Raw genomic sequence first — 144,015 nt, forward strand, 5'->3', positions numbered from 1 at the left:
TCATCTTCTTCTTCTTCTTCTTCTTCTTCTTCTTCTTCTTCTTCTTCTTCTTCTTCTTCTTCTTCTTCCAGCTTCAGTCCACCCATGAGTGCGCTCCACTGTTCCGGCGAGACGCTCCGACGGTTAATGGCACACTGCGCGATGTAGGCCTCGCCGACCTCGACGTAGCCCTTCTCCACGAGCTGCCGGCGCACCCACTGCTGGAACTTCTCGAAACAGGCACGAGATCGCTCGTTGTGTGCGACCAGCTCCCGCATCATGTCCCTCTCTTCCTCGAGGTACTCCTGCGTGTACTCCTCCGGCCTGTCGGGGTCGTTGATCATCTGGTCGTAGTGCTCGTCGGGATCCTCCTCGAAAGACACCCACTTCCGGTTCAGGATCCACTCGACGAATCCATTGGACAGCCGCGTCGTGATCTCCTCCTCGTCGGGAGCAGCAGACCGCACAAGATACGACGGCGCCGCCGCCGCCGCCGCAGCCAAAGGACACTCGTCCGACTTCACCTCTCCGCCGGCGCCGGCCATGGGATGGAGCTGTTCCGGCGCGCTGATGTTTTTTTTTGGAGGAGATTGATTTGCTTCCGCTGCGGAGAAGAGGTGGTGGTCGCGTGATATAGAGATAGAGGCGACTGCTCTGGTTTGGGCCGAATCGTAACATAATTTTATACCGACTCGGTCTGCATTTTTTTTCTTTTTTTTTTGACCGTCCTCGTGTAAAATATTCGTCTCACAAATTACAGATAAATAGTATAATTAATTATTTTTTATCTATATTTAATGCTCCATGCTTGTGCCGCAAGATTCGATATGATGAAGAATGTATAAAAGTTTTTGAATTTTGGGTGTAACCAAACTGTTGATCTGTGTAGCAAAAAGTTTTGAGTGTTTTTTATTTTGTTTTCGGCTGTGCATTCCTGCAGGTGTTGTCATAACATAGTTGGCTTAAGAGGGATCAGTCTTTCTGCTTGCATTTCATCATGTTAGTGTTTATGTGTCACATAATGTTTGTCTTCAAACCAAATCTGAAAAAGCATGGTTTACTCATATCTGTCAAGGAAATATGTACTCGTCTATTCCTGAAAGCTTTAATTTCTAGAGTTGTCTTAAGTCAAACTTTTTAAACTTTGACTAAATCTCTAGAAAAAACGCTAAGATTTATAGTACCAAATTAGTATAATTAGATTTATCATAGAATATATTTTCATAAAATACTTATTTTATGTGATAGATATTGATGTTTTTTTATAATATTAGTTAATTAAACTTAAAAAGTTTGACTAGTACGAATTCTAGAAATTGAAGTTTTGAGGAATAGGGAGAGTACCCTCTGTTGCTAAGTGGGCTAGATTGGGCCAAATAGATTTCTTTCTCAAGAGGTCAGTCTTTGAAAATATTTCAAAGGCAGATAAGAGGCCCACTCCTTTGTTAATGGATCTTGGGAGGGAGGCAGTGTCGTGTCCTAAATTGAGTCGATCGTCCATCTCTGAAACTCGATGGGTATAATTCTGAGACTACCTCATATCTTGCCCGCCTCTGTTAATAAGAACCCTTTCTTCTGAATTCTTCTTTTTAGTAGTGCGAGCTCATCATGATTCCTGCATCATGATGTGAGATTGCGCCTCCTCCCCTCCCGACCCCACCAACGATGCAGTGTTCGATATTTTATTGACATCCAGACATTGGAAGGTGGTAAATCTATTTGATTGTAGATTGTCCCATCATTCACCAAATTCACACCCATACTCATAAATAATACAAGTTAGAAGTATGATTCCAAAACGTTTTAGAACATATGACCAATAACTAAATTTTGTTGCAATGTCCAAAAAGTATTTACTATTATATTTTTATTTATATATAAGATGTAGCTATCCATTTTCCTTGAAAATTCCTGAAAAAAAAAGGAAACCCCAATAAACAAAATTTGTTGTCATGTCCAAATATATATATATATATATATATATATATATATATATATATATATATGCAGCTATCCGGTTTCCTTGAAATTGAAAAATCCTAAAAAGAAGAAAATAAAAAGCTAGGCGCACATGTCGTGCGCCAGCCTATATATATGGCCGGTATTTGAATGAATTCACCTAAAGAATTTTTTGAGAGGTGCTTCCCACGCTTGCCACGTGGTGATTAAACTAGCACGATCGTTGTTTATTTGCCATGGACCTCACCGTTAAGTAGACGATATGGCACTAATAAACAAACCATACGGCTTATTATAATTTGCCCCACGCCCTATCATCTACATTTGGGCCAAACCGATTATAGGTCTGGGCCAATCGACGTACCGGACTGGTTTTGGTTCGCATTTCACTCTTCATTTTCTTTTGTTTCTGGTTACGGCTTTGTTTTACTTCTAAGCTCTTCCGTACGTATCCGGGTAATTATGGTTTTATTTTTTTTTCTATGCTCGCTTCATCATTTTTTTATCGAGTCCTTTTTCTACCGATCCTCCGTCCCTATGTTTTTTTGTTTTTATGAAATAAATGCCAAAAATAATAAATACATTATTGTGTTCATAATGACAATAGATTTTTACATTAAAAATAAATACAATATTAGGTTCAAAATCAATAATATACTCTCTCTATACCCATAAATAAAATCGTTTAGGACAACGATAGGATATCTAAAGCCTAACTTTGACTCCTTGTTTTATAAAAATATTATCAAAAAGAGCTGCAATTCTGATTGTTTTATAAAAAAATGCATATTTTTATGGAAGTATTTTTCAAAAAAAAATTATTGATATGGTTTTACATTTCCAAACTCAACAATTTATGTCCGGACATTAGAAGGCTGCAATTCTGATTGTAGTATAGTATATTGTTCCATCCTTCACCCGAATTGAAGTCATATACATACTCATACATCATACAAGTTACAAGTTTGATTCCAAAACGTATTAGAACAGATACCCCAACAAACAAAAATTATTGCAATGTCTAATAGATATATATACTATTATATTTTTATTTATATAGGATACGACTATTCATTTTCCTTGAAAAATATGAAAAAGATGAAAAATTTAGAAGTTTGATTCCAAAACGTATTAGAACAGATACCCTAATAAACAAATTTTGTTGCAGTGTCCAAAAAATATTTACTATTATATTGTTATTTATATAAGATGCAATTATCCATTTTCCTTGAAAAATATGAAAAAGAGTAAAATAAAAAGCTAGACGCACATGTCGTGCGCCAGCCTATATGGCCAGTATTTGAATGAATTCACCTGCAGAATTTTTTTTTTGAGAGGTGCTCTCCGTGCTTGCCACACGGTGATCAAACAAACATGGTCACTGTTTATTTGATGTGGAGCACACCGTTTAGCAGACGTTGTGGCACTAATAAACAAACCGTACGGCTTATAATTCGCCCCATGCCCTATGCGTGTCTATATTTTGCCCAAATCGATTATAATGTAAATACTTGAGATTGCCCAAACCGTACGGCCAATCAGCGGACCCAATTAAACAACGAAGTAGCTAGGTTTGTGCTGCCGAATACAAATGAGGTCCAGCGTATATTTGAACCAGCCCAAGGGGCCTATAGATGACAACGGACACATTATCCGCGGGTACGAGATATATATACTCGCACTTGCAGATTAAATTCCAAACCCGCACCCATACCGTAACCCGCCATGGGTAGAAGACTACATCCACACCCGTACCTGCGGGCACAAAATACCCGCGGGCGTACCCATGAACCCACATAATAATAAATTAACAATACATGCATAGATTATAGAAAGGAGTTGAAGTATGAAAATCAAAACTACCTAGCATTATATCAACATAAAAATGGTTCTCTTATATATATAAATAGATATGAGGGAGGAAATCATAAAACTATGTTGCTTTCTTTATATATAGTATAAGAAGGGACCTACGTATCACGAGGTTGGAGCGGGTTTGCGGATTTGTGGGCACAATTACCAGTTTTCTATGCCCACAAGTTTTTACCCGTTGGGTTCAACTACATACCTGCACCCACACCTGCAAGCACAAAATTGTACGCGTACCCTCACCCTACTGGGTTTTTACCCGCGGACACGCGGGTAATCTGTATCCGTTGCCATCTTGAGCCTTGTTTAGTTCCAACAAAATTTGCAAAATAAACACTCTAGCACTTTCGTTTGTATTTTGAAAAATATTGTTTAATCATGAACTAACTAAACTCAAAAGATTCATCTCGCAAATTACAGGTAAACTGTGTAATTAGTTATTTTTATTCATATTTAGGGTCTTGTTTAGTTGACCCCAAAAACCAAAAAGTTTTCAAGATTCCCCGTCACATCGAATCTTTTGACACATGCATGAAACATTAAATATAAACGAAAATAAAAAGTAATTGCACAGTTTACCTGTAAATCGCGAGACAAATCTTTTAATCCTAGTTAGTCCATGATTGGACAATATTTGTCACAAACAAACGAAAATGCTACAGTAGTAAAATTCAAAATCTTTTCGCATCTAAACAAGGTCTTAATGCTCTATGCATATGTCGCAAGATTCAATGTGACGGAGAATCTAAAAAATTTTATAAATTTTTTTTGGGAACTAAGGTCTTGTTTAATTCGCAAAAATTTTCAAGATTCCCCGTCACATCGAATCTTTGGTCGCATGCATGGAGCTTTAAATATAGACGAAAATAAAAACTAATTTCACAGTTTACCTGTAATTTATGAGATGAATCTTCTGAGCTTAGTTACTCTATGATTGGACAATGTTTGTCAAATAAAAACAAAAGTGCTACAGTAGCCGAAAACCCAAATTTTTGCCAACTAAACAAGGCCTAAACAAGGCCCAAGCGGATGCGTGCTTTGAGGCTCTTATCAGCGTGGCGTTGGACAATGTCTGCACATACGTACTTGTTAAACCTTTTTAACTTTAACTGATTTTGTAGAAAAATATTAGGAGCATTTATATCTCTAAATAAATTTATTATAAAATACATTTAATGATTTATGTAATGATGCTAATAATATATTATATGTATTAATATTTTCCTGTTTCACTGATGGAGTACTGTTCACTGTTGCAATTAATTTCAAATTTACGTGAATTTAAATGATCTAGAAACTCAACAAACACCTCGAGAATGTTAATTAAATATCTAGCGCATCATCTCATTAGGTTGGTGCAAGTCCGAGGCCTTGTTTAGTTCACCTCAAAAATTAATTTTTTTTTTAAGATTTCTCATCACATCAAATCTTGCGGTACATGCATGGAACATTAAATATAGATGAAAACAAAAATTAATTGTACAGTTTGCTTGTAAATCGCGAGGCAAATTTTTTAAGCTTAGTTACTCCATAATTAGACAATATTTGTCAAATAAAAACGAAAGTGTTAAAGTGTCAAAATCCAAAAACTTTTTGGATCTAAACTAGGCTTGAGTCCAAACGGTGTCTTAGGTCTTGTTTAGTTCACCCCGAAAATCAAAAACTTTTCAAGATTCTCCGTCACATCAAATCTTAGAGCATATGCATGAAAATTAGATATAGATGAAAATAAAAACTAATTGCATAGTTTGCTTGTAAATCACGAGATGAATCTTTTAAGCCTAGTTAGTCCATGATTAGATAATATTTGTTAAATAAAAACAAAAATGCTACAGTGTCGAAATCCGAATTTTTTTGGAACTAAACAAGGTATTAGGCCTTGTTTAGATGCGAAAAGATTTTAGATTTCGCTACTGTAGCACTTTCTTTTTGTTTGTGGCAAATATTGTCCAATCATGGACTAACTAGGATCAAAATATTCTTCTCGCGATTTACAGTTAAACCGTGCAATTAGTTTTTATTTTTGTCTATATTTAATGCTTCATGCATGTATCAAAAGATTCGAAGTGATATAAAATCTTGAAATTTTTTTAGTTTTTGGATGAACTAAACAAGGCCTTTGTCTGTAAAATCCTTATTTGGTGCATGTGCGCTGGCACAACTGAGCAGCGTGCAGACGCACACCGACCAGGTTAGGGTGGGCAGTGGATGCGTGGGAAGGATGCGAGGTGGTAGGAGCAGCACAGCTGCTGGCCAAATGTGGTGGACGAGGTAGGCACGGTGCCAAGGCAGGTGGGGAGCTACGGTTTAGAAATTGAGATATGGAGGAAATTTCTAATAATACCCATGGACAAAATGGATGGTTGTTTGCAGTGGTCGGCCAGGCTGTGGTGGTGTTTCAATGGTGGGGAGGCTCGAGGCGGGACAAGAGAAGCAGTGTTAGGGAAAATTTCTAATAATGCCCACGACTAAAAAGATAGTCGTGGGCATCGGTCAGCCAATGTGTGGTGGTGTTTCAGTGGCAGAGAGGCTCAAGGCGACGACGTTGGCGGCGCTGGTCGGGTGGTGCTAGAATTTGGTGGGTGTGGATATATAGCAGAGATGACAAGGGCAATGTTAGACTACCCACAATGTAGTCGGTGCTGAAAAACAATACACCATGCCACCTGTGTCGATGCTCTAAATGGCGTTGAGCACACAGTGTCAGCACCGATGTCAATTCCATGCAAGTACTATTTCACCGGTACCGATTTCTTCTATAGATAGAGACTTTGTGCTAGAAGATAAGATAGTTTATTCACTTGGCATCGAGGCATGTAGATGAGCCGATGCTAATACTTTTGATTTCAGCACCGGCACCGGCCTGCACTAGGTTGCATCGATGCTTCAACCTCTCTTTCCTGGTTTGAGCACCGGATGCATGCAACACTGCGGGTAGTCTTAGTGGAGGACAGGGCTGCGGCGGCATGTATACCGTGCAGATTCTCAAAGAAAACAAATCCAATACTATGAATATATTTGATTTGAAAAAAATGAATATTTAGTTTTGCAACCTCCAAGTGTCTTGTTTTGCTGAAAGCTTCCTCAATCTCGGTTATCTAGCTACACTTTCAACAAACTTTGACTCGTATGGTCAATGAAAACGACCCTGTCATGGATTTGATCCTAAAAAGGAGAAAAATAAATATAAAAAATACTCGAGTTTATGAGGCGTCTGTAACTGGATTTTGCATGGATTTGATCCTGAAAAGGAGAAAAATAAATATAAAAAATACTCGAGTTTATGAGGCGTCTGTAACTGGATTTTATAAAAAAAATCTAAAAAGAAAAATGAAAAGCTAGGCGCACATGTCATGCGCCAGCCTCTGTGGCCAACATTTTAATGAATTTCATCCAAGGAAATTTGTTTGAGAGGTGCTCTCCGCGCTTGCCACGCGGTGATTGAACCATCACGGTCATTGTTTATTAGCTGTGGAGCTCACTGTTTTGTAGATGATGTGGCACTAATAAACAAACACGGCTAGCGTATAATTAGCCCCACGCCCTAGCGTCTACATTTGGGCTAAATCGATTATAGGTCTAGGCCAAATGGATAAAGTCTCCATTCGAGTACTATTAACTGAAATTAAAGTTCCAAACATACGTGAATTTTAGTGATCTATAAAATTTCAATAAATGCCCCGTACAAATTATTATGTAGCGCATCATCATTTCATTTAGATTGGTGCAAGTTCGACTACTGTGGATTGGTGTCTTGATCTACCCAAATCCTTGTTAAGTGCACTTGCTCGGGACACCAAAGCAACGCATGGGCACGAGTGGTTCTAACATGTAGGAGCACAACTCGTAAGTTTAGTACTATTACAATATTGAGCTTGTGCAGCATTTTGAAATAGGCCTTCGAGGACGGGCAACATTTTCAACCGCCACGGTTAGCCCACTATCCTCTATAATAATATATAAACACAGGGTTAGGGTTTCAGTCACAACTCTTCCCACTCCTACATCACAGCTCTCTGTCTCCCTTCTCTTGAGCCCGCCTCCCATCTCCCTCCTGAGCACACCTTTGGCGCCCCTCTCCCTCCTTCGGTCCTCCCTCTCCCCTACAACCGGCGACCATGGTGGTCAGCGCTTGAATGGCCGAGGCGGCCCGGCCGCGGGCAACCAGGGCGGCCATGGTGGTGCAGGCATGGGCGGCCAGCTGGCCAAGGTGGCGCAGATCTCGTGCTTGGCGGCGACGGTGTAGATCCCTTACTTCCTCAGTTCCTCAGCAACCCTCCCTCGTCTAGATCCAGTTGGGGGTGGTGACACTCCTCCCTCCCAATGGCGCAACGATGCTCCTCCCTCCACTTGACACGACGGCACCCCTCTCTCCCCTTGGCGCAACGAGGAGTGCCAAATCCAGGCGGCAGCTAGGGTGGCAGCAACAGATTTGGCGGTGAAGTGGCTAGATCCCATGGCGGCGGCTTCAGGGGACTAGATCTGGTGGCGGACTCTCCCCCAGCAGCGGATCCGTACCCTCCAAGCAGTCCAGCCCTCTCCCCAAGCTCTCCACCTGTGGTCTAGCGAGTAGCTCTAGCGAGGCCCAGATCCAGGCTCACTTAGGGCTGGGTATGGTTTTTTTCTTTTTTCTTTTTTATTTGATTTACCATGGCGAGTATTCTAACTGCCTCGGTAAATCATGATTTACTGTGATCTTTTGCCCATCGTGGTCGAGAAAACTGCCTTGGTAAATAAAAAATGTCCACCGTGGTTAAGAATTGTGTAGTAGTGCGGGTCATCTACAGGACACAGAGAGCACAAAGACATTTTGGAAATTATAAAGATATGTGGAAAAAACCATTTAGTCTTTAATTTATCTTATATTTTTAGAGAAGATCATATTATGTCATAATGTCTATCTTTTGTTCTAACCTTTGTTTTTCTTGTGATAAATGAATCGTGAGGCACTCTTTTGAGTGTCACTCTTTTGAGTGCCCTTTTAGATCAAAATAAAAATCATAGGAGAGATATAATAGAAATCTTCCACAATGTTTGCATCCTACAAGTCTTATTACAAGAATATTTTTTCCCAGAGATTGTATTAGTTACTGCAAGGCACATACAGAACTGTACCGTGCAGATTCTTAAATATTAAAGCAAAGGAGTCCAATAACAATACGAACATTTGTAAGCAGAAAATATTTAGTCTTCCTGCCTCCAATTGCCTTATTTGCTGAAAAAACTTTCCTGAATCTCAAACATCTACATACGCTAACAAACTTTGTCTCGTAAGGTCAATGGAAACATGTGCATGGATTTGATCCGTCGTCATGCGTGCACATTTAGAGTCCCTACCGTGCTTGACATTGACAAGCTAGATATGCGTCGACGTCTGCTCCTTAATCCTTATATATATACACACACGACGATCGCCTGTAAGACTCCGTACGTCGACCCTCTCCCATTGTTGCCTTCCAATCGCCGGCGACGCAACGTAGCGAGCACCGGCCGCCGGCGACCAACATGCCTTCCTACTCCAATCCGGCCGCCGTCGTCGACAGCGGCAGCATGTCGTCGGTGTTCACCGAGACGGAGTCCGGGTGGCATGTTGTCAAGATCGAGAGGTACTCCCAGACGAAGGGAGTGCTGGGCGTCGGCGCCTGCTTCAAGTCCACCGTGTTCAGCGCCGGCGGCCACCGCTGGCGCATCGGGTACTACGCCGACGGCTACGCCGACGACACGGACGACTGCATCGGCTTCGAGCTCTTCCTCGTCGACCACCCTGATCACGACGACGCCGCCGACGACGACGTCAAGGCCAAGTTCGTCTTCACTTTGCTCGACCAGGCCGGGCAGCCGGTGGCCGCGTACACGGCCGCCTCCGAGGTCGGCACCTTCTCCAGCGCCGTGCCGTCGTGGGGATTCGAGAGCTTCATCGAGAGGACGGAGCTGGAGTCCAAGTACCTCCATGACGACGACAGCTTCAGCGTCCGGTGTGATGTCACTGTCTACAAGGACAGCCGCCGTGAGAATCTCATCACCGCCACGCCGCCGCCGCCGTCGCGTTCGTGTGCTCGCGTGGCTGTTAGATTGATCTTGTGGCTTATTCTACTAGTTGCATGTCGGGTCGTGTTCGGCTACATCTGTTAGGCCTTGTTTGGATGTAGTCGTATTTACCTCAATCCACATGGGTTGAGGTGGATTGGAGTGAAACTTGAACTAAATTCCACCCCAATCCACAACAACACACATGGATTAAAGTGAAAACGACAACATCCAAACAAGGCCTTAGTGTAGGAAGGAGTCCCCCAAGTTTGTTTAAAGTTAATTACTCTTAGTTGAGTCGTCGTCGCATGTTCAATTTCTATCTGGGAAACCATATGTCCAAAGTTACCAACTCCGAAAGTTTGTTTGAATTATTAGTACTTGTATAAAAGCATCTCCAAGAGTTTTCAAAACTTTTTTTCGAAAGGCGGCAAAAAGCTTTTGCCGGATTTTTATTAGACGAGTAAGAAAAACAAAACAAAAGAGTATACAAATTACATACAAACAGCCCGTAGGCTCCATTCCACGAACCCCACCATAAAACTACCATAAGAAATCTTTTTTTTTGTTTTGGCGACAGTATGCATATTTAGATGTTTTTTCACATGTTCAGTAAAAAAAGGCACTCTATTCGTTTGTTTGTCTACTCTATACAAGTGTTTTCGGGTGGTGGGTGGGGGGGGGGGGGATAACACTCTGTGTTTGTCTACATGGGGGGGCAGAACATACTCTGTTTATTCATTGTTCATCTGTTTGTCTATACTAGTGTTTTCGGGTGGGGGGCAGATAGATCACTCTCTATTTATTCATCGTTCAATGTTCATCTTCCTCATTGCCCTTGCAGCCGTCCACCGCCCTGCTGCGACCATGGTCTAGCATGGTCACGGTGGCCTCCTTCCCTTTCCAGATTACCGACTTTCGCGATGAGCTCTAGCCCAGCGATTAGGAGGAGGGTGCATAGGAAGCGGCACAAGCCGACGACAAGGTCCATATTGAAGGAGCATAGGGCCACTGTACTTGACCAAATAGACCATACCCGGTTGGGCCAGTACTAGCACAGCCCCACCCAAGGCCATCGAGGCCGTGCCTGGCACGGCCTGATGGTAGTGCCGTACTTGATCATAATAGTGCCGGCTTAATTAGGCATGCTATAGTTAAGTTGTCGTACCACATAGTGCCATGCCTAGCCATGTCATATTTGTGTCATGCTTGACCGTGCGCATGCCAGTGCCGTGCCGTGTGGTCCGTTTGGCCACGTGTATAAGGGCCACAAGGGAATCACTGGAGTCATCAGCCGTGGGTGGCAATAATGGATGTCGCCGGTGCTAAACACTCGATAGGACATGGGGAAGAAGATATGAGAATTGGTTTGTCTTAGAGCAACAACAATTTGTTTAGACCACCTAGTCCATATAGCTGGGCTCCGGGCTCCACGTACAACAATGGACAATAGTTATAGCATATCTCACAATATTCAGCCTACAGCAAGAAATAAACTATACCTATCAACAGCTTCAAGAATTATTAAAGAATAAGAGAACAGAGAAATGAAAGAATAGTTTAATGCTTACAGCCTAGCCATAATGCTATGGGTGACTATTATTGATAGCAAATATGCCCGTGTTTAATAGAAAAAGGGTAAAAAGATTATATATCTATTTATTTTTTACCTTTTTATAAATTTTAATGGCTATAATTTATTTTATGTTGCTTATAACATCCACAATCGCTTTTGTTTTTCTTACCGAGTTTCACTTTTATTTTTCGGGATCTAAACACAAAACACCTGTCCTATTTTTTCACGTTGGTTTTTCGTGCAAATAGTTGTGCTACTGTATCCATCTTGGTTCTCTGTATTTTTTTTCTTTCCTCTATTTTTTTTTGCATGTAATAAGAAGTCTAATAGTTTGGATTTGACTTTCAAGCAAAATAAAATATGAAAGGAAAATATGTATTCGAGAATCATATATTTTTTTCAAGAGTAATTACTTTCAAAATTCACTTACCATCGTGGATGTATTTTTTCTATTATTTTAGCAGTTCCTTCTTGGAAGATATGCTTCTCCCGATGATGTTTTCTCTGTTGATGTATTTTATATTGGAGTCGAAGAATCAATTTGGTCGTGTAGACCCTGAATGAATACATGTTTGAGTTTTTTGTTTTGCCTACTCCAACAGTTTTGTAAATTTTATTTGTCAAATGTTGTTATCTGTCAACTCTCAAAACGATATGGAGGAAGAAACAAAAAAGTATCTCCAAGTGTTTAGCAATTTTGACTTTGCAAAAAAAATTTTTATAGACCCGCGCACTAGCCTACATCGCGCGCGCGGCCTTCTCTCCACACGGGCCTTGTTTAGTTCGCAAAATTTTTCAAAATTCCCCGTCACATCGAATCTTGCGACACATGCATGAAGCATTAAATATAGATAAAAATAAAAACCAATTACACAGTTTATCTGTAAATCGCGAGACGAATCTTTTGATCCTAGTTAGTCTATGATTGGACAATATTTGTCACAAACAAACAAAAGTGCTACAGTAGCGAAATCCAAAATTTTTCGCCAACTGAACCAGGCTAGATCACGACCAAAGGGCAAGCGAGTGGTGCTGCACCGGCGCTCTCTACATCACGAGCGCATAAAATATTTTCCACATGGTATAAATGTGCAGAGCATCTCCAACAGTTTGCTAAATGATTTGTCATTCCATAAATTTTGACAAATTAATGGTAAAAACTTTCTCCAACAGTTTGCTAAAAATTTCCACTTGTCATCTTCGAATGCCGCGCGCGTATTTCTACACGCGCGTACATCCACCTCCCGCGTCGTCTCTCTTCCTTCCCGCTCGCTGTGCGAAATTTTCCTGGACTATTGTCAGTGTGGTACAGAGCTGCTGCTGTGCTGCTGCTGTGTTGTCGTGCTGTGGTACAGAGAGCTGCTGCTGCTGTGTTGTCGTGCTATAGGACAGAGAGCGGCTGCTGCTGTCTTGTCGTGCTGTGGTACAGCTGCCGTCTGTTCCTTGGCTCTACAAGGTTCTGTCCCTTGGCTCTTTGAGGACCAAGTCCGTCTGTTCCGAGTCCAAAGGTGCAGTACAGTCGTCCGTGCACGCACCAGCAGTTTCCTTTCCACTTGGTTGATTATTTTGTGCACACTTGTTACTTCCAGCCAAAATCTAAAAACTTTTCAAAATTTTCCGGGGTAGTTGAAGTGTGGGACTTTTTTTAATTTGGCAAGCCCAAATAGCAAACTATTGGAGATGGTCATTTTTTTCACTTGCCAAAACTTTTAGCAAGTTGTCAAAACTCAAAATATGGCAAACAACTTTTAGCAAACTGTTGGAGATGCTGATGGGATCCACATGTCAAGGTATGTTCACAAAAAAATATGCGCTGCATCAGTAAACAAAAAAAATGTTTACTGATGGTAAACATGTCAAGGCATGAACAAAGACGCACGAAAACAAAGAAGTGGAGAGAGTACTAACCTCTTTATTTTTATCGAGGAACGGTGGCAGTCGCTGGCTGTGGATGGCCCATCAGTAAGGCCTCGTTCGTTTGGGGTGGATTGAGGACAGGAATCAATCTAGCTGAGCACTGCTAGTAATAAAAAGACTTGTTATTCCAGCTGGAACTATTCCAGCCACCAATTCCTATGTAAACGAACGGGCCCTAAAGGGATTTTGCTGCGACAGATCCGGCCGGGGCATTATGGGTGTGTTTGATTCGAGGAATTATCGTTTCATCTCAGATAAGGTGGTTTATCATCACTCTATTCTTTAAATTTGGTAAAATGACCATATTCATCGTAGTAGTACTAATTACTAGCTTGTGAAGAATGAGTTGACGATGCATCAATTTATTCTATTCCTTAAACCAAACCCCAAAAAAAAGTGACGAATTATGGATTATCTCATTCATCAAACCAGGAGATTGACTAGTTTTTTCAAACATGGTTACAACACGTAAACTCAAAATTGCGACCTCAGATTCAAGTAAGAGCAAGCGCAATATTTTGGTCTATATAGTTGACCAGAAATGATGTAATATTTGACAAAAAAAATATTTTACTCTTATTTACAGGTTATTTTCAGGGTGATTCAGTGGACATGCATGGTTCTAGTCCACACTTCAAAAAGAGGCCGACCAACCAAATTTAAAAAATACACCGAGCGATAGAGATTGTAGCAATATTTTGGTCTATATGAATGGTTGCTTTCTAATAGGCTTAGAGCTTAATTTATTTATACAGTCTTCCATAAATTTGAGGCATTTTTTTATGAGAGTTTCTACATCAGTTGGTGGCTGAAATGATGTAATAATGGGTTAAGTGCAAAAGTCTTACAGAGGCTAGAATAAAAATTTCTTTATCAAAAATATTTCATCAAATCAAACACAATATATTTTTGTACAAGTGTTAGAAAGAAAGCACCACGTGGCTAGCTGTAACAGCGCTTCGTTCGTCGTGGCACTTCAGAGTTCAGCTATCAGCAAATGCATTCGGAATGGCCCAAGACGACGCAATGACGTTGTCGGCCCATGGAAAATACGCTGGGGGCCCAAATGGATGCAGGTACGCGGGCCTCGCACGAATGGCGCCACAATCTTAAATGGGCTGTGGTTTTTGGATAAGAGCGAGGGAAACCGGATTGGGCTTGTGGTACAGGTCAGCCACTGGTTGGTCAGGGGCAGAGCGTACGCCGTACATTATTTTTAATACCAAATTTTTATAAATTATTGTTTTTATTTACCCATATCTGTACCTTTTTTCTCCCTTTGCATGTCTATGACACCTCCTTCTGCATTTAATTGACACTTTAGTTTAAGTTCTAGTAACTTTTTTAATTACACAAGTACAGACGCAGACGCTTCATATACACTCCTATAAACATACGTACGTAAACTCTATAGCATTTTTGAAATACTATATCGGAACATTTTGAGATTGACGAAGTCACCGTTCTAGCCAATGCCTTGTGACGTACGAATCAATATTTTTGACTTTCAATTTTTTTTATCTATAATTGATAATATAACCATTAATACATGTTTTCAAAATTCAAACACCTTGAGAAGTTGGGAAGATTAGTACAAACATAGATAGCGATACCTTATTGTTTTACATTGCATGGAAAGGTACAAACTAGGGATTACTTTGCAATGATCTCTCATGATGGAAAACATGTGTACTCCCTCTGATCCTAAATAACTCAGTTTCTACCTTCTGGGTTGAGTAAAGTCAAAGTTTTAAAGCTCGATCAAATTTCAAGAAAAGGGCATCGATATTTTTTACACTAGATTAAATATTATTAGATAAATTTAAACTATATTTTCATAATGTGTTCCTTTCGTGTCACAAATATTCATATATTTCTCATGAATTCAGTCAAACTTAAGAAAGGTTTGATTTAACATAAATTCAAGAATCGATTTACTCATGAACAGTGGGATAAATTTATATATTATAAAATAAAACTTTTATGAGTTTATTTGAAGCCATTTTCATAATGTTAGAGGTGGTTAATATAGACAAAAAGATATGAGTGGTATTGAAAAGCAAAACCCCACTATCTATTTATCTCACCATGCAAACTATCCAACTAGCTCATGCAATTGTAATATTCATGTCAGCAAGTCACCTATTTTTATGAACATGCAAGCTGTCAAACTAGACAATACATATTCTAACATATTTATATTTCTTCTTTATATCCGCAGCAATGCGCGAGAAATCCTCCTAATTTTCTATATGAGAGAGGTCAGAGTAATTCAAAGGTCAAATTAGGGGGTTACTTTATTTATTTTTCATAAGAACAGTGGGGTAATTTTTAAAATAATATAGATCCAATGTATATTGTTGATGCTTTTTTTAGATTACGATCAATTAATAATAATTATCATATCCAGATTGTCTTCCACTGCACAAGGCGCCTTGCGCCACACATGCTCATCTGCATTTGCCAAAGTGCTGCTTAATAATCTTAGGCCGTGTTTAGTTGCAGCGGGTAATTTTAACTTCCGTCACATCGAATATTTGGACACATACATAGAATGCTAAATATAAACTATTTATAAAACTAAAAACACAGCTACAGACACTACAGGAAACCCGAACTTTGCCGAGTGCCAAAACATGAGCACTCGGTAAAGCACGGACTCGACAAAGAGCCTCTTTGCCGAGTGCCAGACCCTCAGCAAACCTTAGCACTCGGCAAAGGCTGACGGTACTACACGAAAATGTTAGTACTTGTTAAACTTTAACACTTCCAATCAAACACCCCCTTAGCTGGCCATTGTTAATTATCTCCGTTGCCAGCTAAGACACACTGCCTTCCATTTGCATGCATCATTCATCATCAAAGCATTTGTACTCCTGCGTAGTTTGTCAGTAAATAATTGTTATTTTCACTTCTCGTAAAATAATTTTGATTGAATATATAAAAATACTAATACCTTTGGTACAAAATTAATGTTATTAGATAGATCGTTGAATTTATTTTTACAATAAATTTATTTAGAGATATAAATATTGCACGTATTTTTATATAAATATAGTAAAAATTATTCCATACTTCTACTCATATAATCATGTTTTTCTTCTAATTTAGACGTTACATTAAAAATATAATATTAAATTATTTTCGTTTTACAAATAAAATTAATGTCTAAATATTATTAGATTTTAGAGGGACCGTCACGACGAGTTCGATGTGAGCCCTCAAAATTCTAACACTAACACCAGCACTGCACAAACATATCACGTGTCGCACGTGCCGCATGCACAGTATACTTTACAATGATATGGTTCAATGGATCAGACACCACCATACTCTCCAGTACCAGCCGGTACGGTGGGCCATGCAATGAACAAGGAGCCAAAGGACGTGCAACTGTACAAGGAGCCAAAGGACTGCACGCATGATTCATGAAGCACTAGAAAACAAGTGGAGCATGATTTCAGAATATTTTTTTTTGATCAATCATACCAGTGATGCCCTTAATATTCTCTATAATTTTTTTAACATATCGTATTAGTTTTGTTCTAAGTTAAACTTTTATATCTTTAACCATCAGTATCAGAAAATTTATATATAGATTCATGTCATAAGATTTGTGTTTTAGATTTACTATGAGAAATATTTTCATAATTTATAATTCATATGTTATAAAATAATAAGAACTTTTGAAATGAATGGTCAAAGATACTAATATTGGACTTCGGACAAATCTAACGTGACATGTAAATAAAGAATAGAACGAGTACACACCAACTATTGAAAGATAAGAGTAGTCCCAGAAACTAGGTGTTTTTTATGGTCAAATTAACTAGAGTACCAACTAAATATAATGGCAATGTGGTATTAATTAGAATTAAAGAAGATAGAGAAGAAAATGGTTTCTTATATAAGAACAAGAACCAGGAAGAATGGTGATTGAACAAAAGATTGTTCTCAAGAGACCATCCATTAAGAATATGACTTCTTTTTTTTTTTGAATTCTTTGTGTAGTACCTTAAGACCTGCTGAGTGTTGAATCTGCCTCATAGTTTCTGGGTTTAGTGCCGTCCAAAATTAAATGTTCCACACAAATACGCTCTATCCTCCTTCGATCCAATGGTGAAGGCAGGTTACTTCAAAATGCAGTTCGAACAAATCATCCGCCTTTTATTTGCACGTGCACGTACTCCCTCCGTTTCAATTTCTACGTTGTTTTCTCTTTTTTAAATACACAGTTTTTATTATAAATCTAGACATATCATATATTTAGGTGCACAACAAAAGCTATGTTCATAAAAAGGCCAAAAAGACCTATAGTTTAGGACGGTGGGTGGTACTACTATTTATCAGATTCTCAAAATGCAATTCCAACGGACAAAAATCTTTTTGGCAGGGGACCCGCTCGGCATTATTTTGACTACATGCCCCGCGTATGTATTCAGAAGCTACACGTGAAGATCCATATATTTACATATCTGTCGACTAGTAGTATCATATAATAGCACTGTTGTCGTTGTTGATCACAGGATTGCAATCCAGAAATGACGATGATGCTTCCATCACATGGATTATTAGACTAGCTAACAATTAATAATCACCCTCGCATCTGCAAGAAATGATTATTTTGATCATAGACAAACAAATGATATAACTCACATGTTTATTGGTCCGTACAAATGTTGTTGAATTAAAATAAAAATAAGTAATGATAAATAGTACATGACCACTCTTCAATCCTGTCCATCCTTGTGCTGAATTTGTTGGCAAGCGCCATGCATGCTGTAATTGAGGATTGAGAGCTATACTAGTAGGAGTTGAGATTGCTCTTGCGTAGCTTGCGCTCGTCAGAGAGTTGCTTGGCGAAGTGAGCTAGCGCCTCTGCATTTGTGCCCTCACCGGAACAGGATTCGTACACCCCAGTGTCGATGTTCACTCTCGCCACTGGCTTCTTCAGCAGCTCCTGGCCGATCCCAATCAGAGACTCCATGTTCTCCTTGGTCGCGATGTCCACTGACGATGCATCGCCTGTCAAACTATCATCCTACATACATTCGTCCATATATAGCGTCGATCATCGTCAATTTTACATATATATCAAGAACAAGTTATAATGCTTTAGTCTATCCTACAAATGTATCATCATACCTGAATCCGAAGGTAGTTCTTCTCACAGTGCAGGGCCTGAAAGAGCACGGATGCATGGATGTCAACCATGTCGGAACTGGCATGTGAGAAGATGTCGATGATCGGCGTGAATCCACCGTGGTAGAGCCACTGAATCAGCCCCCATTTCGCGCACTGCTCAGCGGTGTACTTCTCCGCCTGCTTGGCCGACCCCGTCCCGACGGAGATGACGAGGTAGTTGGTGTACTCCGTCGGCCTGCCGACGACGTTGAAGTCCGGGTTCCGACGGTGCACCTCCTTGGTGAGCATGGACATGGCGACCATGGTGGGGTTGTTGGCGGCGACGCCGCCGTCGACGAGGTGGTACTCCCGGGACCTGCCGCCGGTGGCCTCCGTCTTGAAGAAGTGCGCCGGGAAGTAGGTGGGCGCCGCCGACGTGCTGATGCAGATGTCGGAGAGGTGCGCGTTCTTGAGGGCGTCGGTCTTGGCCTCGTACGTGGAGAAGATGATGGGCTGCAGGTACTTGACGTCGAACGCCGGCACGATGATGTTGGTGACCGTGTCCGCCACCTTGACGTCGTGCGTCAGGCTCTTGATCTTGTCGTGCAGGAACACGCCGTCGTACTTGGGACCCCTCATCGTGCCGATCAGGTTCGCCACCGGCGTCAGCCAACCCGCCCTGAAACAGGAGCGTCGTCGTCAGACTGTCAGAGACGTACAACGTCGGAAGCGATGGCGAACAATGTGAAAATTGGCTTATCTTTGTTAGTATACTTTCTCTGTGGGAAGATTTTGGGGCCGTTCTCGAGGTAGAAGGTGGTGAGGTCCTTGGCGGCGAACAGCGGCCGGTTGTTGTCGTCGGGCGCCGCCAGCATGGACGTGAGCAGGGCGCCGGTGCTCGTCCCGGCGATCACGTCGAAGTAGTCGGCGATGCGTGCGTCTGGGCCGTCCAGCTCCTGGAGCTTGGCCTCGAGGTATGCGATGATGGTCGCCGGGATAAGGCCGCGGATGCCGCCGCCGTCGATGCTCAGAATCGTGATGAGCTTCCCCTTCGACGGCGGTGGCTGCGGCACGGTGGCGCAGTTGGCCGTGCTTTTGCTAATGCTCCCCATGTGCCTGAAGCTGGATTGCTGGATACGAGATCGATCAAGTAGCTAAACTAGAAGAGAATCTAAGGATAGATTGCTCCTCGCTTCTGTTAGTGTATCTGTGTTTCTTGGACGACGATCTTGTGCTCTGGATCTGCAGGGTCTGGCAAGCTATTTATATATATCCCTACTAAGATGGTCAGGACACTTGAGTGCCGCAAATGACAAGTTTTTGGTGTGCTTGCAGCTTCACGTTTTTGCTGAGCTTGCAGCTTCACATTTTTTTTATTAATGTCTCTCTTTCCAGTATACGCCAGTAGCAGTGATAGAGACTTTCTCGTTTCTCCCTTTCCTCACGTGCTTTTCATGGCTTATTAAGTTTCCTGCGTACTGGTACTGGCCGTGTGACCTTGCAACAGGTTGATAAGGATGAAAGGAAAATATCACAGGATATATGATTGCTTTTGATGTGCATGATGATCACCGGTACTAATGTAACTAGGCTCTCACACGTACGCTTCTAGAGTTCTATTGTGTCAATTGTAGAGGTCCATTGCAGACTTTGACTTGCTTATCTGTACGACTTTATCTCTGATTTTTAACATTTAGTTCATGCTATGTACTCACTCTTCACATTCTCCTTTATGTCACTATCTTTCTCCATAAAATCCGAGTCGATTAGGGGATGGCATATGATTCATAGTGCTATAGTTTCATTACACTATTTCCAAGAGCGAGAGGTAGGTGATGAAATGAAAAAACAAACTCCATGGTTCATAAGTTTGTTTCATAGTTTCATACATCTGAATATTTAAACGATGCATCCAAAGTTCTAATAATGGGATTTCATAAGAGTTTTATGGGCATTAGATAAGCTACCAACTTAGTAATTATAGTAACATGACACAATACACTACAGGAAAACTAGGCTTTGCCGACTGCTAAAATACTTTGCCACCTGCCAAAGTCAGGGCAGTCGGCAAACATTCTAAATGTTATAGGACAAAATGAGTTTAATGAAGAGAGATAATCGAAATGTTATAGGACAAAATGAGTTTAATGAGGATTAAACTATTTTATAGTGTTTCCAACACGTGAGTCTTAGAAACTGGGATATAAAATTAAATCCTCACTCATTCTAGCCTTGAAATGCTCCCAATGTAGTTTCACTCAGTTACAATGAGTGGGAATGGAAATAGAACAGTTCCGATGGAGTTTTATTCAGTTTCCTATGCGTTGTAATAGTGTGCACAGGTTTCATCTCGATGGAACTCACCTGCTCCCTATGTCCTCGTAATTTTTATGCCGACGAAACTTGGTTCAAACAACTATGCTCAATGCTTTGTTTTATTAATTCTAGTGTTTCATATATAGATGTTTAATTTTATGACTCATCTAGAGTTGAAAACCGAGTTTCAATCCTATATTCCCCTCTTCTATAGAACATTGTTACATCATTAAAATATGCTTATGTGATAATCTATTAAATATGGATGAAAACTCAAACAAAACTCTCATTGAGACTGAGACTATTCATGACGGTCCATGTACATACCCGGACATCACCCATTAGTTATCTTCCAACGCCGCGCCACCCATGCTCATTTGCATTTGCCAACGTGCTTAATAATCTCTTAACTGAGCCTTGCTGGTCATGTGTGCATTATTTCCGTCGCTTGCTAACCCCTGACTAAGCTAAGGCGATGTACTAGGCTATGTACATGTGCATATACATATGTAGTATACGTATAATAAGCGCACTCGCTTCACGCAAGTGCATGTGCATATACTACATATGTACTTACTTCATCCCAAATTATAAGTTATTCTAAGAATTTTAAAGAGTCAAAAGCATCTCTATTTTGGCAAAATTTATATAATAAGATAATAATATTTATGACACTAAGTATTATTAGATTCTTTCATCAATTATATTTTAATAATATATCTATTTGATGTCATAAATATATCTTTATACTTCTCTTTATAATTTAGTCAAATTTAAGATACTTTGACTCTACAAGATTCTTCAAATTAGGCCTTAGTTCACCCTAAAAACTATTTTTTTTAAAGATTCTCCATCACATCGAATCTTGCGGCACATGCATAGAGCATTAAATATAAATAAAAACAAAAACTAATTGTATAGTTTATCTGTAAATCATGAGATATTTTTTTTAATCTAATTAGTTTATGATTAGACAATAATTATCAAATAAAAATAAAAGTGCTACAATATCTAAAATCGAAAAGTTTTCAAAATGGAGACCTTAGTTATAATTTAAAATGGAGAGAGGAGTAGAGTACATGGTCGCACGTGCTGGACGTACGGATACTTTATACGATGGTTCCAGAGAGACACCAACCGGAATATATCTACGGCGGACCAGACCACGCAAGGAACAAGTAGAGTACGCAACAAATTAAAGGACCCACGGCGGTGGTTAATATGCTACTTGGCAGCCAGCAGGCAGGCAGGCAGGCAGCCCATGGAGGATTATTGCAGACGACGCACGCGTGAAGCACGATGGAAATCTGTGCAGTGCACCGAGCTAGCAAGAACAGTCGTACCACATGCACGTGTCGCACGGTCTTGTTTAGTTCTAAATTCTCCGTCACATCGAATTTTCGTATGCATGTATGGAGTATTAAATATAGATAAAAATAAAAATTAATTGTAGAGTTTGTCTGTAATTTACGAGACGAATCTTTTGAGTCTAGTTACTCCGTAATTGAACAATAATTGTCACATATAAACGAAAATACTATAGTAGACACAGCCACAAATTTTCGCGAACTGAAGCCCAGCTGCATCGCTTTGAGTAGCAGTACGTACGTAGCTGTGTGTTTATTTATTAGTACGAAAAACTGTAACGAGCTATCTAGACCTTGTTTAGTTCACCTCAAAAACCAAAAAGTTTTCAAAATTCACCGTCACATTGAATCTTGAGGCACATACATGAAGCACTAGACAAAAACTAATTACACAAGTATCGAAATCCGAAATCTTTTCGGAACTAAACAAGGCCCTACGTACCTAAAGATAATTGTTGAATTCGAATGCCGAAATATCATATTTTGTATCAAATTTTAGTTCGCGCGGCGATATATAGTACAGGTAAGTTTGGCACGCATCCACATCCAGGCCTTGTTTAGTTCCGAAAAGATTTCAGATTTTGGTACTGTAGCATTTTCGTTTTTATTTGACAAATATTATTCAATCATGGACTAACTAGGCTTAAAAGATTCATCTCGTGATTTACGGTCAAACTGTGTGATTAGTTTTTGTTTTCGTCTATATTTAATGTTTCATGCATGTGCCGTAAGATTTAATGTGACAGGGAATTTTAAAAAAATTTTAGATTTTGGGGTGAACTAAACAAGGCCCCAAGTGAAGAGAGCTAGCTAACTGCTCATACTAGGCACATGATTCACGCATGTACGAAACACATGTGCTGCACGCCATGGAGTCGTCGTCAAAAGGACAGCAGGGACGACCTCGACCTGTACGTCCGGCCGGTCCTCCGGCGACAATAATGGTGCGTCGTCTGGGAACTCATTGTTGATTCAAACACTAACTTATAATTCATAGTGTTAGTGGTAGCTTCGACTTTTACATTTGAGAGCCTCGTAACGCTTCAAACCAATGCAATAAAAATCAGAGCTAGAAAGAGACACAAGCTTCACAACACTTGACCACGATTCCTGTCTATCATGTAACTGAGTTTTTTAGTCCTATTGAGGCGATGTAGCTCTGCTGTTCTTTTTGCAAAATAAATAAATAAAATAAAATAAAGGATGTAGCTCTGCTGCTTGCTTCCTATTTTCAGCCCCAACCTACGGACCACAGGCTTTCAACGACTGTAAATCATCGCCTGTTATAATTAGGTCGACTACTTTTTATGCACCTGTAAATTAGCATCAAAGGTAGGTGAAACCCAAATGCTTGCTTTACAAAAGCAAAGATAGAATTAATTATTTTTCAACCGGTGAATGGGAAAGTGGGAGGTTGAGAGAGATCTAGTAATTCCACATTTCCACACCAAGTTTAATCGAGTGGAATGGTTCATCGTCTTCTCACCTATATTTTTTTTCTTTTGTGGAATAAAATAGGTAGATTCTCACCGCCACGTCCCTCACAAGCTAACAATTACGTACTACTAGCAAAGATGAATGGTCCAGGATGCATGTAGGTGTAATTAAATACATGCAGTAGCTAGCTAGTATGCAGCCTTGTGGATGTGAAGTTAACAAATAGAGAAAAGGTGCTGAGTTGATATTCATGGATCTCGCTTGAATCCTCTAATGATAAGTCACTACCAGTATTCAAATTTACCATGCTAAAAACTGCCAAGAAAAATATCTAAACTGCCATGGAAACCCTTGTCCATAGACCGTTAAGCAAATTCCATCCATATGATAGAGGATAAGGAAAATTATTTTTCTTGGCAGTTTTGGCAGTAAAGGATGATTATTTTGGAGGTTGGTTCTCAAGGAAACTAGGACTACACCTAATTTGGCAAAGTGACAAGAAAATGTTTCAACTGCCTAGTAAATTATTTTCTTTGAGGGCCAAGAACCTCTAAGGCTTCGTTTGGGAAACCTAGGATCGACAGGTATTAGCAGTGGATCCCGACCTCCCACGGAAGCCAACCCACGTCGGGGTTTCACACACGTGGATGCATGAAACTGCATTTGGATGACGCAAAGTTGGAGAAAAACCCGCTTGATCCATGCCGATCCAAGGGAGAAAAAATTATCCTCACCCGACGCCAGGAAATCGCATTGCTTCGTTCTGGCGACTTGCGAGTCGTGAGCCTCGCGACCTACGACTCCGCCGCCGCTCCCGATTCGCCGCCAGGTCTGCCGACGAGGGCACCGCCACCGCTCACTCTTGAGGGTGGGATTGGGTGGAAGGAGGGGATCAACCCAATCCCCTCTTGGACGGTAACTCACGTGGAGTACTCCCCCTTTGTGCCAAACGAAGCCTAAGGAAATATTCCTAATCGGCAAAGAAATTGGTCTCCTTGATGTCTAGGAAGAGAAAAAACAATCATTGAAAGCCCTTTTCATGCCCTACTGATAATCAAACTTGGGACTCGAGGCTTCAACTGAAGCACACTTACCACTAGACCTAATAGCAACTTGTGATTAAGTGAAATATTTTTTTTGTATTCACTTTATTAAATCTGGTAATAAATATGTAAAAGATCCTAAATGGTTTTAAATGCTAATAGTTTGAACAAAATTTTTTTGATCTTGTCGAAAACTATAACTTTGGTTTAGGTTTTATCTTTATCAGAGGTCATTTGAATAATTCAAAATTTTTATATTTCAAAGACGTCAGAACTTTCTTGGCGGTTTCCAATTACACACAACAAAATATGAATTACCTTTGATGGTTTCCAATGACACTAAAAAAAATTTGAATATCATTGTGGTTTCAAGCAACACCCAAGAAAGTGGGATGTTACCTTGGCAGTTTGTAACAACACTCAAGAAAACATGGAATTCGGTTGACGTTTTTTACTAGCACTCAAAGAAATGAGCAATTACCTTGACATTTGGTTTAGCACTGAACAATGCATATGCATTTTATTGGAGGTCTATGTAACTAGCCAAGGAAACTACACTTTTATTTATGGTTTTATTTTGGCACTCAAGAAAATTCTTGTCCCTTAAGGCAAGTTAGGATTCTCATTGTGAGGGTTTTTTTGGGATGAGGAGAGGATCTAATTAACAGTAAACGTGTGAACAAAACAAAGACAGAACTTGCACCAACATTTTACACAGTACTATACATCCAAACAGATCTCGCGTGATTCTTGCTTTATGTAGTTTATTTAGCCACCATTCATATTCACATGCATGACCCACGTCAAACAGGCTCCCCACTCTTTATTTTGCACATATACTCCCTACGTCCACGAAAGGAACCGTGAGTCAAACCGGCTCAAATTTGATTGAATTTATAGAAAATAATATTAGTATTTATGTTAATAAATAAATTTATTATAAAAGTATATTCTATATCTAATTAAATAGTATTTATTTGTCCTGTGAATGTTAATACCTTTTCGTATAGTTTTAGTCCAAAGTTGAACTTTTTTGACTCCTCCAATCACGTTTTACAGATCCGGGAGTAGTACCAACAAGACTGTTCCCAGAAAAAGTAGCTGATGAGAAAGCCAGAAGATGCGGCCGTACCACTAGTTTTATCATCCACGTGATCCACAGCGTCCATATATACACTCAATATATAACAATGATGACACGGTATATATTTGTCTGCTTCACACAGAGCTACAAAATCATTTATGTAAAGTTTCGATTTGATTGCAAACTTTGGCATATCCTTGACTTGACTGATGGACATCGTGTACGTCCATGCATGCATGACGATGACAATCGATCGGTCGGAGCTGTAGGCTGCGTGGTGATGCAGTGTATTTGGGCCCAATTCTCAAAAAATTTATGTTTTAAATTACTGACAAACTTAGTTATAATTTTTATCTATATTTAATGTTATATGTATGTGTCGTAAGATTTGATGTGACGAAAAATCTAATTTTTTTATATTTTTTTTAAACTAATTAAACAAGGCCTTGATGCACGGAGCGAAGCAAGGATAAGTACAAGAGAAGAAGAAGATGATGATAACTATAGTTATATTAAATAAAATAGTAAGCCGCCTTCATTATCTGCAGCAGCGGTTCGGACGTCCCAGTCATCTTTTGAAGATATATTAGCATGATGCCACATGCCTGGATAGTGACAAGTATACATGTACCCGGCTTGTTCCCACATTTTCCATACAGTTCAGTACTATTCTACAGAGCGAGCCTATCTGTAAATCAATTGTAACGCCGTTGGACAAAATACGTTTGGTGGCGCTCCCATACCGCGCTCTAGAGCAAATTTCACCTCGCTTCCAACCAAACGGGAATATCTCCGCCGGCTCTGTACTGGAGCCGTAGGTGATGAGAAACACACTGTCACACAGGAGGCGAGTGCACGTGAGAGCTGAAAAAAAACGTAGTTTTGACTACGTCTCCTTAGGTGTGGCACGGGCTCGTGGACGTGGATGTCTTTCACGTCTACGAGCCCGATCGAGTCATCATTAATAAGGACGATAGAAGAGCCTGTGGCGATGGTGTCAGCATAGTTTGCATTGGCTAGGTTGAGGCACGGCTAAAGTCTATCTATTTTGTGGCTTTGAGCGGACTAGCGTGCGTGGCTCTCCTCCATGGCTCCAGGTTTGGTCATAGAGGACGCGAGAAAATATGGAAGATTGCAAGCGACATAAGAAAGACGCAAAGGAGCTGAGGAGTCTACGGAGTGCGGTGGACGGAGAGAAGGATGCGTGTAGTGGATGAAGATATGGTTGAACCGTTGATGAAAAAAAATAAGAAAATAAAAGGAAGAAAAAAGAGAAAAATTGAAGGGTTACAGACCCTTTAGCGTTTTCAACAAACCGGAGAGGCTATTTTAAGCTGTACCAAACGAGGTATAGAAAAGCCACCTGGTTTGCGGTTGTCATGGTTACAACGCAGTGGATATGATATTCACAAGATTCCCTTTCCAGCTATCATGAGAATTTAGCTTATTAAGCTTGGTGCAACGTCAAAAACCATGGCATGTAGCGACGGAACTACTGCTTTGCAAATATATAAAAAAAACCCCGTTGCTTACAAAAGGCACGTGAAGCTAGCTGGTCTAGCTAGCAGCAGGGCAATTTATCTTTCAAGGATGTAGGCTTTCCAAACTTTGGTTGTACTCCCTCCGTCCATAAAAGAATCAATTCCTAGAATCCGTGCCAGTCAAACTTTTTAAAGTTTGACTAACTTTATAGAAAAGAGTAACAACATCTATAATATAAAATGCACATTATATGAAAATATATTCTATGATGAATCTAATAATACTAATTTGATACTACAAATCTTAGCATTTTTTTCTAGAAATTTGGTCAAAGTTTAAAAAGTTTGACTTAGGACAACTCTAGAAATTGACTCTTTCGTGGACGGATGGAGTATATATTAGGTTACAGTTGGTCTTAAACTAGAGACAAAACCTAGACCGCTAGAGAAGACAAGGAGACAGGTTACCTCTAAAAGATAAGTAAACACAATTAAATAACATGAATGGAATTGGATCACATTGATAACAGGGCATAACAGTAATTATTTCTTTATAGGTAGCTATTCTGCTAAACTAGTTCATCAACGTTTGCTCCTATATAGTCTAGAATCTTTGCATATATACAGAGTTAGGACCCACTATTAATTAAAATTCAATATGTCATCTCTTTTTGTTCATTTTCTAACACAACTACAAGATAGATAGTCTATAATCTTTGTCCTTTTATTGTCAGCTGTAGTTCCCAAATGTATAGTTGTATTCGTTTTTTTTCTTTTTGCATAGCACCTCCATGTATCCTGACTATGTATTTAGTTCAAACCATGGCTTAACATATATCTATTGTAGCAGCACCATTCGTAGAAAAAAAAAGGCTATTCCTCTCTCTCCTTGCAAGTTAAACATGGAGCCAAGGGAAGCCTTGATTTGTGGAATACCGTAGCGTGAAGCAAGAGCTTGACCTATGACCTAACGTGGCCTTAATTCTTAGGCCGTACGTGAACTTCACAATAGAAAAACCGTAAACTAACTGTATAACCTTGAGGCAATTCTATCATTTAACCTTTGCTTATCTAGGGAAAAAAAAAGCAAAGGCTACACAAATTAGTCACAAAAAAATCTTAAAGTGTAGTCAGTAAAAGCAAGTTAAAGTGGACAAACTAGGAAACAAGAACTGGTCTGTTTGGCAAGGCTTCTCCTAAGAGCCTTCTGAGCTAGAGCCGTTTTGGAGAAGCCATAATATATGACTTCGCCAAAATGACTCTGGTTTCTCTGTTTTTTACTTAAAAACGGCTTTTTCACAAAAACGTTTCGCAAAGCTCCTCTGGAGGAGCCAGAGGCGGAGCCGAAGAGAAGTCCTGCCAAACAACTCCTTAGTTGGTAATATGACACTAGCTAGAACAATGAAGTTCAGTAAGGTCCTTGTGTTTCTGTCCTCACGCTCTTATCAGTCGTCCCTTTCAAGTCACCTTCAAGCTGATTAGCATATTCATGCATCTTGCCCCCAAAACAATAACTATTCATGCATCACCTCAGGGTCGTGTATGCGACAAAAAATGGTGAGCTGGAATTCAATTTAATACCAGAACCGTGCAACATGCAGAGCCAATCATGACTATCTGCAACGGTGTAGCCTCACGAGTCAGCACAAATGTTCACTGTTTATACTAGATAAAAAAAAAATTGACAGTAGCAATTTCTCAACTAGTGCCATTTGACATGTGCGCGCGGATTATGTGCTTGTTCTTAGACAGCAATTAACCTTGTTTTGGTGACACCTAGCTTTATGGAAGATCACAATATATCTACACAAGCAAATGTAGGGCGAAAGGTAGAATTTTCATTAATAATCAGACATATATACTAGCGAGCTGTTCACCTCATTAAGAATATATATATATATATATATATATATATATATATATATATATATATAGTTTCTCTCATCTATATATCTCTAGATTTAAGGTGTATATGACCGAACGAAATGTATATAGACAAAGTATATGATCATACTAAACCATCTAGAGTGATATATATGTTAAGTATGCATGCATACATAGAGTATATGGTTATACTTATTGATATAGTAGTGACATTTTAGTAATATATTTAAAATATATTTTTTTTAAAAAAAATTTCGCGTGGTAAGATCTAGAGTATCTTAATATGAGTATATAAACATACTCAAACCGATAAACAAGTATGAATACATACACAATGTAGTTTATTGAAGATGAGAGTAACTACACATACGTGTAGAAAGGATATATATATATACACACCCTAGGTGTAGAATATTATTCTACACCGCAAGTCAAAACTGAGTAGAAAAAATACTGAGCAATGCTGGAGAACCTTCAGTATCATCCCGTCCAACACCCAGGACCATGATATACTGAACAATATTAAAATATGAATACTGAACGATACTGAATTTTGCTCAGTATAACAGTTCGGTGTAGAATAGCACTTGTCTATATATATATATATATATATATATATATATATATATATATATATATATATATATATATATATATATATATATATAGACACTCTGTTTGCTAGTCCAGGCTGTTGTAGTAAGTGGCAAGATTGTTAATAGTACAGTCAACTTTTAGATCAAAGACCCAACCCAGCTTTGTTAGAAAGGCTAAATGAACCTCCGATCCTGAACCAGGGTTTATACTAGGTTACAAGTGCAGAAAAATAAACTTCGCTACACTAACAGAACTGGCGCCAAATAAACCACTAACATCAACAGTTCAAGGGAGACTTCAACCAAAACAGAAACTAACACAAAAACAACCCCAACTACGCTCCACAAAAAGATCATTCACAATACTACATCTCTTATAGTTACATATAACTATGTGAGAGACATATCTATAACTTGTAACTTGTGAGAGATATATACATAGTTACATATAACTAATGTGAGAGATGTAATTTAGTTTCTCGAGATTTTCAGGTATCCACGTCTTGATCATCAACATAATCGCCTTGTGTGTGACCAAAAAGAAGGGGAAGCCATGAACTTGTTGAAGACCGCATCATTCCTGGACTCCGATAATGTCCATACTTTGCTCCTGTACACACAAAAAAAGTTACATTTCTCAACTCACCTATGATTACACCTCAACAAATAGTACATCTAGGCATGTGGGGGGTATGGGCCACCCCAGCATTATATACATCGGGAAAACGTCGGGTACAAAGCTATGGGACACTATATGGAATATTAAAATATAGATAAAAAATAACTAATTTAATAGATTGCAAGTAATATCTTATTGTATCGAATGTTTGTACACATGTATAAAACATTAAATATAGATAAAAAATAATTAATTTAACAGATTGCAAGTACTTTTTGATATGAATCTTTTAAGCCTAATTAGTCTATGATTAAACACTAATTACTACAGTAACATATGTGGTAATGATAGATTAATTAGCCTTAATAAATTTATCTCACAGTTTACTGATGGATTCTATAATTTGTTTTTTATTAGTGTCCGAACACCTTATACGACACCACCATATAACATCCGATATAACACAAAAAAAACTTTACAACTTGGAAGTAAACAAGTCCTAAGTCCCCCTCAATATGTGTTGTTAACAAGTCAGCTTCTAGATGTACGAGTACGTTAGCAGTGTCCCACATATTGCTTATCGTTGTGTATCTTGAAACATTATTATTTGTACGCTCTCGATCTGTGTTGTTAATAGTACAACTAACCTGTAAATAGTTAGAGAAAACCCTCTCGATCTGTGTTGTTTAATACTCACTCCATCTTATAAAAAGTGTCATTCTTCTAAGAAGTTAAATATTTTTTAACTTTGACTAAATATATATTGAAATAAAAAATTAATACATAATTAGTATTATATCGTTGAATATATTTTTATAATAAACTTATTTAGAGATATAAATATTTCTAATATTTTTTACAAACTCTACAAACTTAAAAAAGTTTGACCGACAAGAGTCTCATAGCGGCTCTTTTTATGGAACAGAGTAGTACATTAGATTCTCGATTCATTAGTATATTAGCACTATCCTAGATATTGGTTATCTTTTTTAATCTTGAAACATTATTATTTGCAAACTCAATTAAGCGACAAGCTGCGATAGTGGGAGCACATGACCCATCTTCCACCTCGCGCGGGCTTTTCCCCTTGCCCACAAGCGTGCTCCTGATGCCCTTGCTCGCGCCCGTAGCCCGTTGCCCACTCACCCACGCCCGACCGCGCCCTAGCCTTCTTCCCCAACTCCAGCTACGGTTCCGGTGGCTAGCTAGGGTTCTAGCGAGTGGCGCCTCTCTTTCTTCAACAATTTCGGCAGGCATAGAAGGGGCCGACTGAGGAAAGTAGACCCTCTAGGTGGTCAAGAAGAAGGCTGGGCAGTTCGGGGCCCTAGCGGTGTTGGAGGTGATCAAGTCAAGGAGGGGCGAGGGCGTCTCGGTGTCGTTGGGGAGCATGGCAAGGGCGGAGTTCTAATGAAAAGGGGGAGGGGAAGAAGGTGGCCACATCGGGTGCTAGGGTTTGTTGGAGAACCTGCACGCTAGGGCCGCGAACCCTAGCACCTGCGGTGGCGGGGGTTGGGGGGGGGGGGGTTGAGGGTGACGATGGTGGAGCACAATGGGGTGGAAGGCAGAGATGATGAGTGTGGGGTGGGAGGTGGGTCGCGCAGTTCCCGAACGTGTGTTATCTTCGTCTATTGTTATTTGTACCCAGAAATATTAACCGTGAGCTGGCATTTCTTATGCAGAAGCGAGAACGGAAACCTAACAAAGGTTTTGTCCATGCTGCATGCCTGCTACTTTGATTACATGAAACTCTTGGGCGAAACTTTGACAATTAAATTACTACTGGTGATGACCATCGTCCACATCGGAAGCAATCATATTCTGTAACACTTTCTTCTCATCCTTATCAACCCTATTCCAACTTTCCAAGGTCACACGGCCAGTAGGAACTTGAAGCCACGGAACATGGGAAAAGCATGTCAGGAAAGTGAGAAAGCCCTATCACAGCTGACGGCTTATGACTTAGAAACAGAGAAATTAACAAGTGGTACGCTTTAAAAACGTGAAGCACAGCAAACTGAGCCAAAACTAGTAGTAGTCATTTTCACCGTTCATACTCTGTTATGACCATCTTATCGGAATATAAATAGCTTGCCAGAGAGCCTGCGAATCCAAGAAACACAAACGCACACACACCTACAGAAGCGAGGAGCACTCCTTCCTCGGATTCTCTTCTAGTCCTCCATAGCCACTTCATAGCGATCTATCTCTCTTATCCAGTTAAGTTTCAGACACATGGCGAGCAACAACGGCACGGCCAACTGCACCACCGTGCCGCAGCCGCCGCCATCGACCGGGAAGCTCATCACGATTCTCAGCATCGATGGCGGCGGCATCCGCGGCCTCATCCCGGCGACCATCATCGCACACCTCGAGGCCAAGCTGCAGGAGCTGGACGGCCCAGATGCTCGGATTGCCGACTACTTCGACGTGATCGCCGGGACGAGCACCGGCGCCCTGCTCACGTCGATGCTGGCGGCGCCCGACGACAACAACCGGCCGCTGTTCTCCGCCAAGGACCTCACCACCTTCTACCTCGAGAACGGCCCCAAAATTTTCCCACAGAAAAAGTATAGAAACACCGTTCTCATCTGTTCATCCACCTGTTCTTCCTTCCTTTGGTGGATGTCACTTTCGTCCATGCATCTGTTCCTCGTGTCCCTTACAACAAGTCGCATGGCATCTAGTATCCACCAACTCTTCCTACCTAACGGGACAGCCGAATTTACACTGTAGCCCTGTTCACTCTAGCGCACTTTCATTTATATTTTATAAATATTGTCCAATCATAAACTAACTAGATTTAAAATTTTGTCTCGCAAATTATAGGAAACTGTATAATTAATTTTTGTTTTCATCTATATTTAATGCTAATGCATGTGCCGCAAGATTCGATATGACAGAGAATCTTAAATTTTTTTGGTTACTTTTTGAGACCTAAACAAGGTCTGTGTGGTGATTTATGGTGGACTGGTGGTGCACTGCAGGGCCGGGTTTCTGACGCCGGTGAGGAACCTGCTGGGCTTGGTTCGGGGTCCCAAGTACGACGGCGTGTTCCTGCACGACAAGATCAAGAGCCTCACCCACGACGTCAAGGTGGCGGACACGGTCACCAACATCATCGTGCCGGCGTTCGACGTCAAGTACCTGCAGCCCATCATCTTCTCCACGTACGAGGCCAAGGCCGACACGCTCAAGAACGCGCACCTCTCCGACATCTGCATCAGCACGTCGGCGGCGCCCACCTATTTCCCCGCGCACTTCTTCAAGACGGAGGCCACCGACGGCAGGTCCCGGGAGTTCCACCTCGTCGACGGCGGCGTCGCGGCCAACAACCCCACCATGGTCGCCATGTCCATGCTCACCAAGGAGGTGCTCCGCCGCAACCCCGACTTCAACGCCGGCAGGCCCACCGAGTACACCAACTACCTCATCATCTCTGTTGGGACTGGGTCGGCCAAGCAGGCCGAGAAGTACACCGCGCCGCAGTGCGCGAAATGGGGACTGATTCAGTGGCTCTACAACGGTGGATTCACTCCGATCATCGACATCTTCTCCCATGCCAGTTCTGACATGGTTGACATCCATGCGGCCGTGCTCTTTGAGGCCCTGCACTGTGAGAAGAACTACCTTCGGATTCAGGTAGATTAAATTTGTAGGATAGAATAAAGCATTATAACTTGTTCTTGATATATGTAAAATTGACGATGATCGATGCTATATATGGACGGATGGATGTAGGATGATACTTTGACTGGGGACACATCGTCAGTGGACATCGCGACCAAGGAGAACATGGAGTCTCTGATCGGGATCGGCCAGGAGCTGCTCAAGAAGCCAGTGGCGAGAGTGAACATCGACACTGGGGTGTACGAGTCCTGTTCCGGTGAGGGCACAAATGCAGAGGCGCTAGCGCACTTCGCCAAGAAACTCTCTGACGAGCGCAAGCTACGCAAGAGCAATCTCTGACTCCCACTCGCTATCTCTCAGCTACAGCATGGCTGGCGCTTGCCAGCAAATTCAGCCAAGGGATCGGCAGATTGCATTGATGGGTGGTCATGTACCTAGACTAGCTAGCAATGTGCCTCAGATAGATGCATGGTATTGGTAGCTAGTCATTAATCAAGCAACATACATGTATATGCACCAATAAAGATGTAAGTTCAATCATTTGTTTGTCTACGATCTCAAAAGAATCATCTCGTTTTGATGCGCGGTTGTTTAGTCTAATAATTCTGCGTGATGCAAGCACCGTCATTTCTGGATATATCGCAATCTTATCGATGATGACAGCAATGATATGATACTAGTTAATAGACATACAGATAAGAATCTTCACATGTTGGCACATACAATCAAATTGGTGACGAATTTCTTGGCAAAAAAAAATTGAAGGTTGGATTGGCACATGCAAAGGGCGGATGATCAGTTGTACGAACCGTATTCTGAGACAACCTGGCTTCATCATTGGAGGAGGTTGGAGCGTCCACATCTTTTGTCGTCACCCAGTTTGAGATCAAGACTGTTTTTATGTTGGAAATGTTGGTGTAATCTACATTTGTGTGGAGTATATAATTTTGTGCTGAGCGCATATTGCAGCAGTGAGTCGGTACTCAGTTTATCTTGCAAATAACTGGTATGTATTAAGGGAAAATAAGGGACTAGGGACTTGCCCCAGAATGGGTGATCCAAAGAAAAAGGTGATTATGGTCTTGTTTTCGCTATAATCATAAGAAAATTCATCTTTTAGTGTAGCTGAAATTTGTCATTTTCATACTAAATTTTTAATACCTAGTTTGAATTTTAACTTCTAAAACAAAGTACATCGAATGAGCTATTGATGCCGGCAAGTCATCACACGACCATCTCATAATTATCTTGTTTTTTATCCAAACATTAAGGGGATATTTGTAGTCTTATTAAATAATGTTAGAAATTTAGGCATTTTAGTGTTTAATTTAATCGATAAAAATATGATCAAAATTGTGGTGGCATAGTGCACGTGTGCAATTTTACCGCTACTCGGACTAGTGATAAATATTGCAAATATCATGACTAACATATTGAAAATTAGAGATCGCGGATGAAGGTGGAGAGTTCGCCAGGGCTAGTTGGCTGAGTGCTGGTACGAACTGTTGCTGCTGCTACGCTGCGATGGTCTGTACGGTTAGATGGGCCGAGGATTGTTGTTGCAATTGGACAAATGGTTGTTGTAAGATGCTATTCGCAAGCACCTGCTGTAGTCTGTAGGCCTGTAGAGCTGGGTGTTCGAATCCCACAGGAGTAAATGATGGGAGGAACTGTGAAATAATAGCATTAGGAACAAGTGAGCACTGCAGAATAATGACTGCAGTTGTAGTGCTCAATGAAAGAGCAAGGAGCGCAAGGAAGGCAAATATCTTTGTAGCCATTGTTGTGAGGACATTGATAGTTCGTTTCACTTGGTATGTTTCTCAGCGTTATGGGCGATGGATTAACTATTTATTGGGGGGCTATTTATACAAGTGAGGGCTCATGTATATTTGTTTAGATTTTGGCTTTTTCCAAACAACAGATAAGCTATAGATGACATGGCACCTAGTCAATTTTGACATTTAGTTATTAATTTCGTTGGATTATATGGTCTGTGTATGGAAGACAATTTCCACTATGTACAAGGAAAATTTGTTGTTTTCTATCAAAGTTTTTTTTGATACAATAGAAATAACATGCATGATCACTTCACCTTTACACATGTTACAACCTTAGCCATGTCATAAATGTCTACTTTATGGACATGGCGAGTATGTAAAGTTATGACTTGCTCATGTGGATCAAAGCATTTATTAACAGACGTTCTTATAGTATTGTACTCATGGTTGAAGATAGCACGGTAGTTAGGTGAGAAGTTACTCAATGAATGAACAAATGCTAATGATCGATACTAAATAAAAATACCATTATGTACACATAGAAATTATAAAATTCGAATGCTTATAGCTAAACATGGTAGTTGGCCACGCACTCCCTCTGTTCCTTATTACAATTTATTTTTGAATTGTCTATACCCAATATTGTATAACTATCAGAAAGTTTTAAATAAACTTTGATAAGAAAAATCACTATCATGACATCTATCATAAATAATTCAATGAAAAAACTTGATGTTCAAAATTTTGGATAGATTTTTTAGAAATTAAGTGAAAGTTAGGGGAGTTAACTTAGCAAAAACCTAGGGCATGTAATAAACTAGAGTGGAGGAAGTATTTGTTCAACTATAGCTATTGATTCAAACTAATTTACATCTAGCTTTTATAAATGTCAAACTTAACTTGTTTCCATATAGAATAGACAATGACAAATTTGTGCAACTTTTCTTCCTTCCACTACCTAAAATACGAGTCTAAGCTTCAATATACAGACGAAGAGGACTGTGGACATCCTCCTAGCTATCTTACATATAAGTTAGAGCCCAAAGACATAGATCCTTACAAGCAGAAAGACAACATGATCAATAATCTAAACTGTTCTCAGCAGTGCTTCAAAAACCTTGAGAAAAGCTTGGCTAAGATGGGGTCAGGATTGATTTTTTCTGTCGTAAAACTACAACAACCTAACTTGAAGTTCCATGACAACACACTCCTTCATATACTGTTTTGCTAGAACAATATGCCTTGGGCACACATTCAATTCATCATAGTCTACGTAAAGATATTTTGGCTTTCCCTACACATGAGTTGAATCTTGTCCCAAAGAACATCAAGAACATTAGGCTGGTACGCTTAATTGCGAGGACTAGGCACAAATTCTAGGCTAAGATTATTCAATATGTCTAAAAGATTTAAAAAGAATAACTTCAATTGACTCCTAATCGAAACGAGGGAAAAAACTTTTCATGGATTTCGTTACTATTCCTTTTTTATTTATGAAGGAATTAATTGCATGACTTTATGAAATTTGTGTCATGGGTGCTCATTAGATATGATAAGGTATTCCTTCTATTTTTTATGAAACGTGAGTGTAGGCTATGGTGGTTCTAGTGTTTTGAGATATGCCTAGTAAACCATCATGTTTGTAATGAACTTAATTTTTGAGAATTGACATTTAAAATCATGCCATTTGTCACGTGCTACACATAGAAGGAATTTGAAATCCATTGGCCAAGAAGTTTCGTACTTCATTGTTACCAACATCTAAATTGTTACTGATAGGGTCTTCTAATTTAATGATCATGTTGTTGTTAACTTCATGGGCTCCAAATATTTCCCTACATGTTGTATTATAGGGTCATGCACAATTTGGGTTCTAGTTAAAAACATATGCACCAAATATTTACTAAAAACAATAACTAAGAGGTAAGACTTCGCGCGAACAACTTTGGATACACATATAGGTTCACTCATGAACTTATATTATGTTTTGTTTGGTATACGTGCACCTGATTTGAGTGGTCACGGTCAAATCATATGTGCCAATCACTTTCTCAAGAACATATCACAGATTCAAGTACTCAAGTACAAGTGCATACAGTCACATCTATCTTATAAACACAAAAGCAGACATCTAAACAAGTACATTCAAGCGGTTCAAGCTGGCACATCTTTGGCATGGTGAAGTAATGCGGTATTGTCTACATATTAACCAAGCATGTATCTTTAATTTTGATTTGATTTTTTCAAATGTATATACGAAGAACACTCTTAAGAAATAGACTCAAAATTATTCTCAAACAATATATTGATTATTTATTGGATGTTGCACACACCGATATGAGAGCTTTGTTATGAAGTACAACTCATATGTAATCTAGAAAATGGCACCTCCAACGATGGGTTGCTGCCATGACAAGGCAGGGTTCATCAAAGATATCTGATTGAATGGCAACAATTGTTGCTGTTGTAGGAAGGCAGCAGCCAATGGGTTAGCAGCTACCACTGGATTAACACGAAGCAGCTGTTGTTGTTGTAGGTATGTGGCAGTGTTCGTCATAGCGAGTTGGTTCAATGGAAGCAGCTGTTGTTGTTGCAAGTAGGCGGCTGGGTTCCTCAAGGCTAGTTAACTGAGTGCTGGTAGGATTTGTTGCAGCTGCTGTTGTTGCAAGTATGCAGCAGCGTTGGCCGTAACCAGTGGGTTGTATGCAAGTTGTTGTTGTTGCAGGTAGGCGGCAGGGTTCGCCAAGGCTACCTGACTGATCACTGGCAGGACCTGTTGCAGTTGTTGTTGCAGGTATGCAGCATTGTTCACTAGAGCTAGTGGGTTGGATGCAAGTAGCTGTTGTTGCAAGTAGGCCACAGGGTTCGCCAGGGCTAGTTGTTTGAGTGCTAGTAGGAACTGTTGCTGCTGCTGCGCTGCGATGGTCTGTACGGTTAGATGGGCCGAGGATTGCTGTTGCAATTGGGCAAATGGTTGTTGTAAAATGCTATTCGCAAGCGCTTGCTGTAGTCTGTAGGCCTGTAGAGCTGGGTGTTCGAATCCCATAGGAGTAAATGGTGGGAGGAACTGTGAAATAATAGCATTAGGAGCAAGTGAGCACTGTGGAATAATGACCGCAGTTGTTGTGCTCACTGAAAGAGCAAGGAGCGCAAGGAAGGCAAATATCATGGTTGCCATTGTTGTGAGGACGTTGATAGTTTGTTTCCCTTGGTATATTTCTGATAGCTCTCAGCGTTATGGGTGATGGATTAACTATTGATTGGGGGCCTATTTATACAAGTGAGGGCTCATGTATATCTATTTAGATTTTGGCTTTTTCCAAACAACGGATAAGCTATAGATGATATGGCACCTAGTCGATTTTGACATTTAGTTATTAATTTCGTTGGATTATATGGCCTATGTATGAAAGACAATTTTCACTATGTACAAGAGAAACTTGTTGTTTTCTATTGGAGTTCTTTCGATACAATAGAAATGACATGCATGATCATTTCACCTTTACGCATGTTACAATCATAGCCACATCATAAATGTCCACTTTATATACATGGCGATTATGTAAAGTTATGACTTGCTCATGTGGATCAAAGCCTTTATCAACGGACGTTCTTATGGTATTGTACCATGGTTGAAGATAGCACGGTAATCAGGTGAGAAGTTACCCAATGAATGAACAAATGCTAAAGATCGAGACTAAATAAAAATACCATTATGTACACATAAAATTTATAAAATTTGAATGGTTATAGCTAAACATGGTAGTTGCCACACACTCCCTGTGTTCCTTATTACAATTTATTTTTGAATTGTCTATACCCAATATTGTATAACCATCAACAAGTTTTAAATAAACTTTGATGAGAAAAAGCACTATCATGACATCTATCATAAATAATTCAATGATAAAACTTGATTGTCAAAATTTTGGATAGATTTTCTAGGAATTAAGTGAAAGTTAGGGGAGTTAACTTAGCGAAAACGTAGAGCATGTAATAAACTAGAGTGGAGGGAGTATTTATTCAATTATAGCTATTGATTCAAATTAATTTACATCTAGATTTATAAATGTCAAAGTTAACTTGTTTCCATATTGAATAGACAATGACAAATTTTATGCAACTTTTCTTCCTTCGACTACCTACAATACGAGTCTAAGCTTCAATATACAGACGAAGAGGACTGTGGCCATCCTCCTAGATATCTTACATATAAGTTAGAGCTCAAAGGCATAGATTCTTTCAAGCAGAAAGACAACATGATCAATAATCTAAACTGTTCTCAGAAATGCTGCAAAAACCTCAAGAAAAGCTTGGCTAAGATGGGGCCAGGATTGATTTTTTCTATTGTAAAACTACAGCACCCTAACTTGAAGTTCGATGACAACACACTCCTTCACATACTTTTTTGCTAGAACAATGTGCCTTGGGCACATATTCAATTCATCATAGTCTAGGTAAAGATATTTTGGCTTTCCCTACACATGAGTTGAATCTCGTCCCAAAGAACATCGAGAACATTAGGCTACTATGCTAAATCGCGAGGGCTAGGCACAAATTCTGGGCTAAGGATATTCTATATGGCTAAAGGATTAAAAAAGAATAACTTCAATTCACTCCTAATCGAAACGAGGGAAAAAACTTTTCATAGATTTCGTTGCTATTCCTTTTTTATTTATGAAGGAATTAATTGCATGACTTTATGCAATTTGTGTCATGGGTGCTCATTAGATATGATAAGATATTCCTTCTATTTTTTATGAAACGTGACTGCAGGCTACGGTGGTTCTAGTGTTTTGAGATACGCCTAGTAAACCATCATGTTTGTAATGAACTTCTTATCTTTTGAGAATTGTCATTTAAAAGAATGCCATTTGTCACATGCTACACATAGAAGGAATTTGCAATCCATTGGCCAAGAAGTTTCGTAGTTCATTTTTACCAACATCTAAATTGTTACTGAAAGGGTCTTATGATTTAATGATCATGGTGTTGTTAAGTTCATGGGCTCCAAATATTTCCCTGCATGTTGTATTATAGTGTCATGCACAATTTGGGTTCTAGTTAAAAAACATATGCACCAAATATTTACTAAAAACAATAACTAAGAGGTAAGACTTCGTGCGAACAACTTTGGACACGCATACAGGTTTACTCATAAACTTATATTATGTTTTACTTCGTATACGTGCACCTGATTTGAGTGGTCACAGTCAAAGCATACGTACCAATCACTTTCTCAAAAGAACATATCAAAGATTCAAGTACTCAAGTACAAGCGCGTACAGTCACATGTATCTTATAAACACACATTCGCACTAGTCGAGATTAGTGCGTTATTTGAAGTAGTAGATCATAGTAGATGAAGGTGGAGGTTAGCAGTGCAGTCCCTCGAACGGCCACCGAGAAGTAGAAGCTCCGATCTAAGGAAGGAGACAACTCCGCCAGGAATGCTCCGATCCGATGAAAACGAGCAGTCAGAAGGAGCCCGCAGGGATGAAAGTAAATATGCAGGATTAGAAACGGACAATCAATTGACATCAAATCATGTTAATGCTATAATGGACACAATTGATTTTCGTTATTCCTCCTGGATCTCTTCTGGCAAGACATGACATTTGTCACGTCATGCTTGCATGGCTCGGCGACGGCGCATGCGCGCACGCACGCATGTGTGGCACCCCTTTGCCCTTCCCCAACTTCTCTATAGGAGCTATTACAAACCACCTATTTAAGATGAGTTAATAAAATGTCAATCTAATCTGGAATTAAACCATTTATAATATAGAATTTACCACGGGTCCTAGAATTAATTATTATCAAATAGTATATGGGCCAAACCCATATAATATTCAACAAATAATGCTTGCACGAGTCACACGGCCAGTTTATAATAAAACCAATGATCAAAAGAATCATTTCATTCTGATGTGCGGTTGATTAGTGTAATAATCCACCTGATGCAAGCACCATCGTTTCTGGATCGGAATCTTGTGATCGATGGCGACAACAGTGATATGGTACCTGAGAGATATTATATAATGATCTTCATATGTAGTAGCTTCTGAATAGATACGTGGCACATACAATCAAAATAGTGTTAAATTCCTACCAAAAAGATTTGTAGGTTGAATTGGCATTCTGAGAATCTTATCTTATAGATGAAAGGTACTGAGTGCACAAGCAAAGGCTGGATGAGTTGCACGAACCATATTTTGTGGCAACCTACCGAGCTTCATCACCGGCAGTTAGAGCGTCCACATCTTGTTCTCTCCCGGTTTGACAAGATGGTGTTTTATTTTTGATATGTTGGTGTAGTCTATATATTGATGTCCAGTAGAATATGTATTTTTGTGACAGTGAATCAGTACTCAATGTGTGTGTGTGTGAACTGCATCACTGGAACGGGTGATCCAAAAAATTACAAGAGACGGGACTTACTCCAGAATGGATCATCCTGAGCATCTCCAAAGGCTTTGGTAAATTGACTTGGCATTTGTTGTTATTTGCAAACTCCCATAACAAAATGCAAACAATAAAAATAGGTCATCTCCAAGAGAATTGACATTTAGACTTGGCAAAGGATAAAAATAGGAGGTCTCCAGGCGCGCATGCTTTCCTCGCACGTGACTTTGCTCGCGCGATCGGGTTTGCAAAACCGTCCACAGCTTGACATTTTTGCCAAGTTTACTCCCTCATTTGCCAAGTTGCCCAAATTGCAAACTCCAAATGCAAAACCGTTGGATACCTCTTTTGGAGCTTTTTGGCAAATTACTCAAATGCAAACCTCAAGTGCAAAACCTTTGGAGATTATGGTTTTGTTTTGAAATGATTATCAAAAAAGGGGAAGTGGAATCCACTTTGTTGATGATCATAAACAACACGTAAAATCATACATGGATTTTTTTAGAAAAATACTTTGACTAGGATGTGGAATTCCAAGCCTACTGAAAGGAAATGCCCAAGCCGGACTGGGTGCATCAAATACTTGGAAGACAAGACATCGACTAGATAAGCTTAAAAGCCAAATAATTCAACATGATCCATTGGGATCCAATTAGATTCCTTATAACAAAATAGGAAATTGTATATACATTATGATCAATATTCCTTTTGTAACTCTACACCCCACCCCCTCCCTCGAACTATATAAGGGGAGGAACGTCTTATGCATCACATACCTTTGAACCCTCAACAAAATCATTAGTGACCCTATAAGCCCAAGCGCATGATGCAAGAGAAGCATTGTCCACTACACATATATAGAGTACTTTGTACCTGAACCAAAATGGATATGGGTCATCCTGTGTGCTACACTGCTACCCAATTAGATTCCTTCTTGTTGTTGTTGTTGTTTATAAGTATTTGCTAATGTTTAATAATCCCTTCATTTCACATTATAATACATTTTGGCTTGTCTAGTTATATTATTTTTCTGTGTATCTAGACTACAATGTGTATCAAAAGCTATATATTTAGAAAACTGAAAATGTCTTATAATGTTGAATGAAGGGAATACATCCAACCAATAAAGAATTACTTATAATAGATACTTAGTCCATTTATATAGTTATTGTAAACTTATTAATTATTATTTCTTCAAGAAATTAATCTATATATTTTTATCCATATTCATGTTTTCTTCCCATGGCACCTCTATATATTTTATGTGCAATTACTTTAAAACCTTACTATTAATCATAGTGGCTCTTGATACATCAAGTTCATCTATCTTATGAAGTCATGAATTTAAATTTTACTTTTTTCAAATTTTATTCTTATCGATTGCTATGGATTTTTCTCTTCTCATGTTAAGTTGGAACTCTTGTGCTTATTGTATATTTCATTAACTCTCCTTTTTGTACCTTTTTAAAATAATAATTTAAGATCGTAGAGTATGTTCTTAAGTACTACAATAGTAGAAGAAATTATGTGAAACATGCACCCTATATATTGCTTACGATAAGTCACAGAGCTTGAAGTGAGATATCAGATAGGGATAGCAGTGCTCACCTCAAGAGAATTTTAATATTTAAACTTTATAATGAACGATTTTTACTCTAAAGTATTTTTAAACATCTAGAAAAATATAGTAAGTCTCCCACACTTCTCAAGATGATTGAATTTTACTATCCATGAACCATATTTGAAGTTATCATTATACTATCAACAAAGACGTATCAAATATTTAGTTAAAACACATAAATATATGTATATATCTGAAGTAACAATCTATATAAATTGTATTTTGTCATTACTAATCTGGTTTTAAATAGTTTGTTAGTATCATTAGTATATGAGTTATTAAGAAAATATATTTATGTTATGAAACATAACATATTTATTTTATCGCATGCATGTTAGCACAACGCATATATTTTAATCAAATCTTACTATATTAGTATTGATAGAGGTGGGTGTAATATAGAAACATATACATGCTCTATTTGTTATCTAAACATTTTTTGTAATAGGAGATGTGTATAATTTAGATGTAGACTTGAGGGGGTATTTAATTTTTTTAAATAATTGTATGAAAATTAAGTTATGTAATTTTTCTAGTATTCTTTATCTTTTATTCAAAAAAATCCTTTCTTAAAAAGAGTGTATATCCTAGTAGTATTTTTCCATGTAAGTTGAAACTTGGCTTGCATCCTCACACTAAACATGTTGACTTTGTAATATAAAAGGATTATATGTGTGTACTATTAGTTATACATCATCATAGAGTGCAAAAAATTAAATTAATAAAATTGACATAATATAATGTTTCAATAAAATATATAAGTTTATTTAAAATAAATATATTATGATGGAGTGTTATTGATACATGGTTTGTTAAGTGAACAAATGTACATGTTTATTTGATATACATGGTGGAAATAACATTATAGTCAATTCATTCCAAGATTATAGAAGTATGTAATTAATTCAGATATGTATATATATATATAATACTTTATGGTATTGATTTGACTTTTGTAATAATATATATTACTGTTTAAAGGTATATACAAATATAAAGGTAATACCTTATATTATCTTTCACAATGACGTATATGAATAGGTTAAATAGAAACTTAGAATATTACTTTGAATAATCTTTCATATTGAGAAAGATGGATAATTTATAAAATCTTTAGGAGGTATTTTAAATTACCTTTTATAATGGTAGATGTGGGTAATTAGATACAAAGTTAGAGGATTATTTTAAATTATCTTTGATAATGACATAGTTGGATATTTTAGATGCAATGTTAGGGGGTTATTTTAAATTATGTTTCATAATGGCCAAGGTGGGTAATTTAGATTCAAATTTAGTGGGTTATTTAGAACTATTTTTCATAATAGATGTGGGTGATTTGTATACAAATATAGGGAGTTATTTTGAATTATCTTTTGTAATGTCAGAGGTGGGTAATTTACATGCAAAATAGGGCTACTTTATGTATTTTTCATGATGGTAGTGGTGGGTAACTTTTTAATAAACTACAATAGATCTAACGTCTAATATCCGTGATGATGATTAGAGTCGGCTAGATGTTTCTAATTATTATGAGATTTCTTGGATTTATCTTTTTGCCTAGCACTTCTAGCACTAATACATTGGCACACTATACAGGCGGTTGGTAACATATTTCTACAGGCGTTTTCCGGATCCGCCCGCGCTGGAGACCAGTAGAAATCGTCCATTTCCACAGACGGTCGCTTGAGAGCCGCCAGTAGAAACCTTTTACACAGGCGGCTCTCTTAGGGAACCGCCTGTGTAGAGCCGCATGTGTAAACCTATTAAAATATATATTATTTATTTATTTTTTAATTTATCTATTTATTTATTTATTATTTTATTGTTATTATTTAAATAAATTGATATTGGTTGGTCTTCTAACATAGCAACATGTAATTTAAATGCTTCATCTCATACATACATTTGTATACATCAAAGTTTGGTGCTCAAAGACATAAAGTTAATTACAAGAGTATATCCATCATCACACATCATATATATATATATATATATATATATATATCAAAGTTTGTTTCTGTCCTCTAATAACCCTCTTTAGTAAGTTTGAGCTTACTAATCTCTGTTAGCACTCGGAACTCTGGCCTGGATAATTGGCTTTCATCATCATGATATTTGCCTTCACGTGGAATGACATGCTAGAGCAGATGTCCTCAACTATGTTGTCTAAAGCACGTTCGTCCATGCGCTCCGTCGTCCCTTGCTTATATACCTGCAAAGAAAGTTTATAAACATTATATATTTTATGACTTCCAACTTTAATAGACTATTACTTATATTACCTTGTCAGGGTTCCTTGCATATTGTCCGTTTTCTCTTATGTTCTCGCACACGTAGTAGCCACAGAGGACAGATAACGGTGGTTGCTTCGTGCACTATATAACAGGAGAGTGGTTATTTAATTATGTATGATGGATCTAGTCTTGATAAATTATACATCCAAAATGACCTCTCCATCAGTACCTGTAAAACACCATTCATATGATCTAAGGGTTTACAAAGGATTTATCTAGGGTTTATTAGCTAGGGTTTATGGTTAAGCTTGAGATTAAAGGAAAAAACCTAAGTTACATAATTAAAAAATAATCTAAGTATAGCATAACTATATAAATACATCATTCATTATAAATAGATAGATGATGTGGAAGGTGATAATAAAAAACCTAACTACCATATAATTAAAAAAAATCCACAATTATCTCTCTACATAAATATACAAAGAACACACCATTGGTTTAATCTTGTAAAAACTAGCTAAATTGAGAAGCAAACATGTTGAGAGGCATTATCCAACCATATTAAGCAACCCCATCTAACCATATCAACAAATAAAGACAAGAAGCTAGCTATTCTTCTCTCTCACTCATAAAACATACATACATGTTGATAAATAAATTGAAAAAATTTATAAAGAGAGAGAGACATAAATTAGAAAACCTAAGTATAGCATAACTATATAAATACAACATTCATTATAAATAGATAGACGATGTGGAAGGTGACAATAAAAAACCTAACTATCATATAATTAAAAAAAATCAACAATTATCTCTCTACATAAATATACAAGAACACACCATTGGTTTAATCTTGTAAAAACTAGCTAAATTGAGAAGCAAACATGTTGAGAGACATTATCCAACCATATTAAACAACCCCATCTAACCATATCAACAAATCAAGACAAAAAGCTAGCTATTCTTCTCTCTCACTCATGGTGAAACCCTAGATCCAAAAAGTGGCTCAAATTGAGCTAGAATGAGCAAATTGAGGCAATAGGGACATAAACTAACCTCTTTTAGCAACCTCCTTCCAGAAATGAAGATCAAAACCTCCCCCTTGTATTTTGAGAAACCTGGAACTCCAAAATCGCCCCCAATGGAAGGTGGGTGCGAGATACTGTGTTCTGGTCGGGGAGGAAGAAGGGGTATTTATACAGAGATAACACAGGCGGTTGCTTAAGTCAACCGGCTATGATAAACTGTTTCCACAGGCGGTTGACTTAAGCCAACTGCCAGTGTAAATGCTCCATTTACACTGGCGGTTGGCTTAAGTCAACCGCATGTGATAAACGTTTCCACAGGCGGCCGAAAATCTCTAACACCGTCTTATTTATACCACAGACGCGTCGTAACTGGAACCGCCTGTGGTAGAAAAAGAGGGCGCCAGCTATGAGCCTGTTTCTACTAGTGTAGTGAGAATTAACGTGGTGTCTCTGTTGAGGCCTCTAGCTAATTAGTAATACTAAGTTAAGATTGTTTGGCTATAGAAAACAATTATATAAATTTCTCCAGTGAGATCTTCTATTCATTATACTAGCTGGTTATATAAAATCATCTCCTTAAATCATCTTAAAATTCAAGAACCTAAAGTATAGCAACTCACATTATTTTTTGTTCTCGAATGTAAAGGACGATCGCGTCGACCATCCTCCGTTTATCGAAAAAAAGGCACAATCATATAGCGTGTTTACTATTTATTAAACTAATCGAATTTATATCTAGTCCCCAGGATGATGGCCAATGCCACCTTGCCAAGTCCAACGCACGGAACATGCAGCACGTAATCTGTTGACGAATGAAAGCGACCGAGAGCGAATCTGAGATCCGCGTGCCACATGCCAGCCAGCTTGTTTCGTCTGACACGGCTCCCTCACAATAATGCTGCAGTAGGCATGCAGTGGACACCTATGCTCTATAGGTCCTGTTTAGGCCTGGTTTAGATTAATTTTTTTTGGATTTTAACAATATAGTCTTTTCGTTTTTATTTGACAAATATTGTCCAATTATAGCTACACTTAAAAGATTCGTCTTGCGATTTACAGGCAAACTGTGCAATTAATTTTTTTTATCTATATTTAGTGCTCTATGCATGTACTGCAAGATTTGATATAATGGTGAATCTTGAAAAGTTTTTTAGTTTTTTATGAACTAAACAGGCCCAAATTTAGCAAAATTAGTTCTAAATTTTCTTTCAAAATTTATTAAAATTTTCTATCGTATCGAATCTTTCAACATATGCATTAAACATTAAATATAGATAAAAAAAGATAATTAATTATATAGTTACCTATAATTTATGAGATGAATTTTTAAATATAGTTAGTCCATGATTAGAGCATCTCGAAGGGCTTTCCATTCTCAGCTTTGCATTTCAGGGGATTTGCAAAGTTGCAAATGAGTTTGCAAAGTTCCCAAAGGGGGGGATCTCCAACCGTTTTGCATTCTCATCAAGTCCTTTCCCGAAATTTTTTCCCACGCGCCATCCGGCCAAAAAATTTCGCGCGCAGTGCCAGATCGCGATGAAGATGTTGTGTGGCGGCGGCGAAGGGAGCTGTCGCGCGATGAAGAAGCCGAGCGATGAAGAAGCCGCGCGATGAAGAAGTCGCGTGGCGGCGGCGGAGGGAGATCGCGGGGGGGAGATAAATCGTGCGGGAGTCCTTTGGCGCGCCGAGTCGGGCAACCGCGATGCCGCCCAAAATATTTCGCGCGAGGGGACCGAGCGGCCTACGTGGCGGACCGAATTCCTTGCGAATCCCAAATGCAAAGCCTTGAGGAGGTTTGCATATATGCAAAGTTTCCACCTCTATTTGCAAACCTTACCAAATTGCAAACCTCATTTGCAAAGCCATTGGAGAGGTGTTTTCTACTCTTTTTTGCAAATTGGGCAATGCAAAGTTGATTTGCAAAGCCCTTGGAGATGCTCTTAAACAATAATTATTAAATACAAATAAAAATTACAGTAGCCAAATCTATTTTTTTTAAAACTGAACAAGGCCTATATAAACAGTCCAGCTCGCCGTAGGGCGTAGGCTAGCGTGCAGCTTCAGACCGGAGCACGAGATCCGAGAAGCTACCGCATCTGTGAAAGTGATCTCTCCTTGCTCTTCGGTGCTCCTAGCTAGCAGTTCAGTCCACTGTCCACTCAACCCACCATGGCCAGCAGCGGCACGAACGCCACCGGCGACGGGACGGTGCCGCAGCCACCGCCGTCGCAGGGGAGGCTCATCACCGTTCTGAGCATCGATGGCGGCGGCATCCGGGGGCTCATCCCTGCCACCATCATCACCTGCCTCGAGACCAAGCTCCAGGTAGTATATTATCTACTACCTATGATGACGAGCATCAGCAACAGACACAGAGCCAGGAACATCGTTATATATATTAATGGCGCACTGTTTGTGATCGCAGGAGCTGGACGGGCCGGACGCACGCATCGCCGACTACTTCGACGTGATCGCCGGGACGAGCACCGGCGCGCTGCTGACGTCGATGCTGGCGGCGCCCGACGAGAACAGGCGGCCGCTGTTCGCCGCCAAGGACCTCACCACCTTCTACCTCGAGAACGGCCCCAACATCTTCCCACAGAGAAAGTACGTACTAATTAAGCTCGCCGCCGTTCACCATCGATCTTCCGACGTTGATTCGATTGTAGCTGCTGATGCTCCGGCGATCAGGGTGGGGTGGCTGACGCCGGTGGCGAACCTGATCGGCACGATGAGGGGTCCCAAGTACGACGGCGTGTTCCTGCACGACAAGATCAAGAGCCTGACGCACGACGTGCGGATCGCGGACACGGTCACCAACATCGTGGTGCCGGCGTTCGACGTCAAGTACCTGCAGCCGATCATCTTCTCCACGTACGAGGCCAAGACCGACGCGCTGAAGAACGCGCACCTCTCCGACATCTGCATCAGCACGTCGGCGGCGCCGACCTACTTCCCGGCGCACTACTTCACGACGGAGCCCGCCGGGCCCGGCGACGCGCGCCCGCCGCGGGAGTACCACCTCGTCGACGGCGGCGTGGCGGCCAACAACCCCACCATGATCGCCATGTCCATGCTCACCAAGGAGGTGCTCCGCCGGAACCCGGACTTCAACCCCGGTAAGCCCACCGAGTACCGGAACTACCTCGTCATCTCCGTCGGGACAGGGTCCGCCAAGCTCGCCGAGAAGTACACCGCGCCGCAGTGCGCCAAGTGGGGCCTCATCCAGTGGCTCTACGAGGGCGGGTTCACCCCCATCATCGACATCTTCTCGCACGCCAGCGCCGACATGGTCGACATCCATGCCGCCGTGCTCTTCGAGGCCCTCCATTGCGAGAAGAATTACCTCCGCATTCAGGTAATAACTAAAATTAACCGAGACGGTCGACCTATATATGTAAATGTAAATGGCGTATGTATTCATCATTTATATATATTATTAGTAGGTCATATGGAATCAGAAAGTATATATATATATATTGGATGTAGGACGATTCTCTGACGGGCCATGCGTCGTCGGTGGACATCGCGACGAAGGAGAACATGGAGGCACTGATTGGGATCGGGAAGAAGCTTCTGAAGAAGCCGGTGGCGAGAGTGAACATCGACACGGGGATGTACGAGCCCGTCGCCGGCGAGGGCACAAACGAGGACGCGCTTGCGCGCTTCGCCAAGATGCTCTCCGACGAGCGGAGGCTACGCCAGGCCAACCTCAACTCCTACTAGCAGGCACTAGCTAGCTATGTTGGTTCTCTGTTGTATGTCGTTGGTGATTGCAAATAATTGAGCACAGTGAATAGCTGGGAGAGCTAGTAGTTCATGTCCTTGCTGGTGTGTTTGTTGTAAACAGTGCCCCATCTATAGTCGCATCATCTGTGTTGTCGCTCTCTAACTTTGGTATGGTCCCCAGTGCATATGTATGACGATCGTTTATAATTGTCAAAAAATTTTTGAGAAATTAAAAATATTATGTAGTATACTCCCTCCATATCCGTACGTAACATAAAGGAAGTCGTTTTGGAGATCAACACGGTCTGCAAAAATAACTGTGACCGTTACTTTTTGTTAGAAAATATTTGTAAAATATAGTTAATATATATTTTTGTAAAATTGCATTTTGAGATGAATCTACTTATATCAGTTTTCATAATTTTAAACTCAACTCAAAAGAATTTATTTATAGTTAAATTTTAAAATGTTTGACTTAAGACAATTTTAAAACAACTTTTTTAGGATCATGGAGGGAATAATTTACTTTGGAAATGCAAGATGGCTTTTCATGTTGGCTCCAAATATACTTTTTATTGCTTTTTTCAATGTTAATAAAAGTTTAATTTGTTGTGCTTAAGGTGGAATCTATTCTGGACCACAGTTAGGAAGAATAAGAATTATAGAAGTTTATTTGCATATTGGATTGCTTGAAATATCGAATAATCAAGAACTTGATCTGTACCGAAAACATTGTAATTTTATCATATTTTTAGTTTCACCAAATTTATAAATAAAAGGTGACCTGAATGGACCTTAGTTGGTTGAGCCTTGTGGTGGAACCTGCCATCCATATTCTTTCATGTGGGCTTACTAGACAACGACATGCATGCAACTTAACTGGTTCCTATCTATCAACCATGACATGGATTGTGAATCGACATCTCGAAACCTATAACAAAAAGACTTTTCATATCGCCCAATCTCTTGTCCATTATGGTAGTTGCTACATTGATATTACTGGAGGAACCGTGATCGAATAAGCGACGCTAACCATAGATCCCCAAAGAATCAGGAGTAGGGGGCAGCTCAAAAGCTCACCATCGTGGACTTGCTCAATCTAAAAGTCGCGACAGATGGAAAGCATGATAACGACACTAATTTGGGCCAATAGTTAGAAGATCAAGGATGACTCAAATGGATGTGAATGAATGGATGAAGGTTGACCGCCAAGATTCTGGTGGCTGCCTAGCCTAGCCAATAGCCCAGGGGTGTGGTGCAGCTAGGGTCCTAGCCAGCCAGCCTCGCTTGGCCATGACTATGTGACCAACCCAGCGCAACAGACTAACAAGGGGGCAACATAGCTTATGGGTGTAGGAGAAGGGCAGGGGTGCTCTAGTTAGAGAGAGAGAGAGAGAGAGAGAGGACACAAGGCCAATGTGGATCTAATGAAGGAGAAGAAAAGATAGCATCTACTAGTGGATGGTAGCACATTAGGGAGGAGAGGGAATAGGGGAGTTGGCTATTGGGTGGGAATGAAGAGGATGAAAAGACGACCAACATGAGGGAGGAAGTTAGAGGCGCCTGTTTTGAGGGAGAGGAGCAAATGAAGCCATGGGGATCTTCTAGTTGGGGAAGTGTGTGATTGTTTTGTATTGTTCACATATTTTTCACAAAACTGATGGTGAAAATGATTAGCACTGCTAGTTTTAGCTAGCTAGAAAACTTGTGATCAAGACCCCCTTAATTTTATATGCCAATTCATGACACGAGCAAGCACTTCATAATTATTTTCACCACATGTTCCAACAGCCACTATGCACACCTACTTATAAACTAGCCGTAAAAACTTACTAGAGCGGTTTTAGATCAATTGTTGATGAAGCATCTATTGCAAAAATGGTTTATGTCATAGTAGTGAATAAGCAAGAATGTTGCCACTAACTCAATCAACAAGAAAATACACCACACTCTCAACAACTTTCTCACTCTTCGGTCCATGCTTTCAAGTAGGTTGGTGATATGGACTCTCAAAACCTTATATGTTGGTCTAACTCACCATCAACAACTAAGGCAAAACTTAATAACCCACACAATCACATAGGGACCGGCATGTACCAAATTCAAATTGGACTAAGATATCAAAATTAAGCCACTCAAATTGGGAACTCGGGATTGGAATAGGGTTCTTATAGGTGAATGTTGGTGTCATGATGTAATAAGAGAAGGTGGAGGGAGGACCAGGTCATTGAAGCAATAAATGAGCGCAAAACCAAAGTACAATTCAAACATCTCTACCAAATGGACGCAAATAAAACATGAACCCACAAACCACCACCTCACCACTCAACCACATAGACGCCAATTATACTTGAGTTGGGAATTTAAAAGTATAAAGGAGCCAAATGTTCAATTTCATAGATCAAGGACCTAGACAAGAATGATTACATAGTTTAGGGACCACTCGTGCATTTTACTCTTTGTTGGTTGGTTCTTTCGATATGGGAATTGTAACATCGTGCAACCAAATCCATTTAAGCCTAGTTCCAACATAGAATGAGTTCATGTATAGCACCTCTCTTACAGTTTTACCATTGCTTCGCATAAAACAGTTAACTATATGTGCTACATTTGGAATATTAGGATTATAAGGTATCCAAAACCTATTCATTAGACAACCCTGGTGGGATAGTTCCATTAGAAAACACCAATTATTAAACCACAGAGCCAAAGTTGGATCACAAATAGACCAAGGTACTGAAATCAGGTGAACAAATACTCAAGATATCCCTTTGTGCCATGGTCAAGTGATATCTTGCCCAGCTAGGGCACTAACTTTGAAAACCATATGTAAGATCATAGCATCCAAGTTTTGTTTATATCTTAACTCTACATAGAATGGGCCCACATATGCATTTACCTCTCTCAAACTTTCGTCCTCACTTCATATAAGATATTAAGTTTGAAATAACAAGCATTATAAGCTAGCTTAAATCTAATTAGACTATTAAAACAAGACCAATTCTCATAACACAACAAATGAGAGACTAGGAGAGGCAATTGTGACTTGGATATAGAGTTTTGAAGTGAGTGGGCTGATTAAGCTTTAGCCTTTTTTTTACGCCGGCCTCCTAAGGAACCCACCTCTAAAAATAGATTCTATTTTCATAAGGACATCTTAGAAGGCTTTTCTCTGATAATTAATTTATAATTAATTTATAGAGACAGATCTGTCTTAAAAAATAAACCGTCCATCTCTCAAAATAAGTAGCTATTTTGAGAAATAGATACAAATTTTGACCGCTTCTATAATTAAAAAGTTGTCTCCTAAAATCAAATTTGTGATGGTGTTGTAGTTGATAAATCTTTGTTTACAAGTTGTTCAGAGACTTAAATATTTATTTTAACTTCTCATATTTTGATATTCATTTTTTGTAATATTTAAACAATCTCAGATTAATATAATTGGACAATAAAGTCGAAGCAAGGTCGGAAAGTGAGTAAGCGAGAGATTGTGAGAGTATAGCCTGTGAGAAAACTTGTGATATTTCATTCTATACAGGAGTATTAGGATTACAAAACGACAAAACATATAGTATGACAATACACTCTCTACAGGAGTATAGGAAGACTAGTAGATAAACCATAAATCTAAAACAAAGGACAGATTGATTGGTATATGTCGTTTAATTTTCTTCATTAGTAAGATAAGATAGCGACAAATCTGAAACAATAAATCAAACTTATTTGTCGACTTTTGCAACACAACTACACATCTCAGTAGGACTATAAATAATGACAAAGGACAACAATGATTGGTAGCCTCATGTTGAATTCAAGACATTGATCGACGATTGAGGAACTGCCAAATAAAAATGGATAATTATTTGGGCATCATAGGGATGGATCCAAATATGAAGCACAAGTGATCACAAGTGGAGATGTCTGGGTTTTGGACATCTGACGTCGCAACTTTCTCGAAAACGATTGAATTTTTTACCATAGCCTACACATGTGTCAATATGAAGCCTCGTCAAGTTTCGTGATTTTCTGACTTCGTATAGATTTAATATAATTTTTAATCATTTTTTTGAAAAGTGGCTCATCATGTCACGCGTAAAAGATACGCGAAATTTGATTCGAGTTTGTGCATAAGACTACAGTGAATTATTTCATGCACCTGCAGTTCAAATTATAACAGCGGGAAAATTACGACGAATTGAAATAAATTCAAGAAATATATATAAAAAAGTGAAATTTGTGCTAATTTTTAAAATTGTGTTTAAAACAATGTAATTTGTGCCCACAAAAAGATTTGACACAAAATCAAAAAAAAATTCTTTGACGAGGGCTAAGCATGGCCCTCGGCAAAGAAATTTGTAAAAAAAATAAAATAAAAATCCTTTGCCGAGGGCCTGACGGTTGGCCCTCGGCAAAGGCTGACGGGGCTCGGCTGACGTTACTGAACGCACCAAAATTGCCGAGGGCGTCTTTGCCGAGGGCTTTTCTTTGCCGAGGGTCTCAGCTGGCGGCCCTCGGCAAAGAATGTCTTTGCCGAGTGCTCGAGATTTGGCCCTCGGCAAAGAACGCGTTTCCAGTAGTGTTAGTAGAACTCCAAGAGATTATTAGTTAAAAAAGAATTCCAAATTCACTAATTTACCTATTCTCAATGAAAAAATAGGTAGGGGATAATTCTCCAACTGATTCGGTCAAAAAAAATATAGAGAGGATGCTACAAACTTAAAAAATCACATAAACAGAACCTTGTGGATTCAAAAAGCCAGAAATTAAACAAGTATTAGTAGTAGTTTATATATTTTGACTCGATGTCATTTCGCATCAATAGATGCACTACGTACTCTCTCTATGTCCGGGAACAATAGGCTATGCCAACTCAGAATTCTGAAACATAACATGCTAATGCTAAACCCATCGGCTGCAAAGTGCTCTTTTGTTTTAGGTGGGCAGTGATGTTTGAAGCTTTCTTTACCTGATATTGTGGGGCGGCCTTGTTGTCCTTGCTATTAAAATATGACCGAAAGTTATTTAAATTTCGATGTGACTCATTTTGACACACTCAAAACATGCATTATTCGTATATGGTTTCCAGGAGAAACAATCCATCATCACCAAGAGAAACGTTTTATACATTAATTATTCATAGCTTTTCAAACAAACAAGGCTGTAGTACTCCAGCTTTTATTCTCCACGTACATATCAGAAGCTAGCTCATGTTCGTAGCATCCAACGATCATCCTGCAGGAATATAATCGCCGTCATCAAGCACGTACGAACCACCACAAGCAGCTCTCCGTTAGGAAGGAGCCTTGTTCTCGCTAGGAAGGAGGATTAGGCTGGCATTTTTTGCCTGCAAAATTAACATGCATCTTAATTTCAGAGAAACCAGTTTCCATGAGAAGTTGATGTTTCGAGATGTCGCGAAACTGAAACTTGCCTCGGCTGGCATGGGTTCGCCCTTAAGAAATTGCTTCAACAGGAAGAGCGCCTGCTCCGGACGGTGTAGGGGAACCTCGTGCCCGGCGCCACGGACGGTGACATATGTCAGGCCTTCATACTCCATCGTCCAGCCTCCAACCTAATACATATATTTCAACCACAGCATGTAGTTATAATATGCCCAAACGGAAACAATATCTATAAGAAACTCAGGGTTCAGAGATAGAACGAAGCTTATTATGTATTTTCTCTTGTTCTCGATCGACACTCGACTGACCTCGGTTGAGACCATGTACCAGGGGTACCAGCTAGTTTTAACAGGAAGGCTCAGGGCAGCAAGGGAGCGTCTGGTCGCACTCAGCGGCACTACAGTGTCTGTGTCACCACTGCAAACGCACCATAAAAAAGAAGAACATGTAGTTTAGTTTCTTGCAGAGATATTGATGAGTAAACTCAGTAAAGAAAGTGACACTAGCTCCAGCCTCCAGCATGGTATATATGCAGGCAGCTTATTACCTGAAGACCCACACCTTGAGGCCACCTTCAATGAGCTCTCTGTAGATGGGCAGCATGGAAGTGGCTGCGTCTGTCCAGTTATCAAATAGCAAGTTGCTGCAGGAGGATAAACAAAAGCAATATGGGTTTCATTCACCCATGACAATCCAATTCAGTGCCTACAATACTATCTCTTATGCAAGTAAAAAACGCGGACGGTGAAAAATTAAATATGGGTCATCACCTGCATACAACCCATGGGTACTCCATGCTGCCACTAACGTTGGCATGCATGGCCGTCTGCACCTCGGGGAGGTTCAAGTACTTTGTCGAGTAAAAGGCCGTGCACGGATCGTAGGCAGGCAGCATCATCAATGGCTGAAAACCACCGTCAATGCAATGCAAGATCATCGTCGTCGTCAGGTAAATGAATGAAGTAATGCAATGAGGCAATAATGAAACTAGCTAGCTAGCCAGCCCTACGTTCATGGCCAGCCAGCGAGTTTGGCATGGCTCCTCACGAGAGGCTCCTTTAGAAGAGCCAGAACCGTTTTGGATAATTTGTGGTTTCGTCAAAACGGTTCCGAATCATCAGTTTAAAAAATGTTTGATATGACTCCTCTAAAGGAGTTAGAGCCGGAACCGGAGAGAAGTCCTGCCAAACAAAATCTAAATGTGTATAAGAGACAATGAAACTAACGTGGGGGCGGCTCTGGAGTCTGTGCGCGTAGGGGCTCCCCTTGTCGCATGGCGGCGTGTAGATGCTGTAGCCGTCAATGTGGCCTTGCTCCTCCAGGGCCTTGTCCCAGATCTTCCTGCACTCAGGCGTGACGTGGATGAAGGAGCTCCCGGGGCAGACCTTGAGCCCGGTGTCCAGGGTCTCGTCGGCGATGAGGCCGTGGTGCCACCAGAACTCGAACATGCCGACCATGTCAGCGCGGTCGTCGGTCAGCCCGTTCCCGACCTGGAATTGGAATGAATTAAATCGATTTAAATTAAAGGTGAATTTGTTTTTCAGTAAGTCATATAAATGCTGTACGTTGTGTGTGTGAGATCAGAAATGTTTATATATATATATATATATATATATATATATATATATATATATATATATATATACCATGAAACCCTTGAGGTTAATGACAGGCTTCTCTACGCCGATGTTGTTCCTGTACACAAGCTGGGAGAGCTGAGGAACGTAGTGACCTGCAGGTTAAATTAATACTTGACGAATTAAATAATGCACAACACTATATATATGTGTGTTCTTGTACTTTGTACAAACAAACAAATCTTTTTTCTCCAAATTAACAGTCTGGTAGACTGACAAAAATAAATGATTCTACTGACCTCCGTAGCTCTCGCCGGCAATGTAGAAATCGCGGTACTTGTACTGAGGGAATCTCTCGAACCATTTCACCAGGAACGTGTACGAATCATGGGCTGTAAAACAAAATTATAACGCATGAGTACTGAGATTATTCACTACAACCTTCAGAACTGATTTACTATATATAACATGGGTACGTATTCACGTAGTACCCGTTGAGATGTCGCCGGCGACGAGTAAGTCGGAGCTGGTATTGCTGTAAGAGAACCCTGCACCGGCCGGCGCGTCCAAGAACAGCACGTTCGCCACTGCATGCACGCGCGTAACATTTACATGCATATATGCATGTGGAGCTTCATTTCACTACACTGACGATAGCTCCGAGTATTTCTTTTTCCAATTTAATTGACGACGAAGAAAAAGGAGACAAGCATGCTTGCCAATCTACATACATACATACGTACGTACGTACGTACGTACGTACGTACGTACGTACGTACATACATACATACATACATACATACATACATACATACATACATACATACCTACCTACCTACCTACCTACCTTTGTTCCATGCGTACTCGTTGAGCAGAAGCCTGTGGCCGTCGGTGTGGACGCGGAACGCGCCGAGCTCCTCCATGGCACCATAGCCGACGGAGGAGCACCCAGGCCCGCCGTTGAGCCAGAGGAGGAGCGGCGCGGTGTCCGGGTCCTCGACCTCGCCGCGGTCGGCCTCCTGGAGCCAGTAGTAGAACGCCCGGCCGGCGTGCTCGTCGACGGTGACGTAGCCGCCGTACATGTCGAACGCCACGCCGTCGTTGGGCTGCCCCGGCAGGGCACTGATGCGGTCCTCCTCAAACGACGACGACGACGACGACCCTCGTGCCAGTGCCGGCAGGAGGAGAAAGCTGCCGGCGGCTAGCGCTAGGAGGAGCGTTGCCGTCGCGGCACGCCGTGGAGAGCTGTACTGGCCGGAGGAGCTCATGTTTGCTATTGCTCTAGCTAGACTGAGCTGCTTATTAGTGCATGGAGAAGGAACAGCAAGGTTCACTTATATACACGGGGGAGGGGGCGATAGATAATAAGCATATATAAGGCTGATTGATTAACGCACGCGCGCGGCATGCGTGAATTGTCTATACATGTATGAGTTAGAGCAACTCTAACAGCTTGGCTATTTTTGTTGTGGAGGCTATTTTAGAATTTGCAAAGCAAAAAGTAGACTCCAACAGTTTTGCTATCTGCTTTTGTAAAATAGAAAGTTGGCTATCCCTTGATTTTCGGTGGCTATATATAGCCAACCAATGACACTAGCTAGTTGATTTTGTAAAATAACAAGGCTGTTGTAGATCTCTTTTTTTAAAGAAGTTTTCTATTTTACAAAATGGCTAAACAATAGAATTTGGCTAGCAATTTTAGCCAAGCTTTTGGAGTTTCTCTTACGACGCCATTTTTTTGATAGTGGCCTTGTTTAGTTTCGAAATTTTTTTGTTTTTGGTATCGTAGCATTTTATTGTCTAATCATAGACTAACTAGGTTCAAAAGATTCATTTCACGATTTATAGGTAAATTTCGTAATTAGTTTTTGTTTTCGTTTATATTTAATGCTCCATACATTTGTCAGAAGATTCGATATGACGGAGAATGTTGAAAAGTTTTTGGTTTTTTGGGTGAACTAAACAAGGCCAAAATGTCACATTGCTTTCTTAAAAGCTGAGGTAAAACTCTTTTAAAAAAGTATATTATATATAGATAGAAAATGGACGACGTACGTTTAGCAGACAAAGAGAGACTACGACTAGCAGCTTGTGAATTGTGATTGGGGGCTGCTGTCACCGTACCAGCTTTGTATGTAGCCATGCGTAAATTGGCTCGTAATTAACTGCAGGGTGCATCGAGAAACTATGTAAGGGCTTGTTTACTTCCCAAAAACTACCAAAAATTTTCAAGTTTCTCCGTCACATCAAATCTTACGGTACATGTATAAAACATTAGATATAGGTAAAAATAAAAACTAATTGTATAGTTTAACTGTAAATCACGAGATGAATATTTTAAACTTAGTTACTTCTTCATGATTGGACAATATTTACCAAATAAAAACGAAAATACTACAACACCCAAAAATAAAAGTTTTTGGAACTGAACAAGGCCTAAATACTGGCACAGCTTTATTGTCCAGGCCGGGACGTCCGTTACATGATGCGCACGCTCGTGTACGGTGGTTACACGTGAAATATGCATGGCCACACTTGTGCCAGCGCGGCCGTGGAGCATATGGATCACGATGGCCCTGCTCCTGGCGCGCCCTGGGTACTTTGCACCTTATTTGCTTTCTAATGTGTGCATCTCCTGCAGTCGTGGGTCACGTGTTGGCCAAATAATGTTTTGTCTGGTTTCGTTCGTTTCATCCCTGGCAGGATCCTGGATCTCAGTGTGCCTTTAAGCGCTGCTGTTTGCACGACAAACAACCCTGCCTGTCCTTCATTTCCAAAGGCAGCTCAATTATATGGGCCACCTTTGTACTCAATCAGAAAAATATATACGTGGGCCACCTTATTATTGTAGATGACGCGAGTGTCGTGTAGCTACAAAGCACAAGGTGAGTTTAACTTTGATGAATGGGTGACCTTGAGTCAACAAGCTAAAGCTCACACAGCCTTGGTCTTCTTGCATCCAAGTGAGGGAGGATATTTTGAGAAAAGTAGATTTTTTTTATTGCATTAAACATACATGTAGATTAGAGAGAAATTTGTGGTGATTATGGGATTAGAAGTTACAGTGGCAAAGCTAGGATTTTTATGGAGTCTGGGCGAGATGCAACATAGGCCTTGTTTAGTTCTCAAAAAAATTTGCAAAATTTTTCAGATTTTCCGTCACATCGAATCTTTAGACGTATGTATGAAGTATTAAATATAAACGAAAATAAAAACCAATTACACAGTTTGATCGGAATTGACGAGACGAATCTTTTGAGCCTAGTTAGTCCATGATTGGACAATATTTATCAAATACAAACAAAATTGGTATTATTTACATTTTGCAAAATATTTTGCAAGTAAACAAGGCCCTAAGGACCTATTTGGTAGGGCTCTGGCTCCTCATATGGAGTAGCTCTTTTTTATAGAGCTGAAGCTATTTTAAAAAACATTTGGCGAAAACAGCGTCGATGATACTCTTATAATAATTTATGTTAGAATTATAAGCAGGAACCAAGAGAAACCGCATTTCTACGCCTCTAACTCCTCTATAAAAGTAGCTCTGGCTCCTCTAGACTCATGTAAGGAGCCATTTATCAGATGCCCGTTTAGCCAGACTTCTTGCAAGGAGCCGCAAGAAGCCGGAGCCAGAACCATGCCATTGAGGATCTAACATAGTATAGAGCACATGAAAGCAATATTAGAAAACCAGAATGATTTTTATCCTAATCTATCTCTCTGGTACAGGTTCCTAACTAGTAGCGAGTGTAGTGAGTCCATCTCCTTTTAATTATTCATGTTTCTTTTTGAAATGTGCAATATAAAGTCTACGTTAATAAAGATCGAACCAACTGAAATACTCCTATATACTGTGTGGACATGTCTAAGTTAATAAAGATGGGACCAAATGAAATACTCCTATATACTCCGTGCACAAGTCTATGCTTGTCCGCCTGTGAGAAGTTATGATGTGAGTAGATGTAACGTCCCGCCTCCACGAGGCCGGGCCCGCTTACATCTGGCAGTTTTTTTAGGACACAGTCAGCCCCCACAGACCAACACTAGTCTTTTCTGTACACTTTGTCCTCACTCGTGCGCACCCGGAAAGTACTTCCCGGTCGGTCACCCATCCCTAAAATGCTCTAGGCCAAACACGCTTAACTTTAGAGTTCTTTAGAGATGGACTTCCGGAAAAGAAGTTGCAATGGCCACGTCCGTGCATCCAGTGCCAGGGCCCGCTTACATCTGGCAGCTTTTCTAGAACATAGTCAGTCCCCACAGACCAACACTAGTCTTTTCTGCACACTTTGTCCTCACTCGTGCGCACCCGGAAAGTACTTCCCGGTCGGTCACCCATCCCTAAATTGCTCTAGGCGAAGCACGCTTAACTTTAGAGTTCTTTGGAGATGGACTTCCGGAAAAGAAGTTGCAACTTGTTAATATGAGTCTCCTATTAATCCTATTAAGCCCTGGGTCGGGTGTTACAGTAGATCTTACATTGATTGAGATGGTTTTGGCACTAGCAATCTTCATATTCACCGCATGCAAGATTAAATCAAGGATTAAATTTGAAATTTTTCTCTGATAAAGAAATGAGAGATTTCTTGATCTCACTCTTGTGAAGGGGGTGGACAGGTAGCTTGATCATTGCATGACCTTGGCTTGGCTTCTTCTTCCATTTCTCCCTTTGATCTCCCTTTTTTCTTCTATTTCTTGTTCTTGGTTTAATTTCTTCTTCCTAGAGAGAAAGAGGGGAGAGATGAGAATGGGAGTCAAGTGAGTGAGATGAGACTAGTTGTGGTGTCTTGGACGTAACCATTTCTCTGGCATGTGGGGCCAAGATGGCAGATGGTGCGGCAAAGATGATTGGGCTATTCGGTAGAACCTTGCCGACTCTGTCGTGTTCACTGGTCAACAAGAGGAGGGCTAACTTATTACAAAGCTCTAGCTGAGATCATCCATTTGTGACAAGAGGGCTGAAATCTCGGAACGTTGGAGTGATCTATTCTCCAATAATTAAACCACTAAGTACATGGCAATCAGTTTCCAGATTCAACTTCGCACACCCCTATCCCAATCTAGAATCATTTCGTCGCAACATGCCAAGGTTTTAGCAGTCAGAGCATTCAGGCAATATTCATACAATTTAGTAGTGCAACCACATGTTCTTGCATCTTAATCTCAAAGACTCACACCAGATGCCGCTGATCAATCGCCATCATAGAAGGTTGCATCAACATTGCATTTTACCCAGCCGATAGCTGGCCATTCCTAGGACTTCATATTACTCACCAAAGTCCTTTGTTTCTCTGGATGAATCAACTGCTAGAGATCCAAGGCGGTGTCTATAGCCCACTGTGCTTCTACTCGCACTGGTCATGGCTCCTCGCATGCCGCCTGGTATTCACGCCATCCATAACACCCACATTCCACATAAGATCACTGCTGCATCTTTTGGTGCAACACTGCTTGAATCAACCAAATCATGTGCCCAGGTAAGCGGGTGTAGGGGCAGGATCTTGACACCAGACATGATCTTCGTCTAATTCTAGAAGAACTTTGCCACCATGCACTCTAGTGGAACGTGCTTAACCGACTCCTTGTCATCACCTCAGACATCACAGTTAGCAATGGGCTCTATGTGTCTGCATTTCAGGACACCCTTAGCCAAAGAGAAAGTCATTTACCACCACCAAAAGACGCGAACTTATGGTGGCACACATAATTTCAAAATTTGAGACCTAGTACTGTCTCTTGAAGAAGATGCATGATATGCTTCCTATTGCTGCTGCTGCTCGTTGAACAGGCAACGATATGCCGACTGAACATAGTAAAGGTCATGGCTCTCCAATTCCTATGCCAAAGTATCATCTCTTGTACCTCTCCTCAGCAAGCTGAGGATAACTTGGGCGTCCACATCAAAGAAAATTTGTTTGATAAGCTCTGCATTCCATCTCCCACTCAAAGTTAAGAGGTTCGACACAAAGTCAACCTGATGCTAAATTGGGCCTATGATCAGCAGAAACTCTAAATCATAATAGTATCTACCCTTCAACACGCGAGCACATAGGGAATCAAGGTTTTGGATCAATCTCCATCCTTGTTTACCTAGCGTGGCCAAGTTAAACAATCTCAAATCTCGAAAGCCCATACCACCACCAACAACATTGGGTTTAGTTAGAAGTTCCTAGCGCTGCCTGTGTATGCGCCTATTATTTGCCGAACTCCCCCATGAGTAGTTTGATATCTGATTTCTTTTTTTGACTTGATAAGCACTGCCCACAAGCTGAAACACTATTACTTCTTACTTTAGATACCAATGCAACCTTCAAAACGTTATTCGTAGTACATTTTGCACCAATAGATAAGTCATGAACTCTAATGGCTCCGTCCGAAAAAGAATGTCGTTTAGGGTTTTGTGCAATCAAATTATTCTCAGTTTCACTATATTTTAAGTAAATATTACCAATATTTGTATCTCTAAATAAGCTTATTATAAAAATATATTCAATAATTAATTCAATGATTGTCACACCCATATTTTAAGAACAAAATAGGATGCATAAAAGACTCATATGTGCCCCAGAAACAGTCGCACACATAAGTAGACAAATCTCAAATGTACCATCGCAGTGTTTATTACATAGCGGAATATAAAATATCACATAGTCTCATACAAAAATGATAGCATAAAGTAAACAACGCTCTCGACGGAAGCTCCACACAGGGACACTGTTGACTGGTTGACCCCAAACCTAGTACTCATACCGATAATCCTCATTCCAGTCATCTTCATTATCATACCCTGAGGTGTTGGGAAATTGCAAGAGTGAGCACATATCGTACTCAACAAGTATAACCAGGGGTTCATGAGGCTCAAATCGCTGACACTGGTTTGACTGCATTTAGCTTTTAATAGTGGATAGCATGTTCATAATTAAGTAGCAATTGTCAAGGAAGCATAAATAATCCACTAATCACATGATCAAGTGTAAGCATAATTAATCTCATAGCATAAACAATATTCAAATGAACATAATAACATAACAAGTTCATCATCTTAATGTAGATGTCCCCAAGGCCGCTCCTGACCGTGAGCTCGGCTAGTATACCAGTTTTACACTCTGCAGAGGTTGTACATCTTTACCCATGAGTCATGATTTACCCTTTCGCCCGAGGTAGCTAATCTCTTAACCCCCTTCCTAGGGAGGTCGGCAGGGATCACTATGAAGCCTTTCAAAAGTTCGTCTAACAAGTTAGGGCCGCAAGGTTTCCTTTGCGAGCAGATATAGATACCCCCCTTCCGAATGGCACAATGACGCGCAGCCTATACACATAGGGACAGGGGCTCGCACTATACCCGTGTCGGTTCAGCCCCTCCGCCCTTTCGGGTAACCTCTAACAAGCTAGAAAAGGTCTCCATACTGAGCTAAAGCCAGAGCCATTATAGCCCTCATGGTTGCACTGTTATCCCGGGTGATCACGTACAGACAAGATCTCATACAGTTATTTGTCATTCTTTTATGTTCATTGCATAGCTATTAATCATCTTACAAGATCATGGATTATTTCAAGCACTAGCACATCTACAACAAATGCATATCAAGTAGGTAGCAAGGAATACAGGTAACAATCATCTATGATTTTGCTAAGGTCGACAAGGTGATAGCATGCATATGACATATATGTGTATTTATAAGTGAATAGGTAACAAGGATGATCCCAAGTTATACTTGCCTTGACTAAAGCTCTCCTGAGCTTGCTGGTCTTCAAATACCTGATCTTGAGCACCAACGTACGGCTCACCGTCTAATCCCAATCATCAATCAACAACACGCAATCCAATGTAGACAATCATACACGAAGCAAACAAGGTATAATTAGAACAATACACCAAACAGTGGTAAAACAAATATAAAAGTTTATGATAATATTCTACGCAGCGCTACGATCACACAGACGTAAAGCTCACGAAAATCGGAATTAAAACGTGAAAGATATGAATTTTCTAAGATTTCCTATAGGTAAATAATTAATTAAATGCTACTGCAGAAATAAAAAGTTTCAAAACAGTAAACTAATATTTCTAACATGTAGAGCATGTAATTACGAACCTAACGCAATTTGAATGGACAAAAACGGAGTTAAAATGATTATTTTATGAGCATTATAAAATCAGTGGCAAACTTGTAAATACTTGAAAACGTATTTTGAATCAGTCGGCAAGAATACGCTTTCTAACTCGGAACACGGAAACCTGCGCAGGGCGCCAAGGACCGCGGGTTAGAAAATAAGATTTCTCAGGGTTTCTTTAACAAAAATACCCCCCGAAGGGGTACCTTCTAATCCGAGCCGTAGATCGCGATTTGGAGGGCGCTGAGGGACCGGGGCTAACTCCGGCCGGCCGGCGGCGAGGCCAGACACGGCGGCGCCATGGCCGCGGCTCCGGAAGCTCGCTGGAGCAAGGAATCTCGCGATTCCTAGCCTCTCTGCACGAAGGGAAACCACCGGGGGGAAGAGGAGCTTGCCCCGAACTCGTGTAGGCGATCTTCTTGGGCTGAGGGGGAGCGGAGGACGCACGCGACAGCAGCGGTTAGGACAGAGTTTCGGCGAGATCCAATCGAGCTCACACAGGGCACCTAGGGTTTGGTTTTGTTGCGGTTTGGATGCAAAAGAAGTCCGCGGCTCCGGGACAAGGACTTTGTAGGACTCGGTTTGCCTCCTTGGGAAAGAAATCCCGGGGTTTCGGGAGTAGTTCGGCCGGAGAAGGTCTCCTGCTCGGCTCGCGTCCAGGAAGAAGGAAGGGAAGCGCTGACGGGCGGGGCCCAGCTGCCAGCGACTGAGAAGGGGAGGCGCGCGCGGTTGGGCCGGGAGAAAGAGTGGGCCGAGTGCGGGAGGGAAAAGGGAATGGGAAAGGGGTACTGGGCCGCGGGGTGTCGGCCTGGAGCTTTTTTTTTTTTTTTTTTTTATTCCTTCCTTTTCCATTTTATTTTATTTTCTGTTTTCTTTTCCTAAAACCTTTTCCAAATAAAATTGTGAATGCGAATAAATTCAAACCAGAGGCAAACAATACAAATAAAATATTCTTCGGTATGAATGCATAAACAAGTTTCTAAGCTTATAATGAATTTTAATTTCAATAAAATTTATTTCTTTACTAATTTAAATGCTCACAAAATATTCAAATAAATCAAATTAAATCCTATTAATTCCAAATCAATTTTCGGGTGTTACAATGATACTTATCATGCACCATAAATATCAATAACCTCTTGTATATATTTGATCAAATGAGAATAACACTCTTTATGAGATGGGTGGAGTAAGGAGCTCTATCAAATATGCCCTTAATAACAGCATACTCAACTTCATTTCACATGGAGAGATAAGTCATGAACTACTCTTTGTCACTCGAAGGAGCTACACACCTACTTTGAATTTTGAAATAAACCATCCTAAGCCCATGGGCTGCAAAGTAAAGGCTTTGTACCATCGTGGGCTGTGTTTTTTTCTGATTGGGGGCCGGAGAGGAATGGAAATTAGATAAAGGCCTTACAGAAAGGACCAAAGAATGGTTACAGCAAACAGCCCATCTTGGTCCAAGGGTGGCGGTGACCGTGTATATAAGGAACTCTAGAGGCTTTAATGATACTTATAAGACGTTGTCCACTCATTTTTGTTGCTCTCCCACGCCTTCTTATCCACTCATTTTTTTCATCCCCACTCTTCTCTCACATCTCGCTGCCACTTCCACCACTCGCACCATGCGGCCGCACATTCTGCCATGCGTGAGCCGCTCCCCCCTCTTTTTTCTCCTCCCTCTCCGCTGCGACCCACACGCCCTCCATGCCGCCGGAGTAGAGCACGACGGTGACAGCTTTCAGTGAGCGGCGCAACTCCCTTCCTCCCTACTCTTTTCTCTCTCGCTCTCGTGACCTCCATGCATCTGGAGATGGAGACAACGACGCGGCTCCGACGAGGTAGGTGGGGAGGGATTTGGATCCGAAGCCTTTCTCTCCCTTTTCCCTCTCTCCTCTTATGGATCTAGATCTGAGCCCTCCTCTGCTCCTCCTCCACCTCTTGCTTCTCCTGCTTTTCCTCTGGATCTAGATCTATGGGATATTGTGTTGGCTAGGGTTTCGGTGAGCTCTTGGGATTCAGTGCTCGTACGTGTTGTAATGGTGTTCTCTGGTTTTTTGCAGTATATTTTTCAGGTGATGTTGCAGTAGGATAGGGTTCCGGCGAGCTCTCGGGTTCAGATCTCGTCATTGTTGCAATGGTTCTATCTAGACGTTGCAGTAGGTTTTAGTCGTTGTTGCAGTTTTGTGTTTTGAGATGTTGTTTCAGTTGCTTCAGTCTGCATATTGTAGTAGTTTGTTTTATGTTGTTACACATTTGTTCGGTGTTGTTGTAGTACTATGTCCATGGTGTTTTAGTTGCTCCATCCAATGCTTTAATCTGCATTGTTGTATTAGTTGTTGCATGTTGTTGCAACAGTTGGTCGATGTTGTTGTAATACTATGTCTATGGTGTTTCGGTTGCTCCATCCAATGCTTCAACCTATGTTGTTGTATTAGTTGTTACATATTGTTGCAACAACCATTCTTTGTTGTTGTAATACTATATTTATGGTGTTTCAGCTATTCGATCCAATACTTCAATCTATATGTTGTAGCAGTTGTTCTTGTTTGTTGTAATATGATGTTTATGATGTTTCAGCTACTTCAACTTGTTTGTTGTAGCAGTATGTTAGGTGTTGTTGCACTATTATACATATTGTGTTGCAGCGTCAAGTGTGGGGATAGGTTGTACGGACGAGTTAGCGGCAGGCAGATCTGCTAGGGGCTGACAAAGCGAGGGGTAGGGCGGATCCCATGCTCATAGGGGCGGAGGATGGGCTCCTTGCGCGGGGAACGGACGAAGTGCGGTCCTCTGCGTGGGGCGAGCGGGGCAGGGATAAGTTGGTTTGGAGGGAGCGGATAAGAAACAGTCTTCCAGGCGGGGCGAGTGGGGCAGAGGTGAGTTGGTTAGAGGCGGATGGAGTTTTCTTTTTTTTTCTTTTCTGTGACGCGGGTGGGGGGCTCGGCGTCCGGACGCGTTGTTGGCGCCGGACGTCCGGGCGCTAGCAGTTGGTTACAAGAAACAATTGATCCATCATCAAAGGCCGACGGTTTATATATAATAATAAGGTAATAATTATACATTCATTGATTCATAGCTTTTCAGAAGAAACAAGGTACTCCTGCTTTTTATTTTCCACACGTACATCTCTCTACAGTTTTTATTCTCATAAGTGTAGCATACTAGCACTCAACGATCGTCATTGGAATAATCTTCTGCTCGATCGATCAGTAGGAGTGAGCCTTCTCACTAGGAAGTTGGATGAGGCTGGCATTTTTTGCCTGAAAAATCAACATCATATTTTTCAGTGACCAAACGCTCATCAATTGTTAGTTAACAAATTCCAGGAGATAATTATGTTTCGGATCAACGTGGGGAAAGTGTGGAACTGACCTCAGCAGGCATGGGTTCGCCCTGCAGGAATTGCTTGAACAGGAAGAGCGCCTGCTCAGGGCGGTGCAGTGGAACCTCGTGCCCGGCGCCACGGACAGTGACGAAGGTCAGCCCTTCATACTCCATGCTCCAGCCGCCAACTTGCTTATCATCACATATAGTCATAGCATGTACATTAGTATAAATGTATAGTGGCCAATGGAGCTACGGAACTGTATCTGTGAGAAATAACTCAGGTTTATTCAGACTCAGAGACACATGAATGGATTATGCTTGGTATTTTGTCTGTTCTCGATCAACACTGACCTCAGTTGGGACTATGTACCAAGGGTACCAGCTAGTTTTAATAGGAAGGCCCAGGGCAGCAAGAGAGTGCCTGGTCGCACTCAGTGGCACTGCAGTGTCCGTGTCACCACTGCAAATGAAAAGGCATGCATGCATTTCAGTTTCTTGCAGAAAAATTGGCAAGAAACTCTCTGAAGAAACGCATAGTATAGGTAAATAAGGTATACAGCCACTTATTACCTGAAGACCCACACCTTGAGCCTAGCTCAAATGAGCTCCTTGTAGATGGGTAGCATGGAAATGATGGGATCGTATGTCATCCAGTTATCATATATGTGCATGCTGCAAGATATAAAGAATATATATGGGTTTAGCTTGCCCAGGATAATGAATCCAGTACATAAATACACCAGTACACATATGCTAAAAATGAAAATGAAGCCATACGAAAAGATGAATCAACTGAACTGGCCACTAGAAATCAAGAATTTGGAACAATAGTACAATACATACTTGAATAATTTTTGACCGAAAAGACTGTGGGGATACATACTTGCATAATTGCCATGGGTAATCTATGAAGCCGCTGGTGTTGGCATGCATAGCTTTCTGCACGTCAGGCAGGTTCAAGTAGTTGGCCGAGTAGAAGGCGATGCACGGATCATATGACGGCAGCTTGGTCAATGGCTGAACGTGATCCAAAAGCATGCATATGGTCCGTGAGACAGAAAGATAGCTAGCTAGCTAGAACAGATGATGGCCGGAGACGAGGAAGACGATCGAACGGCGACTTACGCGGCGGCTCCTCTCGAATATGCGCGCGTATGGGTTCCCCTTCTCGCACGGCGGCGTGTAGATGCTGTAGCCGTCGATGTTGCCTTGCTCCTTGGTGGCCACGTCCCACACCTCCTTGCACTCCGGCGAGGCGTGGATCAGGGAGGTCCCTGGGCAAACCTTGAGCCCTCTTGCCAAGGTCTCGTCGGAGATGAGGCCATGGTGCCACCAGTACTCGAACATGCCGATCATGTCAGTGCGATCGTCTGTCAGGCCGTTCCCGACCTGGAATTGGAATGAATTCAACCAAATTATCAGATGTGAATTCTTTCAAAAGAAATTGTAGTTATGTTGTACTTCCATGTGTTTCTGTGTCCATTCATCAATTCACTCGGCCCATCAGGTTCTTCATTATGAAATGAAATCCTTTATTTGGGTCAGAAATTGTGTGAATTCAGTTCTTTGACCATGCGCCACATGTCGGTCTATACCATGAAACCTTTGAAGTTAATGATAGGCTTGTCAACGCCGATGTTTCTCCTGTACACAAGCTGGGAGAGCTGAGGAACATAGTGACCTGCACATCAAAACACTTCACACATGAATGAATTCACAACAAATCTCCCACGTTCAACAACAAAAATACTACGGCACTACGCACTGACCTCCATAGCTCTCGCCGGCAATGTAGAAATCACGGTACTTGTACTTGGGGAACCTCTCGAACCATTTCACCAGGAAAGTGTACGCATCATGGGCTGCAAATAACAAAGATTCTTAAATCAGGTATCAGACTGAAGAAGGGTGATATTTGTCAGTTTATCACATATGTTCTTCATTCATGACCAACCCGTTCTGTTGTCGCCGACGATTAGGTCGGAGCTGGTGTTGCTGTAAGAGAACCCCACGCCGGCCGGCGACTCCAAGAACAGTACGTTCGCCGCTGCATGAAACTTGTAACATGAGCTTCACTGCACATACATCTCGATTGGCCTTGCTTGTGAACCACAATTCATACCTACCTTTGTTCCATGCATACTCGTTGAGCAGCAGCCTCTCGCCATCCTTGTGGACGCGGAAGGCGCCGAGCTCCTCGAGCGCGCCGCCGCCAATGGAGGAGCACCCAGGACCGCCATTGAGCCAGAGGACGAGCGGCGCCGCGTCGTCGGGGTCCTTGACCGCCGTCTGGTCGGCCTCTTGGAACCAGTAGAAGAGCGCGCGGCCAGCTTGCTCGTCGACGGTGATGTAGCCACCGTACATGTCGAACGCCACGTCGTTGGGCTGCCCTGGCATGGCCAGAATCCGGTCGTCCTCGGAGGACCCTTGTGCCAGTGCCGGCAGGAGGAGGCTGACGACGGCGGCTAGTGCTAGGAGGAGCGTTGTCGTCGCGGCGCGCCATGGAGAGTAGTATTCGCCGGGGGACCTGCTGATGGCCATTTTTCTCTTGCTCTCCTCGACTGACTGTATGCATAGATGAGAAGGGAAGACCAACCAAAGGTTCACTTATATAGGACTATATAGAAGCTAGCAAGCAAGGCTGATTGCTTGTCTGTTTGATCGTTTGATTGATTGATTTAGGCACGTGTGCCGCATGCATAAATTGTACGTCTACCAATTACTACCTCCTTCGTGAAAGAATGCAATTATGAGATACATGCTGGTCAAAGTAGTTTAAGTTTGACAAAATTTACAGTAAATAATATTAGTATTTTTTTATTCTAAACATTTTATATGAAAATATATTTTATAACTTATCTAATGGTATTTTTTATTGAGACTTTTTATAATAGTTGGAATCGTTTCCAATCACTTCTCATCGCCTCCGCTAAATATTATTTTAACGTGATTTAATTCGTGAAAGGGTAACAATGTTATTGTGCAAGGCCCTCTTAAACCCCAACCCGTATCCTGCTGCTGCCACCTCCTCCACCTCCGACGGCCCAACACGGAATTGGCTTGCCATTGCCTTCACCAAATCAGCTGTCTCTGCCCTGCTCACTCCCTCCCACTAGCCACCAGCCCTCTCGCCATGCCCTAGCCATCGTGGCCTCCACGTGCTCGGTTGGAGAGGTGAGGTTTGGTGAGGAGGGGTCAGACCCGGATCTCGCCGGAGATGATTCAGGAGCGGTGACGGCGGCAGATACGGAGAATGAACCTAACAAGAAAATATACATCTAACCATACTATTTAAATTATACACCCTAACTATACTACCTAAAATATTTTTTTGTAATTATGGATTTACTCTTTTACCCTTCATTAAATAAAATAACAAATTGCGAACAAATGGTTTTTACATAACCATTGTGGAGTATCCTTGTGTGATGAGCGATTGTCAACATGTCAACTTTTTGATGGGTTGTTGGTTCGGTGGTTCTACTGATATCCTGGCACAGGGTTATGTGTCGAAACGGTGTCTCTTGGCTTCGTGATGTGCAGGTGTGGAGTCTGGATGCGGTGGCAGCGGTCGGGTGAAGGTCAAGTAGGGCGTGCCGTGCTGACGGACCGGTTGCGGTGAAAGGCGGACGTGAGGCTTGGACTGACGGACCAGACGACCGGGTGGCCAGCTGCGGTGGCTGACACTTGGGACATCGATAAGCGCAAGTGTACACGGCAGGGGACGCGTACGGGCTACGCTACTCGCGGCGGGTTTCGCGGGTTTGGGCCTCAAAACCCGGGCGGAGGTCCCGATGCGGACGGATGGCACGTGGCGGCATCGGTGAGATCGCTTCGGAGCGAGGCTACCGATGAGGAGGCGCGGTGGCCGTCGGATTTAGGTCATGTCGAGTTGGACTAGAATGCCCCTGGGGCTAGCTAGTTCGCTCAAAAATATCTAGGGATATTTGGGGAATATGTAATATGCCTGATAAATAAACCGGGGGAGTCCCCCATCTCCCTCAACTCTCTCTCCACCTACTGCTCTCTCCCCCTGTAGCTCCTCCCTCTCCTTTCTGGTTCTTGAGTAGAGGGTCATGAACTAAAAATTTGTGTTGTTTGTGCTGAGATTTTTGAGTTGGGAATGGAGGCCCGAATCCTCCATTTGTCCTCCGGGATTCATTACTTTTGCTTGTGATTTTCGTTCTTCACTTCTACTGTGTTTTTCGTTTATTTTGGGAAAGTTTCGCGTTCCTACCTGAGATCTGCAATTCACGGAGGTTGAGTTGGGTTCGAGCCATGATTCTCTAGGGATAGCTCACCAACATCATGAAGATCACCTGTGCTAGATCTTAGACCAAGTTGTTTTGATTTGGTGGAGTTCCTTTAGTTTTCGCTCCAGGCTAGTTGCTGTTCGTAGCTTTTGGTTTTGTTCTGTTCTTCGTTCGTCGGGTTCGCTGGCTGTAGTCTGGGTTTATTTTGGGCGCCTGCTCTCTGGTTACGATTTGTGGAGCACCAGGCTTGAATCTAAGCCACCGGTGTTGACAAAGGTCTCCACTAGTGAGTACAAGATTTTAATTGGCAGCTCACCCCCTTCCTGTTCATGCGCTTGATTTTTGGTCGGCAACTCTCGGATGCAGTTCAGCATGTGTTATGTGATTTTTGTCATGTCTCCTGCAGACGCGCCCCTTTGGTCTTGAATCAGAGCAGACCCTGACCAAGCTGCTTCCTTGTCTGCTTTGTTTGCAGTACGTGTGCATACCCTGTCTGCATTCTTGTTCTTGCTAGTTGATTTTCTGTTTGTGCAGCTCCATCTCTGATTATTGTCTTCCATGTGTTCGAGCATCTTTAGTATTTAAAGCAGACCAGGAGCACTCCTTGTTCTGTGTGCTCATCCAGCTAGTAGCAGTGCTCATCGTGAGCCATTTTGTTTGTGATCGCACAACTTCAAGAGGTGGAGGAGCAGACCACGTGAATTTTATTTCTTGTGTATTTTTTTTTGTATATCTTTTTCAGGCATCAGTTTATGTGAGTTTATTTGCTTTTCTTTTGTGTGATTTGAGCAGAGGCAACTTCTCTTTCGTGGGCACCTAGCTGTGCAGAGCTGAGAGCTCCAGTTTGTTTTGGTCAATTTTCTAGAGAATTTTCAGGTTTTTTTCTCCTGGCTCTGATTTTCTATTTTATGTGTAGTTTAGTCGTTTGGGCTCCGTTTTAAGTTCCGTTTGTTGCGTTAGTTTTCTCTTGCTGCAAGAAATTTATCTAAGTGCTCTTGTCACCGGTTGGCTTGAGTAAATTGGTTTTGGATCGTATTTGTGCTTGGCGGTGAGTTTGGGACAACAGCCAAAAATATTTCGAAAGAAATTTAAGGCTCCCATTCACCCCCCCTCTGGTCGCCGTTTTCGGTCCTTCAAAGACAATTACCGTTCTTGTATTTGAGGGTCCTAATTCCCTTAATTTTGGAGACGATCAGAGACGGTGGAAGGCAACGTGACACATATGGCTCATCGATCATAGACACACCTATCGTCATCCATCGTCATACTCTCATTGCCTCTCATCGCTTCTCATGTTTTGGGCTCAGTGACCATTGACACACCAATCGTTTCTCATCGCCTCTTCAATCATTGTAAAAATATTCTTATTTTGTATCATGAATGTCTGCACCTTTTTATAAAAATTTAGTCAAAGTTTAAAATGCTGGACTTCTTGAAAATCGAGAATTGCATTATTTTGTAGACAGATGAAGTAGATAATAAGAATGTTGAATGCCTGTCATTTGATCATTTCCTACGGACGCTCCATCATAGGGGCATAGGCAAGGGGCCGGCTAGCATGCATGAATATGACTGCAAGGACAACTACAGCCACGTTTGGTAGCGCTTGAGGAGCTACTCCATGACCTCGACAACGAAACGCTCCTCCATACAACAGCTTCACTCAGAAAAACGCACTAAATATAGAGAAGCGTGAGTGGAAGTGGGGGCTACAAAAAAGGAGCTTCATGCCTCACCCATATGCCCACACATGCATGGCTATGGTCCGATTTGACCTAGGGGTGCCTTGGCACAAGCAAGGCCGGCGCAAGTGAGGCCAGCACGACAGTGTGGGAGAGGCTGAGTGTCATTGGATTTTTTTTTGTTCAATAATAAATTTGATGTTTTGTGCACAGAGAACCAGAGGAATAGCACATGGGACACGAATTTATAGGCCTTGTTTAGTTCTAAAAAAAATTGCAAAATTTTTCAGATTCTCCGTCACATCAAATCTTAGGGCATATGTATGAAACATTAAATATAGATAAAAAATAACTAATTGTATAATTTACCTATAATTTGCGAGACGAATCTTTTGAGCTTAGTTAATCCATAATTATAGATAACATTTATCAAATACAAACGAAAGTGTTATAGCGTCTATTTTGCAATTTTTTTTAGAACTAAACAAGTAATTTTTTTTTTAGAAAAAGGAATTTTTATTCCGGTCTCTGCAAGAGTTTTGCACACAACCAATTTTTATTACAAAAACAACCTCTCAAAAATCAAAAGCAACAAAGGTAAAAAAGATTAACGCTAAGCGCTAAGCCTTTTCAGCGACGACCATCCATGCTTGGCAAAAATTTCCATAGCCAAAGTCTCCATCATGCGACATGCCCACTTTAGAAAAGGTTTGTCGTTTTTCTTTTGCAGTGCGATCCAAAAACGGGTCCAATACGTTGCCCTGAAAACAACCTGCAAATAAGAGTATAGTTGTTTTTTATCAAAAATCCCTTCATTTCTAAATAGCCAAATAGACCACAAGATTGCACTTGACCCCATACAAATCAGATAGCGCAAGTGTTGGTCTGTTTGTGCATCCCACAACCTAAATAAGTCGATTACATCTTTTGGTGGTTCAAGATTAAAAGCCACTTGGCAGACTCTCCAAACAAATCTAGCCACATGACAATCAAAGAACAAGTGTTGGATAGTTTCCTTATTGTCACAAAAACAACATCTATCGTCTCCTTTCCATTTTCTCTTTTTTAAATTGTCTTTGGTTAAAATTACCCCTTTTATCAAGAACCAAATAAATATCTTGATTTTAAGTGGTAATTTTAACTTCCATAACAACTTATTTAAAGGCATCGCAACTTGATTAATTAAGTGTTTATACATTGATTGTACTGTGAAAGAGCCTTGTCTTGTAAGACCACTTAATGGAATCTTGTTGATCATCCAACTGCACAAATGCAATTTTAGCCACTAATTCATTCCATTTAAGAAGCTTTTCTCCTAATAGAGACCTTCTAAAAGAAATGTTAAGGGGTGTGGAAGCAAAAACATTGGCTACTGATATATGTCTTTTCCTTGTAATATTGTATAAAGATGGATATTGCTGTTTGAGAGTGAAGTTTCCAAGCCACTTGTCTTCCCAAAACCTGGTTTGATTACCATTGTGAATGTTAAAAATAGAGAGATCAAGGAAGCGGTCTTTTACCTTCATAAGACCTGACCAGAAGTGTGAATCCCCTAGTTTCCAATAAACTTCACCAATGGTTTTATTTTTCAAATATTTCTTCCTAAGAAGATCCTGCCAGATGCCATCTTCATTAACTAGTTTGTATAACCATTTGCTAAGTAAGCAAGCATTCTGAATTTCAAGATTCATGATACCAAGACCTCCTTGATCCTTTGGTAAACAAAGAATTTCCCATTTCGATAATCTGTACTTTTTCTTATGTTTGTCACCTTGCCAGAAAAAAGCTGATCTGTAGAAGTCTAGTTTCTTAAGAATGCCTTTGGGTACTTCAAAAAAAGACATCATAAACATAGCCAAGCTACTCAGCACCGAGTTTATCAAAACTAACCTACCACCATAAGATAAAAGTTTACCCTTCCAATTACTCAACTTTTTTTGAAAGCGATCTTCAATATCAAATACAAACGAAAGTGCTACAGCTTCCATTTTGCAAATTTTTTTAGAACTAAACAAGTAATTATAATGCTTTAGGTACAGGGTACCCTGTATGACAATGCTTCTTTATGCATCGTGCGCTCAGATTCCTGATGTGGATTGTCGCTCAGGGGTCCCAAACTCCTCCTTGTATATTACAGAGGATAAGAATTACTGATGGAGTCCTCATCGATTTATAGATACTATTTTCTAGATTTTATAGAGAAATCTAATCGGATCTAGGTGGATCTTTACAAGTTTCTTAGCTTTTAAGCATATCCAGTGGATGTTCACAAGTTATTAATCCCTCTATCTCAAATTATAAGTCAGTCTAAGAATCTTTAAAAGTCAAAGTATCTCAAGTTTTATTAAAATTATAGAAAAAATTATAAAGATTTATGACATCAAATAAATATCACTACTGCAAAAAAAACCTTAAATGCGACCTTTTCGAAACCCTCTCGGAGGCGGGCACAATTTTGAACCACCTCGGTTAATGACTCGAATCAACCGAGGCGGCTACTTTTTATTAGTTGAGGCAGTTAAAAAAACATCTCCTAAAATCTATTAACTGAGGCAGGTAATGTAATATAACTGCCTCAGTTAATGCCTATTAAGTCGGGCATTTTAGTGCAACCGTCTCGGTAAGTCATTAAACAAGGCGGTTATTTTAAAAGGCCCACCTCCTATAATCTGGCTCAGCCCGCTAACATTTCCAAGCCCATACTAGCCCACTACAACTCTAGCATATAAATGCAAACACAAACCCTAAAATCACTCCACTCTCTCCCTCTCCCGCGACTCCTTCTCTCCATCCACGTCAATCTCTCCCAGGTCGTGCCCAGACACTCTCCCCCACCTTGCCCTCTCCCCTCATGGCGACACCGTCGGGGCAGGAGGCCTCATGGCCGGCGCGTTGGAGGCCGCGTCCCTGGTGAACAGGCGATCACACACTTATGGGCGGGGATTTGTGCCCTGATGACGTGCTCCATTGTAGGCTGTGCCCCCGGCGAGCAGGAGGCCGGTCCTCGATGGGCAGAGGTCCACACCCCGACCACATTCTTAGGAGGCAGTGCCCCGGACGAGCAGGAGGCCGCTCCCCAGCGGGCTGGGGTCTGTGTCCTGATGGTGCCCCAACGCCCCTTCCTCATAGATCCGGTGCAGGTGGGCATGCTAGCGTGGATCCAATGTTGTTGGTGGCGATGGCACGGATCCAGTGGTGGTGGTGGTCGCTCCTCTTCCCAGCGGTGGCGCAAATCTGGTGGCGGTGGTCCCTCTTTCCTCTTGTGGCTCAGTAGGCGCGGAGATGGGGTTGTGGTAGGGCCGCATGGAGCAGGTGTACTCGCCAGTAGGCCTCGAAATGGGCTCGTCGGCGGGCAAGCAAACCGCCTCGAAAAAGGTCACATTAACTATAACCTTTCATTCGAGGCGGTTGCAAAAATCACCTTGAAAAAGCTCTTTTGCCCGCCTGTGTTAAAAGTATTGTAGTAGTCTATACTATGAAAATATAATTAATAAAAAACCTAGTGATACTTAGTTGATATTCTAAATGTTATTATCTTATCTTATAAATTTGGTCAAACTTGATATGTTTTGACTCTTCAAAAATTTTGGAATGGTTTATATTTTGGAATGGAGAGAGTACAAGTTCCGCGGTGGTGGCAGAGATGTCGTGCATGGCCTGGGAAGCAGCCCCAAGTCGAGGACATGGCCGTCATGGATCTCAATATATCAATCACACCCCTCCTCGGTCATATGTGTTCTATTTATTTGTTCATTGGTGCCTCTGTTTTACCTCAATTTCACGTACACAGAGGCTTTGCCGAGTGTGTCTGGCATTCGATAAAGTCTTTGTCAAGTGTCACACTCGGTAAAGAGCATACAGTAAATTTCTGGTCGGTAAATGGGTCTTTGCCGAGTGTTACCAAGTGACTGACACTCAGCAAAGATAATAAAATGAAAAACTCGAAAAAAAATAGGGATTTTTTTGGGAGGCCGCCATCTACCAGCGCCTGGTTGCCTCCGTTGAAGTCGCAAGTCATGGCATTTTTCCCTCCGTCTTGTGCACCTCCATCCTTAACCACTGCACCACACTATCATTTGTGTTTATATTGCGTTTCGGTTCCTTATATATTATACCAAATCACATATAAATTGAATATTTGAGCCTCTAAATGATTTCAAATCAAAAAGTTGTCAACTGTAAAGTTTAATAACTTTTCAAGATCTAAAATTTTCTTTTAGGGAGTTTCTCCATCCGAGGTTGTTTACAAAATTTGAACAAGACAAACTCTAATGAAAAAATTGTCAACTATCAAACTTTATAACTTGTCAAGATCTACAAAGTTTATTTTTATTGTTTGATCATTTGTTCATCTGACACGGTAATTCTAACATTTTTCACAAATCTTATATATCTCTCTTATAGTTCGTGGAACTATAAGAGAGATGTAAAATTTGTGAACAAATTTATTTTCACTTTGTTAAATGAAGAAATAACAAAAATAAAGTTTGTAGATCTTGAGAAGTTATACAACTTTGTAGTTCAAAACTTTTTTATTTGAATTTGTTTAGGGCTTCAAAATTTTATTTGAAATTTTCTTTGCTGAGTGTTTTTTTACACTCGGCAAAGAACCTTTGTTGCTAAGTGTTTTTTTTTTACCGAGTCTTTGTCAAGTGCTCGAGAAAAAACACTCGGCAAACCACCAGACACTCGGCAAAGAGGAGCCAGATTCCGGTAGTGGTAAGTTCATATGTTCTTGTTCTTTTCTCCAGTTTCTTCGTGGTGTTGATGCCCTTGCTTCTCTAATTGTGAATACCGTACCTTTACATCCATTTCTCATGGCAGTTCCCTTGTCGAGGAGATCGAGGACTGTGCTCCATGCCTAGTGGACACTGAAATCCGCCTCTTACGATGTCGACTTCTCTCGTGACCCCTCACCCTTTGCGCTCTATTTCGACTCTTACTGATTTATTCATGTGATGTTGTCGCGCACAGAAAAGGAAGAAGCAACGCTAAATGCAATAGTAGTTGTCGAAAAGCAAATTTGTTTTTTTCAATTTTCATTGATTTATAGAGGCCGACGTCTTAACCGTCCATGGTCTGTACGTAGAACCGCACCTGGAAATTACATTCACCCATTTCTAAAAACATAATAGTGCATCTAGTTTGTTCCCACAGTATCCACCAAATACTGGCTCCTCCACTGATCTCTCAACTCCTCTGAATATCTGACTTCAGATAACTACACGGACGTACGGTCGGAAAAGAAGAGGCTTGTGTGTTTTTATTTCTTTTTCTTTTTTCCTGACTTACTAGCGCACTATCTTCTCAAAGCTGAAAGAGATACTCCTCAGTCGTCACTGAGGATCCTAGCAAATATGCCCAGAGATACCAGCTACCATGCAGAAACGGCCCAAGAAATTACCGTTCTCGTCGTCGTCGTTGTCGTGGGAGGGAGCTCGACCTATCGGCGGCAATGGCGTTGCGCATCATTATTGTAGTCCTCGAAAGATTTGTCCTCGGTGCAGCAGGGGTACGCTCGGAGATTCGCACTGGATGAGCTGTGATTTTCTTACCTTTTGTCGACGTCGCGTCGATCGCGTGCGACATGACATGCATTATGACGATGTGGCGACATGACCATGCCTTCATGGTTTTATTTGTGGCATCTTATCACTGTCATCATCGATCGCTTATTGCTGCACGCATGCAAACGCAAGAGCACGTGTTCATTCACCAGTCGCCACGGATCAAGCGCACTTGTAAAATCATACTCGGGTGTAGATTCTAATAATGACATTATTGAGACCATTTTGGATAGCAACATATTACTAGTATATTGTACTCTCAAAAACTGGTTTTTCAACCTTTGCAAAAATATATTGGAAGACATAAAAAGGCTACAGCTCCAATAGTTTTCAAAATCTGACACCTAAATAAAAGATAGAAGGTAATTTTACATTAGAAGAAATCCTAAAATATTTCTAAATCACACTAACCACCTTTGTACTTTATTTCTCTCTGGTATATTTGCATCAAGAACCTATCCTACTTCTCTTTTTTTCCACATCCTTCTACCTTTGTATTGGCGCCACTATATGCGCACGTAACTTTATGCGCATGGGGGGTGTTTTTTCCATGTGCCAAAAGATTGGGAGGTGAGTCTCGGAGTTGTTGGACATGAGTTTTTTTCAATCTTGCTAAAATTCTTGGATTGGTAGACTATTTTAGGTACTCTCGGAGATGCTTTTATCGACACCTTTCCACGTAGTATTTTTGTGAATGCACTCAACCAATCCATACTATTATGAAATCATGCTTCTTTTGTGTTGGACACCACACATAATAAAATATTCGTTTCCACCATCGGTGAGAGAGAAGTTTTCAAAATGATGCATGGTGTCCCTGAGCAAGAAACCCAAACTTGCGTTGGTTGAATCCAGACTGCATTGAATCCCGACCAATAAGTTGGGCCATTCAATGAACCCTAGGCAAATCTTACTCCCAAGCTCCCGACGTTGCCACAATAAGCGCCCTTTCGCTTGTCACAATTACTGTCACAAGCTCTCGCCTATCGCCACATCATTTGATACCCAGACAGTGGATGGATGCATGAAGATGGTTTTGCTAGTAGCAAAACTATAGTGGATCTAGCCAAGCATAGATTCATCGTCAAAGAGGGTGAGTTTGTCCTGAAGGGTAAGCCCTTTCTTCCTCTCTTGTTTAATTTTGTGCACAGTTGGAACTTGCTGCAATGATTTCGTGCACAACTTAGAAAATAACTGTTGAACCGAACACACATGTTTGGATTTATGAATTATGGTGCGTGGCACATGTCTCATGTCTCTGAACATTTTCAACTAGTGGTGGATAGGGAAAATATGAATTTGTAAGATTTGATAGATGATATAGCAAATAAAGTATCTCATGGGCTGAATCAGGGCATGCATTTGTCATTCTTCAACAAGGAGCCATGTCTTACTCCAATATAATATTAACTCAATTTGCATGGGAGCTATTGGCATGTATTGGAATCTAAGGAGGATACATGTGGTTGTGAGCATATGTGAGTCATAGTCGAAGTGTGTCTATTGATGATGAGCCAGGTCCATCTATTAGTCCCCATGTGCTTGATGTTGATATTACCTTTCCTAGTGGTAATGACATTAACAATTGTGAGGAATAGGATGATAGTGTTGCTTATGATGGTGACTCAATTGGTGAGGAAGAGGGGGATATGGGGTAAAGGAAAGATGAGAAAACATAGGAAATAGGTTATGATAATGATGAACCACTGGAAGAATATGTTCAGTTGAATGATGGGATGAGGCTTTATTTTTCTAACCTAGATCTAGCATGACCATATAAATTCAAAATATGAACAGAATATGAACCTAGTGACTCTAACTCTAGTAATCAGGATAAGCTTTTTGTTGATGATTAAGTAGGATGTGTGGCTTTTCAAATGTAAATAGCTTAGAAAACCACACCATAGCTTGTGGGGTCACATTTGAGCCACCTTTAAGACGGCCATTAGAAAATTTGCAGTACTTAATCAGTTTGAATTGTAGAACCCTACAGTGAGACAATAAGGTATATAGAATGTACTGCAAGTGTTCCAAGAGCAAGAGCAAGAAGTGTAAGTGGAGGATTCATGCTTAGCTACAAGATGGCAAGACTTGGCAAGTCTGTACTTAACTAGGATGTTAATTTCTTGACTATATATGTTATGAGTCTTTCGTATTTTAGGAAGTGTGTCATTACATCATGATCTTTGATTTGTGTATATTGTTTCCTTTTTTGCAAATAAAGAAGATGCATGACAAGCATATTTATGCGAGCATATCGCTACTATAAAAATTGTTTTCACGCTGGTTTCTACACCAGCAATGATAATGTTTCACGGCTAGTTTCAAAGGTCATCGGGCGTAGTGGAGAGGTAAACCGGCAGTGAATTTAATTTTCACCTATGGGTCGGCATATGATCCGACAGTGTTTGGATCATACATGAGACCCAGTGGTAAAAATAATTTTCACTACCGGCTTTTGGCCCATTACACCACGAACTTACAAACCGGTGGAAGAAAGAAGTTCCACCGCTGGTTAGAAGGTAGATGGAAGTAGTGTCCATCCGAACCGGTTGTAAAAACCATTATCATCACCACCGGCTCGGCGTATGATTCGGCGGTCATAACCATCGGAGGACAAGATGAACGAATTGGAGAAGACAACAACACTCTAGTCTTAGCAAGCAACGAGCAGATCAGTACCGTTTCACCAACTGCCACCATTGGTTGGAGCACCAAGTTCCTTGACATAGACCAATTTTTTGAGCTACAATATTATTCCCTTGCCAACCCCCATGCTTGGGACCAAGCCTGTTCTTGTCTACGAAGTTGAAACAACAGAAGATGTAGCAACCATGGTTTCGTCAAAACAATCAAGATAGCCACCGCAAGAGTAGCAAATTAGCAGAAAAAGCAAAGAAAAACCCAGGAAAGAACTCAGTGCAACTCGCACAACAATCAATTGCTAAGATTAAGAAGCTATGAGATTTATCACCTTCAACCGATGCTTCAAAATTTAATGAGATTGGTCATCTTGCACCAACATTGTGAGCATCCGTTAACCAAACAAAAGATGGAGGCCTTGCCCTGATTGAGCATGGTTACTTATACACATATGTATAAATACTATATATATAAATTTTTTTGCCAAAAATTTTGGGTATTCAACTGAATACCAATGAACACAATTGTGCCCGCCACTGGGTTACTCTCTAGTTTTTGTTGAGAGTGGGGTAGGGGAGAGAAGGCGTAGGACAGGTCCTTCAATTTGTATCGCTTTTCAGTCTACATCTTGGTTACTGTCTAGTTTTTGTTGGTCTTTGTTTTTTGGGACTTTAGTCCGGGTTGCTTCTAACCAGAGTAGTTTTTTCTAAGTTGGCGATGCGTATGGTCTGCTTCTTGTAGTTGCGAATGGTTTGTCTTAGTTGTGGCTACTGGCGCTCAGAAGCTTGTGGTAGGGGTTTTTTTTTAGTTGCTGGTTATGGTAATTTCTTCCCTGTTGTTTTAGTGCAGATGCTTTTCTTAGTTGAGTGCACTTCTAGTAGTGGGTCATGCCAACTCATCGAGCCAAGTAGTTGTTTTGTTTTGTGACCTGCCATGAAAAAAGGGGTCAATATATGCGGTGATGCTCTTGCCGCCATTTCAAAAAGAGTATATATAAATGGCTTTCCTAAGAAAGAATCCATCCATCGGCCATCGCCAAGCCTTGTACATTATTCATAGCATTTCAGGCTCCCAGCTTTATTTATTCTCCACGTACATGTACATATCAACAGCATAATGCAGCATTATTCAGCGATATATAGTAGTGGATATCGTTGTCGTCAAGCATGACTGCGCGAGCCTCCGCAACCTGTGCTGCCCCCTTGCTTAGTCAGAGGGGATCCTAATTACTTCTCACTGGGAAGGAGTATGAGGCTGGCATCTTTTGCCTGCAGAATGAACATCATATCCTTCTTCAGAGACCAATTAATGTACAGATATATATATATGCTGATCGATGACATCAGTTGTCAGTTTATAAATTCCATCAGCAAGTTATGTTTTGGATCAGTGTGTGTGGCGAAGTAATTAAAACTTGCCTCAGCCGGCATGGGTTGGCCCTTCAAGAATTGCTTAAACAAGAAGAACGCCTGCTCCGGACGGTGCAGGGGAACCTCATGGCCGGCGCCACGGACGGTTACGTAGGTCAGGCCTTCATACTCCATACTCCAGCCACCAACCTATATTTCATATCACAAGCATGTATATTGGCTATGGAGGAAAAGAAAACTGTATATATCGCGGTAAGAAACTAAGGATTGAGAGCTTCTCAAAAAAGCAAAAAAAAAAAAGATTCAGAGACATGTAGCTTGGTATGAATTTTCTAATGTCTTCATGCAGTACTGACCTCGGTTGAGACTATGTACCAGGGGTACCAGCTAGTTTTTACAGGAAGGCCTAGGGCAGCAAGAGAGCGCCTGGTCCCACTCAGCGGCACTGCAGTGTCTGTGTCACCACTGCAAATGAAAAAACATCATGTACTCTGATTCCTTGCAGACAAAAATCAGCAAGAAACTCATCTCTGAAGAAACCAGGCAGCAGCTTACTGATTAATTACCTGAAGACCCAGACCTTGAGGCCAGCTCCAATGAGCTCCTTGTAGATGGGTAGCATGGAAGCAGGTGTGTCTGTCCAGTTGTAATACAGAGGATCGCTGCATGATAATAAATAACCGTATGGCTTTCGCTCGTGACAATGAGTTCAGATTTTCAGTACATACACAAACAAAGTGTGGAACAAAACTGAAGCGGAATGAACTGATGCATGTGTCAAATAGAACTCAGAAGTGCACTGGAAATTAAAATACAACAGACACCTGCATAAAACCCATGGGTAGTCTATGATACCGCTGACGTTGGCATGCATGGCCGTCTGAACTTCGGGGAGGTTCAGGTACTTGGTCGAGTAGAAGGCGGTGCACGGATCGTATGCTGGCAGCATCAATGGCTGGATATATAACCGGCCCGTCAAGATGGACCATGCATTCATTATGATCATCAGGTTATTAATTAGTCTCTCGTCAAATCAATAAAGAGCTGATGGAGAGTTAATTAAACTGATCGATGGCCGGAGACGAAGAAGAACGGCAACTTACGCGGCGGCTCCTCCTCAGTCGTCTGCGCGCGTACGGGGTTCCCTTGTCGCACGGCGGCGTGTAGATGCTGTAGCCGTCGATGTTGCCTTGCTCCTCGACGGCCTTGTCCCAGATCTTCTGGCACTCCGGCTCGATGTGGATGAAGGAGCTCCCCGGGCAAATCTTGAGGCCGCTCTCCAGGGTCTCGTCGGAGATGAGGCCGTGGTGCCACCAGAACTCGAACATGCCGATCATGTCAGTGCGATCGTTGGTTAGACCGTTTCCCACCTGGAAAATAGTTAATGATTATCTACACTAACCTCACTGCATTGGTAAAAGATATCAGTGCAGTCGTTGATTGTAAATATAGGATTACTAGTACTAGAAGTGCGTAAATATAGAGTCTGTTCGCTTGTTTTATAAGCAGTATTTTTTTATCAGCCAATAGTGTTGTTTTTCTTTTATAATAAATCAGTGAATACAGTACTTTCAGTCATAATTTTTCAGGCCAAGGAACAGAGGCTCTATATAGGCATAGTTCATAGTTAGTTAAACATTTTTCAGATTAGCAACTCTTGCATTTATACATGCTTCGCAGGTGTGTTTGTCCATTCGATTCAAACTCTGATATAAATGAAACGCGTTGTGTGAATTCGATCTTTGTGAGCATGCGCCGCATATATATCTATACCATGAAACCTTTGAAGTTGATGGAAGGGTTCTCTACGCCGATATTGTTCCTGTACACAAGCTGCGAGAGCTGAGGAACATAGTGGCCTGAAATTCGAAACATTTCTTAAGAATAATGCACACCAAATCTCCCTCGTCCAAACAGTCTCGTACTATACATACTACCTACTGACCTCCATAGCTCTCTCCAGCAATGTAGAAATCACGGTACTTGTACTTTGGGAACCTCTCGAACCATTTCACCAGGAACTTGTACGCATCATGCGCTGCATGCAAATAACAAATTAAAGATTCATAAATCAGAGAGCATCAGACTGACGAAGGGTGATATTTGCCATGTATGTTCTTCATGACCAACCCGTTCTGTTGTCGCCGACGACAAGATCGGAGCTGGTGTTGCTGTAAGAGAACCCCACGCCGGCCGGCGACTCCAAGAACAGCACGTTCGCCGCTGCAGATGCCTTTCACATGTGAGATTCACTTTCACCGTCTGTGTTGTATTGTACGTACGTGAGGCCTTGTTTAGTTGTAAAATGTTTTTGGATTTTGACACTGTAGCACTTTCGTTTGTATTTGATAATTATTGTACAACTATAGACTAACTAGGCTCAAAAAATTCGTCTCCTGTGCAATTAGTTTTTATTTTCGTATATATTTAGTGTTTCATGCATGTGCCACGAGATTTGATGTGACGGAAAATTATAAAAAAAAATTTTGGGTGAACTAAACAAGGCTGAGCCTGAGTCTGTGACCAACCCATCAATGCATACCTCTGTTCCATGCGAACTCGTTGCGCAACAGCCTCTCGCCGTCCGTGTGGACGCGGAAGGCGCCGAGCTCCTCGAGCGCGCCGCCGCCGATGGAGGAGCACCCAGGCCCGCCGTTGAGCCAGAGGAGGAGCGGCGCGGCGTCGGGGTCCTCGACCTCGGTGCGGTCGGCCTCTTGGAACCAGTAGTAGAGCGCGCGGCCAGCCTGCTCGTCGACGGTGATGTAGCCACCGTACATGTCGAACGGCACGTCGTCGTTGGGCGGCAGCCCCGGCAGGCCCCGGATCAGGTCGTCCTCACGCTGCTGGTGGTCCTGCTCCTCGGAGGACCCTCGCGCCAACGCCGGTACCGGGAGGAGGCTGCCGGCGGCTAGTGCTAGTAGGAGAGTTACCGTGGCGAAGCGCCATGGACAGGAGTTGCACTGGCCGGAGGAGCTGCTGGTGATGGCCATGTTTGCTCTTCTTATATATATCTTCCCTTGATTGATGGGCTAGCTCAGTACATTGATCGAGAAGAAGAAGAAGACCAAGGTTCACTTATATATACACAGGCGAAGAGGGCGGGCGACACATAAGGCTGACTGATCAACGCACGCGTGCGGCATGTGCGTGAATTGTCTATTATATGTAGAGAGAAAAAAAGTACATAGTGGTATATAGTCTTTTGGTATGATACAGTGATACAAAATATTTTGAGCCATACCAGCACACACGGCTCAAACATGAAGGCCATATCACAATGGGATGCATGGCCCAACATGTATTTTGGTCTATACTTGGATATGTACAATACAAAATGGTACTTTGACACATTAACAACATTAAAAAGGAAAATTTTGTTGTGGGGCACTATAATTTTGCAAAATGGCTGTGAGACGCTGAAATATTTTCTCTTTGTTATGGGACATTAATTTCTTCGTTGTAGAACACCGCCTAGTGTACCAACAACTAATTTCATATATTTCGATGTCTCACAGCTAATTTAACATTTTTTTAGTGTACTGCGACAAAGTTTCTATTATTCGTCATACTACCTGCTTTCATCTAATTCTTTAGCAGATTATGAAAATTATTGAATTTTTCATTAAAATGATACATATAAAATGTATTTTTTATGTATATCACGTGTGAATAAAGAAAACTAGGCCGGCAGACATGGAGACATGTTAGCCGTTAGCGTGCCATATACTGTGCTTAGGCCGTAACAAAGACTTGCCCTGCTACCATCTAAAGCCATGTGAAGCACGAAAGGGCTATTGTTGTACCGGAGTGCAAGTATAGGGTGTGTTTGGTTGGGTGGACAGACCTAGCTCTAGCTCTCTAAGGCCAATTAATTTTGACCTGTTTGGTTGGCTATAAAGGCTTCGAGGTCTGGTTTGGGCTACCCATCCGTATCCCTATAGCCTGGCTTCAGGAGAACGACCAAATGAGTCGTTCAATCCTGGCCAGGCCCGAGCTAGCTCTCTAGCTGCTTTCTCGTCACCACTCCGCTCCCTTGTGCTCTCTGCTTTGCTTCACCGCTCACATCCCGCTGTCCTTGCCCACCTCCTCCCTGCCTCTGCTCGAGCTCATGCGCGGCACCATGGCCGCTGTCATCCTCCTCATTTGCTAAAGCTCGAGCTCCTCGCCAGATCTCCATGTAACATCCTGTCTCTACGAGGCCGGACCCGCTTACATCTGGTAGCTTTTCTATATCTCACAGACTAACACTAGTCTTTTCTGCATACTTTGTCCTCACTCATGTGTATCCGGGAAGGACTTCTCGGTCGGCCACCCATCCCTAAATTTTTCTAGGCCAAGCACGCTTAACTTTAGAGTTCTTTGGAGATGGGCTTCTGGAAAAAAGTTACAACTTATTGATATGAGTATCCTATTAAGCCTATTAAGCCTTGGGCCAAGATGATGCATCCTCACCGCCATAAGAGACTGACGTCCTCGTCAGTCAACCCCAAGCCAGGAACGTCCTCTCTTGGCCACGTCCGTGTGTCCAGTGCCATGTTATATGACCACTTCAGATCCACACCAGACATGTGCACTATGCCTGCGCAACTGCGACACACGCGCCCATGAAACTGCACGAAGCTGGGCCCACTTACATCTGGTAGCTTTTCTAGGATATAGTCAGCTCTCACAGACCAACACCAGTCTTTTCTGCACACTTTATCCTCACCCATGTGCACCCGGAAAGTACTTCTCGGTCGGTCACCCATCCTTAAATTTCTCTAGGCCAAGCACGTTTAACTTTAGAGTTCTTTGGAGATGGCCTTGTGAAAAAGAAGTTGCAACTTGTTGATATGAGTATCCTATTAATCCTATTAAGCCTTGGGCAGGTATGTTACACACCGCCTCCTCGTACTCCTCCAGGGTAGCCATCTGCTTACCTGTGCTTGCCATCCATGGTGGGTGGCTCTCAGCGCTCACCTCCACGGCCTCTATAGCCTCCTTCACTGTCAGTGTTGCCGCGGCCTCCATCGTGCCGGCCATCGAGTCTGCCGCCAGCTCTTGCTCCTCAGCAGTTGCGCCAGAACAAATGCCACCAAGGGCCTCAAGATCCCCATCCCCCTAAGGCCCTCGTCGACCACCGCCTCCTCCCCCGGTCGTGTCGCGAACTTGTGTGCAGGACTCACGAACTCGTGTGTGCGAGCCCGCACTGGTCTGTGCGTGCCGACCGCCAGCTCCACCCCCGCAAGCCCCTCGTGCATACGTGTGTGCGGTTCACTGTCGTGTGGGTTTCACCGGCGCTAGAGAAGAAAGTTGTAGGTCCGCCATGTCATTCTTCTCATTCTAGGGAGTCGGAGCTTGGATGTGGGGGTGCTCTGCTTGTGACTAGATGAATTGCTCGTGGCCAGCGGTCCCGCATCCCTTGCTCCAACTCCCCGCTAGTGTGACTAGATGATTGGATGAATCTTCTCGTGACACCAAGAAGCAGAGTTGCTCGTTGCGTCTACCATGGCAGAAGAGGGGGCGTCTCCGCGTCGCCCGTGCCATCGAGATGGGCACGCCTTCTGCCGCCGTACCAGAGCTGGAAGAGGTGGAGGAGCCGTCCATCAACTGCAGCTACTCCTACCACGGTGCTCCTACTCCATCAATTGCGTGTTTGATAAAATGCCTCGAAGGGGGTAAACTAACCGGTTCAAGGAAGAGGTGACTGCATGTAAACCAAGTCAACCAATCAAACACAAACTCATCTTAGCTAGGCTCCTTCTTGCTAGAGGCAAGCTTGAGCTAGACTAGCTTAATTTTATTAGTCAGGTTTGTATAGGAAATACACTCATATAAGCCATGTGTTAACTGTCTCGTACATACCAACTGCATCGACAAACGGCTTTATAGATGCTGCCACAGCTTTTTGCTTTTTTGGCCCGGGACGTACGTCTTGTCCTCCTCACCTCTTAAAGTTACACACGTGAAACACATGGCAAAATTCTTTTATTTAGAGAGTAGAAAACCAGCGGCCGGCCGCGGAGCACATGGATCACGACGGCCCTGCTCCTGTTTGTACGAGCTATGCCTAAATGGTCACGTACCAGCTGCATGCATGATGCATCTCGAGAAACGGCTTATAAATAATGCTGCCACCGGTTTTTGGCACGGGAGGTAGGTCTCGTACATGATATGATGCGCTCGTGATCCTCTGGTCCCTCCTCACCGTCTTAGGCCTTGTTTAGTTCCCAAAAATTTTGCAAAATTTTTCAGATTTCCCAGTCACATCGAATCTTTAGACGTATGCATGGAGTATTAAATATAGATAAAAATAAAAACTAATTGCACAGTTTGATCGGAATGGACGAGACGAATCTTTTGAGTCTAGTTAGTCTATGATTGGACAATATTTGTCAAATACAAACGAAATTACTACAGTGCTCATTTTGCCAAAAATTTTGGAACTAAACAAGACCTTACACAGTTACAGGTCAAATTCATGGCCTATGGCCACCTGTACCAGCGCCCGCGGAGCATATGGATCACGACAGCCCCTGGGTACCTTGGACCATGGTCACAAAAGTGTGCATCTCTTACGGTCATGGGTCACATGTTGGCCAAATAATGTTTTGTCCGGTTTCATACCTATCGGCTTCTCAGGTCAGTTTTAATGGACAGTGTCACTGTACGGTTTTATATATGAACACGTCATCAAAATTGAAATGAAACCATCTATGAAATAACCACAACAATGAAGCATTTCACTTTGTTGTTTCCAAGGCTAAGCAAAGCATTTAATTACTGCAAAATGATTGGATCACATGCAAGATGATGTAACACCCAAAATGTGAATTTCAATTAATAGGAATTTAATTTGATTTGTTTAAGAATTTTTGTGAGCATTGAATCTAGCAAAATGAATAATTTTGTGGGAATTAAAATTCATCATAGGTTTAGCAATCCTGATTGTGCATTCATGCTGGAGCATAGTATTTTTTTTTTGTGATTTGCTGTTTCTGTTATATCTTTATTTGTTTCGCTCAAAACTCTTTTGAAAAAAAAAAAAGAATTGGAAAATGAAATAAAGAAAAAAAAAAAAGAGAAGAAAGAGAGCCACCTGCTCTCGGCCTGGACACAACCGGCCGAGGCCCAGCCTCCTCCCCCACGGCCCGTTATCGCGGCCTGGCTCAGCACCACGCGTGCATTCTTCCCCTCTCTGCTTGCTGCCTGACGACCGGGGCCCGCTGGTCAGCGCCGTTTCTCTTCTTCCCAACGTGGTCGAGCCGGACTCGGCTGCGAAGCTTCCCAGCGCCGAAGCGGATCCTGGGAGCGGGATTTCTTGCCAAGTTTGGCTACACGGCACCCCTTTTAAGCCCTTAAGCGCCGCAGCGAACCGTACCCGCATTTTAATCGCGAAATCAAGCCCCAGCCGCCCTAAACCACGCGAATTGGATCTCGCCGACAGCCGCGCACATCCTTCACCTTGACGGGCACCATCTCCTTCCAATCAGCGTGAACCAAGCGTCTAGGTGAGTTCGCGTGAAGCTTCTCCGCGTCCCGGTGTTTTTATTTCTTGAAACGGTGCTCGGAAACGAGAAGGGAGCAGACGCCGGCGAGCTCGACCTCCCTGTCCATGGCGACCGCCGCGCCGGAGGGGGGGCAGACGGCCGGCCCGCCGCCGAGGCCTCCCTGGTGATCAAGAGCCGTCCAGATCGAGATCAAGGGCCCAGAAACAAGGATACCCTTTCACTTGCTGTTTTGCTAAAGAGTCCCTGGAGAACTGAGTATTCAACCCGCGGTCCTGGCGTCCTGGAGGAGTTTACGCTTTCCAGCGTTAAAAGCGTATTTTCGGCCGACTCAGTTTAAAGGCGCTTTCCAGAAATTACAGAAATGCCACTGAATTTATAATGCTTATAAAATGATCATTTTAACTCCGTTTTTATCCATTCAAATTGCGTTGGGTTCGTAATTATATGCTCTACATGTTAGAAACATTAGTTACTGTTTTGAAACTTTCATTTCTGCAGTATTATTTAATTAATTATTTCTCTATAGGAAATCTTAGAAAATTCATATCTTCCGCGTTTTAATTCCGATTTTCGTGAACTTTACGTTTATGTGATCGTAGCGCTGCGTAGAATATTTTGGTGAACCTTTATATTTGTTTTACCACTGTTGGTGTATTGTTCTAATTATAGTTTGTTTGCTTCGTGTATGATTGTCTACATTGGATTGCGCGTTGTTGTTTGATGATTGGGATTAGACGGTGAGCCGTACGTTGGTGACCAAGCCCAAGCTTTTGAGGACCAGCAAGCTCAGGAGAGCTTTGAGCAAGGCAAGTATAACTTGGGATTATCCTTGTTACCTATTCACTTATAACTACACGTATATATCATATGCATGCTATCACCTTGTCGACCTTAGCAAAATCATAGATGATTGTTACATGGATTCCTTGCTACCTACTTGATATGCATTTGGTGTAGATGTGCTAGTGCTTGATATAATCCATGATCTTGTAAGATGATTAATAGCTATGCAATGAACATAAAAGAATGACAAATAACGATATGAGATCTTGTCTGTAAGTGATCACCGGGACAACAGTGCAACCATGAGGGCTATTATGGCTCTGGCTTTAGCTCAGTATGAAGACCTTTTCTAGCTTGTTAGAGGTTACCCGAAAGGGCGGAGGGGCTGAACCGACACGGGTATAGTGCGAGCCCCTGTCCCTATGTGTATAGGCTGCGCGTCATTGTGCCATTCGGAAGGGGGGTATCTATATCTGCTCGCAAAGGAAACCTTGCGGCCCTAACATGTTAGACGAACTTTTGAAAGGCTTCATAGTGATCCCTGCCGACCTTCCTTGGTAGTGGGTTAAGAGGTCGACGGGCCTCGGGCGAAAGGGTAAATCATGACTCATGGGTAAAGATGTACAACCTCTGCAGAGTGTAAAACTGGTATACTAGCCGTGCTCACGGTTATGAGCGGCCTTGGGGGTTCTTGCTGCGACGACGATGAGCTTATTAAGTTGTTATGTTCATTTGATTATCGTTTATGCTATGAGATTAATTATGCTTACACTTGATCATGGGATAAATGGATTATATATGCTACCTTGACAATTGTTATTTAATTATGAATATGCTATCCACTATTAAAAGCTAAAGGCAGTCAAACTAGTGTCAGCTATTTGAGCCTCATGAACCCCTGGTTATACTTGTTGAGTACGATATGTGCTCACTCTTGCAATTTCCCAACACCTCAGGATATGATAACGAAGATGACTGGAATGAAGATTATCGTTATGAGTACTAGGTTTGGAGTCAACCAGTCAACAGTGTCCCTGTGTGGAGCTTCCGTCGAGAGCGTTGCTTACTTTATGCTATCATTTTTGTATGAGACTATGTGATTCGATATATATTCCGCTATGTAATAAACACTGCAATGGTACATTTGAGATTTGTCTACTTATGTGTGTGACTATTCCTGGGGCACATATGAGTCTTTTATGCATCCTATTTTGTTCTTAAAATATGGGTGTGACAAATTGGTATCAGAGCTTTGTTGACTGTAGGACGCAAACCTAGTTAGCAAATGGTCGAAAACTTAGGTCCTTATTTTACTTACTTCATGCTTCCCACTATGGCCTTGTTATTTGCTAAAAGTTTTATGCTTCTCTATCTTGCTCTATTGTGAAATTATTGCATCCATCTGACCTATGTCTAAAAACTTTTTGTAGATGCCGCCCCGCACCCGTAGTGCTGCACGCATGGCTGCTGAGGAGTACCGTGCCATGTTCAACCTAGGAGGACAGCATGTGGATGGAGTTCCTGAGCTGGAAGATGAGGAATCAAGGGTGGAAGCTCAGGAGGAAGTGCCTGAAGATGAGGAGATGCAAGATCCACCTCCACCACAGTCTGCTAATGCAAGGATGGGGTGGACTACTGAGCTGTGGATTCCAGAGGCAGATCCCAAGGACTTCTTCCATGAGAATTTGGTGCTGACATTGAAACACCATTACCCAGATTTGCAAGCCACACTGGAGTATAACTGCACGGAGCACAAACACCCTCTGAGGAGATCACTTTGGGTTGCAGAGCTGATAGTTAAGACACTGGATGCCACCAAGGGGTTTCGAAAGGTGGAATCAAAACACATCGCTCGAATCAGCCGGGACACGATGAAAGAGAGCATGGCAGATGCAGCTTACCAAGCCTTGGTCTTCTACCGTGGTAGACGCTTTGAGGATGTTCAGTATAATGCAACATACCACTATCCTCGCTTTGTACCAGAGAAGATGACTTGGGCCATAGAAGTTGCAGATGCTTCACAACCAAAGCTTCAAGCACAAGTGGAGTTGACCTATGAGCTGACACTCAAGGTGATAGAGTTGGAGAATGAACTACACCGTGAGAGGAAGCTGCTGGAGAAAGAGCAAAGGGAAGCGGATGACCTTCGAGCGGAGTTAGGCCGCCCCAAACTTCATAAGAGGCTGCATGTTGAACCCATCTTGAAGGATGCTGCACCCGAGGAATAGAAAAAGAACCCATATGTAATAGTAAACGTTAGTAGTTGCGAGTTAGTTCGAGTCTTTTGCTAGTGTGGTGTGAACTTGGTGTGCTTGCTGATTTGTTATTATGAATATGTGTGATTTGGATTTTTGTAATGAGTGCTGGGACCTTGTGGGCATGTCCACAAGTTCCCTAGTTAAAAACCTTAAGTAAGAACATGAATAAATAGCGGGTTGGGGTCATATCCTGTTTCTGTCTTTTGCTGTTTTCTGGAGCAGTCTGCAATGATTCTGGAATAAATCAAATTCTGTTCGTGCAATGTTCATCAAATTTTTCTGGGAATAAGTAGACTTTCATATCTTTCCAATGCCACAAGAATGATCATATTATCTATTATGAGCTGTGAGTTATGACTGTTTAAAGTTGAGATTTCTGCGCAGTCTGGGATTCTGGAACAGTTTCGGTTGTACACAGTTTTTGATTAAACTAACGTTGGAATCTGGTAATATGATCTAAATGAAAGTTGTAGACAATTTCTTTATCTTTCCAACGGTGTACAGCATGTGTCCTTTTGAATTCTGGAACTCGAGATACTACTGATTTTCTGATCTGCTGATGTTGGATGTTACCCAGAAAATTTCAGATTCGGTTAACTCTTGTAATTGTCATGTTGGACATTACTAAGATATGTTTATATACCTTGGAATGCAGATGGCAGCAAGGGGAAGAGGCAGAGGCAGAGGCCGTGGCAGTGGCAATGACAATGGCAATGGTGGCAATGCCCCAATCACCGTGGAGGAACTCATGCAAACCCAAAATCAAATGATGCACGTTTTCATGCAGCACCTGCAGCAACAACCTCCACCGACACCACCACCTATTCACGTGAGGGACAAGCGTGGAGAGTTTATGAAGGGAAGACCTCCGGTATTTACACACTCAGCTGATCCCATGGAGGCAGATGATTGGTTACGTGCTGTGGAGAGGCAGCTAAACATAGCACAGTGCAACGACTTGGAGAAGGTGTTGTATGCTTCTGGACAGCTTCAAGGTGCAGCTCAGACATGGTGGGAGTCGTATCAAGCTGCTCGCCCCAACAATGCTTCTCCTGTCACATGGCTGGAATTCTGTAGAGACTTCAGAGCTCGACATATAAATGAAGGAGTGATGGAGCTCAAACAAGAAGAATTCAGATCACTCAGGATGGGCTCCATGACTGTGGCAGAATATCATGACACATTTGAACAGTTGGCTCGCTATGCTCCGAATGATGTCAGGGAAGATGCTGATAAGCAGCGTCTATTCATGAAGGGCTTGTACTATGAACTCAGGTTGCAGTTGGCTGGAAACACCTATCCTACCTTCCAGGCTCTTGTGAATCGTGCTATCGTGCTTGATAATATGCGGAAGAGTCAGGATAAGAAGAGAAGGATGCTGGCCCAAGGTTCTGGGAGCAACAACCGTCAGCGTTTCAGTTCTCATCAAGGTCATCAGCAGAGGTTCCAGGGACCAGTTAGTCAGTGGAACCGCAACCAACAACCCCAGCGTTTCCAGAATCAGTCACAGAGTGGGAACCAACGTCCTCCATTCCAACAGCGTAACCATAATCAACAGCAGCATGGCCAGCAGGCACCTCGCCCAGGGAACCCAAATGCCAACTCCACAAAAAGAAGTGCCTCTAACACTCCTACCAGGTGTTTCCGTTGTGGGAAGGAAGGGCATATGTCCTATGATTGCCCAGAGAAGTTTAATCCGCAGTACAACGACCGGAGATCCACTCCTAATTCAGCAAAGGTGAACAACGTGGCAGCAGAAACTGTTCAGGAGGGACCAGAAATCATGATGGGTACGTTCAGCATCAACTCTATCCCTGCTACAGTTTTATTTGATTCTGGAGCTTCACATACTTTCATATCGCAAGCATTTGTTAGAGTTCATAGCCTTCCTCTTGTTGCAATGAACACCCCTATGTTAGTTAATTCACCGGGTGGGACTATACCAGTTTCTTTACGTTGCCCCTCAGCAAGTCTTTCTTTAAGGGGGGTAGATTTTCCTATCAGTCCCATGGTTATGAGAACTTCAGGCATAGATGTGATTTTGGGTTTGGATTGGATGAAGCAACATGCGACAAATATTAACTGCAAAGAGAGAGTAGTGGTTCTGACAACACCAAAGGGAGAAAGAATCAGTGTTGATGTAACAATGCAAGCACCACTCGCAGCTAAAGTGAACCAACTGACTGATGATGTTGATCCTCAGAATTTGGTAGTGGATGAGTTTCCGGATGTCTTTCCAGACGAATTGCCAGGTATGCCACCTGACCGAGACATTGAATTTATTATTGAATTACTACCTGGTACTGCACCCATAGCTAAAAGACCATATAGGATGGGGGTTAAGGAACTAGAAGAACTTAAGAAACAAATTAAGGAATTGCAAGATAAAGGGTTCATTCGTCCTAGTTCCTCACCATGGGGTGCACCAGTTATCTTTGTTGATAAGAAGGATGGTAGTCAGAGGATGTGTGTCGATTATCGGTCACTTAATGAGGTCACTATCAAGAATAAATATCCATTGCCTAGGATTGATGACTTATTTGATCAGCTAAGAGGTGCTTGTGTGTTCTCTAAGATTGATTTGCGTTCTGGTTATCATCAATTGAAGATTCGGAATTCAGATATACCAAAGACAGCTTTCACAACAAGGTATGGGTTATATGAGTATACAGTTATGTCCTTTGGTTTGACCAATGCACCAGCTTACTTTATGTACATGATGAATAAAGTATTTATGGAGTATCTTGATAAGTTTGTGGTGGTCTTTATTGATGATATTCTGGTATTCTCTAAAACCAAGGAAGAACATGCTGAACATCTGAGATTGGTCTTACAGAAACTTAGAGAACATAAGTTGTATGCTAAGCGTAGTAAGTGTGAGTTTTGGTTGGAGGAAGTTTCTTTTCTTGGTCATGTTGTCTCAAACGGTGGTATTGCAGTGGATCCTAGTAAGGTGAAAGATGTGTTGAATTGGAAACCACCTACCGATGTAAGTGAAATTCGCAGTTTTCTTGGTTTGGCTGGTTATTATCGTAGGTTCATTGAAGGGTTCTCAAAACTTGCAAAGCCTATGACTGCTCTGTTGGAGAAGAATGCTAAGTTTGTATGGTCTGATAAGTGTCAAGCTAGTTTTGAGGAGTTTAAGAAGAGATTGACTACTGCACCTGTGTTGGTATTGCCAGATCTGAGTAAGAGTTTCTCTATCTATTGTGATGCTTCTCGTCTGGGTTTGGGTTGTGTTCTTATGCAAGAAGGTAGAGTTGTTGCTTATGCATCTAGACAGTTGAGGAAACATGAACTGAATTACCCTACTCATGATTTGGAGTTAGCAGCTGTGGTTCATGCATTGAAGATTTGGAGACACTATTTGATTGGGCATAAGAGTGACATATACACTGATCATAAGAGTTTGAAGTACATCTTCACCCAGACGGATCTGAATTTGAGGCAACGAAGATGGTTGGAACTGATAAAGGATTATGATTTGGAAGTGCATTATCATCCTGGGAAGGCGAACGTCGTAGCTGATGCACTTAGCAGAAAGAAATATGCTAATGAGCTTCAGGCGACACCTGAATCTGAGGAGTTGTGTGCGGAATTTGCATATTTGAACTTGGGAATGGTAGTAAATGCTACGGAAATTGAGATCACCCCTACCCTAGAGGAAGAGATAGTGAAAGGACAATTGGAAGATGAGAAACTAAAGGAGATAGCACAGAATGTGGTACTAGGCAAAGCACCAGGATTCAGAATAGATGACAATGGTGTATTGTGGTTTGGAAAAAGGATATGTGTTCCGGAAGTGAAGGCTATTCGTGATACGATTCTGAGAGAGGCTCATGAGTCAGCATATTCCATTCACCCTGGTAGCACCAAGATGTATCTAGATCTGAGGCAGAAGTACTGGTGGTATGGTTTAAAGAGAGATGTAGCTGAGTATGTTGCTTTGTGTGATACTTGTCAGCGAGTGAAAGCTGAACATCAGAGGCCAGCTGGACTGTTGCAACCAATGAAGATTCCGGAATGGAAGTGGGAAGAAGTGGGTATGGATTTTATAGTGGGTTTACCACGTACACAGAGAGGGTATGACTCAATATGGGTAATAGTAGATCGTTTGACTAAAGTGGCTCATTTCATACCTGTCAAAACTTCATATAGTGGAGACCGGTTGGCAGAGTTGTACATGGAAAGAATTGTTTGTTTGCATGGAGTACCTAAGAAGATTGTGTCAGATAGGGGTACTCAATTCACATCTCACTTTTGGAAAGCAGTGCATGATTCCTTGGGAACAAAGTTGAATTTCAGTACAGCGTATCATCCACAGACAGATGGGCAGACCGAGAGGATAAATCAGATATTGGAGGATATGTTGAGAGCTTGTGCCTTGCAGTATGGGACTAGTTGGGACAAGAGTTTGCCATACGCAGAATTCTCCTACAACAACAGCTACCAGCAAAGTCTTAAGATGGCACCGTTCGAGGCACTATATGGTCGGAAGTGCAGAACACCCTTGTTTTGGAATCAGACAGGAGAAACTCAGGTGTTTGGGACAGATGTGCTTAGACATGCAGAACAACAAGTGCGGACCATTCGGGATAACTTGAGAGTTGCTCAATCTCGTCAGAAGAGCTATGCAGATACGCGTAGGAGAGAGTTGGCTTTTGAAGTAGGTGATTATGTCTATCTGAAAGTGTCACCTATGCGGAGTGTGAAGAGGTTTAATATGAAGGGAAAGCTAGTTCCAAGGTATGTTGGTCCGTTTAAAGTTTTAGAAAGGCGTGGAGAAGTAGCATATCGGTTAGAATTGCCGGAAAGTTTATCTGGTGTGCACGATGTGTTCCATGTGTCACAACTTAAGAAGTGTTTGCGTGTACCGGAGGAGCAACTACCATTGGAAGAACTCTCTGTTAAAGGTGACCTCACTTATGAAGAGTATCCGGTCAAAATATTGGAGACAGCTGAGAGAGTCACCAGAAGTCGGGTCATCAGAATGTGCAAAGTACAGTGGAATCGGCATTCGGAAGCAGAGGCAACTTGGGAAAGGGAGGATGACCTGAGGAAATCATACTCATACTTGTTTGAGTAAGCACCTGTTTCATCTCGAGGACGAGATTCTTTTAAGGGGGGTAGAGTTTGTAACACCCAAAATGTGAATTTCAATTAATAGGAATTTAATTTGATTTGTTTAAGAATTTTTGTGAGCATTGAATCTAGCAAAATGAATAATTTTGTGGGAATTAAAATTCATCATAGGTTTAGCAATCCTGATTGTGCATTCATGCTGGAGCATAGTATTTTTTTTTTGTGATTTGCTGTTTCTGTTATATCTTTATTTGTTTCGCTCAAAACTCTTTTGAAAAAAAAAAAAAAGAATTGGAAAATGAAATAAAGAAAAAAAAAAAAAAAGAGAAGAAAGAGAGCCACCTGCTCTCGGCCTGGACACAACCGGCCGAGGCCCAGCCTCCTCCCCCACGGCCCGTTATCGCGGCCTGGCTCAGCACCACGCGTGCATTCTTCCCCTCTCTGCTTGCTGCCTGACGACCGGGGCCCGCTGGTCAGCGCCGTTTCTCTTCTTCCCAACGTGGTCGAGCCGGACTCGGCTGCGAAGCTTCCCAGCGCCGAAGCGGATCCTGGGAGCGGGATTTCTTGCCAAGTTTGGCTACACGGCACCCCTTTTAAGCCCTTAAGCGCCGCAGCGAACCGTACCCGCATTTTAATCGCGAAATCAAGCCCCAGCCGCCCTAAACCACGCGAATTGGATCTCGCCGACAGCCGCGCACATCCTTCACCTTGACGGGCACCATCTCCTTCCAATCAGCGTGAACCAAGCGTCTAGGTGAGTTCGCGTGAAGCTTCTCCGCGTCCCGGTGTTTTTATTTCTTGAAACGGTGCTCGGAAACGAGAAGGGAGCAGACGCCGGCGAGCTCGACCTCCCTGTCCATGGCGACCGCCGCGCCGGAGGGGGGGCAGACGGCCGGCCCGCCGCCGAGGCCTCCCTGGTGATCAAGAGCCGTCCAGATCGAGATCAAGGGCCCAGAAACAAGGATACCCTTTCACTTGCTGTTTTGCTAAAGAGTCCCTGGAGAACTGAGTATTCAACCCGCGGTCCTGGCGTCCTGGAGGAGTTTACGCTTTCCAGCGTTAAAAGCGTATTTTCGGCCGACTCAGTTTAAAGGCGCTTTCCAGAAATTACAGAAATGCCACTGAATTTATAATGCTTATAAAATGATCATTTTAACTCCGTTTTTATCCATTCAAATTGCGTTGGGTTCGTAATTATATGCTCTACATGTTAGAAACATTAGTTACTGTTTTGAAACTTTCATTTCTGCAGTATTATTTAATTAATTATTTCTCTATAGGAAATCTTAGAAAATTCATATCTTCCGCGTTTTAATTCCGATTTTCGTGAACTTTACGTTTATGTGATCGTAGCGCTGCGTAGAATATTTTGGTGAACCTTTATATTTGTTTTACCACTGTTGGTGTATTGTTCTAATTATAGTTTGTTTGCTTCGTGTATGATTGTCTACATTGGATTGCGCGTTGTTGTTTGATGATTGGGATTAGACGGTGAGCCGTACGTTGGTGACCAAGCCCAAGCTTTTGAGGACCAGCAAGCTCAGGAGAGCTTTGAGCAAGGCAAGTATAACTTGGGATTATCCTTGTTACCTATTCACTTATAACTACACGTATATATCATATGCATGCTATCACCTTGTCGACCTTAGCAAAATCATAGATGATTGTTACATGGATTCCTTGCTACCTACTTGATATGCATTTGGTGTAGATGTGCTAGTGCTTGATATAATCCATGATCTTGTAAGATGATTAATAGCTATGCAATGAACATAAAAGAATGACAAATAACGATATGAGATCTTGTCTGTAAGTGATCACCGGGACAACAGTGCAACCATGAGGGCTATTATGGCTCTGGCTTTAGCTCAGTATGAAGACCTTTTCTAGCTTGTTAGAGGTTACCCGAAAGGGCGGAGGGGCTGAACCGACACGGGTATAGTGCGAGCCCCTGTCCCTATGTGTATAGGCTGCGCGTCATTGTGCCATTCGGAAGGGGGGTATCTATATCTGCTCGCAAAGGAAACCTTGCGGCCCTAACATGTTAGACGAACTTTTGAAAGGCTTCATAGTGATCCCTGCCGACCTTCCTTGGTAGTGGGTTAAGAGGTCGACGGGCCTCGGGCGAAAGGGTAAATCATGACTCATGGGTAAAGATGTACAACCTCTGCAGAGTGTAAAACTGGTATACTAGCCGTGCTCACGGTTATGAGCGGCCTTGGGGGTTCTTGCTGCGACGACGATGAGCTTATTAAGTTGTTATGTTCATTTGATTATCGTTTATGCTATGAGATTAATTATGCTTACACTTGATCATGGGATAAATGGATTATATATGCTACCTTGACAATTGTTATTTAATTATGAATATGCTATCCACTATTAAAAGCTAAAGGCAGTCAAACTAGTGTCAGCTATTTGAGCCTCATGAACCCCTGGTTATACTTGTTGAGTACGATATGTGCTCACTCTTGCAATTTCCCAACACCTCAGGATATGATAACGAAGATGACTGGAATGAAGATTATCGTTATGAGTACTAGGTTTGGAGTCAACCAGTCAACAGTGTCCCTGTGTGGAGCTTCCGTCGAGAGCGTTGCTTACTTTATGCTATCATTTTTGTATGAGACTATGTGATTCGATATATATTCCGCTATGTAATAAACACTGCAATGGTACATTTGAGATTTGTCTACTTATGTGTGTGACTATTCCTGGGGCACATATGAGTCTTTTATGCATCCTATTTTGTTCTTAAAATATGGGTGTGACAGATGATGAAACGATTTAGCCTTCAGTGGTGATTTCATCCCGTTTCACCGCGTGGGAAACAACGCCCGCGGGATTTTCACCGTGGTGAAACTACTTCCTTCTCTCTCCTCTTCTGCAAAAAGTACAGTTTTACGAACATGACATTCTAATAAATATACATGACATCCTAATGAAACCCCCACTGAGACTACCCTTAAAATATGCTTGCATGGTGCCATGGTGTCATACCCATCCGGTTCAAATTAAGATGCATGATGGTATTGTCAGAACTTTGATTGACGTGAGGCATATTCTAAAGATGGGAAAGAAATTTTTTTTCATTGAGTACTGTTGATGGTAAAGTGTATAAGTACTCCGGTAGTGGAGACAACTTTTAAAGGTGTCAAAGGTTTTCTGTAATTTAATATCTCCAAAATTGTACCATCTTCCTTGTATATTACAATTATGGATGTTACTGTTGTAATTTCTGATTTATTATCTAATTCTGATGCTACTAATCTTTGGCATATGTGTCTTATAAATACGAGTGGAACAAGGATTGCATGTTTTGTACAAGAGAGGACTTCTTGAAAAACATAGCACAGATAAGATAAAGTTTTGTAAGCATTGATACATCAACTCATAAATGTAAATGTACTCTTTATTATGTGCATTATGATTTATGTGGACCATGTGCGAAGCCTTCTCTTGGTGGTGCTTGTTATATGTTTTTTTGACGAATCTGGAGGGGCCGAAGCCCCTATAGGAACTTTATTAAACAAAACCAACAAGTACAGGAATCAAAGTACAGATACAACAGCATGCTCTAGCAGCAGCCTCATGAAACGAAAAAAGAAACAAAGAAAATAAATTGTAAGCAGTTCGCTATTGAAGACTTTGGATCCATAGAAACAAATGGTCTTCAAGTCCAAGCTTTACTCTATGCTGCAAGAGCATGAGTTCTTTGAAGAATGCTCGTCTGAAGTCTAGTAGATTGAATCTTTCTCCTCTGAAGATGAGACTATTCCTGGCATTCCAGATTTCCCAGCAAGCAATGATTATCGTTTCCATAAAAAATTGGGAATTTAACTGAGCATTGATCTGAGAAAACACATCAGGGAGGCTGTTGTTCAGGGGAATTTCCACCTTGATAGAATTCCAACACATTCTTGCAAAAGGGCAATCAATGAAGAGGTGAGTTACTAATTCTTCTGCAAGACTAATGCAATGAACACAAGAGTAATTGTCAAGATGCATATTTCTTCTCCTAAGGATATTTCTGGTATTCAGTCTGTCATTGTGCTGAAGCCAGAAGAATACTTCATGCTTTCGCTGACATCTACTTTTCCAAAGCCATTTCACCGAGGTGTGAATCAGGGATTGGTGCCTGTTGATGGTCCTTAATGCTCACATTTAACTGTCAACTAATCATGGAAAAGGATCCAAATACAACCAACACCTAGGCTTAGGGTTTTATCTCACAGAATTCCACAAGTTTTGGTGTTTGTCTATTTCTGCAGGGGGTTATCAGGAAATAAGGAAGAAAGGCCCACACGTCGGGTTTACATAGAGATATTAACGTGCCGCGCAATTTTCTACCATCTAGAAGACTCCAGAAGCCACGGGAACGAACGGGAGGCCGATCGGGCCCGGGGGCAGGGCGCCCGCCCAAGTCCCTTGGGTGCCCGCCCAGCTACAGTAACCAATCAGCTTCAACTTCGCGGATCGTGCTCCACCGACCTAAGGGACCAAGGAAAACTGTGCGATTAATGTCGGTTTGATCCGACGGCCCAGATTCATCTGAAAAGACTATATAAGCAAGGCCCCCTGGCCCCTGGAGAGCATACTTCTTCTACAGAATCAAAGTTAGGGTTTCAATTCTTCATCCAAGTAGAGAGGATCCCTCTAGTTCTTCTAGTTCTACCTCTAGTTCATCTAGATCTAGTTCTAGTTCATCTAGTTCTAGTTCTAGTTCCTCTAGTTCTAGTTCTAGTTAGTTCTAGTTGTAATCTAGAAAATAGGGAGAGAGAAGAGGAGAGCGGAGGAGGAGCCGGATTTGTCGGATCTTCCTCAACATTATACTTTTGCAGCATCTGGTTCGTTCTTCATCGTTCTCCAGGTTCTTCAATTCATAATTCCTGAGTTCTCTAATTACTTTTATTTACATTCAAGTTATTTATTGGATTCCCGCTTGCATCAAGTGCTCTAATCTTTGAAACATTAGAGTAGTAATTAATAGATTAGACGTGGTGTTTAGTCTTGCAATTACCTGGAATTGCACCCAATCCTGCGGATTGTTGTGGTAGCCTTAGGGTAGTGACAGCCCTAACGGTCGACGTATTCCACCTCGTTCGGATCGGTGTTTGTAGGACCGTAGTCGGAGCTTCCTAGCCCCCTTCTCATCTCTTTCTGTGGTTAGTGTTCTGATGTCCCGAAATAGATAATCTTGAAGTAATTCTTGATTCTTAGATCAACTAGAGAACTCTCAGGAAACTTCCTCTCTTCCCACCAAAAATAATTATATAGTTATCCTTGGGCGATCTTGGATCTTAATTAGTACACTCACGTTCCCTGTGGAAAATCGATACTCTGGAATACTCCCGGGTGAAGGCTACATCGGTATCCGTGCGCTTGCGGATTTTTCTGTTTGCGTTTAAAATACCCAACAAGCTTTCTGGCGTCGTTGCCGGGGAACGGTAGCCGTGCTAGTTTCGAACCAAGTCGTCCGTGTATCCTTTTTCTTTTCCTTTTATACCACACTCACCTTACCATTCTCACCACACCACATGGATTTCACTCTAAGCATTAATGAGCATGGAATTTATTTCATAGCCATTTCATTTACTCCATGCTCATATGCAACATCTTCACAATCCATTGGTCTCTCCAACATCACCACATTCGAGATCTCCAACCCCCTCTTCCTTTATATATATAAAAACTTTAATAGGGCGGTTGTCGATGCATATGTCTATATGAAATATTGCAGATCTCGTTGAGTTGATCTTGATATAGGTCAGCGTTGGAGGGGAAACCACTTCGCCGACATAAATTGATGGTTTCCCAAGGACAAGCTTAGTGTCCTAAAACAAGCACTGATCAGATCGTAACATGAGCTTTTAATTATTTGCAACATCACCTTGTGTATTGAGCATATAAGGATAATTGTAAAAAATTCCTTCGGGTATTCTTGTCACTAACCTTTCCAGGATTGGAGCAAGAAGATGAGATGAATGACAAGCACAAGGTACGTACAACCAATCATCATACAACATTGAATTAAATTCATCCAAACTTGAATTTTACAAAAATTCAAGCTTGGGGGAGTACTTTACATAAAAACATTCTTTGCCATGTTGCTATGTTGGTTGTCCCTACCTTTGAGACATGCTCAATTTGTTAAATAGTAATCACACTACTTCATCTCCACTTGAGTAGGTCTCTATAAATGCTCTCATGCCACCTTTATTTGCTTTAGTATATGTCTAGGTTTGGAGTAGTTTCATTTATCTCTTAATTAAGCATGGTGCTTAGCTAGGAATGATGATCATACTTCCAAGGGAGTTCAAATTAAGCATGGTGCTTAGGTTAAAATGCCCTCCTAAATCAAATTAGACATGGTGTCTAGGTTGATCTTTGAGCCGATAGTATGCTATAGTAGATATTGGATATTTTGTTAGACTAACCCCTGTAGGAAAACTTTCAATATCAACCTAGGAAGTCCTGAGATAAACTCACATTGGAGACAAAGAGAGAGACACATAAGGTTTAACAATTTACACAAGGAAGGCATAGCTCACAAGAGATGATCCATGGAGGGTGCCACAAACACGATGCACAACCGCTAAGAGAGGAAAGCTTCCACAAGGTGATACTGTACCATCACTCTTCAAGTAAGGTAACATCTTAAAGTACTTGACTATCACTTCTATAAGTTTCTCCTTGGTTCTGGCATTCACATGAATAAAAGAGACAAACATGTATGATTTACAACTCTAGATTAACCAACCCAATTGATTGAATATGTTTAGTCCTTCCACCTTTGTGATCCTACACTCCTAATCATATGAGCTAAAATGTTGCACACTCAATCTTTGGAAGAGATATATATAAAAAAAACATAAGTATAGATAGATTATCTTTCTATAAGGTTGAGTGATCTGATCTGACAAATGTTTTAAATGCTACACTCATGATCTTATTATCCATCAACTGTGTCTTGCTCACTATGCTTAAGGATAGAGAAGAGCAAATACACTTTTGGTTCTGTTGGTGTTTTCCACCAACAGGGCCCATGCACTTGATCTCTGCCTTGTCTTTATGAGCAGGTACACTTTGAGCAAAATATGAAGGAGTTTTTCAACTCCCAGACTCCACCAAGTAAAGAACCTAGATCAATGAGCACAAACACGCTGGAGATACTGGACACTCATGCAAACACTGCCCTGAGATGCTTGAGGATGTAACTACTGGAGTAACCCCGTTGTGGAAGTAATTACTGACCTTCTGCCGGTCAAGAGAGACAATCTAGGACGCCCCGTCATCCCAATCTCCATCGGCATGGTGGACTTTCTAGAAGCACTCTGCGACTTTGGCTCCAGCGTCAACATTATACCTAGGGGAGGCCATTCCTGAACACCTCGGGAGCTATCATCTACGCTAGTGCTGCCAAGATCAGTTTCTACATCAAGGGGAGGAAGGAGACGTTTTCCTTCAAGAACAAGACTACACAAATCTCAGAGCATTCCCGACATGAACCAAAGAAGAGGACCAACAGGAGGAACATGAACAAGCAAATGTGGACCAAGTCAGCTAAGATGGTCACTGCAGCTCAAGGAGGTCAAGATCGTCAACTCAAGTCGCCTTTCTTGATCAAGAAGGACGACCCTGGTGTTCAAGCATCGAGTGCACAATCAAAGGATACTCTTTTTAGAAGACACTCTACGACACCGGATCTGACGTCAAGATAATGGTTGCAGTCACTTATCAACTCCTGCATGGAACCATGCCCCTACAACCAACATACATTCAGCTCCAGATGGTTTTAAGGTTATTGACATGGGAGAAGACAAGTATGATCCACCCATCATCCTTGGAAGACCATTCCTCAGCACCGTTAAAGCAATCATCTACATTAGAACCGGAGAAGTCCACATGCACTTACCCTCTGAGAAGGTACGCTGCTATTTTACTGACCCTAACTATATAGTTGAAGACTCTAAGCAGGTCAGGGCAAGAAGAAGACGACGCAAGCGCAACCAGAGGAGGAAAATCATCAAGGACGGATGGGCGGACTACATAGGAGAAGTGCACCGAGTCAGGCGTGGAGAAAGAAGATAGTTATACATGAAGAGCAGGCGCCACCGTAACCACCGACTACGCCATCCAGCGAATCCCAGGACGACTGAGAAAACGGAGAGTCCCGTTCGGAGGACTTAAAAACACCGAACGCCTTGCCAAGAGGTAAACTTGGTAGTTATCTTTTTCCTTTCAATTATTTTAAAATAGTTTGCTTAGTTAATCAGGTTCATATCATCTTGAAAAGAAAATAAAAATGTTAAGTAAGCCCCATGTGAGTATGCTCATGGCATAAAACCCATAAGTACATTCACTGTGGTGGCATAAAAATAAAATAAATATATTCCTGTCCTATAAAAATAAAATTATAAAAATAGATTTATGATCCTACCAAAGAGAGTAACATTTATTAGGAGGAATCTCAATATGATAAAGGCTAAAGAGATTTTATGCTAACACTTAACCAGTTCCACAAAGCTTTGTTGTCTATTTGAGCTCCACAGAATTCAAGGATCAAAGAAGACTAGCAGACAGAGGACATCCTAATCACTGTCAGGGTGCTGCTGACATTCAAATACACCTCCACCACCTACTAGCTACATCAGAAGAAATTACGTCAAAATCCAGCTTGGGGGAGAGCACCTCCATTTATCCAGCTAAGTATTCTACGCACGTTTATACTTTACTCTAATATGCTTATATATATATCTTTGCTTAGTTTGCTAAATAGATAGATAAATAAAGTTTGCTATGAACCCTCATGATAAGCTCTCACATGGAAATGATGAATAGTTGCTCTGCCATGACTAGTTCTCAAAATTGAAATCTCTCTCAAGTTTAGGCATGACTGTATTAATTAAGATTTGCTCTAAACCTGAACTTGTGGGAAGAGTACTTGATCTGAAGTCTAAGTCGTTAACGGATATGATATGGGAAGGTTGAGCTGATGTTTATCTGTTCCTAGAGATGCTAGAATTCTGGAGAATTTTATTTTTGAAAATCTTTTAAATGTTGCATGATGAGTTCCTGTATGATTAGAGTTTAAATTCCTACCACAGCCATATATACATGCTTGGTAGACTATGAGCCACACATTTACTTTTTACTACTTATGAGCATTGAGTGTGGTCAAGCTGTGTAGACCCTTAGGAGCTTGTCATGCGGTTAAATCAAGATTCACTTGCACGTTCACTCATACATGCTGCTTCTACTCTGGAAGTACGCATCCACATATATCCATCCATTTCCATCTCTAGAACCACCCAAAAATATTCTACTCCTAATCAGGGAGAGAATAGCCAAAAACATTTCTCTTTTCCCTTGTGAAATAAATGCTCAAGTTATCTTGGTTACTACCACTTGCTATATTATTTTAGGAAATGAGTGCTCTGAAAAAAAAGTATCCGAGGAAATAAAAAGGGGCAAGTGTCCGGAACCTCGAAAGAAAAGAAAAAGTAAGACGAGAGGTAAAAATGGACAAGTGTCCGACAGTAGAATTCGGGGTACAAGATACCCACCTGAGAGAAAAGAAAAATAAAATATAGAGCATCTCATTCTCCTCAAAAACTTTCAAAAGAGCAAGAAAGGTATGTATCCCCTCAAAAGAGCACAAGTAGAATTAGACTTTCACCATTGTTATCACCATCATCACCATACATCATTCATTCGCCACACATGCACATCTTGATTTGACTTATTGACTTGTTCTTCTGGATCCATGGTTTGACTATACAATATATAAATGTCTTGTAAGTATGTATTAGCTGTCTCCCACCTATGAGCTCCAGATATCGAAACCATATTAGAGTAGGGTGAGAGAGAAGGCAATGTCACTATGCCTCATACCAAAAATACCACATAATTTGAGAGAAGGCATATATCATCACTGCCTTGGTAAGGATCCAGAAATACCACAAAAGAGAGACTAGAGAGAGTCATACAAGGAATCTCTGAGTTTTATTTGAAAATCTGCAAAAACTCCAGAGCTATAGTTAATCGAAGAACAAGAGACATGGCGCTTGACTAGACCGTTCTATCTTTTAACTGCTCAAGACGTAAGTGACGGTTACAAGCCCCATGGTGAAAGGTATTGTTTGAACGCATATGTACCTTTAAGGCATGAAACCACTGCAGAAACTCTTGAGTTCATCTTTGCTCAGGAACGAGCAAAGGTTAAGCTTGGGGGAGCTTGTTGATGGTCCTTAATGCTCACATTTAACTGTCAACTAATCATGGAAAAGGATCCAAATACAACCAACACCTAGGCTTAGGGTTTTATCTCACAGAATTCCACAAGTTTTGGTGTTTGTCTATTTCTGCAGGGGGTTATCAGGAAATAAGGAAGAAAGGCCCACACGTCGGGTTTACATAGAGATATTAACGTGCCGCGCAATTTTCTACCATCTAGAAGACTCCAGAAGCCACGGGAACGAACGGGAGGCTGATCGGGCCCGGGGGCAGGGCGCCCGCCCAAGTCCCTTGGGTGCCCGCCCAGCTACAGTAACCAATCAGCTTCAACTTCGCGGATCGTGCTCCACCGACCTAAGGGACCAAGGAAAACTGTGCGATTAATGTCGGTTTGATCCGACGGCCCAGATTCATCTGAAAAGACTATATAAGCAAGGCCCCCTGGCCCCTGGAGAGCATACCTCTTCTACAGAATCAAAGTTAGGGTTTCAATTCTTCATCCAAGTAGAGAGGATCCCTCTAGTTTTTCTAGTTCTACCTCTAGTTCATCTAGATCTAGTTCTAGTTCATCTAGTTCTAGTTCTAGTTCCTCTAGTTCTAGTTCTAGTTAGTTCTAGTTGTAATCTAGAAAATAGGGAGAGAGAAGAGGAGAGCGGAGGAGGACCCGGATCTGTCGGATCTTCCTCAACATTATACTTTTACAGCATCTGGTTCGTTCTTCATCGTTCTCCAGGTTCTTCAATTCATAATTCCTGAGTTCTCTAATTACTTTTATTTACATTCAAGTTATTTATTGGATTCCCGCTTGCATCAAGTGCTCTAATCTTTGAAACATTAGAGTAGTAATTAATAGATTAGACGTGGTGTTTAGTCTTGCAATTACCTGGAATTGCACCCAATCCTGCGGATTGTTGTGGTAGCCTTAGGGTAGTGACAGCCCTAACGGTCGACGTATTCCACCTCGTTCGGATCGGTGTTTGTAGGACCGTAGTCGGAGCTTCCTAGCCCCCTTCTCATCTCTTTCTGTGGTTAGTGTTCTGATGTCCCGAAATAGATAATCTTGAAGTAATTCTTGATTCTTAGATCAACTAGAGAACTCTCAGGAAACTTCCTCTCTTCCCACCAAAAATAATTATATAGTTATCCTTGGGCGATCTTGGATCTTAATTAGTACACTCACGTTCCCTGTGGAAAATCGATACTCTGGAATACTCCCGGGTGAAGGCTACATCGGTATCCGTGCGCTTGCGGATTTTTCTGTTTGCATTTAAAATACCCAACAGTGCCCAATCATATACCTGTAGACCTTCGTTGCAGCAAACTTATCTTATCCCCAAGAGTAAGACCATTTGTCTGGGGTATTAGAGAGGGGTATGGCGTTTATGACATGCTGAATATTTTGCATCTGAAGAAAGGCAATCTGAGAGAGTGGCAACTGAAAAAGATTGGCAAACTCATCAGGGCCCATGTTAAGGATATGTTGACCATCACACTCGTAAGGTATGGCCTTATTGTTTGAAAGATAAATCAGAGGCGTGCATTTTCCACATATGAAGAGTGGGAGGTTATGATTGACTAAAAAGGAAGTTAAAAAGATAAATTCCTGTATTCATGACCCATTCGAATCAGAAGCCTTCTCTTGGTCTTGGTTGCGTAGATACGTATTATTAGTTCATGTATTCCTGTCCCATTTAAACCCTATATCATGACACTATGGGGATGTAAACAGACCCTCCATCAACTATGACTTGGTGCAGCAATGGTACAGCTCAAATAATATTTGAAATTTGAATAGTGAAACAGATCTCTATATGGTTTATTGAATACTAGAATTTGTAATGTATGCAGCGTGATCTATGTTTCCTGAATCCTTTTATTTGAATTTTTAGAGTTTATCAAAAGTATGAAATACATGATAATTATGTACATGTAGGTGTCTTGGTAATCCTTTAAGGTGCCATTTTAAGATGTGGGTAAGGGATGACCCGGCCCACTACTCCACTAGGGTCACCATGCTGGCTCAGCACAGTTAAGCCTTTCTTGTGCCTTGCCTAGGCCACATGCACTGAGTGAGCCTACGAGTGTTTCACGGTATGGCCTCCAATAGGAAAAAAAAAAGTCTACTTTGCCTTCTCCAGCTATTATAAAAAATATTTTTTCCTTCCTAGACTAGAAACATCCACGCAAAGTCTAACCTCAAATCAAGAGTTTCGGTGGATCTAAATCCTGTGGAGCTAAGTTGCGTGGACGTACTTGAGTTGTTTGGATAAAAAAAATTAAATCTAGAGCTGTTTTTATTTATCAAAAATACTTTGAAGCTCTATCAAACATACCTTAAATATTCTAATTTGATATGAACAGATCAAAGGGGTTCGTCATGAAATATCCATGTTTGGATAAGGACAGACATACCCAAAAAATATACAATATTATCACTATCGACTGTCGTCGTAGTCCTTGATCAATACTCCCTCCGTCCATTTATTATAATCATCTTACCAAAAAAAAAAACTGAATCTGATTCATCTAAACTAGAGACTATTGTTTTCATCATTTTCCAAACATATACTGCTCCTCTCACTAGTCTAATAAATTCAACCATCTGCATGCGGCTCCTTTTATTAGCCGAATTAATTTCTCCTTCATCACTGTACACGGCACTAAAATAACTTCGATAAATGGACCGAGAGAGTATGATCTTGCATTATTGTCTTCCTCCACCGTCGTACTCGTACATGATGCGCTCGTGGTGTCGTCGTGCGTGTGGTCCTGCGCCATCGATGGTCGTCGCCACTTCAATTCGCCACGCGCAGGAAAGGTGCAACCTTTTGGGCCGGCTGCAATATGGTGTTGTTGCGCATCGTTATCGATCGTCGTCCTCCAAAGATGAAAGATCTCTTGCATGTCTTCACAATAGCAAGGTACGACGCTCGGTCTCGGAGATTCGCAATCACATTAGAGAGGAGCTGCCTAGCTGCGATTCTTTTTTCGCACGAGGCAAGGTGTACACGGGATGATGACCTTCTTCTTGTCTTGGTTTTATTCACGCATGGTTGTCGTCGTCTTGGCGTGTCGGTTCGTCGTTGACATATATCAATCCATCCCAAATTGTAAGTCGTTTGACTTTTTAATATCAAGTTTGACCACTCGTCTTATTCAAAGTTTTGTACAAAATATCACTTTTTTTTGTTGTGTATTGGTTTATTAATAAAAGTTCTTCAAGACGGACTTAAATTTGACTATATTTGTATAAATTTTTTGAATAAGACGAGTGGTCAAACTTGGGGTAAAAAAAGTCAAACGACTTACAATTTGTTTATCATTTAAGGACAAATTTTAAATGCTAGAATGTACTGTTACAGAGTGGAAAAAGTATTTATTTATTTGTTTATTATTTAAACTGCAGCTTATATATATTTATATTTATATTCATATTCACTCTGTCTTCCCTCGTATATATTCACTCTGGCTGGGCCACACTGGCACAAGCCTTAAAGGCCCACTGCGGGACCTTGGTGCTCTTGGACTTGGCTCCCCTACTCCTCTGGGCTTAATTAGCAACGCTGTCAGGCCCTGCTGGCAATTCGTCGGCTTCTTTTGTCGTGAGCCACTAATTCATGCACTCCATGGGCTGTTTGAAATGGGAGTATGTGACAAAGTTCCACACTGTCCATATGCGCCTCCCAAAACGGATGCACAAGTGTTGTTTGGAGATTCTCAAAAAAAAAGTGCTGTTTGGTTAGTGCAGTGTCAATGCAAACGTAACTGGGAATGAATAACGCTGCATCCTATCCTTTAAAAAAATAGTAATACTCCTTTCTTTCTAAATTATAAGCCACTTTGACTTTTTTCATACACTAATTTTGCTAGATACACTAGTACAAAGGTGGACTTCAATCCCGGTTAGGAAGCCTCATTCAGTCCCGGGACCTGGGACCAAAGATTATGCAGCTGGGAATAAAGTCCATCCTTGGAACTAAAAAAGATAGTCCAAATCCTAGGAGACCACACTCTTGTTGTGCGTGAGATTCAAACTCAAGACCCCTTGCCTCGCGTGTAACTAACTTACCAACTCAACTACACACCACCACATATGACATAGCCCTGGACGCTCTCTTTTTAAATTAACCTGTGAATGACCTTTAGTCCTGGGTAGAAGACCTTTAGTCCAGGTTTGTGACACCAACCAAGACTAAAAGGACACCCTTTAGTCCCCGTTGGTGTATTACCAACCAAGACACTAAAAGTCCCTGCTATAAAAGCTTGCTGCACTATGCGTTGAGCAGAAGATTCTAGTCTCGGTTGGTAGTTTTAATCAAGACTAAATCCCTTATTAGTCCCGGGTCAAATTTTAGATGGGACTAAAAACCAAGATCGAAAGTCTGTTTTTTACCTGTGTGGTAGTATCTTGATATAACATATGTCTACATATACATACGTAGTAAAATCTATGTACCCCAAAAAGTACGTCATCAGATTGTTTGGTTCACGTGAGTTAACGCTGCCAGCGACGTAATGCGTGGGTGGTAAGCGCACTGTATATCGTGGGATCAGGTCATGCATGCCGTGAACTGGTTACAACTCAGCATATATATAACCAACCTGAAGTTAGGAAAAACCAGCGTGAACAGTTCCGGTGCAACAAAATAGACCAATCGAACACCACAGTGACACCCACTAGTGCCACACATGTTATGCAATGGTTGGTTCGCTCAGAATGTGGTCTATCGCATTTAAACCTAATTTTTCACAACTCTCTATTTCAACGTAAAGCTTCAACCTTTTTCTTTTGATTTTTTTTTTCCAAAAATTGTAGCAACTTCAACATTCCTGATGATGTTTCAACTTCATTTGAATTATTATTGCACCGGTGCTCTCGAATTGTTGAGGTTTCTCACGTTGGCAAAAAAAAAATAAACAAATCGAGTTTGCCACAATGTTGATCCATATTTGTGTTGACCCATCTTTCAGTTTCAGCTTTCTACCCCCCCTGCATACTGCACTGTTCAGATCGAGGCAACAGGGTCTCTGATTCTGATCCAGCTGGAACCGGAGCTCGCTGGATGACAGGTGACTTTGGGCCTCTCCCCCAGGTTATTCCTGGTGCTCCATCTAAATTCAAAGTTAATAATACAGCCGGTTTGCTAACTGTAAGCTTTTTTTAGTCTTTAGCCTGTCCATATAGTAGTTAGCTCTTTCATTTTAATACATAGCCCAGTTGTCTCTCTCATAGAGTTTTTTGAGTTCCGTCAAAGCCGGTAAGTTTACAATCTGCTTCTCCTCTCTCTCTTTTCCTTTCTCTTCCACCTCATCATTTAGTCAACTCACTGTTAGAATATAGTAGCTGAAAATAGTGTGTGTGTTAGCGGTGCATGTTAGTGTGTTGAATATGTTAGAAGCATGACACATGGCACAATATTCAGCAGTATTGAATAGACGCCATACATGCATAGGCTAGAAGAGCTTGTAGATTAAGTCAAGTCTTTATTGTAAACAATCTCCATGTACAGCCACGAAGGGGGCTCTTCCCTTCACTATATAAACACGGAACCGGGAACCAGGATGGTCATCCCGTTATCTCCTATTTCTATATGGTATTCAGAGCCTAAAAATCCTCACGGATACATCGATCCTCATGACAACCTCCTTTGAAGCTGCCGCTCCCTTCTTTAGTTTTCTCCCACCAGTAACCAAGAAACTAACTCGTAGCAACTACAACATGTGGCTTGCTCAAGTCACAGCCACTCTGCAGGGCGCTCAGCTCTGGAGTTTCACCAAACCCACCACCAAACCCCCTCCTGAGTTTCTTGAGGTCGACGCCGCCGCTGCTGCGGCGGCGGGCAACAAGGCGGAACCGACCGTCAATCCGGAATATGAGAAGTGGTTGGCCAAGGACAGCCAAGTCCGCAGCTACCTCTTCACATCCCTCTCCGAGGACACCTTCTCCCAGGTCGCGGACGCGACCACGGCGGCCGAATTGTGGGCCGCAATCCAGACGCTCCAAGCGTCCCAGTCCCGCGCCCGGATCATGTCCACGCGGATGGCGCTCGCCACGGCAACCAAGGGGTCGTCAACCGTGGCGGAATTCTTCACCAAGATGAAGGGCTTGGCCGACGAGATGGCGTCGGCGGGCAAGAAGCTGGACGACGATGAGGTCGTCTCCTACATCCTCATGGGTGTTGGAGAGGAGTTCGAGTCGGTTACATCTGCGGTTGCAAACCGTACCGACCCGATTTCTCTCCCAGAGCTCCAGGCTCAGCTCGTGAGCCATGAACAACGCCGTGAGATCCGCGATGGCGGCTCCCACTCCTCCGTCAACTCTGCAGAAAAGGGCGGCCGTCGTGGTGGTCGTCCTTCCTATTCCCGTGGCGGCCGTGGTGGTGGTGGTCGCGGCGGCTTCGGGCGTGGCCGCAACGGCGGTCGGAATGGTGGTCGTGGTGGTGGCCACAACAACAACAACAACTTCACCAACAACACCTTTCTCGAAGGTGTGATCTGCCAGATTTGTGGCAGGGAAGGCCATGGTGCGGATCGCTGCTACAAGTATGTCGGCTACCCACCAAAGAAGAGTGCATCCGCAGCAGCAACCTCCTACGGCGTGGACACCAACTGGTACATGGACACTGGTGCCACGGACCACATCACTAGCGAGCTAGATCAACTTACAATCCGCGATCGCTACAACGGCAACGACCATGTACACACCGCTAGCGGATCAGGTATGAAGATCAATCACATTGGTCACAGTACTTTGAGTTTCCCTAATAGCAACCTTCGTCTACGTAACATACTTCATGTCCCAGAAGCAAATAAGAATCTTGTCTCTGTCAATCGCATTACTCGTGATAATAATGTGTTTCTTGAGTTTCACCCTGATCATTTTTTGGTCAAGGAGCAGGGAACGAAGAAAACCCTACTCCAAGGCAGATGTGAGCGTGGCCTCTACCCACTCCAGTCATCCAATAAAGAAGTGCTTGCCACCATCAAACCATCCACCTCGCTATGGCATCATCGACTTGGTCATGCATCAACTCCAGTAGTTCAGCGTGTCCTCAACCACCATAAGCTCCCTTTTGTTCAAGATTCCAGTCAACATAGTATTTGTGATGCGTGTCAACAAGGAAAAAGCCACCAGCTGCCCTACCCTAGGTCAACTAGTGTGTCAAAACACCCTTTTGATCTTGTTTTTTTCCGATGTATGGGGCCCCGCTCCCAAATCTGTCGGTCAGAATAAATATTATTTAAGTTTCATTGATGATTATAGTAAACATACTTGGATCTATTTACTTCGTCAAAAATCTGAGGTGTTTCGATGCTTTCTTGATTTTCAGCAACTTGTTGAGCGTCAATTCGATTGCAAAATCCGTGCTATGCAAAAAGACTGGGGTGGTGAATATCAAACTCTTAGCTCCTTCTTTAAACGTGTAGGGATATCCCATCACATTTCATGCCCTCACGCACATCAACAAAATAGTGCCGCCGAACGCAAACATCGACACATTGTCGACGTCGGCCTCACTCTTTTAGCCCATGCTTCTATGCCTCTCAAATTTTGGGATGAGGCATTCATCACAGCTGTCTTTCTTATTAATCGACTACCCACCAAAGTCATAGACCACGACACACCTCATGAACGTCTTCATGGACAAGCTCCTGACTATATGTTTCTTCACACCTTTGGATGTGCATGTTGGCCCAACCTTCGACCTTTTAATCCTCGAAAGCTTGAGTTTCGATCAAAAAAATGTGTATTTCTTGGTTACAGTAACCATCATAAAGGGTTCAAATGCCTTGAGCCCACTACTGGTCGCATTTATATTTCCCGTGATGTGGTGTTTGATGAACATCTATTTCCATTTTCCAAACTTCATCCTAATGCGGGTGCCCAACTCCGTGCAGAGCTTACCCTTCTACCGATATCCTTCTCAACCCAACCTCCACATTTGGAAAAACTCAAGTACTTGATCAGTGTGTGAGTTCTTCATTACCTACTAACTCATCATCAAATTCTACTGGAGAATTGATGACTGCAGGTGAAACAAGCACATGCACAAATGGGATCGGCTTCCTCTCCGGATCGCTGACGACCTCAGGCGCAGCTGCGAGTCTATCAGGCCCTCCTCCAACCAATGGAGATGTGGCCTTGTCAGGGCCAACCGCTGACCCCGTCGCATCCGATCCATCTTCGTCGCAGCAGCATGCAGCTGCCCAACTAGATTCGACCATGGAGTCTGGAATGCCTATTTCTGGACTCGGTGGTGCTTCGTCGCAACATCATGCGGCCGCACAACAAAATTTGGCCTCAGAGTTTGGAATGCCTATTCCTGGACTTGGTGCAGCTTCATCGCAGCAGCATGCGGCCGCACAACCAAATTTGGCCGTGGAGTCTGGTGCGTCTATTCCTGAACTTGGTGCGGCTCCTACATGCACGTCTGCACCGACTCCCTCTATTCCAGTACCACCTCGTCCTGCCACTCGTTCTCAGCATGGAATTGTGCAGCCTAAGCGCCGCACTGACGGCACTGTCCGCTGGTGTAACCTTGCCACGACAGAAGAGCCATCGTCTGTTGATGATGCCATGCAAGATAAACGTTGGTCTATGGCTATGGATGAAGAACATCGTGCTCTTCTCAATAATCACACTTGGCATTTGGTCCCACCTCCACGTGGCAAGAATGTCATTGGATGCAAATGGGTGTACAAGATCAAAAAGAGAGCTGATGGTCAAGTTGAACGGTACAAGGCGCGTTTGGTGGCCAAAGGTTATCGACAACGCTATGGTCTTGACTATGAGGACACTTTCAGTCCGGTTGTCAAAGCTGCAACAATTCGCATTGTTTTGGCTGTAGCTCTATCCAGAGGATGGTCTCTTCGCCAATTGGATGTCAAAAATGCTTTTCTTCATGGTGTCCTTCAAGAGTAAGTGTATATGCATCAACCACCTGGCTATGTTGACTCCAAGTATCCAGGCTATGTTTGCAAACTAGACAAAGCTATTTATGGCCTAAAGCAAGCTCCTCGAGCATGACATGCTCGTCTTTGTGCAAAACTTGAGTCTCTTGGATTTGTTCCTTCCAAGGCAGATGCATCACTCTTCTACTTCAACAAGGGACGGTACACTCTATTTGTCCTTGTTTATGTTGATGATATTATAGTAGCTAGTTCATCTCCCGATGCTACCAAGGCCTTGCTTGTTGATCTGCAACATGACTTTGCACTTAAAGACTTAGGTGACCTTCATTATTTCTTGGGCATCGAAGTCAAGAGGGGAAACACTAGTATGCTTCTCACCCAAGAGAGATATGCCACAGAGGTACTAAAACGATCTGGTATGGACAAGTGTCATCCTGTTGATACACCACTGTGCAGCTCAGAGAAACTAAGTATAGAAGATGGGAACAAACTTGGATCTGAAGATGCTACTAAGTACTGTAGTGTGGTAGGAGCATTGCAATATTTAACCCTAACAAGACCAGATATATCCTTCGCAGTAAACAAGGTATGTCAGTTCTTACATTCACCTACCACTATACATTGGAGCGCTGTTAAAAGGATCCTGAGGTACATCAAAGGGACCACCAAACTTGGCATTAAGTTTAGCAAATCTGAATCCATGTTAGTAAGTGCCTTCGCAGATGCTGATTGGGCCGGTTGTGTGGATGACCGAAGATCTACTGGAGGTTTTGCTGTATTTCTTGGCAACAACCTGATTTCTTGGACTGCTAAAAAGCAACCAACAGTGTCAAGATCAAGCACTGAAGCTGAATATAAAGCACTCGCCAATGCAACTGCAGAAATGATATGGGTCCAGAAGTTGTTGAATGAACTTGGGGTTAGGCACCCACCTAGAGCACGACTATGGTGTGATAATCTAGGTGCAACCTACCTTTCTGCAAATCCAATTTTTCATGCACGAACAAAGCATATCGAAATAGACTTTCACTTTGTCAGAGAAAGGGTGGCACAAAAATTACTAGAAGTCAGGTTTATCTCAACTGGAGATCAGTTAGCTGATGGCTTCACCAAAGCATTACCGGTAATCAAATTGAAGAAATTTAGAGACAATCTCAACCTCCAAAGTGGCTGAGATTGAGGGAGGATGTTAGAATATAGTAGCTGAAAATAGTGTGTGTGTTAGCGGTGCATGTTAGTGTGTTGAATATGTTAGAAGCATGACACATGGCACAATATTCAGCAGTATTGAATAGACGCCATACATGCATAGGCTAGAAGAGCTTGTAGATTAAGTCAAGTCTTTATTGTAAACGATCTCCATGTACAGCCACGAAGGGGGCTCTTCCCTTCACTATATAAACACGGAACCGGGAACCAAGATGGTCATCCCGTTATCTCCTATTTCTATACTCACAACCAGTTATTATATATACTTGCTCTGATCTCTAGCAGGCGTTCCGATCCCCATGTGCCATGCCATACGAAAGTGCTTTTTTTTTTGAAAGACCCAGTTGCCCGGCGTTGCATTAATAAGAAGAGAAGAGTTTAAAACATCAGTTGTATATGCACGAGTGGCGTAGCCTAGCGCGGAGAGTCCACGCTGGTTTAAAACAAAAGAAAGGGGGGGGGGGGTTTAATTCCTCCCAACATTTTGAGCAACCCAAAGGGGGATAAAACTTTCACTGAGAAGAGCGAAAACGTCGATGTTCTTGAGCCCTGAAAGATCACCATATTTCTTTGCTTCCGGATGCTCTAGAGGGTTAGGTAGGATTGCCACTGTGTGTGCGCCATCTTTGTCCCATTCTCTCTCATACTATAGAACCAATCTTCCTTGTCATGATGCATCGTCCAATTTACTGGCGCTAGGTTGCTACAGCCACTCCATGTCGCAACTAAGCCCAGACTTCCTTGGAGTATGACACTGAAAAGATGGTTGCATTACCTCCCGCAAATCACATCCATCCATAAGTTCAGAGTTCTGTAACTGTTTCAGCAGGAAGGAGAGATCGAGGATATGCGTTACAGCACCGTGTATAATGTCGTCCGGCTGGAAAAGCCTGCAGCGGCAGCCTGTTCGAGCTTCAGAGTGTTCATTCAGTCGTTAATTAGTCTTCAGTGTCAGTAGTGAGAGTGGTCCTTTTTCCCTGGCCATGAGATGCTGGTGAGGAACTGAGGATGAGCCTTGAGGGGTGGCCTTTTTTCCTCTGTTCACGTAAAGATTTACCGCAAACCAACAGCCGAAACATTAGATTGTGGCGAGCGTATAAGCAGCAGTTTCATTTAAAAAAAAAGGTCTAGCCGGTTTGTATGTTTTTTTTTTCGAAAGCGTGCCTTAGCACGTGTTGCTTTAAGGGAAAAAGGAATCTGAGTACAAGCACGTCAAAACTCATGGCGAGATGCCATAGGCTAACGGCCAAACACACTAACACAAAGCACCGGCTTTAACGGTGGAGCTAGACCGGTGTACTTAGGAAAGAACTAACCCGCTAAGAGAGAGAGAGAGGGGGACAATCTATGAGACGAGGTGAACGAACGGCGATAGCAGCCGGTAGCCTGCGGCCACCCACGACTCCATCTCTTCCCGGATGCGCTTTAGAAGCAAGGAGCAGGGGCGTGAGGCGCCGTCGAACGTCCGCCTGTTGCGCTCCTTCCAAATCTCCCAGATGACCAAAAGGACGATGGAGTCGAATGGCTTGCCCATGGGTTGGAGTTCAACACGAGTAACAGCGGAGAGTGGTCCGAGCAGTCAGACGAGAGGCTTCGTAGGTGGTGAAAGGGAAAGAGCTGTAACCACTCCACGGAGGTGAAGGCCCGGTCGATGCGCTCAAGGGTGGGGTTGTCTCTCCCGTTTGACCATGTGTATAAGCGACCGGATAGGTGGAGCTCCTGGAGCGGCAACACGTCTATCGTGTCCCTGAAGGCGCGCATGAGCCCACGGTGAAGCCTACCGTGGTTCTTGTCAGCCGCCTGGTAAATCAGATTGAAGTCGCCACACACGAGCCACGGCCCAGCACAGGCCGCACGTATGTCCCTGAGCTCCTGCAGGAAGGCAGTCTTTTCGGAAGACGAATTCGAGCTCGGACCATAGACGTTAGACAGCCACCACAACTGCTGAGACGCAAGAGAACGGATCGCAATGGTAATAGAGAAACGGCGTCGATCTGAGGCGGAGACCTCCCACAGGTCCCCCGCCAGGAGATGGACGCACCACCAGCCACACCGGACGCCGGCAGGAAGGCGTAGTCGTAGCAAGATCCCGAGCATCTGATGATTCGCCCAAGAGGAATAACTCTCACGCTTTCATAGATATGGACAAGCATGTATACCAGCAAAATTTAAATATTGCGCCTGCGTGACGATAAAACGACTAGTTTTCAAGCAAACAATAGTAAAGACTGCCAAAGTTCTTGGTCGTGAGGGACTCTTTATCAGACATGTGTGTTTGTTGGGTTTTCCTAGATCAACTAGCAAGCCTAGAGCATCACCTCTATTTTTTCATCGGTGTTTGAAAAAAGTTAGAGTTTATTATGAGTAAAAAATAAAAGATATATAATGGTTTGTTTAGACTATATGTCTCGGTCAGTTTTGGCCCTTCATACTGCCTATAGTACTAGAGTATCTCCAACAGTTTGTTATTTCTCACTTGGCCCAACAGATTCGGTTGTTGACCGGTACCCCGACGCCTTCTCTTCATTCGCTCGACCGCCGCACCCCCCCACGCCTTCCCTTCCATCGCAGGGGGGCCACCGAACGGTGCCGCCTGAGACGCAGCAACAGATTGACCAACAAAGGGTGAAGGCGCATGCGATGGCGTGGTAGGAGGGCCTCCAAAGGAAGGAGGGGCCTGTGACGCCGCACCTAGAGGCCCCCCAAACGGTGGCGGCGGCTAGGACACCCCCGGTTGTCCGTCAAAGGGCGGCGAGGCGGAAGTCGCCGCCGTAGGCGCCCGCACGAACGGCGGTGCGGGCGGGCTCCTAGGGAACACGGGCTGGGCGGCGGCCGGTGGAGGGCCCGGACGCGCGGCGAAGGGGGGTGGTGCCTGCTACGGCGTCAGCCCCCGCGGGGCGTCGGGCGGCGGGGCCGCGCCGCGGGAGATCTGGAGGTTGGCGCGCGCGGGAAGAGGCCGCGGAATTCTCCGACTGCGCGCGGGAACTAGCTCCGAGAGGCACGGGCGAGCGATGGCAAGCTGGATACGCGCGCAAATATACGCCCGCGGCTCCGACGGATAGCAAGTGGGACAAGATGGCAAGCAAGTTTAGCAAACTGTTGGAGAATGTTTTTTCCATGTTTTTGCCAAATTTTAAAGTTTAGCAAGTTATATACCAAACTGTTGGAGATGTTCAGCGGTGATAGAAGTGTAACACCACCATTTATAAGGGAAAGAACAATCATAGCCGGTTCGAACTAACCATCGGTAGTCATGATGACCGTTTGGGAACTGGAGTGGTAAGCGAATCTATGGTAATGAATGCATATGAGCTACAAATGAAAACATGTTGACAAACAATATTTTCATGCAGATAAGCCTCAAGCCATCAATTGTTTTACTTGGAAATTTGGTTGTCAGAACCTGCTTTTTGGTTTCAATCGCTTGTGGTGCAGAATTACTGTCCACCGTAGCCCTACCCTAGTTTCTATATATCCAACGGCCTGCATACCTCGTCCGAAGCTACTTGGATAGAAACATTGGGAATGGAGCATCAGCTATTCAGCTCTGCTAGTGTTTGTAGGTCATAGGAGGCAAAATGTACTTTTGCAGTTATGCGTTCAGGCTTTGGTGCTAATTGATTGCATTCCCCAATCATATGCCATCCCTTTTGAATATTCTTCTCAGCAGCTTATGGTGATAGAGCCTCAGTGCAAAAGCGTCTTTGGCACCTCACTACCTCAGGCTCAGGGTAATAACGGCGTCTTTGGCGTCTTAATAATAACCAGTCCATGCATGCTTTGGTTTTCTGTAGCTTCTGTTTCCTGTCCATCTGCATGCTTTTCAGTGCAGCTAAAGCTCTCATGCATGCACTGAATGAAGCAGACCAACCACACACATTTGGGCCTTGTTTAGTTCATGAACGAAAAAATTTCGCGATACTGTAGCACTTTCGTTTGTTTATGATAATTATTATCTAACCATGGACTAACTAGGCTCAAAAGATTCATCTCGTCAATTTCGATCAAACTGTGTAATTAGTTTTTATTTTCATCTATATTTAATACTCCATGCATGCGTCTAAAGATTCGATGTGACGAGAAATCTTGAAAATTTTTGAGTTTTTGGGTGGAAGTAAACAAGGCCCAGGTGCAAGCAGTTCCCTTCGTAACTGCCGCAGGTTTTACTCCTCTCTTTCTGTGAATTCTCGTACTACCTGCCTGTTGTTGGTCCCATGAAATGAATACAGGAGCCAAGATGGATAAAGAAAGCCACTGCACCGCGGCAGCTTTAATCTGAAGAGCACGGGAGGGGGGAGAGATCAGATTTGCTAGCTGTTGCTTGGTGAACGACGACGACGACAGCGACGAACTGGGCGAGTGCTTTCTCGGGTCTCGGTAAAGTTCATTGCTGGTGGACTCCAAAACAGTGCAGCATTGTTTCTAGATCTTGAAATAAACCTGTTTTAGTTGTAGATTACTATGTCATCATATCGATAAGATCAGATGGCCGGCCCCAGTGAGGAGTTGGAGAGTTGGAGTTGGGACTGAGCCACAGAAGGACAAATAAAGCCTGAACCTCTGGTACTGCAGTCACAGTCTATAGCTATTTACTCGCAAAATCGAATCTAGTCTTTATAGTGCTCGTTCACTCGTCCCTTGCTGCTACCTGTCTTATGGTAAATCCAAAACCTATTTCCAAGGTCTCTATACTGTACTTGTGCAGGTTTATTTGTTTCCTGTTAGTTGGTGACCCCAGTCTATCATTAACAAGTCCTTCAGCAAGGACAGGAAACAACAACAAGTTAAAACATGCAGCAGCAACGTCCACACTCCCACGCAGGATGGTAATCTAGTCAACAAGCTCAAGATACTAGAGATGAATTATTTCCGTCCCCTGCACATGCAGAGTTCACAAGACACAAGCATGCGGACTGAAACCGAAGAACATGCATGCAGCCGGCCCCGGCGGCCCAATCACAGTCCCATCAGTCCACTCCACCATCCGTCAGTCAGCTTTTCTACTGTTCCCCAATAACCGCAATGCGGTTCACCGATCTTGTTCAGAACCAGCAGGTCAGGTCAGGACTCAGGAGGGGCCAATTGGCCATGGAGGTTTCAGCCTTCACAATTATCACAAATCTTCATTTCCCAGCTGCCGGTCCTACTCCTAGGATTCCTTCCACCAGTTGATATATACTACTGACAGTCTACAGGCCTTAATAAGCTGTTATTAGTTCTGATCCAGTTCGTCATCCGAATTGAATGTGATTAGGTCACATTGAGATTCTGATCCAGTAGCTAGGTATACGTAGGAAGGCAAAATGCACTTTGATTTGGCTCTCAGGCTTTGCTGGTGCTCATTAGATTCCCCAGTGACAAAGGCCTTTGTTCGGCTCCAATGCAAGCTTATGATAATAATGGCGGCCCTAAAGGTAGCTAACTCGCCTCAGGTTAATTTAACGGCCACTTTGTTGGTACCTGATCAGCGCATCCTTTGATTAGTTCACTTTCACTGTCGCCGCTTTGCTGTGCTGCATCTGCGTGCATGTCAGTCACAGTACTCAGTGCACCTTAACCTGCTGATGCTGATCAGTACTAAGTAAGAGCTCCACACTTTGATGCACGCTGATGCTGCTAACACCTAGTAGCAGCCATGATTACCGTGCTCTTGTTACTTTCTACGGATTCTCACTACTCCTATTACTTTCTACGGATTCTCTAGTAGCAGCCTCTGGTCCCATCTGCCATCCCATGTAAAATGGTAAATGCATGCAGGCGATGTCCACGAAGAAGATGCTAGCTATAGCTTATTAGCTGCAGCAGCATTACACTGTATCGTCGATCATTCGATGACAGGCAACGAACATATGCATGATGCATGCATCAATCTGTTTGGTGAACCGTGAAGAACATGACGACAGTGTTTTGTGTGCTTTCGCGTGCCTCGGTAAAGATTTAGGGCCTTGTTTAGTTGCGAAAAAAATTTGGTTTTGGATACTATAGCACTTTATTTTTATTTTAACAATTATTGTCTAATTATGGACTAACTAGTTAGGCTCAAAAGATTTATCTCGTGATTTACAGGCAATCTGTGCAATTAATTTTTGCTTTCATTTGCTTTCATCTATATTTAATACTTCGTGCATATGTCGTAAAATTCGATATGACACGAAATTTTTTTAAAAAAAAATAGTTTTTGGAGTGAACTAAACAAGATGTGAAAAAATTTTGGTTTTCGCTACTGTAGCAATTTCGTTTGTTTGTGACAAATATTGTCTAATCATGGACTAACTAGGATCAAAATATTCGTCTCGTGATTTACAGATAAACTGTGTAATTAGTTTTTGTTTTTGTTTATATTTAATGTTTTATACATGTGTCGCAAGATTCGATGTGACGAGAAATTTTGAAATTTTTTTGATTTTTGGGGTGAACTAAACAAGGCCTTCTTACCGGCCATTGTTCCTCGTAGGATCTAGGATGTGATGTGACGGCCGCATTGTGGAGTTGGGAGATCAAATAGACCTGCAGGATGATCAAATAGACCTGCAGGATGATCAAATAGACCTGCAGGATGGGGGCAGAGATAAAACCGTGGCCTGCGCTACTATTATGCTCTTCCACTCATCAGATTCCGTTCCTCACGACTTTGTGTCCCGAGTTCCAAGGCTTTGTGTTCATGTGGGTGCTCGACTGCTGCTAGCATCTGTTTCCTGTTGGTGGCTCCTAAAGATGTCAATGGAGGCCCGCGACCCGTGACCCGATGGGTATTTACTCTATTAGGGTACCAATATGGAGTGAGACCAGTACCTATGGGTACACAAACGGAGCAAACCCTTCACCCATTGGGTACGCGGGTATGGGGACGTTCTAGTAGTCCCCATACCCATTTACCCTTGGGTGAAAAATACCCAACCCAAAACTAAAGAAGCCCACCAGCCACCAGTCCACCGGCAGCCCATACACTGAAACCCTATATAGTGCTAGCAAAGTACTACTCTCTACTATGTGATTTGTATGGACAATGAACTATAATAGTGTTGTGACTAGTGGTTGCAGCAGAAATTATTATGTTGCTATTTGCTAGGTATATGGTGAGGTGGCTATGTGACGATGCTTGTGAATGGCTATGTGACGATGCTTGTGAATGGCTACTACGTGACTGATGCTTGTGAATTGCTGATGTTTGGCGGGTATGGGTGACCCGCCGGGTCTAATTTACCCACCCGGGTATGGGTCTGGGGAAATTCTTCCACCCATCACTGTATATGGGGATACCCGTGGTGTTATATTGTTGTTATGGGGATGAGTCTGGGGAGTTCATACCCGATGGGGATTTACCCATTGCCAACACTAGTGGCTCCTGTTGCCAAGTCTAGGAGTCCATAGTATGTAGTAGTACTACATTGCACACTGACTGCAGGACAATCTATCTGACTTCGTGATGGGACGTCTTTGCTATCAACCGACATCCACTACAATCAAAGAGTACAGGGCATGGAGATCCCATTATCGTCGGTTTTCATTCTCATTAGTGATAATGATAATTGAGATTTTGACCGTTGGTTTGCAACGATAAGTTAATATCACCATCAGCTTGAGTAACCACACACAACCTTGATAAGTTAAAATCACCACCTGCCTCACTAACCACCCCATGGTGAAAAATGTATTTAAAAAACAAAAAATACTTGTCAATGTCGGTTAACCCGCGCTAACGCCATGGGGCCACTACTGCGCAAGGGCCACCTTTGTGCCAAGATAAGATCTAGGGTGTCTGCCATTCCTGATCGGAGATTACGAGCAGTGGCATAGAAGGCCGAGGGGGGAGGGGCACCGCCGCGCTTAGAATCATGGAGAGAGAGAGAGAGATAGAGAGAGAGAGAGAATTTTGCAAGGAGGGCGAGAGAATGGAAAGAGAGAGAGGTTGGTGAACACATGGAGGATAGAGGAGAGAGCACTAGAACAGACCTCTCAATCCATGATAGATTTAAAGAACGTCACTAAGAGTACACAATCACTAACATACAAGATCTAGAATTGTGTATATCCAGCCTAGAGCCCAATACTCGCTCGCATATATAAGGAGCCAAAAAAAAAACCTAACACACCCACTCCGGTTGCCTCCCTCCTCTACACCATTCCATCAGTCGCCGCCTCCTCTACCCCAATCCATCGTGGTTGTGGTGCGACACACCCAATCTTGGCTAGTGCCCTTCACTCCCACCTCATTGGAGCAAGTCGAGGTTGGGGCAAGGCACACGAAGGAGGCAAGCGGCTTTAGCTTCACTAGTTCCATGCCGATAGTTATCCATCCATGGTTGTATCACCCATAGGTTATAATAAGTATATGTGTTATTTTTTAGTCGTATTATCTAAAACCTGAGTTATGGACTAGATGCACAATTATAAGTTCTCTAAAAGGTAATCAATGATGACCTATTTAGATTAAATAGTCTACACACTTGCTTTTCTAGAGGCAACAACCAATGATGGCTAATCCTTTGTATCTGACGAGTTAACGCCTCTGGTTTCTGCATATGAAGAGAAAACGAGAGCTTAGGACAAATATTAGTTGTCCTGTGTTCCAAACGTCGTTCTCCTCATCTTCCTTTCTTTTGTTTTTGTTTCCTTTAATTATCCTGCCAAAATTCCTTTTGCTATATACCTACATACACACAGTAATATAGAGCATCTCCAAGGGTTTTGCATTTGAGTAATTTGCCAAAAAGCTCCAAAAGGAGTATCCAACGGTTTTGCATTTGGAGTTTGCAATTTGGACAACTTGGCAAATGAGGAAGCAAACTTGGCAAAAATGCCAAGTTGTAGACGGCTTTGCAAACCTGATCACGCGTGCAAAGTCACGCGCAAGGAAAGCGCGAGCGCCTGAAAACCTCCTATTTTTATCCTTTGCCAAGTCCAAATGCCAATTCCCTTGGAGATGGAATTGGAGATGGCGTATTTTTATTTTTTGTATTTTGTTATGGGAGTTTGCAAACAACAACAAATACCAAGTCAATTTGCCAAAGCCTTTGGAGATGCTCTAAGTTGTCCTTTGGAGATGCTCTAAGTTGTCCTGTGTTCCAAACGTCGTTCTCCTCATCTTCCTTTCTTTTGTTTTTGTTTCCTTTACTTTTCCTACCAAAATTCCTTTTGCTATATACCTACATACACACATTATCTATATTTGGTAGAAAGGTAAACATTATTTATATTTATATATACTAGCAAAATATGTCCGTGCGTTGCAACGGAAAAAAATACAAACATGTTAAGGTATAAAAATATTTATGAAAATAAATATATGATAATACTATTTATTGTGGTGCTACACACTTAAATATCGAGCTCGATGACTTCTCCACTACAATATGTAAATCCTCATATCTAATTAAAGTCAAATTGAGCCAAGAATCTACCGTTGCTGAAAATCAATTCTATAGTCCACACATTGTTCTAATAAGTATTACTAGCAAATTTGCCCGTGCGTTGCAACGGGAGAAAAACTATCAAATGTTAATGGCAAACAACGACAGAACATAAGACATATTTATATAGGAGTAAGACAATGTTATTCCTAACTAATCATGTACTACTGCTCTTAGTAAATTAACTTAAAATCTTATACTCGGGGAAGGATAAGCACATGCATCGCCGTTAGTATAGATAAATAGATACTCCCTTTGTCTCAAAATAAATAATATTTTTTACTTTTATAGACATCTTATTTGACCTTTTCATCATATAAATATTATCTATTTTATTGTGACTTATCTTATTATTAGAGATTAGAGATACTTTAATAATGATGCATTTGTTTATAATGCATACAAAATTATGAATAAGACGAACAATCGAATAATTTGTCTAGAAGTAAAAAACAGGTATTTTGGGAAGTAGGTGTATATAAGATCGTACTTTGCTACGTTTATTGTCATATAGTTAATTATCAATCTATTTTTTTTCTCTCTAGAGGACCATCATCATTCTATTGGAACGTAGAAGACTACTTATATCTTCTCTAAAGCGTTGGTGATTTTGTGCTAAATAGATTAGAAACAAATTTTAAAGAGAATTTTATACTTTTGCTTCATTTTTTTGTTTTCCCTAACTTTTATGGGCACACCATAATTTTTAGAGAAGGGCATATATGTTAATATCACAGCTTCTGCATCAATTAATGCATATGTTTTCATATGAATTCCATGCTATTAAATAATTCATCGTTTGTGTTTATGGCCTTGTTTAGTTCCTAAAAAGATTTGCAAAATTTTTCAGATTCTCCTTCATATCGAATCTTTAGACGTATGCATGAAGTATTAAATATAGACAAAAAATAAAAAGTAATTGCACAGTTTGGTCGGAATTGACGAGACAAATTTTTTTGAGCCTAGTTAGTCCATGATTGGACAATATTTATCAAATACAAACGAAATTGATACTATTTATATTTTGTAAAATATTTTACAAGTAAACAAGGCCTATGGATAAATAACATATATGATTTTATGATAGCTTATCATTTAATCGCACTCATGTGATGAAGTCAATATCTTAGAATAGAATGATTTCACATTAGTCTTTTTATTTACCATGCGGTATGTAGCAATTCTGAGAAAACAATGGTGACCCATAAAAAAAATCTAAACATGAGTGGGCTACACTACCGACAATTTGTAGCCAGAGGAGATGTATCTGGTCATGGTTCGACTTTCATCAGAGTGACTTCACCACCTATGCAGTCTCCACGCCGCATCCAGTTCCTCTTTTCCTCATCTGGTGGTCTCTGTCTCATCCATCTGGTGATCCGCAGCTCCCGAGGACACAGCCCCTGCGGCAGGAACTCGCCATCTGCAGCCTCGTTTGAGTACTACACTCCATCTCCATGCATGTGAAACAAGACAAGGGCATTGTTGCTACAAATCTAAGTCCGGCAGGGTGTCCACCGGTCGTGGAACATGGCGCTCATGCGACACGCCAATGAATTTGTGTTGTTATTGTGACGTACGTACTCCTACTTGGCTCCAAGTTGGCACGCTAGTTGCTTGTGGTGACCGTCTCGACCTCTCCTGTGCTTCCAAGCACATGAGGGAGAAGGATACGCTCCTCCGGCCAGCTCGGCTAGCTATAGATCTAGAGCTGGACCAATAAGGTTTGACTAATCTATATTTGCTAATTATAATTATAGTCCTATATGGACATGGAAAGTTTAAAGAACCTGATGGACTGGTGGACAGAAAGATACGGTAAACCAAAATTTTTACAATTTATTATTAAGTATAGATATAAGCTTGGCCAATAATATCAGTGTCCCCAATGCAACCCCTCTGTAGCTGACGATCTTTACATTTCCACCGTCGTACACACTCAGACGGCCGCACCTCGGCAACTGTACGTATTCTCCCACGTCATAACGTCAGCAAACGTCTGAACTCGCACCGTCCGGTTCCGTTCCGTTATGTTACGCAAATAAACGAGCGCCTTGTTTAGTTCCAAAAAGTTTTCGGTACTGTAGCACTTTCGTTTGTTTGTGATAAATATTATTCAATCATAGACTAACTAAGATCAAAAGATTCGTCTCGTAATTTACAGTTAAACTGTATAATTAGTTTTTGTTTTCGTCTATATTTAATGTTTCATGCATATGCCACAAGATTCGATGTGACGGGAAATCTTAAAAACTTTTTGGTTTTCGAAAGGAACTAAACAAGGCCGAGCCCTCGTATGTGCCCACAAAGGTAGGTAGGCAGGCAGGCTGTCGTCAGCAGTTCAGACGTTGTTTAGTTTCTAAAATTTTTTAAAAAATTTATAACATTGAATTTTTATACGCATATACAAAACATTAAATATAAATAAAAATAATTAACTGTATAATTATTTGTAATTTACTAAATAAATCTTTTAAATCTAATTAATTTATGATTAAAATAATAATTATTATAAATGAAAGTACTAAATTGGTAAATCTAAAAATTTTCACGAGGAATGCGGGAAGCCCATGTCTCAGTCCATGTCACCTCGATCACTTTTCACAGTTTGACGGTGTAGCGTAGCGCCAGCCAGCCGCCAGTACAAAAGCCGCCGGCACCTAACCACTGTCCGCGGCTGCCACCGCACAGTTTTTTCAGCGAGACTGCACTGCAGCCGAGCCAACCCACCAACCTGCCGCCCCGCCGATCGATCGATCGATGGGCAAGTGCGTCAGGATCCGCGGCAGCAGCAGCAAGCCGCCGCCGGCGGCGGCCGCCGAGGCCGAGGCCGCGTCGTCGTGCCTCACGCTGCGCAGCGGCCGCCGCGTGCCGCCGGTGGCAGCGGCGTGCGGCCCGCCGAGGACCAGCGGCAGGCCGCGGCGCCACCGCGCGGGGTCTGCCCTCCGACGATGGTGCGGCGCCGCCGAGGCCGCGGACAAGCAGGTGCAGCAGCGCGCGTGCGGCAGCCCCCGGCGCGGGAGTGCAGCAGGCCGGGTGCTCGGTCTCGGACTCGGTGCACGCCGGCAGCTCTGCCACGACGACGGGCGGACGACGGAGGCGGAGGTGCCGCCGTCGCGGGCGGCAGATATCGGCGTCGACGACGGGCGTGGAGACTGCTTCGAGTGAGTGCAGTTTTTATTTATTCCTGCTGCCTTTCATTCTTCGGATCACAATTCACAAAACAAAGCCAGTTTTTAGTGTTTTTTTTTTGCGAGGATAAGCCAGTTTTCAGTTAATCGCAAAAGGAAAGCCAATTTTCAGTTTCGAGGAAATTTACGAAACAATATATATCATATACTCTCTCCATTCCAAATTGTAAGTCATTACAAGAATCTTGGAGAGTCAAACTTTTCTAAGTTTGACCAAATTTATATTATAAAATAATAATAATTATGATACTAACTAAGTATCATTAGATTCTTTCTTAATTATATTTTAATAGTATACTCACTTTACGTTATAAATCTTAGTATTTTTCTTTATAATTTTGGTCAAACGTGAAAATGCTTTGACTCTTTAAGATTCTTAAAATGATTTACAATTTGGGATGGAGAGAGTATTTGCACAGGTTATTTTTTTTTTTTGAGCATGTCAAGTTATATATTCATCAGGACACAATCGTTAATTAACCAGTTGTTTTTAATGCTTTCAAATCGTGTTTATATATATACATATATAAGCAGACCAAAGACGCCCCTGATGACCGGCGACGACTGCGACGCGGCCGTGGTGAAAGTGAAGGCGAAACACGAGAACGAGAGCCGCTGCAGGGGCCTCGTCGCCGCCCAGACGCCGTCGCCACCGCCGCCGCCGCCGCCGCCGCCGACGGAAGCCGAGATAGAGGCCTTCTTCGCGGCGGCGGAGCTCGCCGAGCGCCGGCGATTTGCAGAGGCGTAAGCACCACGGCGTTTGGGACGTTGGTGTACTGTAATCTAGCTTGTACAAGTCGTTGGCTGACGGGAGCTCGGCACGCCTTCCTGCAGGTACAATTACGACGTTGCCCTCGACTGCCCGTTGGAAGGGCGCTTCGAATGGACGCCGGTGAACACGTGAGGTCGACGCGACGACGGGGGGATCGGAGGGGTAAAACCGTCAGTCCGTTAACAGCAAGAAACGCGCTCCTAACCCTTTGGGAAGCTGCGAACTGGAGTTAGATTCTCAACTGCTGGCTATTCTCTCTGATGTCGTATTTTTACAGAAATTTCAATCATCAGTAGTTTGAGCTTAGCATGCAGATATAGCTAGTAGAGCCACTACTGGTTCAGTAGTTCGTCGTCGATTTACCAATACCTGCATGTATTGTCTCTGACAACCACATACTCCCTAGTAGTATGTATGTGTATAGGATAAGGTGATACATTGGAGGAAGCTTCATTCTAAGCTCCCCATGCATGCTCATCAGTTTCCACTGTCCACCATGATCTTCATTCTTTTTTTTTTTTTTTTGATGAATCCATGATCTTCATTCTCCTCATTTGTTTTTTTTTCTGCTTCATCAGTCTTCAGTTCTTCATCGTCTTGCATTCAGAGAGATCTCTCCCTTCTCTAATTTGGTCATAGTAACTATGATTGTACTTTAATTTTTTATTACAACTGAACGTGTTGTTTCGAATATACGATTCTGGACGAATTCTGCAAAGAATTCAGTACGTATCCTGCAAATGGAATCCTTTGCTAGCTAGCTCCGAACTAGCTCTATATACATGCAAATTTTTGGAGAGTAAAACTCTAGCACCACCTACATGAGCTGGTAATAATATACAATTTTGCTCATCACAAGCTAATCACTCAAACAACAGTGTGTGGTAAGGTAGCTAAACTTTAGGTAGTCTTTTAGTTGAGCTGTTTGGATGCCTAGCAATTAAGTTCAACCAGCTAAAGTTTAGCGGGTGCATCCAAACATATCGTTAATGTTCTTGATCTCCAGCTAGTGGGGAAGTGTGTGGAAATTAGTAACAGTACTGTTGCAGTGTTGTACTAGTTGACTGGAAAAATCCAAGCCGAACACAGTGCCCTTCCCGATTCAAGAATCTCACTGACATGTGAATGCTACATGTGAATTTGGCTTGGCTTCAAGCCGGCCATTGCATGCATACATTGTGTCAGGTCCGGTCCCGGGGGTTTGTTCCGAGAGGGTTAGGCCTTGTTGTGAAAATTTTTTAGATTTCGTTATTGTAATATTTTTATTTATTTATGATAAATATTATCTAATTATAGATTAATTAAGATCAAAAGATTCATCTCATGATTTATAAGAGAATTGTGTAATTAGTTTTTATTTTTATCTATATTTAATATATATGTACCGTATGATTCAATGCGCCTGAAAACTTACTTCGCCTGATCCGCACGACGACATGCTACACACGCGTACATACGTCCATGCATGCACATGACGACATGATGCGCATGCGAGTAGCATAATGCATGCATGGACCTGTCATTTTTTCCCCCAGTGTAAAAATTAGCCCCATTTATTTTATTTACCTTTTGCCTTTACTTTTTCACAAAAGTTAATTTTATCTTCGAATTCCACTCTTCTTCAACCTGATGCTGATTTTAGGATGGATTAATTCCTAGCAGCTAGCTAGTATTTTCTTCTCCCTCATGGAAAATAAAAGGTTCAAAAGTTCATTTATATGGCCTAAAAAGTACATTTCCCATACAATTATTCCTCACTCGTGTCCGTTTCCATGCACAGATGGAGTCTCTCTTTCTAGCATCTAACCTCTACCTGTTATGGGCAAATGATATTTCCTTTTACTTTTTTCCCTCCTTTCCTTTTGAATACTGCAAAGTGCAGACTAACACAGCTAGCCAGTTTTGCACCCTCTTCCTTACACACATCATGACATACTCCCTCTGGATAGAATTTAAAAATCGTTTTAGACAACGGTTGGGTTAAACATTGGTAATATAAATCATCAATAACTTTTAAATTATCGAATTTTCAAATATGAAAATTATATGAATAGATTTGTTTTGAAAAATATTTTTATAAAAGTATACATATATCATTTTTTGTAAATATTTTTATAAAAATAAGAGGTCAAAGTTGTGTTGTGGAGACTATGTCGTTGTCCTAAATGACTTCTAAATTCTGTACCGAGGGAGTACATATGTTGGTACAATTGATGTTACAAAGCCAATATTAATGGATTAAACACATGTAACATGTAGCCAAATTTTGTTGTACTAATTAATCTTTGTTTCTAATGTACTCTCTCTAGTCCAAATTATAAGATGTCATGATATGTAGCAAAAACTATGAATCTAGAAAAGCAAAACATCTTATAATTTGGGACAAAGAAAATATGTCGTAGTATCAGCTGGGGGCTGGGGCAAATGCTACCTGACCCATATATTTGCTATGACTTGCACGTACAGTCATGTAAACAAGTCAAAAGGCACACATCAACTGGTTGTTGGGGGCATAATTGCAGCAGCAGCCAAAGATGAAAAAAAAACCCAACCCCACCTCGCCCTCTCCAAAGGCAAGAAAAATACAAAGGAGATGGAATCTTGGTGCATGCCCTTCCTTTGCACTTTTCTGGGTGCTTAATCATTTGGTGCACTAGTGGGCTCCTACCTTCTCCGTTGCATTGGTCAATAGCAGTAGCTGATTTGAGTAGTACAAAAAAAAAACCAGATGAACAAGAGCTTAAAGCTGTCCTTTTTTAACAATTAACCACTAGACCGACCCTGCAGGTTTGAGGCTAGCGATTGGTCTAGTGCTGGTTGGTGCCTTGGATCGGATCTGAGGCTCATCAGGCTGCTTTGCTTGATTGCTTGCTTGTTTGGTAGGGGTAGAGAGAGGGGAGCATCAAGTGATGGTATATTCTGGGACCTAGGGCAGGTACATATATATCAGGTAGTGGCCTGCTGGTGCAAAGTCTCTTGTGCATGGAGACAATGAGTTATAATCAGATTCCTGATGACGCAGGGAATATTCACTTATTCTCCTAGATGCAACTGCGTATATGTGCTTAACATTGCACTATCTCTCTTATTCTGTAATTAATACAAAGGTGCTTTTTTTAAAATTTCTCGATCTACATGGGAAGGTCTTTTTCTTAAGCACAATGCCCGGATGTTGTCATACCACCTGTGGGTCGACCAGCCTTATATGTAGTAATAACTAAATATGGTACATCAATGAAGAAACAAAATTCCCCAATCAAGACCTCATATATCCTGCCAAACTTTCCTTATCTTCTTCTTCTTCTTCTTCTTCTTCTTCTTTCTTATCTCTCTCTACGTCTTTTTTCATTTCCATCGCATATTTATAATTCCAACCCTACGTCTCCGAGCTCCTCTCCTCCATCGAACTCTCCTCCAGTTACGTACACCTACACTTGCTGTGCGACCCTTGATTGGAGGCGATGGTTATTTCGGGTTTGTTGGTTTGGTGAGCGATCGTGGGAGCCAGATCTTCTGAGGGTCGAGGCGGAGCCGATCCTCTAGCGTTGCTGCCTCCTCCCCCACGGGACTCGATCCTTCAGCGTCGTAACCCCTACCCCATGGGACTCTCAACTTACTCCTCAAGCGAACGCATCGTGCATCGAGGCAGGGCCTCATGCCGATCCACTCACGGCAATCAAAGTTAGTTGTTTTCACCCACAGCTCGTGCCCTGACAGATTAGTGTCCATGCACTGCTTCGATCCTAGATTGCTGTGGCCAGGGCGAGATCCTCCATGAGCACATCGATCCTGTGCCTCTCCAGAGTCTATCATTATTGCCACATCCAAAGACACCCCATCCTGATATGTGTTATGATAATTTAATTTACTCTAGTTACAAGCTCCCAATCTTGATCAGTCAGAATATGGCACTGGCCTCACCTGATGTGTGCTGCCTGCAGGATGTTGCTGCCGGCCATTACTATACTTAGGTTATTAGCCAAGCACTGCCCTCTCTCTGAAATGTTCTATAGTTTCAATATCTGATTTAATGAATGGAAGCCTTCATAATAGTGTATTACTCCTTTCATTTTCTTTTTAGTAAATTTACAGTGGAAAAAGGTGGGCGTGTGGTAATCTCAATATAGAAGCTTATATTTTTTGTAATCCCAGGAAATCAAACTTAAATAGTGAAGCTGGGATCCTTGGTCAATTATTACTGAACCACAAACTATAAGAGTAGTTCTTTTTCTTTGAAGTGGTGCTTGGTCAAAGACAACAATTCTGCTTCTCAAGGATTTCTAGGAGTAAACTCTTTCCCATTCGAGTAATGGATGGCCATTTATTTTAATTTTAGTCAATGTGTAAAATAGATTTAATGGAGGGGTTCTGATGATACCAATCAAGTCAATGCAAAAGCAGCCTGGAAGCTGGTTAGCAGGCTCAAAGATGAAGGGGGCCTAGGTGTTCTAGATCTAAAATCACAAAACGAAGCTCTTCTCCTTAAAAATCTCCACAAATTTCTCAACAAGGCTGATATTCCTTGGGTAAAATTAATCTGGGAAAAGTACTATAGTAACGGTAGACTCCCTAACCAAACCAGGAAGCTAGGGTTCCTTTTGGTGGAAAGATATTCTAAAGTAGTTGGATAAATTCAAAGGAATGGCCTCTGTGGCAGTGCAGGATTGAAAGGTCCTAATATGGCTAGAGGGGGGTGAATAGCCTATTTAAAAATTCTACAAACTTACTAGAGCAAGAGGTTAGTAAATAACAAAGCGAAGCTTTTTGCTCTAGCTCTAAAGGAGTATTTGCAAGCCACCTGTCCAACAATTCTAGTTGATATAATCACTAGGCACACATGAGCTATGCCACTACTTACACTAGAAAGCTACCTAAAGTTTCTATACAAGTAAGTGTACTCTAGTTTGCGGGAATGTAAGAGAGATGGTTTGTTCTTTATACCGCTGCGTAGAGGGGATGAACAAATCAATAATATGAAGTCCAATCACTGGGAGAAATCCAATGAACAATCACAAAGGAGACACACAATTTTCTCCTGAGGTTCACGTGCTTGCCGGCACGCTATGTCCCCGTTGTGTCGACCAACACTTGGTGGTTCGGCGGCTAAGAGGTGTAGCACGAACCTCGTCCTCACTAGGACACCGCAAGAACCGACCCACAAGTGAGGTAGCTTAATGACACGAGCACTTTACTAGAGTTACCTTTCGGCTCTCCACCGGGGAATGTACAAGACCCCTCACAATCACCGGGAGATGGCCACGAACAATCACCAACTCGTGCCAATCCTCCTCCGCTGCTCCAAGCCGTCTAGGTGGCGACAACCACCAAGAGTAACAAGAAAACCGCAGCTAGAACGATCTCCAAGTGCCACTAGATGCAATCACTCAATCAAATGCACTTGGAATCACTCCCAATCTCACAAAGATGTTTAATCTATGAAGAAGATGAGTGGGAGGTCTTGCTTAGGCTCACAAGGATGTCAAGTATGCTAGAATGCCAAGAGAATGAGCCCCAAGCCGGCCAACACGTATTTATAAGCCCCTCAAACAAATAGAGCCGTTGGCTCTTTCACTGGGCGAAACACGGGGTCACCGGACGCTCTTCAGGGGGCATCGGACGCTCAACACCTGCGTCCGGTGCTCCAAAGTCAGCCACGTGTCAGCTGTTTGAAACTCAGCGTCAAAGTCTAACGGTAACTTGCAAAGCACCAGACGCTCCTAAGTTGGCACCGGACGCGTCCGGTGCACACCGGTCTTAAACCCAAAGAGGTTCGCAAAACGCGCATGGCACCGGACGCTGAGCACTGGACCGTCCGATGCTCACCGAACTAAAACCTAGGGAAGAAAACAAACGGACCTCACACCGGACACGTACCACCGGACGCACAAGCCTGCGTCCGGTGCCTGTCGTCCGGTGCCTTACCCTAGCTGGGCCAGGCACTGACTACACCGGACGCACAGACTCAGCGTCCGGTGCCTCAGTGGCCAGCGTCCGGTGAGTCCCGCGACTTCTCCAATTTTCCCACCGGCGCAATAGAAGATATGCACTTCATTTTCTCAAAAAGCACCGAATCCCGCCTCGCAAGCTCGGCGGGAGGGAGAGAGGAACCCATCCTCTCTCTACCCTTCAAACTCCACCTCCTTCTCAAAGTGTGCCAACACCACAATGTGTAAACCAACAAGAGCACGTGTGTTAGCATTTTCACAATCATTTTCTTCGAAGGAGTTAAGTTAGCTCACTAGGTTCTAAATGCAAGCAATGAACAAAAACACCTAGTGGCACTTGATAACCGCTTAGCCAAATAATTCCCCTCTTTATAGTACGGCTATCTATCCTAAATGTGATCCCACCCTCTATGGTGTCTTGATCACCAAAACCAAAACCCTAAGCAATACCTTTGCCTTGATCTCCAAAGGTTTTTGTTTTTCTCTTTCTTCTTTTTCAAGTTGAGCACTTGATCACTTTGTGGTCATCACCATCATCACCATGATCATCACTAGCTCCATCACTTGGCATGTACCAACCTCATTAAGTCTACACACACTTAGTATAGAGGTTAGTACTAGGGTTTCATCAATTATCCAAAACCAAACTAGGGCTTTCAAGGATGGTTCCACTTGCCATCTTTGGGATGACTGTTGGCTTGGTCAGCCTTGGAAGCTCTGATTCCCTGAATTGTATTCCTTTGCCAAAAAAATCTGATATCTCGCTCCAAGTTGCAGCCTTGTCCAACCCTTCTGCTAGCATGTTTAACCTCCCTGTTTCTATTGAAGCCTTCGAGCAATTCCAGCAAGTTGAAAGTCTGCTTCAGAACTTGCAGTTATCAAGGTTCTATATTTGGGGCAACACCACCTTCTCCTCTAGAAAGGCTTACAGGCAACTTATTGGTACTTGCAGTGTCCACCTAGTCTTTAAATAGATCTGGAAGTCTTCCTGTCAGCATAAACACAAGGTGTTCTTCTAGTTGCTTGCCAAAGACATGAGTACACACAATATTCTGAGAAGGAAACGCTTCCATTTGCCTTCATTTGATTGTGTTCTTTGTGCTGGCAATTCTGAGGAATCTCTAGAGCACCTTTTCCTCGACTGCGGCTTGGATGTAGAATGTTGGAACCTCATCAGTGTGACCATTAATTCTTATGCCAATTCCTATTAGGTCTTCGAAGATTTCACAAGACAGTTAGATGTCCCTTTCTTCTTGGAGATTATTATCATTATGAGCTGGAGCATCTGGACCTTAAGGAATGATGTTATCTTCAGAGGAATCCCAGCTAGCAGTTTGACGGGTTTGGAAATCTTCAAGGATAACTTCCGGAAGCTCCTATGGAGAGCCAAGAAGAAATACTTCCCTTTTATAGAAGCATGGCTGCTGCAGCTTTTGTAATTCGTCTGATTTTCTTTATCTCTTTTTTTCTCCCTTAATCCCCCACCCCCCTTACTCTTACTCTGTACTACTATGTTCCTTGTTCTTTCTTCTTTGGACTGTTTGGTTAAGTTTTTGTAACCCTCTTGGTTTCTATTTTAATAAAACTTCCAATAGGGGCTCCCGAGCCCCTCCTATTCCCTCAAAAAAAAAAAATTACTCTTGTGCCTGTTTCTTTCTGTTTAAGTTGCTTTTTGTTTTGTCTAGGTGATGCGAACCATGTACTGAGGTTAAAATTCTTAACCTGTCATATTAGAAAGAAGATCCAAATACTTGTAGTGCATCTATTCTAGTTTTGTTCAAAGGTAAGTTGAATTTATTTGCAACTACTACTAGCTGAATTGCTCCATGTATTGTTTTCCCTTTTTTTTTAGTATAGTCTGCAATTGCAATTTCCCTCAATCATGTTCCTCTATGAGCTGTACAGTCTAAAGATTATGTGATATGTGCAGGCATCATAGCCCTTTCCCATGTCCTCTGTCCTGGTGCATCTAATGCAGATATCATAGCTCTTTTCCATGTCCTCTATCCTGGTATCTAATGCAGGCATCATAGCTCTTCCCCATATCATCTGTCTTGGTGCATCTAATTAAGAGAAGTTTTTTCTTCAGATTACGTGATATCTTTAGATACAGCAATAAAAAATAGCAGCTATGAATACCAATGTGATTTGTCTTGAAATGGTTGGTAAGATGTTATGTATGACTGTGCAGTAAAGTTTATTATACTAGTGGGGGTGGGGCTGTCGTGGCGAGCGACGTCGGTGGGTACGGCCAGAGGCATGGTGGCACTGGGAGTGGCAAGGAGCGGAGCAGATGAAACAAAGAGGTCGCAGCACGTAGAAGGTTCGGGACGCAAAAACTTGGGCCCCTACCACATGGTAATCCAAGCCTGAGGCTGAGGCGTGGATGGGAATATAGGATGGTCGTTGATGGGTAATCCAACGGGCAAGAATAATAGATGATGTGGCCTGTTGTGTTTTCAGATAGGATAATATAGGAATAGAAGTAATAGTAGATTTGTTGTCACTACAATAATTAAATATGCACATGCTTAGTTATTCCATGCAATGAATCACAAAGGTTCCTATATTAAACTAATAAATTATATATGTGTTTATGAATAGCAGGAAAGCATGGGGAACTAGAATATCTAGAGAAAGCTTTATGCCACAATGGACAACTACAAGAATTAGAAAAAGATTTATTGGTGAATGTTGGCGCTGATGGTGCATGAAGAGATCAATAAGCGAATTCATTTAGTTCTATTTATGCCAAATGTAGTTTTAAACTTGTAGTTAGAGATGATTTTTTTATTCTAGTGTGGTCATGTTTATTTTATCATTATTTTGCTCATTGTGTCATTGCTTTGGTTGAGACATATGTTTGAAGTTAATCAAGGTTTGAGTTCTTATATATGATGGTGAAATTTATAATTACATTACAATTATTTTGGAATAAAAATTAAATATCTAGCTATAAAAAGGCATTGGCCAAAATTCTCTCGTTGCAACAAACTACAATGCAACCACTATTTATTGTTGCAACTATCTATTATTATCACAAACTTTACATGTTGCTACAGGATATGTCTATCACCAACAATGATTCATGTATTTTCTATCTATTAGCATCAATAATGTTTGTTGCATTTTCTATCTATTACCACTAACAATGGTTTGTTGTATTTTCCATCTATTGCCCCCAACAATGATTCATTGTATTTTCCATCTATTACCACTAGCAAATAAACGTGACAATTGTGACTCTAGCCACCAAATTTGTTATGTTGCAAGATTTATATGATGCAATGGAGCATGGAACATGGCAAGACCCTATCCCCACGTAACTATAGAGTTGCAGTAAAGTTCTTTTACGACAAGTTTATTTGTGGCAATATTGTCATATTGCAGCCACATGTTTCGTTGTAACTGTAACTTAGACAACCATTTTGCTGGTCGCAATATTTGTGCTTGCAACCACATTGCCGTTGCATTAGTTTTCTTATGCATTGAGGATGCAAGAACCTATTGCACTATTCCAAATGTAACCACCTATCAATGACCATACATAGATGCAATTGATCCATATTGCAACCCAATATAGGCGTCACGACAGGGATGGATCCTAGTAGTGATCTATATCTATATCTATATCTATATCTATATCTATATCTATATCTATATCTATATCTATATCTATATCTATATCTATATCTATATCTATATCTATATCTATATCTATATCTATATCTATATCTATATCTATACCTATATAACTCTTATAATCCTAAAACTCACTAATGTTCTATCTTGACATGCAAGCTATCCACCTTATCAGTCTACTATCAAATGCAATTATAGTCCACATCTACAATTATAATTAATATGCACACCAGCAAGACATATCATCAAAGACTAAGCTAGAAAAAAATCAGGAGGGGCTAAATAAAAGTCCTACGACAACTTAGCTCTACTATGACACTCACAATAGACAAATATATAATAGCTTGAAAATCCTATATTAGAAACATTGATTAATGATAAAATTCATAAAATACATCATAAAAAAAATAAAAGATGCAGTTCACTCATA

At 41.9% G+C, this 144,015-nt stretch overlaps 7 protein-coding genes, 1 long non-coding RNA gene and 2 pseudogenes across 9 annotated transcripts; 5 read left to right on the forward strand and 5 right to left on the reverse strand.

Annotated features, from left to right (window-relative positions):
* On the forward strand, nt 9,313-9,939 carry LOC8074405 (BTB/POZ and MATH domain-containing protein 1). Its single transcript, XM_021462157.1, has one exon. It carries the CDS (start codon nt 9,313-9,315, stop codon nt 9,937-9,939), a length of 627 nt encoding a protein of 208 aa, XP_021317832.1.
* Nucleotides 17,909-19,702, reverse strand: LOC8066731 (patatin-like protein 1). Its single transcript, XM_002451073.2, has 3 exons — nt 19,226-19,702; nt 18,473-19,130; nt 17,909-18,368 (listed from the first exon to the last, which is right to left on the reverse strand). The coding sequence occupies exons 1-3, from the start codon at nt 19,561-19,563 to the stop codon at nt 18,132-18,134; spliced, it is 1,233 nt and encodes a 410-aa protein (XP_002451118.1). The 5' UTR covers nt 19,564-19,702; the 3' UTR covers nt 17,909-18,131.
* LOC8077678 (patatin-like protein 1) lies at nt 32,374-34,485 on the forward strand. Its single transcript, XM_002449807.2, has 3 exons — nt 32,374-32,845; nt 33,263-33,917; nt 34,017-34,485. The coding sequence occupies exons 1-3, from the start codon at nt 32,511-32,513 to the stop codon at nt 34,242-34,244; spliced, it is 1,218 nt and encodes a 405-aa protein (XP_002449852.1). The 5' UTR covers nt 32,374-32,510; the 3' UTR covers nt 34,245-34,485.
* On the reverse strand, nt 37,976-38,917 carry LOC8079098 (annotated as a pseudogene).
* LOC8079099 (patatin-like protein 2) lies at nt 49,005-50,869 on the forward strand. Its single transcript, XM_002449808.2, has 4 exons — nt 49,005-49,302; nt 49,403-49,584; nt 49,669-50,335; nt 50,467-50,869. Exons 1-4 carry the CDS (start codon nt 49,147-49,149, stop codon nt 50,701-50,703), a joined length of 1,242 nt encoding a protein of 413 aa, XP_002449853.1. The 5' UTR covers nt 49,005-49,146; the 3' UTR covers nt 50,704-50,869.
* On the reverse strand, nt 55,809-59,017 carry LOC8066733 (P-(S)-hydroxymandelonitrile lyase-like). Of its 2 annotated transcripts, none has more exons than XM_021460933.1 (10): nt 58,536-59,017; nt 58,180-58,236; nt 57,988-58,080; nt 57,758-57,843; nt 57,338-57,601; nt 56,882-57,015; nt 56,659-56,754; nt 56,420-56,528; nt 56,141-56,281; nt 55,809-56,053 (listed from the first exon to the last, which is right to left on the reverse strand). In XM_021460933.1, exons 1-10 carry the CDS (start codon nt 58,954-58,956, stop codon nt 56,000-56,002), a joined length of 1,455 nt encoding a protein of 484 aa, XP_021316608.1. In that variant the 5' UTR covers nt 58,957-59,017; the 3' UTR covers nt 55,809-55,999. The 2 variants fall into 2 exon arrangements, with proteins under 2 accessions (XP_021316608.1, XP_002451122.1); XM_002451077.2 differs by having other exon boundaries at nt 58,180-58,275; nt 58,536-59,016.
* On the forward strand, nt 67,478-68,216 carry LOC110435278. Its single transcript, XR_002452912.1, has 2 exons — nt 67,478-67,650; nt 67,873-68,216. It is a non-coding gene; the product is annotated as an uncharacterized LOC110435278 (long non-coding RNA).
* On the reverse strand, nt 68,825-71,713 carry LOC8079100 (annotated as a pseudogene).
* On the reverse strand, nt 84,261-87,701 carry LOC110435343 (P-(S)-hydroxymandelonitrile lyase-like). Its single transcript, XM_021460803.1, has 10 exons — nt 87,197-87,701; nt 86,785-86,877; nt 86,600-86,692; nt 86,428-86,513; nt 85,758-86,024; nt 85,479-85,609; nt 85,221-85,316; nt 85,011-85,119; nt 84,703-84,843; nt 84,261-84,552 (listed from the first exon to the last, which is right to left on the reverse strand). The coding sequence occupies exons 1-10, from the start codon at nt 87,642-87,644 to the stop codon at nt 84,511-84,513; spliced, it is 1,506 nt and encodes a 501-aa protein (XP_021316478.1). The 5' UTR covers nt 87,645-87,701; the 3' UTR covers nt 84,261-84,510.
* LOC110435733 (cyclin-dependent kinase inhibitor 3-like) lies at nt 132,686-134,475 on the forward strand. Its single transcript, XM_021461699.1, has 3 exons — nt 132,686-133,199; nt 133,761-133,970; nt 134,061-134,475. Exons 1-3 carry the CDS (start codon nt 132,796-132,798, stop codon nt 134,128-134,130), a joined length of 684 nt encoding a protein of 227 aa, XP_021317374.1. The 5' UTR covers nt 132,686-132,795; the 3' UTR covers nt 134,131-134,475.

This window comes from Sorghum bicolor, chromosome 5 (genome assembly GCF_000003195.3).
Source record: "Sorghum bicolor cultivar BTx623 chromosome 5, Sorghum_bicolor_NCBIv3, whole genome shotgun sequence".
NCBI classification, from domain to species: Eukaryota; Viridiplantae; Streptophyta; class Magnoliopsida; order Poales; family Poaceae; genus Sorghum; species Sorghum bicolor.

Coding starts and splice junctions, on each gene's coding strand:
- LOC110435733 (XM_021461699.1), top strand. CDS start 132,796: ATGGGCAAGTGCGTCAGGATCCGCGGCAGCAGCAGCAAGCCGCCGCCG. Junction 133,200..133,760: donor GGGCGTGGAGACTGCTTCGA/GTGAGTGCAGTT, acceptor ATATATAAGCAG/ACCAAAGACGCCCCTGATGA. Junction 133,971..134,060: donor CGCCGGCGATTTGCAGAGGC/GTAAGCACCACG, acceptor GCCTTCCTGCAG/GTACAATTACGACGTTGCCC.
- LOC8074405 (XM_021462157.1), top strand. CDS start 9,313: ATGCCTTCCTACTCCAATCCGGCCGCCGTCGTCGACAGCGGCAGCATG.
- LOC8066733 (XM_002451077.2), bottom strand. CDS start 58,956: ATGAGCTCCTCCGGCCAGTACAGCTCTCCACGGCGTGCCGCGACGGCA. Junction 56,529..56,658: donor CTCAAGGTGTGGGTCTTCAG/GTAATAAGCTGC, acceptor GTGCGTTTGCAG/TGGTGACACAGACACTGTAG. Junction 56,282..56,419: donor GGTACATGGTCTCAACCGAG/GTCAGTCGAGTG, acceptor TATATGTATTAG/GTTGGAGGCTGGACGATGGA.
- LOC8079099 (XM_002449808.2), top strand. CDS start 49,147: ATGGCCAGCAGCGGCACGAACGCCACCGGCGACGGGACGGTGCCGCAG. Junction 49,303..49,402: donor GCCTCGAGACCAAGCTCCAG/GTAGTATATTAT, acceptor TTGTGATCGCAG/GAGCTGGACGGGCCGGACGC. Junction 49,585..49,668: donor AACATCTTCCCACAGAGAAA/GTACGTACTAAT, acceptor TCCGGCGATCAG/GGTGGGGTGGCTGACGCCGG.
- LOC110435343 (XM_021460803.1), bottom strand. CDS start 87,644: ATGGCCATCACCAGCAGCTCCTCCGGCCAGTGCAACTCCTGTCCATGG. Junction 86,693..86,784: donor CGTCGGCGACAACAGAACGG/GTTGGTCATGAA, acceptor ATTTGCATGCAG/CGCATGATGCGTACAAGTTC. Junction 84,844..85,010: donor GGTACATAGTCTCAACCGAG/GTCAGTACTGCA, acceptor TATGAAATATAG/GTTGGTGGCTGGAGTATGGA.
- LOC8066731 (XM_002451073.2), bottom strand. CDS start 19,563: ATGGGGAGCATTAGCAAAAGCACGGCCAACTGCGCCACCGTGCCGCAG. Junction 19,131..19,225: donor AAAATCTTCCCACAGAGAAA/GTATACTAACAA, acceptor CTCCTGTTTCAG/GGCGGGTTGGCTGACGCCGG. Junction 18,369..18,472: donor AGAACTACCTTCGGATTCAG/GTATGATGATAC, acceptor GAATGTATGTAG/GATGATAGTTTGACAGGCGA.
- LOC8077678 (XM_002449807.2), top strand. CDS start 32,511: ATGGCGAGCAACAACGGCACGGCCAACTGCACCACCGTGCCGCAGCCG. Junction 32,846..33,262: donor AAAATTTTCCCACAGAAAAA/GTATAGAAACAC, acceptor GGTGCACTGCAG/GGCCGGGTTTCTGACGCCGG. Junction 33,918..34,016: donor AGAACTACCTTCGGATTCAG/GTAGATTAAATT, acceptor GGATGGATGTAG/GATGATACTTTGACTGGGGA.